General features: G+C 42.7%; 4 protein-coding genes across 4 annotated transcripts; 2 read left to right on the top strand and 2 right to left on the bottom strand.

Annotated features, from left to right (window-relative positions):
* Window positions 1–515: 515 nt before the first annotated feature.
* On the top strand, window positions 516–27600 carry LOC115106720 (U5 small nuclear ribonucleoprotein 40 kDa protein-like). Its single transcript, XM_029629726.2, has 11 exons — window positions 516–626; window positions 12541–12881; window positions 14106–14190; window positions 14466–14595; window positions 22684–22909; window positions 23062–23170; window positions 23593–23624; window positions 23751–23850; window positions 25500–25565; window positions 25883–25975; window positions 26755–27600. The coding sequence occupies exons 2-11, from the start codon at window positions 12541–12543 to the stop codon at window positions 26899–26901; spliced, it is 1329 nt and encodes a 442-aa protein (XP_029485586.1). The 5' UTR covers window positions 516–626; the 3' UTR covers window positions 26902–27600.
* Window positions 27601–28014: 414 nt separating this feature from the next.
* Window positions 28015–59293, top strand: sult1st6 (sulfotransferase family 1, cytosolic sulfotransferase 6). Its single transcript, XM_029629727.2, has 7 exons — window positions 28015–28590; window positions 34216–34344; window positions 49074–49171; window positions 49497–49623; window positions 52481–52575; window positions 53648–53828; window positions 58453–59293. The coding sequence occupies exons 1-7, from the start codon at window positions 28404–28406 to the stop codon at window positions 58563–58565; spliced, it is 930 nt and encodes a 309-aa protein (XP_029485587.1). The 5' UTR covers window positions 28015–28403; the 3' UTR covers window positions 58566–59293.
* On the bottom strand, window positions 59049–74180 carry atp2a1l (ATPase sarcoplasmic/endoplasmic reticulum Ca2+ transporting 1, like). The gene is made up of 21 exons (XM_029629723.2): window positions 73906–74180; window positions 71480–71497; window positions 70828–70910; window positions 69009–69113; window positions 68357–68495; window positions 67583–67663; window positions 67229–67314; window positions 66534–66831; window positions 66059–66225; window positions 65676–65764; window positions 65370–65472; window positions 64583–64831; window positions 64118–64336; window positions 63680–63791; window positions 62892–63118; window positions 62461–62681; window positions 61947–62149; window positions 61441–61660; window positions 61103–61220; window positions 60791–60908; window positions 59049–59365 (listed from the first exon to the last, which is right to left on the bottom strand). The coding sequence occupies exons 1-21, from the start codon at window positions 74021–74023 to the stop codon at window positions 59358–59360; spliced, it is 2982 nt and encodes a 993-aa protein (XP_029485583.1). The 5' UTR covers window positions 74024–74180; the 3' UTR covers window positions 59049–59357.
* Window positions 74181–81925: 7745 nt separating this feature from the next.
* Window positions 81926–101542, bottom strand: ppp1cab (protein phosphatase 1, catalytic subunit, alpha isozyme b). Its single transcript, XM_029629728.2, has 7 exons — window positions 101209–101542; window positions 97299–97430; window positions 96577–96807; window positions 89148–89252; window positions 88486–88709; window positions 83114–83248; window positions 81926–82854 (listed from the first exon to the last, which is right to left on the bottom strand). The coding sequence occupies exons 1-7, from the start codon at window positions 101261–101263 to the stop codon at window positions 82759–82761; spliced, it is 978 nt and encodes a 325-aa protein (XP_029485588.1). The 5' UTR covers window positions 101264–101542; the 3' UTR covers window positions 81926–82758.
* Between the last annotated feature and the right edge of the window lie 16039 nt (window positions 101543–117581).

The following is a 117581-nucleotide window of genomic DNA, read 5'->3' on the forward strand; positions in this document are numbered from 1 at the left end:
GTTACATCCCTGACCAATCCATTTTCATCCCATTCTGGAAGTTTGAGATTTGTTTTACCTTTCCCCTCTAGTAATTGAATAGGATATCTATGGTTTAGCTAGCCAATTTCGCCATGACATCACCTATAAGCCTGATCAGGGATTTGTATTACACAAGCAGTTCCTGCTTATCTTCTTTCTGTACTGTTTTAGCTTTAGCCCTATGCTTTTGCCCTGACACTCAAACGTGCCCATAGGTTCACCCTAACATAAAACCCACAATATACATTTATGTTTCAACATAACTCATCCTATTATCTCATATACTGAGTTTATTGTGCAAACATTTATTACAAGGTAGCTTTTATAGATGTTGTAGTGCGTGATAATAATCATATGTTCCCTCAATTTGGCACCTCATTGTTTTTGCCTTTACAATTGCGTCATGGGTCATGACACTCCATGAGCGGAGGGGGTTTAAAATTAGGTTGGTTGCTAAGCAACGATGTTAGTTGTCACCTCGATTCAAATGACTGTCTGGAGGAGAGGCGAGAGCTAGCGTTGAAAACATATGTTGGTGTTCAAATACAACATAACACAACAGTCAACCAGAAAAAAGAAACAAGGATTACTCAAAAAAGGATAAGGTGGGATGATTCCGTTTTGGGTTTTGCCTTTTTTATTGATCCAAAGTGTGTTGGTTTGATCATGACAGCCAGCCACAGGGCAAGTGTATTGCCAACTAGATAGCTAGCTAGATGAATCTAGTTAGCTAGCTAAAGGTATACCCAGCGATGTGAAGTAGGTACACAAAGGAAACAGCATAGTGGGTCAATTACCGCAACAACTACGAGCGTTAAAACTTCTCTACCAAACGTATCTGCTGTGTTGGTCCTGTTGCTACCACGGTGTAACAGCGTGAAGCAACACGTGCACATGCGCAGATACCGTATGTGACCGTTGCCGCATTAAAAACAACTGGGAACTCCGGAAATCTCTGCCTCAGGAAAAAACAGGCTCAGACTGGGAAAATTCGTTTAGTACAGTCATCCAACTTTGACCTATTTTTTTTCCCGAGTTCCCAAACAACAGACTGAGCACACTTGACTTGAAACAACGATATAGATGTAACCATTTGCCATTCAATGTATCATCTGAGAGGCACTGGTGCTCCCAAGTCAAAATTCCACGTGCATTCCACAGGTCATGTTTATAAGTGAGTGTTCCAAAAAATGATCACGATTAGGAAAAGAGTTGAGAGTTTTTCGAGGCACGCCAGTCCTCCTGTATCTCCAAAGGGGTCTAAGGGGTATGGCTTAAGGTTCAATTAGGGACTGGGATAGAGGATAAATACATACTCAAGCTAAGTCTATTATGTCATTGATTGTCCATTTAACATTTTCACACAATCACCACTGAACATTTGAGTCTGAAAACCATGATCTGAGAGCACTATGTGGACAATCAAAATATGTGAGAGTTCAACTTGTGAAAATAAAAGTTCATAAATAAATAAAAAAAGTTCAGAACTGGTGTGTTGAGTAACATAAGTATATCAGATTCTTTAGTAGAGGGGCAGCACTCAAAATAGATTTTTCAAAGTTACTTGATGTTTTTTGGTATTCATTGAGGCAACAAAAAGATTGTCAGTGGGTCTGATATTGTTTCTCCACAGTGTTCTTTTCCTGGGTGTGACCAAAGGTCAGGTCATATTGTACAAACCTGCAGTTTTACAGAAACCACAATAATATACAATAATACAATAATGTTATGATCAGTGCATTACAGTGAGAAAACACAAACAACACAATTATTGCCATTATAGTTAATCAAGTCATTCCCATTTCATTGCCAACTACATAAGATCAGTTATTTGACAATAGTGATTTCACACACAATAGTGTGTGAAAGAAATGCACAAATCATTTGTAGTCTCCCAGCAGTAGTTGGGGTACCATGAGGATGAGGTGTTTCTGTGATTATGCAGCCAGAGTTGCGCACTTGCCAGACATCAAATCAAAGTTTTTTTGTCACGTGCGCCGAATACAACAGACCTTACAGTGAAATGCTTACTTACAGGCTCTAACCAATAGTGCAAAAAAGGTATTAGGTGAACAATAGGGTAAGTAAAGAAATAAAACAACAGTAAAAAGACAGGCTATATACAGTAGCGAGGCTATAAAAGTAGCGAGGCTACATACAGACACCGGTTAGTCAGGCTGATTGAGGTAGTATGTACATGTAGATATGGTTAAAGTGACTATGCATATATGATGAACAGAGAGTTGCAGTAGCGTAAAAGAGGGGGTGGCAGGACACAATGCAGATAGCCCGGTTAGCCAATGTGTGGGAGCACTGGTTGGTCGGCCCAATTGAGGTAGTATGTACATTCATGTATAGTTAAAGTGACTATGCATATATGATAACAGACAGTAGCAGCAGCGTAAAAAGAGGGGTTGTGGGGGGGCACACAATGCAAATAGTCTGGGTAGCCATTTGATTACCTGTTCAGGAGTTGTCTTGTTTTGCACGCTTTGTGCAAAATAAGAAAATGCAGTACTACAGGATATTTATTAACGTTATTAGCTAGCTACAACTGGCATGTTGACGTATCTCCAACCATGATCAACTGACCATGACCTAACCATCTGGGTGGTCTTAACCAATCATAGCACAGTATGATACGGCAGTAAAATGCATCCAATTACAATTCAGTATGTTTACACAAATGAATATTACATCCCCCTTCTTTTAAAACAAAAGAAAAATGTTTACATATTCTAAGCGTTTCTTTTGAATACATGCTCTGTAGTTTGGACTCAAGGTAAGTAACCATTTATATTGCATACTACACCAACTGAATCAACATAGACTCTGAAACAATGATCCAACATACTGTTATTTTCAGAGTAAAAGCCTGAAACAATGCCTAAAGACTGGCCACATGTAGAAGAAGCCATAGAGATCGTGAACTGGGTCCTAAGTCTTTGTATGGTGGATAGGCTTTCAATGGAAAAACAGCCTTTCAAAATAATAGTACTTCCTGGATGGATTTTCCTCAGGTTTTCGCCTGCCATATCAGTTCTGTTATACTCACAGACATTATTTTAACAGTTTTGGAAACTTTAGAGTGTTTTCTATCCAAATCTACTAATTATATGCATATCCTAGGTTATGGGCCTGAGTAGCAGGCAGTTTAATTTGGGCACGCTTTTCATCCAAAATTCCGAATTCTGCCCCCTACCCTAGTGAAGTTGATTGAAAGAAAAAAACAAAAACCTGCAGAAACTAGGCCCTCCACGGAATGAGTTTTACACCCCTGGTCTAAAGGCTTGATTCTGTTTACTTGGTTTGTTCAGATCAAATGGTCACACCGCACATCACCCACCTTGAATCTGAGCGGAGGAGTTAGCAATTTGAAACTATTTAACCATGAACTTAACCTGGATGTTTTATGTCATTTATGTCATTCCTTGTTTGGGTCTGTTGTCACCTCCTTCTTTGCCCATAGATGGCTATTACCAGCTCATCGTCCTCTACGGTCCCGGGGTAATATCGCTCCTTTTCCCTTTTTTTCCGCTTTTATTTTAAGGGAGTATGCGAGTACACTCATTCGGTTCACCTAGCCAAGTTCTGCTAGGCACCAGCCAAACCTATGTATGCGGGCGGTTTAAGTGTTTAATGCTGTTTGCTCACAGGACCAGCTGCACTGGCGAGTCCAGCATACACAAGGCTGCGGGGCCAGACGGATTACCAGGACGTGTGCTCCGGGCATGTGCTGACCAACTGGCAGGTGTCTTCACTGACATTTTCAACATGTCCCTGATTGAGTCTGTAATACCAACATGTTTCAAGCAGACCACCATAGTCCCTGTCCCCAAGAACACAAAGGCAACCTGCCTAAATGACTACAGACCCGTAGCACTCACGTTCATAGCCATGAAGTGCTTTGAAAGGTTGTTAATGGCTCACATCCTGCAATGCTGAAATGCTGCAAAGGTCCCGCGAGAGAGGAGTCCGGCTCAACCCCGAGAAGAGCACAGTCGGCAATACAGAGGTCAGCTACTTCGGACATTTTCTCACAGCGAATGGAATCAAGCCAGACCCACAGAAGATCTCAGCCATAAAAGAAATGGAGCCACCAAAGAACCGTGCAGAGCTGAAACCGTGCAGAGCCAAGTTCGCACCCAGCCTCTCCAATGCTAATGCACCCCTGCGTCAACTGCTAAAGCAGTCCCGTGAGTTTCTCTGGGACAAGCAACACGACACTGCTTTCCAGAATGTGAAAGACTTGATCACGAGAGAACCAGGACCAATCCTTGCCTACTACGACCCCAACAAAGTGCTTAGACTCCAAGTGGACATGTCAAAGTATGGACTAGATGCAGTGCTACTGCAAGAAGGAAAACCCATCGGCTACGCTTCCAAATCTCTCACAGACTGTGAAATCAACTAAGCTCAAATCGAAAAAGAGCTCTACGCCATTCTGTTCGGATGTAAACGTTTCCATCAGTACGTATATGGACGACAAGTCATTGTGGAATCCGACCACAAACCCCTTGAGTCAATCATGAGGAAACCATTAGCCGCAGCCCCGCCAAGGCTACAGAGAATGATCCTTCAACTACAAAAATACGACTTCGCAATCACTCACCGTCCAGGCAAAGACATCCCTGTCGCAGACACACTCTCCAGGAAGTTTCTTACCTACAAGGACAGCAGCCTCTGTGAAGGCATGGACATGCAAGTGCACACTGTGTACAGCAACTTACCAGTCAGTGACACAAAACTGAAGGAGATCCGAGTAAAAACAGAAAAGGACTCACAACTCACACAGCTGAGGAAAGTCATACAGGATGGATGGCCTGAGGAGAGGAGAAAATGCCCTCAGAGCGTATAAGAATTCTGGAACCATCGTGATGAACTATCACAGATCAACGGAATAATTTTCAAAGGAGAGAAAATCATTATTCCTACCAGTCTCAGACTGCTGGACACATGGGCATGGAAAAGTGCAAACAGAGAGCACGGGACATTTTGTTTTGGCCCGGAATGTACAAACAAATAGAGGACATTGTTGGTAAATGCGCCATCTGTCTTGAACGACGCCCCTCAAACACGAAAGAGCCAATGTTACCTCACTGTATCACAGACCGACCCTGGCAGGTTGTGGCAACCGATCTGTTCACCTGGAACAACGAGGACTACATCGTAACAGTGGACTACTACAGCAGATACTTCGAACTCGACAACCTTAACAGCACCACATCTGCAGCTGTGATACACAAACTAAAAGCAGCCTTTGCCAGGCATGGCATTGTAGAGACTTTAATATCTGACAATGGGCCCTGTTACAAATCAAATGAGTTTGAATCCTTCACAAAAGCATGGGAGTTCACACGTCACCACATCACCCTCAAAGTAATGGCCTTGCTGAAAAATCTGTGCAGATTGCTAAATTACTCATGGACAAAGCAATAGCAGACAAGCGAGACCCCTACCTCAGTCTCTTTGAATACCGCAACACTCCTGTTGACAACTTCAAATCACCAGCCCAGCTGTTGATGAGCCGCAAACTTCGCTCAATCCTTCCCAGCACCAACCAGCAGCTGCAACAACAACAAAACTGAACACAAAAGAACAATACACTGATGAGATTAACTGTTCCCCTGAAAGAGAACGTGATGGACTAAACACACACACACACAGCACAACATACACCATACTGACATGCAACACCACAAGAACTGTTGACTGACACAGAAGCATGCTCAGCATCATATCGCACAAGGTCAGGAAGAGAGGTCAAGCCCAGAGCTGCCATAGACATGTGAAATGTCAAAGGGTGTAGGCGGATCGCTGCCCTAAGAGTTCCAGACTGTAAACTTGTTATTGAAAGTTCACTTGAAATGCTTTGGTATTGTAGTTGTTTGAAATGTTAATATGACATTTCTACAGTGAAAGCTGAGTTGCTGTTTTTCCATTGAAAGCCTATCCACCATACAAAGACTTAGGACCCAGTTCACGATCTCTATGGCTTCTTCTACATGTGGCCAGTCTTTAGGCATTGTTTCAGGCTTTTACTCTGAAAAATGAGGGAGATACGGCACTTTCATTGAGTGGACAGTGGAAATTTCCAGACATGATTTCAGCGCATGATCGGGAGTGCGCCTTTCTTGTTTCTCTTTTTCTATTGACGAAGCTTTTGTCCAGTTGAAATATTATTGATTATTTATGACAAAAACAACCTGAGGATTGATTTTAAACATCGTTTGACATGTTTCTACAAACTTTTATTGTACTTTAAAAAAACTTTTCGTCTGGATGTTGTGAGTGCGCATTGTGCCTTTGGATTACTGAACTAAACGCCCCAACAAAACTGAGGTTTTTGGACATAAAGAGGGACATTATCGAACAAAACAAACATTTATTGTCTAACATGGAGACCTGGGAGTGCCATCTGATGAAGATCATCAAAGGTTAGTGATGAATTTAATCGCTATTTCTGAATTTTGTGAGCCCTCTCCTTGGCTGGAAAATGGATGTATGGTTTTCTGTGACTAGGCGCTGACGTAACATAATCGTTTGGTGTGCTTTCGCTGTAAGGCCTTTTTGAAATTGAACACTGTGGTTGGATTTACATGAAGTTTATCTTTAAAATGGTGTATAATACTTGTATGTTTGAGGAATTTTAATTATGGGATTTCTGTTGTTTTGAATTTGGCGCCCTGCAATTTCACTTGCTGTTGTCGACCGTCCCACTGGTACCAGAGAGGTTTTAAGACCCAGCCAACCAGGTTTCGGGAGTACCTTACAATTTATCAGTGACCTTAATTCATCAATCAAGTACAAGGGAGGAGCAAAAAGCCGCAGACACTGTGCCCTCCGTGGAACGAGTTTGACACCTGCTTTAGATGTTAATGTTAATTATCCTTCATTATATTTGTCAAACATGACTGGCGTTTTGGCCTATGTTTATGTACTTAAACATCTCATTAAAGTTTGTCTACATTTTCTGGCGACTCCCTCATGTCAGCATCATTTTGGACATGAGGCTGTAGCCAATATGTATATCACTTACACTTTGACATGTAGGCTTTTAAAAAATGTATGTACATGAAAAATTGATTTGGAATAAAATTCCAATATTGGCCTATCTGATCCAATTCTAATCGGAGTAATTGTTTGATATTATTTTTTGTGCTTTTTTTAACTTGTCCATTCGGACAACTAAATCTATATTCTTCTTGTCCGACTATTTATTTCAGTTGAGCGGACAAGAGGACAAGCGTAAATGTCGAGTTGTGTACCTCAAACATGAGATGGTCGGAGATGTAGGGTTGTCTGGTTTGCACTGCCTGCGATGTAAAGGTATGCCACTGATTGAAGGACCGACCAGAAGCGCATTGGTGGTTCTTCAGCACAGGGTGGGAACAGTGGAAGAAAAAACACAAGTATTATTGGGCATTGGGGATATCATTACACAGATCAAGACACAGTCTGCCATGTAACAAAGTAACTGAGTCGAGGAAGATTGAGTGTAGTATTGAGAATAGCATGGAGTGTAATTGAAAAGCTCAAGTCGTTATTAGATAGAAAATAGAACGTCATGGCCCCGCCTGCCTGTGGGGAAACCTCCTGTGGTTACCTAGGTTACCCCATTGGCTCACAGAAAAATTGTCAACTTTTGCAAATGCAATTTTCTTATTGTCTCCTTGATTTAGTAAATTACAAAACAACATTTAAGAAAATTACAACATGTCTAAAGATGACTTTTCAACATTGCCTGCTTCCGAGCATTCTCACTAGTTAGAAAAATGTGACTTGACTGGCTCGATTTGGTCTTATGTAGCAACATTTGAAATTGTGTTTTTTACATTGGATTATAGTAGAGATTTAGAGCTAGAAAATGGTATATCATACACTGCAGTTGAGGAACAATGGGAAAGTAATTCTGCTTTGAAAGTTGAAAAACTTGTAAAACCACTTTTGAGAAAATGGCCCGTGAATGTTTCGGTACACCTACTGGAGAGCTCATTCTTTGTCTAGACCCATTCAGCATGGTTCATACCATCTTATGCTTTAGCCCCACCCATCTCTTTAAGGATTCACATGTGAGGCCATGTGCTAAACTGAGTGAGTACTTTATATTACTAAACAAGTTTTCAAGACTAAAGGCTGGTTTATACTACGTCTATCGACATGTCTATACAGTTGTCAGAGTGACATCATGAACATTCTATTGTCGCAGACATCAAACTTGCCGTTTTGTCATTATGAAAAAGTATAAACACAAACACGACAGGCTGCATGACATCAACAGCGTGATCCAAAATAGCATAACTGGTGTATTTTAACCGGAACATTAAGCTAGCCAAGACCAACACCACAAACAGACTATACAGCTACAACTAGTGAGTGGAATTACAAACCGACTATACTAAACAAATTAAATGTCTTACATGTGCCTACTTGGACACCAGGTCCCCACATTTCACACTCTCCCACACCGAAAAGCCTGAAGCCCTGAAGCCTCATTGTCTTCTCTTTACAGCAATAGCCATTTGCTTTCCAAACTATGTTTTCCTGCAATGAAATTGGGGGTTGAGGAGAGATATTAAAATATATAATAATTTTCTATTAGTTTACAATTCTAGACTTGGCGAACGGGAACAATATCAAATTAGGAAGATGGCATTTTCTCGCCCTTGGCTTGCAGGCCTGCTACTGCTAATGTAAAAAATGTAGGATTACAAACTAGTCCACTAGTTTAGCTCTTTTCTCTGGAATGGCTCGCATAGTTTTCCATGGTCCTGAAAACATTTATTTTTGTGCTCAGTTTTATTAGCCACAATCTTGTCTTTACTAATTTAGTTTCAACACCCCTCTCACACACAAAAACCCATTATAATTATGCACTAGCCTACGAAGAAATGTGCACGCTGTTCACAACAAGCTTTTTTGCTAACAGACATGAGTTAAATTAACTTAAGGTCTCTGCATGCATCCCAGCTGAAACAGTTTTGAACAGTATGTTTACATATTATGACAACGTTTTGTAACATTTTTGTTCATTTTGGTTTTATAGCAAGGGTTTTTTCGTGTTGTTTGTGCACACCATACTTTTTCTAGAGGCAAGTTGGAGTAGGTAGCCGAACTCTACGCCAGTCAACAGTAGCGATTCTTCTTCGGTGATAGTTAACGGCAGTTGGCATCCAATATTTTGCATTACCGCCCCCAACTGAATTATAGTATAAATCCATTACACTTTATTATACAAAATGGGACAGGGGAACTCCCCCCCCCAAAAAAATATATAAAATAATTATATACAGTACCAGTCAAAAGTCTGGACACACCTACTCATTCAAGGCATTTTCTTTATTTGTACTATTTCTACATTGTAGGATCATAGCGAAGACATCAAAACTATGAAATAACACATACGGAAGGAATCATGTAGTAACCAAAAAAAGTGTTAAACAGATCAAAATATATTTTATATTTGAGATTCGTCAAAGTAACCACCCTTTGCATTGAAGACAGCTTTGCACACTCTTGGCATTCTCTCAACCAGCTTCATGAGGTAGTCAGTCACCTAGAATGCATTTCAATTAACAGGTGTGCTTTGTTAAAAATACATTTGTGGAATTTCTTTCCTTCTTAAGCCAATCAGTTGTGTTGTGACAAGGAAGGGGGGGTATACCTATTTGGTAAAAGACCAAGTCCATATTATGACGAGAACAGCTCAAATAAGCAAAGAGAAATGACAGTCCATCATTACTTTAAGACATGAAGGTCAGTCAATCTGGAATATTTCAAGATCTTAGAAAGTTTCTTCAAGTGCAGTCGCGAAAACCATCAAGCGTTATGATGAAACTGGCTGTTATGAGGACCGCCACAGGAATGGACCCAGAGTTATCTCTGCTGCAGAGGATAAGTTCATTAGAGTTACCAGCCTTAGAAATTGCAGCTCAAATAAATGCTTCACCCTCATTAAAGTAACAGACACATCTCAACATCAACTGTTCTGAGGAGACAGCGTGAATCAGGCCTTCATGGTCGAATTGCTGCAAAGAAACCACTAGTAAAGAGTACCAATAAGGAGAAGAGACTTGTTTGGGGCAAAAAACACAAGCAATGGACATTAGACCGATGGACCTATGTCCTTTGGTCTGATGAGTCCAAATGAGAGATTTTTGGTTCCAACCGCTGTGTCTTTGTGAGATGCAGACGCAGGAGGATCTCCGCATGTGCGGTTCCCATTGTGAAGCATGAAGGAGGAGGTGTGATGGTGTGGAGGTACTTTTCTGGTGAACACTGTCAGTGATTTATTTACAATTCAAGGCACACGTAACCAGCATGGCTACCAAAGCATTCTGCAGCAATATGCCATCCCATCTGGTTTGCGCTTAGTGGGACTATCATTTGTTGTTCAACCATTTCAATTTGACAATGACCCAACGGAGCTCCATGCTGTGTAAAGGTTATTTGACCAAGAAGGAGAGTGATGGAGTGCTGCATCAGATGACCTGGTCTCCACAATCAGTTGGACACAGAGTGAAGGAATGGCAGCCAACAAGTGCTCAGCTTTTGTGGGAACACCTTCAAGACTGTTGAAAAAGCATTCCAGGTAAAGTTGGTTGAGAGAATGCCAAGAGTGTGCAAAGCTGTCATCAAGGCAAAGGGTGGCTTCCTTCATGACCTGGCCTCTGTAGGTTGGTATAGAATCTGCTTGATCCCCTCTGTCAAAGAAGCTTGGACCTTCTTTTTTAATATTTTCAGTAGTTTTGTTAACAAACCCAGCCCCCAAAAGAAAATGAGAATTAAAAACAGCCCCTGGAATGACCTTGATCTGGCAGAGTTACTCAACCTCAAGAATTCCATTTGGCAAAATGCTCTAACCTCAAGAAGTTCTGGAAAACGGTTAAAAACCTGGAGAACAAACCCCCCTCCTCACAGTCCCTTAATGTTGATAATGTGGTTGTTACTGACAAGGAGCACATGGCTGAGCTCTTTAATCAACACTTTATTAAGTCAGCATTCATATTTGACTCAGCCATGCCTCCTTGCCTGTCCAACATTTCCTCATCTCCCACCCCTTCTAATGCAACTAGCCCCGATGCGCCTCCCTTTTTTCCCATTTTGCGTCTCCCTTTTTCCTGACGACAAAACAGTGGTAGACCTGATCACCGACAACAATGAGACAGCCTATAGGAAGGAGGTCAGAGACCTGGCAGTGTGGTGCCAGGGTAACAACTTCTCCCTCAACATGATCAAGACAAAGGAGATGATCGTGGACTACAGGAAAAGGAGGGCCGAGTATGCCCCCATTCTCATCGACGGGGCTGTAGTGGAGCAGGTTGAGAGCTTCAAGTTCCTTGGTGTCCACATCACCAACAAACTATCATGGTCCAAACACACCAAGACAGTTGTGAAGAGGCCACGACAAAACCTATTCCCCCTCAGGAGACTGAAAAGATTTGGCATGGGTCCCCAGATCCTCAAAAAGTTCTACAGCTGCACCATCGAGAGCCTCCTGACTGGTTGCATCACCACCTGGTATGGCAACTGCTCGGCCTCCGACCACAAGACACTACAGATGGTAGTGCGTACAGCCAAGTACATCATTGTGGCCAAGCTTCCTGCCATCCAGGACCTCTATACTGGGCGGTGTCAGGAAGGAAGGCCATAAAAATGGTCAAAAACTCCAGCCACCCTAGTCATAGACTGTTCTCTCTGCTACCGCACGGCAAGTGGTATCGGAGCGCAGTCTAGGTACAAAAGGCTTCTTAACAGCTTCTACTTCCAAGCCATTGAACCCCCCCCTCCCATTTTTACTCTGCTGCTACTTTCTGTTTATTATCTATACATAGTCACTTTACCTCTACCTACATGTACATATTACCTCAATTACCTCGACTAACCTGTGCCCCCACACATTGACTCTGTACCGGTACCCCCTGTATATAGAGTCGTTACTGTTATTGTATTGTTGCTCTTGAATTTTTATTTATTTATTTATTAAGATTTTTTACTTCAGTTTATTTTTTAAATACTTTCTTAATACTTATTCATCTTAAAACGGCATTGTTGGTTAAGGGCTTGTAATTAAGCATTTCACTGTAAGGCCTACACCTGTTGTGTTCGGCGCATGCGACAACTATAATTTATTTTAATCTACTCAACATTTTAAAATGTTCATATCTTCGACTGTGAGTGATGTTTGCACAAAGTGATAACCAAAGTGTCTTATTAGGAATTTTGAAATCTAACTTCTCTATGTTCAATACCGGAACCCTGGCCCCTTGCTCGCTCATCGCAATGGTGTGTTCGAGCAGTAAAGATAGCGAAGCTGACTGTAGACATAAGTTGGCGAGGTGCATCTGTGGCACCCGAAAGTCAGTCACTGTAGTCTAAAGTGGTTTTCCAACAGCAAGACTCAGATCAACATGCCAGTGTCAACATAGCTGCCATTGTGTAAGTTTTTCTTTAAAAATACCTTTGATCTATAAAGTTCATAAAGAAAATCTATATTACATCTCATGTTCTCCTATCCAGATGTCTAACAATGCCACTGCAGCCTCCAGGAGAGGAGTCTTCCAAGCTCATGGTGATGGTGAAGAAGAGTCTAAACAACCCAGTCATAGCTATATGCTGAGTGACTTTGACTCAGACCCCAGCACAGACCCTGGATCTGAGACTGACCCTGACAGTGAAGAAGCAGAGTTAGACAGAGCACCAGACACACATAAAGAGAGTGCCACAACTGGTCTAGATCTCACTGAATTGAGAGATGTAGGTAAAGGCCCACAGACCAATGTCTATAAAGAAGAGGCGTACATAAGTACTACACACACCCAGCCTAAAACCAAAGGAGAGCTCCACATTCACTCTGTGTTGTAAGTAGGTTAAGCCTTGTGTGTCTGTGTGTGTGTGCGCAGAGATACCCATCCAAAAAAAATATTAAAGTAAACTACAAAGTACTGTTGCTAAAAATGTGTTTGTATTTTAAAACACAGAAAATACAAAATTCGATTTTACTTTTGTACCTAATTCACCCCATTATCCTTGCTCTGGAAGTGCTTTCTTTCAAGCTCCTCCACCAATACCTCGTGGCCTCACACGATAGTGCCATAAGACTTCTGATACCAATGCATTACATTTGGGATTGTAGGGCCCAAGAAATTGTGAACCGCTATTAAAAAAATCATTTTAGAGACGTTTTCCAGTATTTTGAAGATTTTCTGAAGTATCTTGTTACAAATTACATGGTGATTTTTTTCAGGCCTTTCATATACAGTGCATTCAGAATGTATTCAGACCCCTTGACTTAAACCACATTGTGTTAGGTTACAGCCTTATTCTAAAATGGATTAAATACAAAAAAATGAACGGAGCAAGGTACAGAGAGATCCTTCATGAAAATTTGCTCCAGAGCGCTCAGGACCTTCAACCTGGGCGAAGGTTCACCTTCCAACAGTACAACAACCCTAAGCACACAGCCAAGACAATGCAGGAGTGGCTTTGGGACAAGTTTGAATGTCCTTTAGTGGCCCAGACAGAGCCCGTACTTGAGCCCAATCGAACATCTCTGGAGAGACCTGAAAATAGCTGTGCAGCGATGCTCCTCATCCAACCTGACAGAGCTTGAGATGATCTGCAGAGAAGAATGGGAGAAACTCCCCAAATACAAGTGTGCCAAACTTTAGCGTCATACCAAAGAAGACTCAAGGCTGTGATCGCTGCCAAAGGGACTTCAACAATGTAATGAGTAAAGGGTCTGAATACTTATGTAAATGTGATGTTTAAGTTTTTATTTTGAATACACATTTGCAAAAAATACTAAAAACCTGTTTTTGCTTTGTCATTATGGAGTATTATGTGTAGATTGATGAGGGGGGAAAACTATTGAATCCATTTTAGAATAAGGCTGTAATGTGACAAAATGTGGAAAAAGTCAAGTGCTCTGAATACTTTCTGAATGCACTGTACAAATGACAAAATACTCTGTGTAAGTGTGTGTGTGTGTCTACATCTAAAATTTCACAATATGCACTGACAGTTGACAAATATCCAGAGGTGTGAAGGCCTTCTCCACCTCCATCTCTCTGTCCATGTCTCAGGGAGTGTGGGAGTGAGGTGATGACGTGCCAGTTCAACAATGAAGGAACTCTGTTGGCTGTTGGTCTGAGTGACGGAGCCATCAAGGTATTGGACTTGAACACCTTTTCTGGATTTATGTTCATCAAGGCACACTGTAGCAAAACGTTTTGCACCAGACAATGAAAACAAATGTTTTTTATTGGACAAATGCAGATAGTATCTCCCCACAATATAATTTTCCTTTTCCTTCCTAATGAACACAACCCCGTTGATATGTGGCCGACCAATTGACGTGTAGGAGAATGATAAATTATAGATCCGTCCTTATAGATCTGTCCTTGGGACGTCTGAATTAATTTAACTACATCTGTCTTTTTCAGCTCTACAGTATGGACAATGGGGATTTTTTACAGACACTAAGGGACAGCAGCAGCATTCTGTCCTCTCTACCAGTTACTGCACTACGATTCACTCTGAGCTCCCAGTCACGTTGTCTCCTGCTGGCTACCTGTGAGTAATACATCTTACTCCCATAGAAATAGAATGACTAGAATGGACATTCAAATTCAAGTCAATGGGTGGACCTGGCTGTGAGTGATACATGTTAGCCCTCTCTGAGGGCCCCTCTCCTGAACAAACATAACCTGTCCTAAAGGGTCACACACTCATAGAAATAGAATGACTAAAATGGGAGAAGCCCCTCAGACCAAGGCAATTAAGTGCGCTCAATGGTACAATCAATATGTCTGCCATTGTAGACCTGTAATTTCTAATAAGTTGACTTGGCAGGAGAGAGAGAAGATTTTAGGCCATGGTGTGGTTTAAGTAATAAACATCTTAGATGCAAGGGCATGGTACTAAATCATGTTTCTTCAATCTCAAGTTAGACATTCTCAATGATGTATACATGCATCATTACAAACGTTGATTGATATGAAGCTGATACAACTTTCAGTTAAACAATGAGAACAATGAGAGTTCTGCTACTTTGTCATGTTTCTGGTACAGTGATGTTCCGCATTTTGAGCCAGTAGAAGATTCAACTGTCACGAGTTTCTAGGGCCTCTGACAATTCTGCATCCTGTATGATTTGAGGCACATGGTGATGGAAAACACTTGTTTACTTCAGACTTTTTAAAGTTATGTGTAAGCAATTAAGCAGGTTACTCGTGTTATGATTGTAATCAAAGATATGTGAGGATATGACATCCGGAACGTCTTGGCATCCGGCTTTTCTCCTCCACAATGCACCAGTGTTGGGGAAGCTACTCTAAAGATATAGTTTACCAAGCTACCAATTACTTCACACTAGAAGAAATTAAGCTACCCTAAAGCTACCCTTAAGGAAAATATAGTATACTTACTACTTCTACTACTTCTACTACTTCTAAGTTACTTAGAAAAAGTAGTTCACTACATCCAAACTACTTTGTGAAAAATTATCATATGTAAATCTGAAATGTCATAAACTACAAATTGCATGAACAGATCCCTTTGGGTCATACTATGTTTAGATCATGTGTAATTTAGCCTATTAAACACACTATTATTATCCTATTATCCATCCACCTGACAGGTGTGGCATATCGAGAAGCTGATTAAACAGCCTGATCATTACACAGGTGTACATTGTGCTGCACTCCTTAGCTGTCTTCATAGGATAACTATTTTTGGTTCCAGGGAGAACCCTTTTTGGTTCCACGTAGAAGCCTTTTGGGTTTCATGTAGAACCCTCTGTGGAACCCAAAAGTGTTCTACCTGGAGGGTTATTCAAAGGGTTTTCCTAGCCGAATAACCATTTTAGTTTCTAGATAGCACCTTTTTTTCTAAGAGTGTGGGGACAATAAACGGCCACTCTAAAATGTGCAGTTTTGTCACATAACGCAATGCCACAGATGTATCAAGTTTTGAGAGAGAGTGCAATTGGCATACTGACTGCAGGAATGTCCGCTAGCTGTTTCCATAGAATTGAATGTTAATTTCTCTACCATAATCTGCCTCCAACGTTGTTGGCTTCTTCACCTGCAGGATCGTCTGAGACCAGCCACCCATACAGCTGATGAAACTGTGGGTTTGCACGATCAAATAATTTCTGCAAAAACTGTCAGAAACCGTCTCAGGGAAGCTCATCTGCGTGCTCGTGCTAGTGTCGTGTGGGCAAGCGGTTTGCTGATGTCAACGTTGTGAACACAGTGCCTCATGGTGGTGTTGGGGTTAAGGTATGGGCAGGCATAAGCTACGGACAATGAACACATTTGCATTTTATCGATGGCAATTTGATACCGTGACGAGATCCTGAGGCCCATTGTCGTGCCATTCATCTGCCGCCATCACCTCATGTTTCCAGCATGATAATGCACGGATCATGTTGCAAGGATCTGTACATAATTCCTGGAAGCTGAAAATGTCCCAGTTCTTCCATGGCCTGCATTCTCACCAGACATGTCACCCATTGAGCATGTTTAGGATGCTCTGGATCGATGTGTATGAAAGTGTGTTCCAGTTCCCGCCAATATACAGCAACTTCAGACAGCCGTTGAAGAGGAGTGGGACAACATTCCACAGGCCACAATCAACAGCCTGATCAACTCTATGCGAAGGAGATGTGTCGCGCTGTGTGAGGCAAATGGTGGGCAAACCAAATACTGACTGGTATTCTGATTCACGCCCCTACTTTTTCTTTTTAAAGGTATCTGTGACCAACAGATGCATATTTATTTGTATTCCCAGTCATGGGAAATCTATAGATTATAGTCTAATGAATTTGTTTCAATTGACTGATTATTTTATATGAACGGTAACTCAGTAAACCTTTGAAATTGTTGCATGTTGCGTATTATATATATATATTTTATAGTTCAACTACCACCAAGCTACTGCAAAATGTAGTTTACCTTTTAGTCATTTAGCAGATGGTGTTATGCAGGTGAGTGAGGACCCAACAGCGATTCAACAGAAACAGAGTCTTTTAATGTCCAAACAGTATAAATATAATCACACCCCAAGCCGACCCCAACAGATACTAAATGAAACAGCCCATGGCAGACCACCCAGATGTGACCCCGCCAGATGTGACAGTCTGGGTATTACGCACAGTGACTTTCCCCGGTCCCAGCTATAATAAGCACGCTGTGGGCTACATGGGGAGAAGTGACATCCAAGTGATAAAACCTCATAAAAGTGTATGGTGAAGCCCAACTTGCTGCAGCACAAATATCTCCTGTAGTTAACCCTTTAAACAATGCCCTAGATGCTGCCAGACCCCTGGTGCAGTGGGCACGTACACCGCTAGGTAACCCTTGTCGCTTGCTGATAATATGCCAGGGAGATAATCCAGTGGGAGAGACGCTGCTTAGAGAGCGCCTTGCTGCGAGGTGGATTAGCAAAACAGACAAAAAGCTGCTCAGATAACCGGATATCCCGGGTCCTTTCAATGTACGTGCGTAAAGCTGGCACTGGACACTGGATATGGAACCTCTGTTGTTTTTCAGAAGGAGGCGAAAAGGAAAATACTTCAAAAGCTAACGACCTGTAGGAAATAGCCATGACTTTTGGGGCGAAGGCTGCATTTGGACGTAACGTAACCTTGGAGTTGCCTGGGGCATACAGGAAGGGTGTACAGATAATGCATGGAGGTCCCTAACACATTTAGCCAAGTCCAAAGCCATGAGCAGGGAGGTTTTGTAGAAGAGGATCTTCAGATCCACAGACTCCAGAGTGCCTCCAAAACCAGCGCCAAGTCCCATGCGAGCGCAGTAGGTTTAGAGACCGGTCTGAGACTGCGTAACCTTTCAGGAACCGCACCACCAGGTTTTGAGCCCCCAGTGAGGTTCCGTCAATTCCCACATGAGCCCATAGCGGCTATGTGCACTTTTAAAGTGGAGAATGCTTAAAAAGCTCCGTAGGAACATAAGGATGTTCCTCACAGAGCTCTGAAAAGGAACCAGTGCTTTATCTTAGTACCACAGCTAAAACATTTGCCACTTATAGTCATACAGCCCTCTCACCCTTGCAGACTGAATGGTAGCAATAACATTCAGGGGTTAACCTCTAGCCATCAGATTGGCTCTTTCAGGGGCCAGGCCCATAGGAAACAAATACTCAGCCTCACAAGCCAAACGTGCCCGTGCGCCTGGGACACCAAGTCCCCATGCAACTGGAGTTGCCACCGGTCCCCACCTAAAAAGGCAAATGATCTCTGTGAACCAAGGCTGCCTGCCCCCTGACAATAGCAGAGGGTCCCCACCAATGGGCCATAGCCCATAGGCCTGACAGGGACACCCAAAGCGGCTGTAATAGCTGGGGGCTCGTGAGCATTCTGAGTTTGACTCTGAGGTGCTTGCTGAGGGCACGTAGGTCTAGAATGGGATGCAAAGTCCCATCCATTTTCGTAACCATGAAATACAGTCTGTACCAGCCATCCCAGATCTTCAACATAGGAACCACTCAGAACAACTTGCCTGCTTCTGGAGACGGGAGGATTTTTCATCTCAAAACGGAAGCTGAGGCCTCGGGAACAGTCGACGTGATGATGCTGCAGAAGCGTGCGGGACGCACAACAAATTGTAGCCTGTACAAGGGACACTTTTCATCGAACTCACATGCGAGAGACACAACATGTTTGACACCCGTGAACACTGTGGAACTGTTTATGTGCCATGGTTTGCCTAAAGCCCAGCCCACTCTGGGTACACAGGCTCCAGTGATCAGTGACAGTGCCACTTGGGGGTACTGTTGTCACAACGAGCCTCACTTGGTTTAGGCGGGAAGATGCGTTCCGGTAACTGGCTGGACCACACGCATTAAATATAGACACATAGAAAAACCATTATCATGTTGGTTACCCCACCGACCGTCGTAGGTACAGGTGACAAAGCGCCTAGTAACCTAGCTGGAAATGGGACAGACACAGGTCTCTACAGTGCAGCCATTTTACTCACAAATGAGCCTAGAAATTGATGTGTGCAACTGAAACAGACAAGTATGAGCACATGTGCAAGTTGTGATTTGTAGCAAAAATAAATGCTGCCGTAGCTATTTTCAAAGTATTTCTGACGTTTTGCCTCATAGCTGGTAGCTAATCGCACAAAGAACTATGAATCCCATCAAATGAATCTTTCAGCACTGGCACTGTTGTTGCTGCTCAAGGTAATACCACCACTCATGCAGCAACGGGGCTGAGAGCACTGTGAGTGAAGGGCTGAAAGAGTCATTTTTAGCATAGAAGTTGGTCGAATTTACCCGAAAGTCTACTAAAGTGTTTCTTGGCTATTTATAGCGTTTTGGTCACACGCTGGGTTGTTTGTCAATGTTAGTTTGAGCTCGCTCAACCACTAGCAAAGAGAAGAGATGTTTTGTCTCACCTAAGTTACTGAATATTTGAGGGTACATTGTGCTTGATTGAGCGTGGAACACTCCCAAAAACTTTTATCCGTGCACTTTTTGTCATTTCTTATCATAAAAACCCTCTTTCCTCAAATACTATCATTGTGCTCCTAAATTTATTTGTGTGCGCTTACAGTAGGGAAAAAAAGTCTTTAGTCAGCCACCAATTGTGCATGTTCTCCCACTTAAAAAGAGAGAGAGGCCTGTAATTTTCATCATAGGTACACTTCAACTATGACAGACAAAATTAGGAAAAAAAATCCAGAAAATCACATTGTAGGATTTTTTAGGAATTTATTTGCAAATTATGGTGGAAAATAAGTATTTGGTCACCTACAAACAAGCAAGATTTCTTGCTCTCACAGACCTGTAACTTCTTCTTTAAGAGGCTCCTCTGTCCTCCACTCGTTACCTGTATTATTGGCACCTGTTTGAACTTGTTATCAGTATAAAAGACACCTGTCCATAACCTCAAACAGTCGCACAAACAGTCAAACTCCACTATGGCCAAGACCAAAGAGCTGTCAAAGGACACCAGAAACAAAATTGTAGACCTGCACCAGGCTGGGAAGACTACAGGTGCCAATAAAGTAATCCTTCTCCCCCTCCCCCCCCCCCTTAAAAGACCTAGATGCACTATTGTAAAGTGGCTGTTCCACTGGATGTCATAAGGTGAAAGCACCAATTTGTAAGTCGCTCTGGATAAGAGCGTCTGCTAAATGACTTAAATGTAAATGTAAATGAATCTGCAATAGGTAAGCAGCTTGGTTTGAAGAAATCAACTGTGGGAGCAATTATTAGGAAATGGAAGACATACAAGACCACTGATCATTTTCCTCGATCTGGGGCTCCACGCAAGATCTCACCCCGTGGTGTCAAAATGATCACAAGAACGGTGAGCAAAAATCCCAGAACCACACGGGGGGACCTAGTGAATGACCTGCAGAGAGCTGGGACCAAAGTAACAAAGCCTATCATCAGCAAGGGTATTGAAGATGAAACGTGGCTGGGTCTTTCAGCATGACAATGATCCCAAGCACACCGCCCGGGCAATGAAGGAGTGGCTTCGTAAGAAGCATTTCAAGGTCCTGGAGTGGCCTAGCCAGTCTCCAGATCTCAACCCAATAGAAAATCTCTGGAGGGAGTTGAAAGTCCGTGTTGCCCAGCAACAGCCCCAAAACATCACTGCTCTAGAGGAGATCTGCATGGAGGAATGGGCCAAAATACCAGCAACAGTGTGTGAAAACCTTGTGAAGACTTACAGAAAACGTTTGACCTCTGTCATTGCCAACAAAGGGTATATAACAAAGTATTGAGATAAACTTTTGTTATTGACCAAATACTTATTTTCCACCAGAATTTGCAAATAAATTCATAAAAAATCCTACAATGTAATTTTCTGGATTTTTCTTTCTAATTTTGTCTGCCATTGTTGAAGTGTACCCATGATGAAAATTACAGGCCTCTCTCATCTTTTTTGCACAATTGGTGGCTGACTAAATACTTTTTTGCCCCACTGTAATTTGAGTCAATTGGAGTTGTACCTGTGGATGTATTTCAAGGCCTACCTTCAAACGCAGTGCCTCTTTGCTTGACATCATGGGAAAATCAAAAGAAATCAGCCAAGACCTCAGAAAAACAATTGTAGACCTCCACAAGTCTGGTTCATCCTTGGGAGCAATTTCCAAAATGCCTGAAGGTACCACGTTCATCTGTACAAACAATAGTACGCAAGTATAAACACCATGGGACCATGCAGCCATCATAAGTCTCAGAAAGGAGACGTGTTCTGTCTCCTAGAGATGAACGTACTTCGGTGTGAAAATTTCAAATCAATCCCAGAACAACAGCAAAGGACCTTGTGAAGATGCTGGAGGAAACAGGTACAAAAGTATCTATAGCCACAGTAAAACGAGTCCTATATCGACATAACCTGAAAGGCCGCTCAGCAAGGAAGAAGCCACCACTCCAAACTGCCGTAAAAGAAAGCCAGACTACGGTTTGCAACTGCACATGGAGACAAAGATCGTACTTTTGGGAGAAATGTCCTCTGGTCTGATGAACCAAAAATATAATTGTTTGGCCTCCCATACCCCAGAGCGCACAGGAACCAGGTTGGGAGCGGGCAGCCACCACATACCCCACGCCCAGTTAGACAAGTCCTTGGTCCGACCACCAATCCAACTCCGCCTCCTGCACCTCGGCTGGGCCGAGGTAATTCCAAGATTTCTCAAGAACGCTACACATCTCTCCAAGGAGTTTGTACGCAGTACGTGGCAATGCGCACACGAATGGTTCGATGGAGGGCTTCCTGCGAGTGTTCCAAGCTAAGACAAACTATACATAGATCATGAGTGTCTTTCAGAGAAATGTTATAGTCACATGACTGGGGACATGATCTCGACCCCGAACCCAGCTTGTAGGCATCGTCATCTTTGTCGTTTTCTTAGCCATATTACTCATTGCACCAACAAATTGAAGAAAAAGTAATAGTTTGTGATTAGAAGGCTTTTGAAAACAAGTACAAAATTCAGCACACAACATCCAGGGGCTGAGCACACTCTACCACTATAAAGCAATCTAGTTTTCCAATTGTTTTGTTTTACTAGAGCGAATCGTTCCGGGTCACACCGACATGAAGAAAGGAATAATTGAAGGAATAAATCCGAGCCTCATGCTTATCACCTGTGGAAGGTGGCCTTGTCAGGCATGATTGTGTATCCTTCAACCGAAGCCGTGAAAGTGCGACTCCCTATAGTATGTTGTACTGAAATTGACCGATTGAAAGAGAGCTATTGATAGACATGCATCATTGGATTCTCTAATATACAGAAAACTATAAAAGTATCTATTTCATGTGCAGTATGTTTCGTACTTTGGGTCTCCTGGATCCCAGACCACAGACAAACCCAGCCATTGATGGTTAGCTCTGCATGAAGTTCCCCCCCAGACCGCCAGTGACACAATCTAACTTTCAGCTTCAGTGCACACACAGTATTCCCTAGCGTGGGGCTGCAGCTGGGGCTAAATTCCTTAACAGCAGCAAAATGTGAAAACTGCAAGGGTGTGAGTACTTTCACTAGACACTGTGTGTGGTGAATCCCACTAACTAACACATAATCATGCATCGATGTCAATGGGAGAAATAAGGATTCTCCTCTGTATTGAAATGGACAATTACCAACTCCTTCTCTCCTGTGTCGCTTCCTCGAGATGCCAGCGGCATTGTGAGGAGCTGGTACGTGTGGGGAGGAGAGTGTTTGTGGGGGGTGAGAGACGTGGGGGAGACTGGAGGTGGAGAGGGAGGAGGTGGACAGAGACAGACCCTCTCGCTCTCCATCTCCGCCTCTGGAGAGAAAGCAGCCACAGGGGGGTCCGACTCAGCCATTCATCTGTATGATCTCTCCACTCACCAGAGACTGATGACCTGCAAGGCCAGGTGGGTAAAACATTAGTAATCCCTGAAAGCAACATTTTCTACAATACAATTTTTTCCTGATGTGGAACATTATGACAATTTTATCATTATTTAAAATAAAACATTTGAATGTGCCTGGTCGTTGTATTTATTTTCCACCATTTTATTTTCAGCTCCACAAGAACAGTTATGGATGGACATTGTTTTCGGGTTTTCGCAGTGACTTTTCACCCAGAGATGGAGAGAGAATTCATCTCTGGGGGTTGGGACAACACCATACAGGTAACAATTGCAGTTTACTGTATAGAATCCCAAAATCTTAAGAAGCTTGATTTGTGAACACTAGTCTGGTCTAGTAACTAGAGACCACATTCATACATTTGTTCTAGGACAGGGGTGTCAAACTCGATTCCTGCAGGCCTGTGTATCTGTTGGCTTTTGTTATTGATGTTATTTATTGTAAATTCGTATTCAGTTAAGACATAGAGCGGTGACAATGACATTAATTGATCATTGAAGTACAAGGTAGGAGTGCTAACCTGCAGACACATGGCCCTCCAGGAATTTTTGTTTGACACGCCTGTTTAAGTAGATCAATTTAGAAACTGCCGTGGCAAGCAAGGTGATTTTCCAGGGAAAGTCATTCAATTCAATTAATTAAATTTATTTAAAATATCTGTCGAATAATATTTGTCTTCTCACAGTTTTGGGATACCAGACAGCAGCACTCTGTCAGGTAAAACTGTAATTGTTTTATTTGTCTTCAATCATTATGGTTTATGCGTCAGGATTATGGTGTATGCATCCAGATTAGCCATGGACAGGTTTTATAAGGCATTATCTTTGTCTACCCTGCTTTTAGGATGCTTTCGGGTCCTCACGTGTGTGGTGATACGCTTCAGATCGATCCAGCTGTCAACCACATCCTGTCTGGCTCCTGGAGGAGGGACAACGCACTGGAGGTGACAACACAGCAACAAACAAATAGGGTTGGGTAGTAACGGATTACATGTAACAGGGATGACGTAATCAGAATGCAAAGATTAAGTCACAGCCCAGATAACTTTAGAAAAATGTGCAGACATATTACAGTAAAAAATTCAATGAAAAACACTGGATTCAACTTGTCAAGGGCTTGATGATTATTTGACGAGTAGAATTAGGTGTGCTTGTCTAGGGCCACAACAAAAATATGTACTGTTGGGGGTACTCAAGGATCAGAGTTGGGAAACAGTGTACTAGACTGTAATAGTATTTAAATGAATTATTTAAAATAAAATGTGGGTTGGGAAAGATTTCCCTGGAACTTGACAGTGCAGCTGACCTCTTAGCCGTGATGCCAGTAAATCAAGAAGATGCAGGAGGAAGTTGAGCCAGCACTTGCCCAAGATTGATGGTTCCCACTAGCTACAGTGTATATGGTTAAAATGTATGAAAACAGAAATAAGCTTTTTGGTCTTAATTTAAGGATAGGGTTAGGCATAAGGTTAGCAGTGTGTTTAGGGTTAGGATTTAAGGTTAGGTTTCGAATCAGATTTTAAGAAGAGAAATAGGTTGGGTTTATGACTTTGCCACTTGTCCAGATAGTGACGACCAAGATTGCTGGAGGGTTATTTAGAGATTGAATTTACACTGAATATACCAAACATAAGGAACACCCCCCTTTTGTCCTCAGAACAGCCTCAATTTGTCAGGGAATGGACTCTACAAGGCGTCGAAAGCGTTCCACAGGGATGCTTGCCCATGTTGACTCCAATGCTTCCCACAGTTGTGTGAGGTTGGCTGGATGTCCTTAGGGTGGTGGACCATTCTTGATACACACAGGAAACTGTTGAGCATGAAAACCCCAGCAGCGTTGCAGTTCTTGACACAAACTGGTGCACCTGGCACCTACTACTACACAGTACCGTGTTCAAAGGCACCTACATTTTTTTGTCTTTCCCATTCACCCTCTGAATTCCACACATAAACAATCCATGTCTCAATTGTCTCAAGGCTTAGAAATCCTTGTTTGACCTGTCGCCTCCCCTTCATCTACACTGATTGAAGTGGATTTAACAAGTGACGTCAATAAGGGATCATACTTGTACCTTTCACCTGGATTCACCTCGTCAGTCTATGTCGTGGAAAGAGTAGGTGTTCTAATGTTTTGTATACGCAGTGTATCTGTTTGCAGCATAAACTGAGAAGGCAGTTGCAGGCTAACCAAGGATAGTCACCCAGAAGTAATCCGATTTTATTCAGTACATACTGAGAGGTTTAGGGTAACCTTTCTCATGGTTAAAGGTTAGAGATCTGTCTAGTTACAGTAAATCACATAATCCTGCAATCATTGTCTCTGACTTTGACAAACATGTTATTGTTTTCGTCTTAATACAAAATGGTTTCCCCTCAGCTCAGGTACTGTAGCTTTACACAAACTTTAACAATTGTTTTCCTATTTCAATCAATGTGATTATTATCTCCATATTGATACCAGGGCATGACCCTAAAACTATAGCTTATTACACAATGTATTGGGACATTTGGGTGCCAAAGTGGGTGCAGACAAAGACAGCTGCATAGCATGCATACTTCTCTCTCTCTTGCACTTTTTCTCTCTCTCTTTTAGATCTGGGATTATGTCTCAGGTCAGAAAGTGACTGAAGTGCCTCATGACTACCAAGGAGAGAGCAAAGTGAGTCCATCAATATAGCCACACAAAAAAAATGATCTAAACCTCAACTACTATTCCAAAGGTTATATCTAGAACTTAATAGGGTTTTTCGGCTGTCCCCATTGGAGAGCCCTTTGAATAACCCTTTTGGGTTCCAGGTACAACCGTTTTCGATTCCATGTAGAACCCTTTCCGCAGAGGGTTCTACGTGGAACCAAAAGTGTTCTACCTGGGAAAACACAAGGGTTCTTCAACGGGTTATCCCATTGGGACACCCAAAGAACCCTTCTGGAATTATTTGTTCTAAAAGTGCTTGTGTCAAATGGTTGTTCACACAGATCTACACATGCCATTGGCTTGGCCAGGATCATATCGTGGCAGCTGGGAGCCAATCAAATATGCTGAGAGTCATTAACAGGTGGACTATGACGGTTAGTATATTGGTATTTTAGGTACAGTATAAAGTAGTAAAGTTTATAATTATGTAGGAATTCTTGTGAAGTAAGATATCTTGCAGCTTTGTTCAAGTCTATTATTGCGCGGTGAGTCGTTTATACAGTAAGCAAAACTCAGAGAAGCGATAAAATATTTATTTATGCACTTTATATAAACAAAAAATGGCACTCAACAGTTTACTTGCCATTTTACAATGGGCACCTCTTAGCTAGCAACTGTTTACCTTCCTCCTACAGCACGTTGTTGTTATACCCTCTGATGGTATAGTAAAAAAAAAACAGACTCCATCAATCAAAGGTTAAAGGGACAATCCACTCAAAACTTTTTTTTTCATTTTTTTTTTTCATTAGTCCACTGAGAACAACGGTGAAGGAGTCACAAAATGTTTTGCATGTCAGCAGTCATGTTTTCAAGATATTGGAATGATGCTTTTTGCATCATCATTATGATGTGGCCGGTGACACTTCTCAATGTAATCACATCAAGGTCCATCACCGTTGTTCTCATCTGGTAATCAATGGCACTTCTTTGTCTGAATAATGCATGGAAATAGATATATTTGTTCAAATCAACACTGAAGAAATGAATATAATTATGAATTCACAGAAATCTAATATTCTTCAACCACCTCTTTCTATTTCTGTCTTTATTTGTCTCTTTTACACTTCCTCCCCTTCTTCTTCCTCCTCCTCACCCTCCCTCTTTCTCTTTCTCCCCCTTGCTCTCCCTCCTCTCCCTCTCCCTTCCCACTCAGACTGAGTCCAGGTTGCTGGGCCTGTCCTCGGCCGTGTTTGGCACGTCCGTGTGTCTGGCGGGGAAGTGGACAGGCCTGATTGCAGCCACTTCTGGGACCAGTGTGTATCTGCTGGAGCGAGATGGTCAGCAGCATTCCAAAAAGTAGGGCTTCCAAGGAGAAATTATGTTACATTCAACGGCGCCGTTCGGTTGTCGGTCGCTGTGTTTTTAACGCACGCGGAACATTACGTTTTTGTTTACATGTCCTGAATGTAAAGATGTAAACTTGTTTTAGTAAAAAAATATATACATAATAATTCTAAAACATTTTTTTTTTGGTGCACACGGATTACTTAACTCAAATGTAACGCAAGAGGTACCAAATTATTTAATGTTGTATTCATATATTTGCTAAATCTTCAACATTCATATCCTGCATGGAAGCAACAGTATTTTGTTTTAGTCTCCCTCTAAACTTACTGTTGTTAATTCTGCTTTTATTACTTGATGTCGAGATGTTGAGTTACAGAACGTACACTCTTTTTATATGTAAGACATTGAACTATGTCATGTACAGGCGGATATATTTCAACAATGCAGTGTGAGTACGGACACATGAGAGCAAAATGTTGACTGCCAAAGTGCCTGAGGCCTGTTGCTCCAGTCATTGTCTCACAGGACTAAGTCAAAAGTTAACTAACTTTAGTGTGTGTTTGCAAACTAGCAGGCTTCAACGTTTCATGAGAGGCCATCCAAGGGAACTGTAAAATGTGTGTGTGAGCAGGAGATTAGGCAAAGAACAATGGAATTTTAAAGCAGCCATAATATAAAAAGTGAATACTTAAACTAATCTATGTCAATCAAATGTTATTGTGCTGTCTTTTGTTTATTTCTTCATTAGACTATAGCAACCTGTTTTTACTTGGGAAGTAAATAGCCGAAGGCTAGCTCCTCTGTTTGGAACTGATAGTTCTAGACACTCCCTTGTCCCTCCCTCGAACTCCATCACTGGTAAAAAAAGAAAGTGGAATTCAGTCTGGCCTGGGGAGTTACATAAGGGCACTTTAGTATAGGAAGTCGGAATGGCTTACACCGGGATAGAGCTCAGAGCAGGCAGACAGCACTCAGCCAGAGAGAGGAGGTTAAAAACAGAGTCGGAGAAGGGAGAGAACATTTTGGGCCTAGACAAATATTCTAGGAGATAGGGATAGTAAGAAGGGAGTAAGATCATATAGTCAAATATTACAGAGAGAGGGGGGGGGGCAAGAGAGAGGGAGAGGGAGAGAGAGAGAGAATAAGAACAAGGAGAGGTAGAGTAGACAGACTAGTTTGAGAGCAGACACCGGAATCTACAGCAGCTAAGGTAGAGACAGATGCCATATACTCTTCTGTGCTTTTCTCGTCTTCAGCAGTCAAGAGATACAGAGAAAGCTATTTAGGATAAACAAAAGAAAAGTGAGAGATCTTGCATAGAGAGAGAGAGAGAGATGTTAGAAAGCTAGAGTGATACAGAGAGAAGAACAAGCAAGTCAACTTTCTGTGCATACTGACAAAGAGGACCAATCACTCCAAGAAGATAAGCAGAATACCGGACTTAAACACTTTTACGTTCTTGGTCTCCTTGTGGTCTGCTTGTGGTTCTGCTTCCTCGTGGAGGAATTTGAGATCATGTCTGGGAAAGAAGAGCTGTCGTACAGCGAGGCCATCGCGGCAGCGGGTGACGCATTCCACCGCTTTCCCCTGATCGAGATCCAAGGGGTCCCTCTCATGTGCCCCATTGTCCACAACTGGGACTCTATCGGGGCCTTCTGCCCCGATCCCTCTGATCTCCTCATTGCCACCTACCCGAAAGCAGGTAACTGGAAAGAGGTTATTTATAATTGATTTTGGCATTCACAGATGATTAAAGGTAGCCTGGTTTAACCAGACTGAAAACTGCACTCACAGAATGATGCAGTCACAGGGTTCAGGCTGGTTTAACCAGGCTAGATCAAAGGGACAAATATGAAATCAAAGTTTGTCAGATACTTTGAGACCTTGAAAGTAGTCGAACGCCAAGATGAGTCCACACACCACGGCATTGTTTGTCTAGAGCTAGCTTCACAGGAGGCTGGTGAGGGGAGGACATAATAATGGCTGGAATGGAGTGAATGGAATGGTGTCAAACGCATGTAGATCATGTGTTTGATACTGTTCCAATAATTCCATTCCAGCCATTACTATGAGCCCGTCCTCCCAAATGAAGGTGCCTCCTGTGCTAGCTACATGCCTCAAACCAAAATGAATGAACCAGATAAGCACAGCGAATCCTGAAAACAATAAGGTGCTTATCCTTTTCATTGATTTTGGATTGTGGTTCATAGCTTGATCTTCTTAACCTGGGTCATCGTGGAGTTACAGTATCTCAACAGAAGACTACCCACATGAAAAAATACTTTTCTATAGAATACTACAGTATTTACTATATGATTCTGTAGTATACTGTACAATACTATACTTCACACTGTAGTATCCCTTGATCTTGTGTAGTACTTACTACGTAAAATAGGTAAAAGAATAACACTGTACTACAGTAATGTTACAGTCCGCAGAAAAACTACAGTAACTACATCATAGTAATACCACAGTATTTAATTTGCATATACCCTGCCTATTTCCCTCCCCCATATCTCAATTTGTGCCACCCATAAGTGAGAAACATACAGGTAACTGACTAAATAAAGGAAACACCAACATAAAGTGTCTTCATAGGTCGTTGGGTCACCATGAGCCAGAACAGCTTCAATGCACCTTGGTATTGATTCTATACTGAACAAATATACAAAAACGCAACATGTAAATTGTTGTTCCCATTTTGAGCACACATTTGTTTACATCCCTGTTAGTGAGCATTTCTCATTTGCCAAGATTATCCTTCCACCTGACAGGTGTGGCATATCAAAAAGCTGATTAAACAGCATGATCATTACACAGGTGCACCTTGTGCTGGAGACAACAAATGGCCACTCTAAAATGTGCAGTTTTATTACACAACACAAGGCCACAGATATCTCATGTTGAGGGAGCGTGCAATTGGGATGCTGACTACAGGAATGTCCAACAGAATTGTTGCCAGATAATTCAATGTTCATTTCTCTACCATAAACTGCCTCCAACGTTGTTCTAGAGATTTTGGCAGTACATCCAGGTTAGGGTTAGGGTCTAGGGCAGTAAAAGTAAAGATATGTTCATAGAAAATGACTCAAGTTAAAGGGAAAGTCACCCAGTAAAATACTACTTGAGTAAAAGTCTAAAAGTAATTGGTTTCAAATATACCTAAGTATCAAAGTAAATGTAATTGATAAAATGTACTTAAGTATCAAAAGTAAAAGTATAAATAATTTAAAATTCCTTATATTAAGCAAACCAGACAGCATGATTTTCTTTTTTTTTTTTTAATTTACAGATAGCCAGGGATGGTGAGTAAGCAATCCGTCACACGTAAGGGATTACAAAAAACGGTAACTGTAATCTGTTACATTACCAGCAAAAATATTGTAATCAGATCACAGGTACGTTTGAAAAACGAGATGATTACTTCAATGATTACTTTTAAGTGCGAGAAATACATATTTGACACTTCTCTGTTTTCTCAATGACATTCAAAGCAGCATTGAAAAAAGGCACAAATTTAAGTTCTTTCCACCCGAGTGAGTCTGAACACATCAGAGAACACACCAAATGTGATTGATCGATTACGGGAAAAGCGCAGGAACAGGCTTTTTTAGGCTACAGTCCAAGGTATGTCTTCCAATGGTGCGACTGCTCTTGGCATCCAAAGATGATCCAATTTAAATAAACGCTTGGAGGTAAGAATGACAGCAGTGGTGTAGTCTACGGTGATATGGATATCACTTATTATTGATATCTACAAAGCGCATTGATGTGAATCACACTGCAGCTCTCTCATGTAGCTATTTGTGCCTTACATAGTGGTTGTTGTGGATGGCTGTTCACAAATCTAAATGTGTATTTGAACCCAATAATGGTTGAATTCAAGAAGTTTAAACTGCAATCTTTTTTTTTAAACAGTAGACAATGAATGCGCTCTTGCAACAGCTGCATAGTGTGGACTTTTATTGCTCAATCTAATTCATGCTAATAAATAAAAAATAAATCCACAGGCCTAATGGAAACATACTCAAACTCGCACACTTTTGACAGACTTAAAACCTCTCTGGGATAGGCGGGACGCTTGCATCCCACTTGGCCAATAGCCAGGGAAAATGCAGAGCGCCAAATTCAAATAAAATACTATAAAATCAAACTTTCATTAAATCACACAATAAGATACCAAATTAAAGCTACACTCGTTGTGAATCAGATTTCAAATAGGCTTATCGGCAAAAGCATAAGATGCTATTATCTGATGATAGCACAACAGTAAACAAAGAGAGAGTAGCATATTTCAACCCTGCAGGCACGACACAAAATGCAGAAATAAAATATAAATCATGCCTTACCTTTGACGAGCTTCTTTTGTTGGCACTCCAATATGTCCATAAACATTACAAATGGTCCTTTTGTTCGATTAATTCCGTCGATATATATCCAAAATGTCAATTTCTTTGGCGCGTTTGATCCAGAAAAACAAAGCTTCCAACTTGCGAAACGTCACTACAAAATATCTAAAAAGTTACCTGTAAACTTTGCCAAAACATTTCAAACTACTTTTGTAATACAACTTTAGATATTTTTAAACGTTATTAATCGATCAAATTGAAGACGGGATGATCTGTGTTCAATACAGGAAGACAACAAACTGACGCTACTTTTCGAGTCATGCGCTTCTCTCAAAAAGTACACTTCAAGTGACACTCATTCAAGATGGCCGTACTTCTTCATTACACAAAGGAATAACCTCAACCAATTTCTAAATACTGGTGACATCCAGTGGAAGCGGTAGGAACTGCAAACAAGTCCCTTAGAAATTTGGTTTCCTAATGAAATCTCATTGAATAGACAGTCACCTCAAAAAATAATCTGAATGGTTTGTTCTCTGGGTTTTGCCTGCTACATAAGTTCTGTTATACTCACCGACATGATTCAAAGGGTTTTAGAAACTTCAGAGTGTTTTCTATCCAAATCTACTAATAATATGCATATCTTATATTCTGGGGATGAGTAACAGGAAGTTGAATTTGGGCACGCTATTTATCAAAAAGTGAAAATGCTGCCCCCTATCCCGAAGATGTTAAAGGGGCAATCTGTAGTTGTTACATTTTTTGACAAATACATTTTATATATATATGGATGGATATATATATTGAAGATTATTGAAGAATATAACTTATAAATGTCTCATGAGCTTAGCTCAACTGTCAAACTACCCAAAATATAAGCTTGTTTTTTCTCCAATGTTTGTAAACATTGTAAATGTAAACAAACACTGTACAGCCTCATAACATGGTTAAAACAATACTTTTGATAACATGGATGATCAGTCCTTGAATCCATAGCTCTGTCTATTAATCTGTCTATTAATATGTGTCTCATCCTACATTTCTCCAGGCCCATCCCTCAGCTTTTTACGAAAACAGAGGTGGGGCAACGATTTTGTTAGTGTTTCATCTGTGGATTTGCCCTTTTAACGGCCTATAGCAAATGCAGCATATAGCATTAATTTTTCACATGTAAATAGCACTTTTCAGTAGCACTCAAAACATGCGTGAGCGCAGCATTTCTTTTTCAACTCAATGAGCCCAATCAATTAGTCCTCCATGACAGCAAAATCATAAACAACAGAGTAGGGCTGGCTAATGCGTCCTTAGTTTTGGGATTAAAAAAAACAATTTCGCTAATCTATACTTCCATATTTCCAGGTCCTATTCTTGGAATGACTGGAATTCTCATAGACTTTGGTTTTTAATGTAAAGATATAATTTAATCGTATTATTATTTGTAGTGGAAAGCAATGGGTTAGAAGAAGCCTACATAAACAACCCATAAAGAAAAATTGAACATCTATATTTAGCCAGCTATGTAAACTTTAACATTGATTTATCCTGCAATAGATGTTGTTCAATTGGTAACATACATTTTTGTTGTTCTTCTAATGCCCCTTAATGGGAAAGTAATCTAAAAGTAACCGAATGTAATCAGATTATGTTACTGAGTTTGGGTAATCCAAAAGTTTCATTACTGATTGCAATTTTGGACAGGTAACTAGTAACTGTAAAGATTACATTTAGAAAGTAACGTATCCACCCCTGCGGATAGCCAGGGGCAAACTCCAACACATAATTTACAAACAAAGCATTTGTGTGAGTCCGCCAGATCAGAGGCAGTAGAGATGACCAGGGATGTTTTCTTGATTAGGTCGTGAATTGGACCAGTTTCCTGTCCTGCTAAGAATTCAAAATGTAACAAGTACTTTTGGGTGTCAAGGAAAGAGTAAAAAGTACATTATTTACTTTAGGAATGTAGTGAAGTAAAAGTAAAAGTAGTCAAAAATAAAATATAGTAAAGTAAAGTACAGATTCCCCCAAAAAACGACTTAAGTAGTACTTTAAAGTATTTTTACTTAAGTACTTTACACCACTGGGGCAGGGATGTCTCAAGGATCCCTGATAGCACTGACTATTTTTAGACATGACCCTAAGTGTGATGGGATGTTGATTGCTTAATGACCTCAGGAACCACACCTCTCTGGAAGAACCTGCTTTCAATATACTTTACATCCCTAATTTACATAAGGGTTTCCATTATTTTGGCAGTTACCTGTATATGCCAAGTATAGACCATATATTGTGTTACTTACAGGTTATAGAAAATAATAGAAGCTCTGAACTGTTCATTCAGACCCCAGTCCTACCTACAGGTTATGGAAAATGGGCTCTTTTAGTATTTGTCCAGTACATTTCCTGAAGGTTAAAGCCCCCACTTCTATGTCAAAGATAATAAAACAAAAACACTATCGTAAATACTATAGTAATGTCCACAAAAAAATACACAGTATACTACAGTCTGCCAAAATGCTACATAAATACTACAGTATACCACAGTCCAAAAAAGCACTACAGTAATTCATATAGTATATACTACAGTTTTTTTACTACAGTATTTAAACTATAGTAAACTGTAAATACAACAGAATGTCCGCAAAATCACTACAGTGAATACTACAGTAAAGTCTGCAAAAAAACTACAGTGAATACTATAGTATTTACACCATATAATATTTTTTTCATGTGGGTATTTTGGAGTGGGTGAACACATTCATTGTACTGGCCACTGGTTTGGAATGTCCACTGCATACCCCTGGAGTAATGTAAATTCCAAAGAAATAAAATGACTAGAATGGACATTCTCATTCAAGTCAATCATCCGTGATAGGTGGACTGTTGGCGGTACCCATGAATGTTCCAGTCAACTTGCCGGGGTCTGAGGGGCTTCTAGTAATTATATTTCAATGGACCCCTCTACCTTTCCTGTCTCTCAGGAACCACGTGGACCCAGGAGATCGTGGACCTGCTGCTTAACAACGGAGACACAGAGGTCGCAAGGAGAGCACCCATCTCCTTCCGAATCCCATTCCTGGAGAGCCAGTCCCCCCCGCCAATCCCCTCTGGTGCGTGTGTGTGTGCTTTCTCATCCTACAAGCTGTTCAGAGCTCAATGTGTATCATTGTAGCAGACCTGGGTCAAATACCTATTTTGAAATACTTATTGCAATACGTTTCTTGCTAGAGTCTGCCTGGAGTGCCAGATGGGCAGGGTTTGCAATTTTGGGAAGTTTCTATTCGGTTATTAAGCCAGTCAAGCTCAAATAGGCACAGATAAAGTATTTATAGGCAGAGATAAAGTATTTATTTTCAAGCCTCTGTTCTATTTCTTCTTCCTACTTAAATGCATCTCGTAACGCTGGTCCGCAGTGCAGGGCCATATTATGTGTACCCCACGGCTCACAAACCCAATTCCTGGAGGAATGTTTGGGCGCTGGTCTTAATAACAACCCGTTTCCTCTACCTTGATCAGAGAAGGAGTTATTAACCCACAAACATCTCCCCCCAGTGTGTGTGTGTGTGTGTGTGTGTGTTTGTGCTTGTGTGTGTTAAAAGCAAGTACAGAGAACAAGGCCAAAATCACTTGTGCTGTGATTGCTAACCCTTGAATCTTTATTGAGTGTGCAACAGTGTTTTAAGATGCACGACGGCTGACGCAACAAATATAAAGTTTACTTTACTGTTCATGGTCGAGAGGAAATATGCCTTTTTCTTTTTACACACACACACACACACACACACACACACACACACACACACACACACACACACACACACACACACACACACACACACACACACACACACACACACACACACACACACACACACACACACACACACACACACACACACACGGCAGCCTAGTGGTTAGCGCGTTGGACTAGTAACCGGAAGGTTGCAAGTTCAAACCCCCGAGCTGACAAGGTACAAATCTGTCGTTCTTCCCCTGAACAGGCAGTTAACCCACTGTTCCTAGGCCGTCATTGAAAATAAGAATTTGTTCTTAACTGACTTGCCTAGTTAAATAAAGTTTAAGAAAATATAAAAAACACACACACATAAACACACTGCACAAAATGTTGTATTAGGCCTTGTATGGATGGATGCTTTTGTAATATACTGTATCTGTCCTACTATGGCATCTAAGACAGCATAGGCAGCAACATTGAGGCTATCTCCATTTTGAAGTAGTCAATTTCCTTATTTTGTGTTAAAAAAAGAATAAAGCTTATAATGGTAATTTAACGCCACCTGCAGTGCTGGTGTCCTGAACCAAATATTGTGTCGTTCAAGTATTTTGGCCACTAAATGGCAGTGATACAGCTTAAACCCATTTACAAATCAGGCAACCCAATTTGAAGAAGAAGCCAATGCGCTGATCATTGGCTGATCACTCCCAACTCATAGGAATCCCCACCCAGTTGAGAACTTTGGCAAAAATGGATTATATCCAACTAGAGACCTCTATGGTCATTCTTAGATTGAGGTGGCTTTTGGGAATAGCATTTTGGGGAGAGGAAAAAAATCTACATTTTTCTTGATTTCAATGTCTTTGGGTAAATCTTCTCATTTTAAATAAACTAATAAGGCAGCTTAATAACTTTTTGATGACACATTATATGTAAACTAAGGATAAAAAAAAAATGGAATCCCCAGATGCTTAAATATAAGGTCCTTCATTTCTAATGACATATGATTTATAATTTGGCTCACAATTTAATTTCCCTTAATTTAAATAGAGTAACACCATTGACACTTTTAGACACACCAAATTATCACACAGAATACTCAAATTTGTGACATATTAAGATTATTATTAAACAAATATATATATAAATACACACACAGTGCCAGTCAAACGTTTGGACACACCTAATCATTCAATGATTTTTCTTTGTTTGTACTATTTTCTACATTGTAGAATAATAGTGAAGACATCAAAACTATGAAATAACACATATAGAATCATGTAGTAACCAAAATACAAATCAAAATATCTATTTTAGATTTCAGATTCTTCAAAGTATCCACCCTTTGCTTTGATGACAGCTTTGCACACTCTTGGCATTCTCTCAACCAGCTTCACCTATAATGCTTTTCCAACAGTCTTAAAGGAGTTCCCACATATGCTGAGCATTTGTTGGCTGCTTTTCCTTCACTCTGCAGTCCAACTCATCCCAAACCATCTCAATTGGGTTGAGGTCTGGTGATTGTGGAGGCCAGGTCATCTGATGCAGCACTCCATCACTCTCTTTCTTGGTCAAGTAGCCCTTACACAGCATGGAGCTGTATTTTGTCATTGTCCTGTTGAAAAACAAATAATAGTCCCACTAAACGCAAACCAGATAAAATTGCATATTTCTACAGAATGCTGTGGTAGCCATGCTGGTTAAGTGTGCCTTAAATTGTAAATAAATCACCTACAGTGTCACCAACAAAACACCCACACACCATCACACCTCTTCCATCACACCTCTTCACACCTCTTCCATGCTTCACGGTCGGAACCACACATGCAGAGATCATCTGTTCACCTAATCTGCATCTCACAAAGACACAGCGGTTGGAACCAGAATCTCAAATTTGGACTCATCAACCTAAAAGACAGATTTCCACTGGTCTAATTTTCATTGTTTATGTTTCTTGGCCCAAGCAAGTCTCTTCTTCTTATTGGTGTCCTTTAGAAGTGGTTTCTTTGCAGCAATTTGACCATGAAGGCCTGATTCATGCAGTGTCCTCTGAACAGTCTCCTTGATGTTTAGATGTGTCTGTTACTTGAACTCTGTGAAGCATTTATTTGGGATGCAATCTGAGGTGCATTTAACTCTAATGAACTTATCCTCTGCAGTATGGATAACTCTGGGTCTTCCTTTCCTGTGGCGGTCCTCGTGAGAGCCAGTTTCATCATAGCGGTTGATGGTTTTTGCAACTACACTGGAAGAAACATTCAAAGTTCTTGAAATTTTACATACCTTCCCAAAGAGCCATGGACCTCCGGCCGAGAGGCAAGAAGGATGACCAAAACTTTGTTGAATCCCAAGATAATTCGAGACTGTTGCTCTCAGCAGAGTCTTCCGAGTCTGCCGGCATGCTTGCTACGTTTAATCTCCAAGATGGCGCAGCAGTTCAGATGTCTTGTCTTTTCGTGTCCCGTGTATATATATTTTTTTCCTTCGTATATATTTCGTATATATTTTTTATATTTTTAAATTAAAATTCAACATACTCTTCTGCAACCCGCCTCACCCAATTTGGTATGGATCTGCTATTTTCTATACTTTAGAATCGGAACCCCCAACTACTAGCTAGTAGTCAGTTAGCCACTGCTAGCGGTCATCAGCTAACCTTAGCCCGGTCCACTCCTGCCAGTCTGCACAGCGCGATTCAACCCAGAGCATACTAGACTGCTTTTCTCCACCAAATCTCCACATCTCTGGATTCCTACCGCAAGCTCTGTACCTTTTCACCTGGATCATCGCAGCTAGCTAGCTGCTATCCGAGTGGCTAACTTCTCTGTCCAGAAGCAAGCACCAGTTAGCCTGGAACTAGCCTCGTGCTAGGCCCCTCTTAGCTGAAGAGGTCCATCAGCCACTCCTTGGGCTACAATACCTACTTTGCCAATTAGCCTGGACCCCTTTTACTGCCGACGCCGAGCCCGCCGATCCATCACGACTGGTCTACCGATGTAATCCGCCAGAGGGGGTTTCAACAGGCTCCTCCATCGCGACGTCCCCTGAAGGTCCATCCGCTTGCATATCGCGGGGACGATTCGATGCTAGTGCAGTCCACCACAGGATGTTTTTGTGCTGGTCGAGGGCAGTCAGGTCTGGAGTGAGCCAAGGGCTATATCTGTTCTTAGTTCTACATTTTTTGAAAGGGGCATGCTTATTTTAGATGGTGAGGAAATTACTTTTAAAAATGACAAGGCATCCTCGACTGATGTGATGAGGTCAATATCCTTCCAGGATTCCCGGGCCAGGTCGATTAGAAAGGCCTGCTCACAGAAGTGTTTTAGGGAGCGTTTGACAGTGATGAGGGTTGGTCGTTTGACCGCGGACCTATAACAGCAGAGGTGTATTTGGAGGGCAAGTTGGTCATAATATCTATGAGGGTGCCAAAGTTGACGGATTTAGGGTTGTACCTGGTGGGTTCCATGATAATTTGTGTGAGATTGAGGGCATCTATCTTAGATTGTAGGACTGCTGGGGTGTTACACATACCCCAGTTTAGGTCACCTAACAGAACGAACTCTGAAGATTGATGAGGGGCAATCAATTCACATATGGTGTCCAGGGTACAGCTGGGAGCTGAGGGCGGTCTATAATAACAGGCGGCAACAGTGAGAGACTTATTTTTGGAGAGATTAATTGTTTAAATTAGAAGCTCGAACTGTTTGGGCATAGACCTGGAAAGTATCACAGAACCTTTCAAGCTATCTTTGCAGTAGATTGCAACTCCTCCCCCTTTGGCAGTTCTATCTTCATGGAAAATGTTGTAGTTGGGGATGGAAATCTCAGAATATTTGGTGGCCTTCCTAAACCAGGATTCAGACATGGCATGGACATCAGGGTTGGCTAAGTGTGCTAAAGCAGTGAGTAAAACAAACTTAGGGAGGAGACTTCTGATGTTGACATGCATGAAACCAAAGCTTTTTCGGTTACAGAAGTCAACAAATGAGAGTGCCTGGGGACACGCAGGGCCTGAGTTAACCTCCACATCACCCGAGGAACAGAAGAGGAGTAGGATAAGGGTACGGCTTTTAGGCTATCAAAACTGGTCTAGTGCATTGGCGACAGAGAATAAAAGGAGCAGATTTCTGGATGTGGTAGAATAGATTCGGGGCATAGTGTACAGACAGGGGTATGGTGGCATGTCGGTACAGTGGAGGTAAACCCAGGCATTTTGTGATGATAAGAGAGGTTGCATCTCTGGACATACTAGTTGTGCTGGGTAAGGTCACCACATGTGTGGGAGGTGGGACAAAGGAGTTATCTGAGGCATGTTGAGTGGGACTAGAGGCTCTGCAGTAAACTAAAACAATGATAACTATCCTAAACAACAATATACAAGGCATATTGACATTTGAGAGAGACATAAAGCAAGGCATAAAGCAATTACAGGTGTTGATTGGGAGAGCTAGCTAAGACAACAACAGGTAAGACAATAACAGCTACTCAGCTAAGACAACAACAAGTAAAATAGCGATGAATGGGCAGAGAGGGTCAGTTAACTACTCATAGTTCGAGGCTGGGAACGACAGATAAACAAAAAAAACAGAATGGAGTACCGTGATTAATGAACAGTCCAGCAGGCATCAGCCAATTGATCATAGGGTCCAGTGAACAGCAATAGATGAAACAGGGAAGCCGCTGGGTAGTCGTTACTACCTAGCAAGCGGGAGACACAGCGTTTAAAGTTAACAGGCCGGAGCTAGTAGATGCGCCTGCTCCGACGTCCGACAAAGGCTGGTTGGGGGCACAGCGGATGGAGTTATGTTGGCAGACCAGTCGTGGTGGAACGGCGGGGCTTCGTGTCGACAAAGGGTCCAGGCCAAAAGAGGTATTGTGGTTGTAGTAATTTTGTTTGCTACCCGGGTGTTATGGGATTTTTATGAATAATGACTAAATTATGTATACATTTAACTTAGAATTATAACTAAACAGAATACTACTATGTTACTGTATGAATGTATGAATCTTATTATAATCATAATACTGAATAATGTGTGTAGTTTTAGTCAAAAATCAGAACAAGGACTTTCTGTTCCTTGTTAGAAACGAATGGAGCTATCGTCAGACCGGCTGGAATACTGTGTTCCTTACAGGACATTCTGTCCCTACCCAGGGAGGGGGGAGACCTTGGGCTTGTAGTAGATTGTTTAACAGGTGGCAGACAATGTGGGAAGGCTTGTGAACTATATTGCCATTGTATCCAAGAGGAAGAGAGACATTTATGACGAAATGTGAGGTATATAAACCAATGTACATTGTATTAGGACCAGCGCTCTCGAGAATAAATGCTATTGTCTAATTTTGGTAGACTGGTCTCTGTCTATTTTATGCAAATAAGGATCTTACAAATTCTTAGAAACAGACACGAGTGATTTCAATTGAATTGGTTAATGAACACATATAGGAATTGTTATATTCCTTTAACACCGGGAGATGCACCTGGCTCGCGGCTAACTGGTGCTAGCTTCGGGGCAGGGGAGTTAGCCACTATAGCCACTCGGTAGTAGCTAGCTAGCAGTGATGACCCGGTGCGAAGGTCCAGAGTTTACAGCAAGGATCCGGTGGAGTAGTGGAATTCTAGCCGTGTTGGGAAAGAGTCCGGGAAGAGTCCTGGCGGCATCAGCTGTGTAGCCGAGTGATCACTGAGCGGGCCGGGAGGTGGGCCTGGCTCATAGCTAGCTTCCGTGCTGGGCCACTCGGTGGCAGCTAGCTAGCTGTGATGATCAGGAGTAATGGTCCAGGACTTACGGCAGGAATCTGGCATTGTAGTGGAGAAAACAGTCCGATACTGGCAGGCTGGCAAGTTGAATAAAGCGTCTGGTGTCTGTGCCGAAGGTAAAGGCCGCTAGCAGTGGCTGACAATGACGAAATAGCTAGTAGCTAATTAGCTGGTTAGCTTCTGATGGCTAGCTGCTGAAGGAGGCTCTGGCTAAAAGGTCTAAAAATAGCGGCTCCGTATCAAATTGGGTGAGGCAGGTTACCGGAAGGTATATTTAATTTGTAAATAAATGGAAATATATACAAAAAAAAGATGAAAAATACAAAATGTACAGGGGAGAACGACAAACCACGTCTGCACTGCTACGCCATCTTGCAGTCTATCACAGTGCCATCCGTTTTGTCACCAAAGCCCTCTATACTACCCACCACTACGACCTGTATGCTCTCGTTGGCTGGCCCTCGCTTCATATTGCTCACCAAAACCACTGGCTCCAGGTCATCTATAAGTCTTTGCTAGGTGAAGTCCTGCCTTATCTCAGCTCACTGGTCACCATAGCAGCACCCACCCATACAGGTATATTTCACTGGTCACCCCCAAAGCCAATTCCTCCTTTGGCCGCCTTTCCTTCCAGTTCCTTTAAATTATTGCTGCTGCCAATGACTGGAACAAATTGCAAAAATCACTGAGGCTGGAGACTCATATCTCCCTCACTAACTATAAGCATCAGCTGTCAGAGCAGCTCACAGATCATTGCACCTATACATAGCCCATCTGTAAATAGCCCATCCAACTACCTCATCCCCATATTGTTATTTTTAATTTTGCCCCTTTGCACCCCAGTATCTCTACTTGTACATTCATCTTCTGCACAATCTATCACTCCAGTGTTTAATTGCTAAATTGTAATTACTTTGCCACTACGGCCTATTTATTGCCTTACCTCCCTAATCTTACCTCATTTGCACACACTGTATATATATGTTTTTCTATTGTGTTATTGACTGTACGTTTGTTTATTCCATGTGTAACTCTGTGTTGTTGTTTGTGTCGCACTGCTTTGCTTTATCTTGGCCAGGTCGCAGTTGTAAATGAGAACTTGTTCTCAACTGGCCTACCTGGTTAAATAAAGGTTAAATACATTTTTAAAAAGTAAAATAAAAAACTCTCCTCCCGGAAATTCAAGATAGTAACAAAGGTCTTTCACTGGAAATTGACAAGAAATCGTCTGAACTCCGTTCTTCCATTGACGACCTGAAATCCTACCTGAACGATCTCCTTTTGAGAACGACTGAGGCTGAGTTACGCATTAGCACCGTTGAAGATACCGTCACTCGACATGACCAGGTTATGAACCAGCTGCAGAAGGACAACGCCTCTCTCATAAACAAGGTAGACCAGATGGAGAACCAGAGCAGGCGTAGCAATATCCGTGTGGTGGGATTGAAAGAGGACCGCAAGGGCCGTGACCCAGTCCATTTCTTCACTCAATGGATCCCGGATGTCCTAAGCATAGTCACTTAATAATGTTAGCATATCTTGCATTATTCATTCATGTACAGTGGGGCAAAAAAGTATTTAGTCAGCCACCAATTGTGCAAGTTCTCCCACTTAAAAAGATGAGAGGGCCTGTAATTTTTATCATAGGTACACTTCAACTATGACAGACAAAATGAGAAAAAAAATCCAGAAAATCACATTGTAGGATTTTAATGAATTTATTTGCAAATTATGGTGGAAAATAAGTATTTGGTCACCTACAAACAAGCAGGATTTCTGGCTCTCACAGACCTGTAACTTCTTCTTTAAGAGGCTCCTCTGTCCTCCATTAGTTACCTGTATTAATGGCACCTGTTTGAACTTGTTATCAGTATAAAAGACACCTGTCCACAACCTCAAACAGTCACACTCCAAACTCCACTATGGCCAAGACTAAAGAGCTGTCAAAGGACACCAGAAACAAAATTGTCGACCTGCACCAGGCTGGGAAGACTGAATTTGCCATAGGTAAGCAGCTTGGTTTGAAGAAATCTGGGAGCAATTATTAGGAAATGGAAGACATACAAGACCACTGATAATCTCCCTCGATCTGGGGCTCCACGCAAGATCTCACCCGTGGGGTCAAAATGATCACAAGAACGGTGAGCAAAAATCCCAGAACCACACGGGGGGACCTAGTGAATGACCTGCAGAGAGCTGGGACCAAAGTAACAAAGCCTACCATCAGCAAGGGCATTGAAGATGAAACGTGGCTGGGTCTTTCAGCATGACAATGATCCCAAACACACCACCCGGGCAACGAAGGAGTGGCTTCGTAAGAAGCATTTCAAGGTCCTGGAGTGGCCTAGTCAGTCTCCAGATCTCAACCCCATAGAAAATCTTTGGAGGGAGTTGAAAGTTCATGTTGCCCAGCAACAGCCCCAAAACATCACTGCTCTAGAGGAGATCTGCATGGAGGAATGGGCCAAAATACCAGCAACAGTGTGTGAAAACCTTGTGAAGACTTACAGAAAACGTTTGACCTCTGTCATTGCCAACAAAGGGTATATAACAAAGTATTGAGATAAACTTTTTCTGACCAAATACTTATTTTCCACCATAATTTGCAAATTAATTCATTAAAAATCCTACAATGTGATTTTCTGGATTTTTTTTCCTAATTTTGTCTGTCATAGTTGAAGTGTACCTATGATGAAAATTACTGGCCTCTCTCATCTTTTTAATATTAAAACCTAATATTAGATAAAGGGAACCGGAGTTTACAGACAACAAAAAAAATTATACTTATTTTACATATTTCATTAACAAATTTGTGCAACACCCAATTCCATTGTGTGAAAAAGTAATTGCCCCCTTACTTTCAATAACTGGTTGTACCACCTTTAGCTGCCATGACTGCAACAAAATGCTTCCTGCAGTTGTTGATCAGCCTGTCACATCGCTATGGAGGAATTTTAGCCCACTCTTGCATGCAGAACTGCTTTAACTCAGCGACATTTTGTCGTTTTTCAAGCATGAACTGCTTGTTTTAAGTCCTGCCACAACATTGGGATTAGGCCTGGATTTTGACTAGGCCATTCCAAAACTTCAAATGTTTAACCATTTTCATGTAGACTTGATAGTATGTTTTGGATCATTGTCTTGCTCCATGAAATAGCTGCGCTTCAGCTTCAGCTCACAGACGGATGGCCTGACGTTCTCCTGTAGAATTCTCTGATACAGAGCAGAATTCATGGTTCCTTCTATTAAAGCAAGTCGTCCATGTCCTGAGGCAGCAAAGCATCCCCAAACCATCACATGACCATCACGCTTGACCGTTGGTATGAGGTTCTTACCATGGAATTAAGTGTTTGGTTTTCACCGGGCATGACGGGACCCATGTCATCCAAAAAGTTATACTTTTGACTAATCTGTCCATAGAACAGAGTTTTGATGATCATCTAGGTTCTTCCAGGTGCATTTTTGCAAACTTGAGTCAACTTTCTGGACAAGATTGGTCCCAATATGAATCAAGGTAACTGATTAGTAAGGAATACCCCTCACCTTGATGGACTGGGATATGTTCCGGGTTGCCTCTGAGAATAGCATTGACGTATACACAGGCATGATGACTGAGTTCGTCTGGAAGTGTATAGGGGATGTTGTTCCTACTGTGACTATTAAAACCTACCCAAACCAAAAAAACGTGTTTAGATGGCAGCATTCACGCAAAAACTGAAAACACGAACCATCGCATTTAATCATGGCAAGGTGACTGGGAATATGGTTGAAAACAAACACTGTAGTTATTCCCTCCGTAAGGCAATCAAACAAGAAAAACGTCAATACAGAGACAAAGTGGAGTCGCAATTCAACAGCTCAGACATGAGAAGTATGTGCCAGGGTCTACAGACAATCAAGGATTACAAAGGGGAAAACTCAGTCGTGTCGTGGACACCGACATCTTCCTACCAGACATCCTAAACACCTTCTTCGCCCACTTTGAGGATAACACAGTGTCACCGACGCGGCCCGCTCCCAAGGACTTGTGGGCTCTCGTTCTCCGTGGCCAATGTGAGTAAGACGTTTTAGCATATCCTCAGAGCATGCAGAGACCAGCTGGCTGGAGTGTTTACAGACATATTCAATCTCCCTATCCCAGTCTGCTGTCCCCACTTGCTTCAAGATATCCACCTTTGTTCCTGTACTCAAGAAAGCAAATGTAACTTAACTAAATGACTATCGCCTCGTAGCACTCACTTCTGTTATCAGGAAGTGCTTTGAGAAGCTAGTTAAGGATCATATAACCTCCACCTTACCAGACACACTAGACCCACTTCAATTTGCATATTGTCCCAATAGATCCACAGATGATGCGATCGCCATCGCACTGCACACTGCCCTATCCCATCTGGACAAGAGGATTACCTATGTAAGAATGCTGTTCATTGACTATAGCTCAGCCTTCAACACCATAGTACCCTCCAAGCTCATTCTCAAACTCAGGGCCCTGGGTCTGAACCCCACCCTGTGCAACTGAGTCCTAGACTTCCTGACTCCACTACGCTGATCCTCAACACAGGGGCCCCACAAGGGTGCGTGCTAAGCCCGCTCCTGTACTTCCTGATCACCCATGACTGCGTGGCCACGCATGCCTCCAACCCAATCATCAAGTTTGCAGACAACACAGCAGTAGTATGGCTGATTACCAACAATGACGAGGCAGCCTACCATAATTTGCAAATAAATTCATTAAAAATCCTACAATGTGATTTTCTGGATTTTTTTTCTTCTAATTTTGTCTGTCATAGTTGAAGTGTACCTATGATGAAAATTACAGGCCTCTCTCATCGTTTTAAGTGGGAGAACTTGCACAATTGGTGGAGAACTAAATACTTATATGCCCCACTGTACACCTGTTCTGAAAGGCCCCAGAGTCTGCAACACCACCAAGAAAGTGGCACCATGAAGACCAAGGAGCTCTACAAACAGGTCAGGGACAAAGTTGTGGAGAAGTACAGATCAGGGTTGAGTTATAAAAAAATATCAGAAACTTTGAACATCCCACGGAGCACCATTAAACCACAACAAACCTGCCAAAAGAGGGCTGCCCACCAAAACTCATGGACCAGGCAAGGAGGGCATTAATCAGAGAGGCAACAAAGAGACCAAAGATAACTCTGAAGGAGCTGCAAAGCTCCACAATGGAGATTGGAGTATATGTCCATAGGACCACTTTAAGCCGTACACTCCACAGAGCTGGGCTTTATGGAAGAGTGGCCAGAAAAAAGCCATTGCTTAAAGACAAAAATAAGCAAACACGTTTGATGTTTTCCAAAAGGCATGTGGGAGACTCCCCAAACATATGGAAGAAGGCACTCTGGTCAGACGAGACTAAAATTGAGCTTTTTGGCCATCAAGGAAAACGCTATTCCTGGCACCAACCCAACACCTCTCATCACCCGGAGAACACCATACCCACAGTGAAGCATGGTGATAGCAGCATCATGCTGTGGAGATGTTTTTCATCGGCAGGGACTGGGAAACTGGTCAGAATGTAAGGCATGATGGATGCCACTAAATACAGGGAAATTCTTGAGGGGAAACCTGTTTCAGTCTTCCAGAGATTTGAGACTGGGACAGAGGTTCACCTTCCAGCAGGACAATGACCCTAAGCATACTGCTAATGCAACATTTGAATGATTTAAGGAGAAACATTTAAGTGTCTTGGAGTGGCCAAGTCAAAGCCCAGACCTCAATCCAATTGAGACTCTGTGGTATGACTTAAAGATTGCCGTATATAAGGGGAATCCATCCAACTTGAAGGAGCTGGAGCAGTTTTGCCTTGAACAATGGGCAAAAAATCCCAGTGGTTAGATGTGCCAAGCTTATAGAGACACACCCCAAGAGACTTGCAGCTGTAATTGCTGCAAAAGGTGGCTCTACAAAGTATTGACTTTTGGGGTGGGGGGGTGAATAGTTATGCCCACTCAAGTTTTCTGTTATTTTGTCTTATTTCTTGTTTGATTCACAATAAAAAATATTTTGTATCTTCAAAGTGGTAGGCATGTTGTGTAAATCCAATGATACGAACCCCCCCCCCCCAAAAAAAAAATCTATTTTAAGGCAACAAAATAGGAAAACTGGCAAGGGGGTGAATACTTTCGCAAACCACTGTAGCTAGCTGCAGTTGCTAGCTAAGTATGTGAAAATGAAAAATATGAAATCTTTCTCTCTCTATTTCTCTCTTGCTTCTCCTTCATTTAGGAAGTTAAATTAATTTGTTCAACACTGTTTTATTTCTCTCTCTTTGAGTCAACTACTATCCAATTTTTATGCACTGCAGTGCTAGCTAGCTTTAGCTTATGCTTTCAGTACTTTATTAATTATCTGATCCTTTGACTCTGTGAAAAACATGTCAATTCATGCTGCAAGAGCACTGATAGGTTGGAGAACGTCCTCCTGAAGTTGTCATAATTACTGTGTAAGTCTACGGAAGGGGGTAAGAACCATGAGCCTCCTAGGTTTTGTATTGAAGTCAATGTACACGGAGCTAGCTGTCCTCCGTCTACACCATGGTGCTACCCTCTAGAGTGCTGTTGAGGCTACTCTAGAACTTCTAGCAAAATAGTATTTTAATCAATTATCTGGTGACGTGATTATATTTAGTATAGTTTTATCTAATAGGGATAACTTTTAAAATGTTTGAAAATTTACATTTTCATGAAATTCGCTGAGGAGGATGGTCCTCCCCTTCCTCTTTTGAGGAGCCTCCACTACTCCATGGAATGAATTTGACACCCCTGATCCATACAATTTGACTACAAGTAGTAGCCTTCGGTAAAAAAGGCAAGCCTGCAGCCCTGCCCCACGTGGAGTTGGTTGCTAATTTGCATATCCAAGGGTATTCAGGTCTCATTGGCTGAGCTAGCAAATCAGCATTTTTTTGACAAGTATACGCCCTAAACCACTCTATTCTTTCCTAACAGGGCAAGCAGGGACACAGAGAAAATATGCTTATTAACATCCTTAATTATAATTTAAATTCACATTGTAATACATTTTATGTAATATTTCATAGAAATCTGGAACACTGGGCAGATACTTTAATAAACAACTATTTTTATTTTTTATTTTCTTCTGATTTTCACTATCAAATTTACAATTGTTTATATAGAAACAACAAAATTGTATGTTCTGAGTCCATGTCAATGCTTAAATCACATCAGAATACCATTATTGGTTCTGGGGGAAAAAATACACATTTTGATTTCTGAGTGTAATTTCCCTTTAACTCAAGTGCACACCAAGCAAGAGAGGAATGTGTTTGGCTAGTGAAGTTTCTGTTCTGCTACTACACATGTGATGGCAGAGTTTTAAAAACAAATGCCCACCCAATTGATACAAACAATCATGTTGTCATTCTGTCAGGAAGGCCTACCTTGTAGTTAACTTTTAATTGAGAAGGTTTTGGGGAAACCCTTTCTGTCTACCCAAAAGATGGTTATCATTAGCATCACTAACTGGCTACACGAAGACACGGGCACCACACAGACAGGCAGTGGCAATATTGCTGGAAATGAATTGGCAGATGTATTGAATTTGGCCATTTAAATAGGGACTCCAAAACCAACTTCTCTGCTTGAAAACTGCTTATGTGGCATCAATATTAGTCCTAAACATAAATTGTAGTTGCAAAATTGACAAAAAAGTGTAAATAGGAGAACTTTGGTCCTAAAGTCAGTAAGCTTTCTTCCAAACCTAAGATTTGTGAGATTTAAGGAATCGACAATGTCACAGTTTTCCTTGGATTGGGTTTAGATTTCAATCCTGCCCACACAGTATTACGGCCAGGCACTGCTGGCCATAACCAAATCACAGCCATACTTGTGCTGTAGACAGTGCACACTTTCCAATCGTAGCAGAAGAATCAACCTACATCCCACCCATTTCTTTACAGACAGTAGAACTACCAATCGTCACCAATGTTATGTTGAAAGAATGAGACTTTTTCCAATTCAAACATCCACACATTGGTGAGCTAACGTTAGCACCACAAACACAACTGTCCGTCCTTTAACCTAAGTCAAAAATAGTACAGTGGCTTAGGGTGTTAATAAGGATAACTCAACTACGTTGAGTATAGAGGGTCAAACAACAAGAACTGCCAGGGTACGAACATAACAAACATACATACCAAAGAATCATAGCAAACAAACATAGTAAACATAACACACCCACATCAAACCACATCCCCAAATTCAAGGCGAGGGATGCAAAAGCCAGTGCAATGTAAGAATGACCCATACTTTAACCCTTCAAGAACTCCCTAATATTTTACTTATCCTAATTGTGTCTCCTAGGCTTGAGCCTCCTTAAAAACATGGACCCCCCAAGGGTCATCAAGACCCATCTGCCTTTCAAGTTGGTGCCCGAAGGGTTCTGGAAAAACAAATGCAAGGTAAGGTGGAGTACGACTCCTAATTCCCTTTTCATACTACTAAGCTGAGCTGAACTGTACTGTGCTGGGCTAGTTATGCATCCACCGTAGTTGTTGGAACCATGCTGAAAAGGACGATGTGAAGGGACAATATCAGAGCTAGCACATTACAGTTCTGGTCGGAATTATAGTGTGAAAGGTACTAGATTCAGATTGTTTTTCTATGAGTTTGGAGATGCTTTAGAATAAAGTAAATATGTTCAGTTAACGTTATCTGAAAAATGATCCATAGAACAGTAAGGGACAAACAAAACGATACACCTTCCCCTGGCCATCTTCTCCCCAGGCTATCTATGTTGCAAGGAATGCTAAGGACAACCTGGTCAGCTACTACCACTTTGACCGCATGAATCTAACCCAGCCTGAGCCTGGACCGTGGGACAGCTACATCCACAAGTTCATGAATGGAGAACGTAAGTAATATAATGAAACTAACATTTTCCTAAATGACTAATACCAATGTGGTCCTTTATGCCTCAGTTGGTAGAGCATGGCGCTTTCAATGCCAGGATAAAGGAGCACACAGCCATGCAATCTCCATAGACAAGCATTGGCAGTAGAGTAGCCCGTCCTGAAAAGGTCAATGACATTCCATGTGGCACCGTCATAGGATGTCGCCTTTCCAACAATTGAGTTGGGCAAATTTCAGCCCTGCTAGAGCTTCCACATTCAACCGTAAGTGCTGTTTTTGTGAAGTGGAAACGTCTAGGAGCAACAATGGCTCAGCTGCGAAGCTGTAGGCCACACAAGCTCATAGAACGGGTGCTGTAGAGCGTAAAAATAATCTATTCTCGGTTTCAACACTCACTACCGAGTTCCAAACTGCCCCTGGAAGCAATGTCAGCCCAAGAACTGTTCGTCGGGAACTTAATGAAATGGGTTTCCATGGCCGAGCAGCCGCAAACTGGCCTAAGATCACCATGCGCAATGTCAAGTGTCATCTGGAGTGGTGTAAAGCTCGCCGCCATTGGCAGCGGAAATGCGTTCTCTTGAGGGATGAATCACGCTTCACCATCTGGCAGTCCGACGGACATATCTGGGTTTGGCGGATGTCATGAGAACGCTACCTGCCCCAATATATTGTGACAATTGTAAAGTTTGGTGGAGGAGGAATAATGGTCTGGGGCTGTTTTTCATGGTTCGAGCTAGGCCCCTTAGTTCCAGTGAAGGGAAGTCTTAACGCTACAGCATACAATGACATCCTAGAACATTCTGTGATTCAAACTTTGTGGCAACAATTTGGGGAAGGCCCTTTCCTGTTTCAGTATGACAATGCCCCCGTGCACAAAGTAGAGGCCCATACAGAAATGGTTTGTCGAGATCGGTGTGGAAGAACTTGACTGGTCTGCAGAGAGCCCTGACCTCAACCCCATCGAACACCTTTGGGATTAATTGAAATGCTGACTGCGAGCCAGGATTAATCGCCCAACATCAGTTCCCAACCCCACTAATGCTCTTGTGGCTGAATGGGAGCAAGTTCCTGCAGCAATGTTCCAACATCCAGTAGAAAGCCTTCCTAGAAGAGTGGAGGCTGTTATAGCAGCAAAGGAGGGACCAACTCCATATTAATGCCCATGATTTTAGAATGAGATGTTAGATGAGCACGTGTTCACATGTTTTTGGCCAAATAGCATATGTACAGTTGAAGTCGGAAGTTTACATACACTTAGGTTGGAGTCATTAAAACTCATTTTTCAACCACTCCACAAATTTCTTGTTAACAAACTATAGTTTTGGCAAGTTAGTTAGGACATCTACTTTGTGCATGAAACAAGTAATTTTTCCAACAATTGTTTACAGACAGATTATTTCACTTATAATTCACTGTATCACAATTCCTGTGGGTCAGAAGTTTACATACACTAATTTGACTGTGCCTTCTAGTTTTTCCCGGTTTTGACCTTTCTGCCTGCCCTGACCCTGAGCCTGCCAACCATTTGTACCTTGCCACACCACACTGGATTACTGACCTCTGCCTGCCCCTGTCGTTTTGCCTGTCCCTGTGTTAGTAATAAACTTTTGTTACTTTGATACTCTGCATCTGGGTCTTACCTGAAACGTCATGGCCAGTACAACCCAGCAGACTCGGACCAGCTCCGCAACGACATCTTCTCCCAAGGAGCCACCATTGGAAGGCACGAGGAGTTGCTTCGTGGTATCATGGAAGGGTTACAGACCTTGGCCGGGGGCCATGACCAGGTGTTGAACACATTCCTGGAGCAATTCTGCGGGTTGCCTGTTAGGCAGCCTACCACAACGGTAAACTCCCAGCCCCTCTGTAACCCAGCTGCTAGCAACGCCGCCACCCCGGTCACCCCGGTTTCCCGGGAACCCAGCATACCTCCACCAGAACGCTTCGATGGAGAGTCGGGCACCTGTTTGGCGTTTCTCACTCAGTGTTTCCTCATCATCGAGCTGCAGCCCCCCTCCTTCCCATCGGACTGCTCTAAAATAGCGTACCTCATCACGCTGATGTCCAGGAGGGATCTCGCCTGGGCTACGGAGGTATGGAAACAACAGTCAAGAACCTGGACCATAGGCAATATAATTCTAACAAGTTCAATGCTCAGCAATAATACTTATATTATTCCTTTTCCCCAAATGTGTGGGGTATCCTCTTCATTGTCTTATGCTGAGGGCAGCATCATAGCCATAGGCTAGGCTGCATGATTGTGCATGGGATATAGCGTACCTGAATAATAAGCCAGTCATGGGGTTCCATCTGTTGGCTAATCCCCTTGTGTGTTGGGTTTGATGGGCTTCTTGAAGACGTCTTGCACTTCCTTGGCTGTGGAAACGTGTGTTGTGTTCTGGAAGGTCAAGATTAGTTTTGCCTGGCGGATGAAGCCACATCTCAGGTTTAGCTTGCGTAGCTGGGAGCTCACCTCGTTGTAGGTTTCCCTCGGTGTTAGCAGTTCGGCACTCAGTCCTGGATAGATGCATCCCTGCATAGGTCAGACCCCTGGATTCTGCTGCAAGGCAAACAATTTGCCGCTTAACTTTAAAGCTTTGGTCCATACAATCATACACCGAGATCCGTTCCGTAGAGGACCCGTGCGGTGCACAATGTTAATCAACGGCATGGGACCCAGCTTCTCCTGCACGAACTGTTCATAGAAAATAATATGCCCTTTCCGAGAAATAATTCTAGCCTGTGTTTGTCATGGAGACAGAATACTTTTATGATAATGCTAATGTAAATGCTGATAGAATGAGAGTTGGTTGGTTTTGAGTGTAAGTGGTTCAACTGTGTATTGTACTCTCCCTCAGTGGCATGGGGGTCCTGGTACGACCATGTGAAGGGTTACTGGGAGGAACGGGAGAAGAGGAATATACTCTACATTTTCTATGAAGACATGAAAGAGGTAGGGGAGAGCGGCACCAAATGTCCACACACACGGATGCATGTGCACACATAGAGAAGCACACAACACAAAAACTTGCACATATACAGTTTATGACCAGCACTGTCATTTATAAATGTATAGCTTTTCTCTCTCGTAAAGGTGGTGGATTTATGTGTGAAGCCAGGGTCAGAATTATCTTATCTGTAAACACATCTCTGCCACACCTCCATTTCTATGATCTCTACCCCAAAAGCAGACCTGGCTGGCACATGCGTTTCCCCATGTTTAAATTCAAGGTCAGAATGTGCCCGATAGGCGTACAGAGGCCCATTATCAGCAACCATCACTCCTGTGTTCCAATGGCACGTTGGGTTAGCCAATCCAAGTTTATAATTTTAAAAGGCTAATTGATCATTAGAAAACCCTTTGCAATTATGTTAGCACAGCTGAAAACTGTTCTGATTAAAGAAGCGATTAAATTGGCCTTCTTTAGACTAGTTGAGCATCTGCGGCATCAGCATTTGTGGGTACGATTACAGGCTTAAAATGGCCAGAAACAAAGACCTTTCTTCTGAAACTCGTCAGTCTATTCTTGTTCTGACAAATGAAGGCAATTCCATGCGAGAAATTGCCAAGAAACTGAAAATCTCGTACAATGACGTGTACTACTCCCTTCACAGATCAGTACAAACTGGCTCTAACCAGAATAGAAAGACGTGTGGGAGGCCCCGTTGCACAACTGAGGAAGAGGACAAGTACATTAGAGTGTTTAGTTTGAGAAAGACGCCTCACATGTCCTCAACTGGCAGCTTCATTAAATAGTACCCGCAAAACACCAGTCTCAACATCAACAGTGAAGAGGTGACTCCGGGATGCTGTCCTTCTAGGCAAAGTGGCAAAGAAAAAGCTATATCTCAGACTGGCCAATAAAAATAAAAGATTAAGATGGGCAAAAGAACACAGACTTTGGACATAGGAACTCTGCCTAGAAGGAGAGCATCCTGCAGTTGCCTCTTCTCACTGTTGATGTTGAGACTGGTGTTTTGCAAGTACTACCCCCCTAAATTCTCATTATTTGTCTTCCTCACAGAATCCTCAACGAGAAGTGGAGCGCATCATGCGCTACCTTGATCTGTCGCTCGCAGATGATGTCATCAGCCGCATTGTGGAGCTGACCTCCTTTAAGACCATGAAGGAGAACCCGATGGCCAACTACTCCTTTCTCCCCAAACCAGTCTTTGACCAGTCCATCTCCCCCTTCATGAGAAAAGGTATGCCTCCCTCTATCTACTATTAATACATATGTGACTTATCTGAGTCCGTGGCAGATTGCACACTGCTGTGGCTCTCCCTAGCTGTCTTTATGTATATGATCAACCTGAACTCAGGGGTAGACGTAACATAATAAACGAAAATTCTGGGACACTCAAATTAGTATTATATATTATGTTTGGTATGGTATGAATTAATTTGTGGTTGTCCGTCATCCATTTTGTATGATATGTTACGAATTTCAATTTGTACAATATATCCTCCGACCAACCAAGCAGTCACCCACCCTCCCTTTGGGCTGTTAGAGTTTTGCGTTATACGCCTATCCATCCACCCTCCTTTCATTTTTGCCTTAAGTAACCTTCTGACCTATATAACCATACCAAATGTAACATATCATACTAATTTGAGTGTCCCAGATTTTTTTGTTTACTATGTCACGTCTAGTCTAGGGTTTCCCAAACTTGGTCCTGGCCCCCCAGTTCAGCCATCCATATAGGTTAACACAGGCTTAGGCGATCTTACACGTTTTGTTCTATGAGATCATAGTCAGTTAACATGACCTTTATAAATTATTATGAACTTTATGTGTTTTGTTTTTTCTTTAATTTACATACATTTTTTTCAAAATTCTCAAAAAGTGACATTAGCTGATGAATATTATCTCATAGAACAGACAGCGTTTATCCAAAACGCCATTAATTTTCTCCATAGGCTTTGTCCAACTAACCATGGCGGAGTTAGTGGCTCCAAAAAGACGCCATTACTATTTCTCTCTATAGTTACTCTGAGCATGTTATGTATTAACTGCCTTGGACAGTTGTTTATTGGAGTAAATACACTCGATCAATACATTGACTATTTTTTCAGTAGGATGGGGCAAAATTGTTTTGTTACAGTCTAATGCTATGTAAATGCTCGAGTTGAAGAGTACTATTTTTATTTTTTAAATTTTATTTCACCTTTATTTAACCAGGTAGGCTAGTTGAGAAGAAGTTCTCATTTGCAACTGCGACCTGGCCAAGATAAAGTGTAGCAATTCGACACATACAACAACACAGAGTTACACATGGAATAAACAAAACATACAGTCAATAATACAGTAGAACCAAAGAAAACAAAAAGTCTATATACAGTGAGTGCAAAGTTAAGGAAATAAATAGGCCATGGTGGCGAAGTAATTACCCACACTGAACTCTATCAGAGAAGTAGTTGGTAAACCAGGCGAGGCAATCATTTGAGAAACCAAGGCTGTCGAGTCTGCCAATAAGAATGTTGTGATTGACAGAGTCGAAAGCCTTGGCCAGGTCGATGAATACGGCTGCACAGTAATGTCTCGATGGCGGTTATGATGTCGTTTAGAACCTTGAGCGTGGCTGAGGTACACCCATGACCAACTCTGAAACCAGATTGCATAGCGGAGAAGGTATGGTGGGTTTCGAAATGGTAAGTAATCTGTTTGTTAACTTGGCTTTCAAAGACCTTAAAAAGACATGGTAGGATAGATATACAGTGGGGCAAAAAAGTATTTAGTCAGCCATCCACTGTGCAAGTTCTCCCGCTTAAAAAGATGAGAGAGGCCTGTAAACAAAATTGTAGACCTGCACCAGGCTGGGAAGACTGAATCTGCAATAGGTAAGCAACTTGGTTTGAAGAAATCAACTGTGGGAGCAATTATTAGGAAATGGAAGACATACAAGACCACTGATAATCTCCCTCGATCTGGGGCTCCACGCAAGAGACCCGTGGGGTCAAAATGATCACAAGAACGGTGAGCAAAAATCCCAGAACCACACAGGGGGACCTAGTGAATGACCTGCAGAGAGCTGGGACCAAAGTAACAAAGCCTACCATCAGTAACACACTACGCCACCAGGGACTCAAATCCTGCCGTGTCAGACGTGTCCCCCTGCTTAAGCCGGTACATGTCCAGGCCCGTCTGAAGTTTGCTAGAGAGCATTTGGATGATCCAGAAGAAGATTGGGAGAATGTCATATGGTCAGATGAAACCAAAATAGAACTTTTTAGTAAAAACTCAACTCGTCGTGTTTGGAGGACAAAGAATGCTGAGTTGCATCCAAAGAACACCATACCTACTGTGAAGCATGGGGGTGGAAACATCATGCTTTGGGGCTGTTTTTCTGCAAAGGGACCAGGACGACTGATCCGTGTAAAGGAAAGAATGAATGGGGCCATGTATCGTGAGATTTTGAGTGAAAACCTCCTTCCATCAGCAAGGGCATTGAAGCTGAAACGTGGCTGGGTCTTTCAGCATGACAATGATCCCAAACACACCGCCCGGGCAACGAAGGAGTGGCTTCGTAAGAAGCATTTCAAGGTCCTGGAGTGGCATAGCCAGTCTCCAGATCTCAACCCCATAGAAAATCTTTTGAGGGAGTTGAAAGTCCGTGTTGCCTAGCAACAACCCCAAAACATCACTGCTCTAGAGGAGATCTGGATGGAGGAATGGGCCAAAATACCAGCAACAGTGTGTGAAAACCTTGTGAAGACTTACAGAAAATGTTTGACCTCTGTCATTGCCAGCAAAGGATATATAACAAAGTATTGTGATAAACTTTTGTTATTGACCAAATACTTATTTTCCACCATAATTTGCAAATAAATTAATTAAACATCCTACAATGTGATTTTCTGGATTTTATCCCCTAATTTTGTCTGTCATAGTTGAAGTGTACCTATGATGAAGATTACAGACCTCTCTCATCTTTTTAAGTGGGAGAACTTGCACAATTGGTGGCTGACTAAATACTTTTTTGCCCCACTTGTAGGTCTGTAGCAATTTGGGTCTAGTTTGGGTTAGAACCTTTGAAGAGGGGGATGACCGCGGCAGTTTTCCAATCTTTGGGAATCTCAGACGATACGAAAGAGAGGTTGAACAGGCTAGTAATATGAGGTTGCAACAATTTCGGCAGATAATATTAGAAAGAGAGGGTCCAGATTGTCTAGCCCGGCTGATTTGTATGGGTCCAGATTTTGCTGCTCTTTCAGAACATCAGCTATCTGGATTTGGGTAAAGGAGAAATGGTGGGGGCTTTGGCGGGTTGCTGTGGAGGGAGCCGGGCAGTTGACCGGGGTAGGGGTAGCCATGTGGAAAGCATGGCCAGCCGTAGAGAAATGCTTATTGAAATTCTCAATTATAGTGGATTTATCGGTGGTGACAGCGTTTCCTAGCCTCAGAGCAGTGGGCAGCTGGGAGGAGGTGCTCTTATTCTCCATGGACTTTACAGTGTCCCAAGACTTTTTTGAGTTAGTACTACAGGATGCAAATTTCTGTTTGAAAAAGCTTGCCTTAGCTTTTCTAACTGCCTGTGTATATTTGTTCCTAACTTCCCTGAAAAGTTGCATGTCACGGGGGCTATTCGATGCTAATGCAGAACGCCACAGGATGTTTTTGTGCTGGTCAAGGGCAGACAGGTCTGGAGTGAACCAAGGACTATATCTATTCCTAGTTCTACATTTTTTGAGAGGGGCATGCTTACTTAAGATGGTGAGGAAGGCACTTTTAAAGAATAGCCAGGCATCATCTACTGACGGGATAAGGTCAATGTCATTCCAGGATACCCCAGCCAGGTCGATTAGAAAGGCCTGCTCGCAGAAGTGTTTCAGGGAGCATTTGACAGTGATGAGGGGTGGTCGTTTGGTCGCAGACTCATTACGGATGCAGGCAATAAGGCAGTGATCGCTGAGATCTTGATTGAAAACAGCAGAGGTGTATTTGGAGGGCGAATTAGTTAGGATGACATCTATGAGGGTGCCCGTGTTTACTGATTTGGGGTTGTACCTGGTAGGTTCATTGATAATTTGTGTGAGATTGAGGGCATCAAGCTTAGTTTGTAGGATGGCCGGGGTGTTAAGCATGTCCCAGTTTAGGTCACCTAGTAGCACGAGCTCAGAAGATAGATGGGGGGCAATCAATTCACATATGGTATCAAGGGCACAGCTGGGGGCAGAGGGAGGTCTATAGCAAGCGGCAACAGTGAGAGACTTGTTTCTGGAAAGGTGAATTTTTAGAAGTAATTTTTAGAAGTATATGTACTATTCACTGGTATTTGTCCTTCAACTGTCCAATAACCTCTTCATACACTGCACAAAAGAGTGATCTGTTATTGGCTCCTTATCTTTGGTGTACCAAAGGCCCAACCAGGCTGAATTCCAGTCTGTTTAGGCTCTAAAGTTCTTATCACTCCCCTATCTTAGACACATAGGCTGTGAGAACTGGTTAGAACCTGCTTTTGTTTGTATAATGCTTTAAGGGAGTAAAGTACCCCTTATCTCCCCCTATCTCCCTTATCTCTCATGTAAGCTATTCTTTGTGTAGGTAAAGTATATATATTACTGTGTCATTTGTACATTTTTAAGTTACTCTCCGGTTTCATCTGGAGGATAAGCTTCCCTGCAATTGCTTGAATAAACTCTTATTGCTGATAAATCATTTCTGCCTGATTCTTGGAACAAGATTTTCTCAACACGTATATTGACTATTTCAGTATATGTTGGTACATGAACTATTTCAGTGTATTGACTATTTCAGGATATTTAGTATTTCAGTATCTGAGTGTTGTTGGAATGACTCAATCTCAATCTCTTCTTGTTTTCTTTCAGGTGTAGTAGGTGATTGGACCAATCATTTCTCCCCTGCCCAGACACAACTGTTTGATGAAGACTACAAAAGAAAAATGAAGGATGCTGACATCCCTTTCCGGACTCACATCTAGTGGGATTTTCCTCTCTGTATTTCCAACACAATGCAACTGGGCAGACTTTTACTATATGAGGTCGGAATCACTAACAGTTGAACGTTTTCCAATGTTGTGGGATTTGTGAGAAGCCAAACACCCATTATTGCTTAGATGTAGACCATTTATTTGAATGTTTGTCCGCTTATGCAGATGTACTGTTGAGAGTGAATCATTGATTTTATGTCTTGAAAATCAGCCATTTGTTTAAAAAATTCATCATTTGTATTGATCACTTTGTTCATTCATGGTAAAGATATAATACCTTAAGTGTTGTGAGTGAGCTTGTCCTTTGTTTGATGTTATGGACAACCTTCAGCACAGTACTTCTCTCCTACATTGGACTGATGTAGAGCACATGGGGGCAAAGACCCGGATAAAGTAATGAGTAGTAGTGAAATGTAACACAAGTTGGATTGTGGTGGAGAAACGGAACAAAAAAAACAACAACAGTCAAGGGTATCCAAGTTTAACAAAAAATCTCTTTTTAATACATTATTTCTATGAATAAAATCTTAAATATTTGAATATTGTTTTGGTGGAGTAAAACCCCAATCCAATTGAATCTCTTTCCATATACAGAGGTTGTTTTATGTGCATTTTTAAAATTGTTTTTTTTTTTTTCTCGTTGACTTTCCTGTTCTGTCCCCTCTGTTCTATTGGTTGACTCACAAGAGCTCCTCATTCATTGGTTGTGAACGTCATCGTTTTCAATCTTCTCCTCCTTGTCCTCCCTTTCTACACCTCTCTAATTCCTCTTCTTCTAGATTTCTATTTTTCTAGAGGGAAAGAAAACAAGCAGTAAATCAGAGGGAAAGAGCTAACTGCAATGTTAGTTTTAAATGAAAGCTGGTGAAATTAGCAGCAGAGATATGTAATATGTAATGAAACTATAATTACCATGTTATTTCAACCATAGTAGTATTATCACAATAGCTATAATACTACAATAGCTAATTACTAGCCTTTCTTGTCATTCTTTTTTCTATAAAGATTTCTATGCAATATTAATAGTATAGGATCTGAACGTTCACTATGTAAATATTACAATATGGTTATTTACTGCAGAGGTAAAGTATACTGAGCAAAAATATATCACACTTTTATCGAATAATCGCTCATATTACAAATGTTTATGGCAACAACAGTTACTGCGTCAAACATCTACCCACTCAGACTCAGACACCCACGCCAATGCCGAAGCATCTAGACAACTCACAACAGCAGCAACAACAGGACATGATTCATGATATCCTGGTTTGTGCTGTATAACTAACTTCTATGTCACAACCGTACAAGTTGGCTACACAGCACAAACAGATCTGGGACAAATCTCCAAAGCCTACTGATACATCACTGATACGAATTATACGTATAACAGTGGAAAACAACATCCATAAACCAGACCCGCACAGATACAATACAGAAGTAGCATGTCCACACACATTTGAGCATATAGGCTAGAGATCCCCGGGAAGACTGAAAACGACAAGAACGCAACTTGGGCAGGTTGTAAAACACAGGTTCGCTTTGCACATGTACACCCACTCTCCTGACATAAACACAATGACATACACACAAAGAGAGAACCGCTAGTGATGCAGTTGGTGGGATACCTTGCTGTGGTTACAGGCTAATGGTGGGTGATAGGCAGGATTAGTCTGTAAAAAGATGATTCAACGTGTTATTGAGGAATGAAAGGATGGAGTTATATGACTAAATAAAAGAGAATGAGAGCGAGTATGAAGATAGGAAGAAGGAAGACAGGGAGTTAGAAAAAGGAGTTTCGAGAAAAATAATGAATACAGGGAGTTAGAGAAAGAGAGAGCAGAGTATAGAGATAAAGAAGAAATAAAGGCAGTGAGAGTCGATGATAAAATGATTGAAACAATTGAGAGAGACATTTAGAAGAGGTTAAACAAGCATTAACATTATGATACAAATGGTCTTAACCAGATGGCAGGATTATTCATTTCATACCAAATAAAAGATAACCAGAGTGAATGAAAGAAGGAATTCATTTAAGATTTTTATCAAAGCTGTTATTCAAATGGAGAACAAGGAATGTTATACAGTAGAACTGCTAGGGTATAACTGTTATACAAAGTACTTTAGAAGCAGAATTGCTTGCAAATACAAGGATAGAATACCATTCATTTGGTTACAATGGTAAAGGTGTGTGTGTGTGTTAGAGGCACACTTACTCTCCAGGTAGTTACGGGCGACAAACTTCAACACCTCGTCAATCAGGATGACAGGGAAAGAGAGTTTCAGGACAATCAACCATTGCTCCACGTTCAAGTGAGTCAACTTGAAGACCATCTGGGCGGGAGAAGGGAAGAGAAGAAACACAGGGTTATTAGGGAAGAACAACTGACAAACTACTGGCAGAAAATACTCAGTAGTGTCTTCTGAGCAATATAAATGTATTTATTAAGCATAAAAGCATATGATGGGACCATTTCCACAGTGACAGAGGACTGTGATAAGACCATTTCCACAGCGACAGTACTTACGGGCAGGGGGTCGACGTAGATGATCATGAAGTGGAGGGACATGGAGAGAGCCATGGCTCCAACCAGCCACAAGTTACTCCATGGGGGCATGCGCACCAGAGACTGGTTCTCAGACAAGCTGTAAGGGAGGGGGGTTAAAGGAGACAATTTAACATCACATGATTAGAGTGTGTGTGTGTGTGTGTGTACGCGAGTGCATGCCTCTTGCGTATGCTTGTGTGTCTGTGCTCTTGCATCTGTATATGCGTGTGTGTGTGTGTGTGTGTGTGTCTGTGCTCTTGCATCTGTATGTGTATGAGTGTGTGTCTGTGCCTGTGCGTGTGCATTCTGCGTCTGACCTGTTGAGGGCGTTGGACATCTCAATGGTGACCAACACGGACAGAGCCATCGTCATAGGGGGAGAGGCCTCGAACACCTTGCATGTAATGCCGACGAAGTCTTCGTTGTCGTCGTGGCACTGCATGAAGTGGGACAGCTGGTGGAAGGTGACTCCGGGGCCGGTAGAATCGTACATGAACCACCAGACGGCAGCTGCGACAGTGGCGGCACCGACATATCCTGGTGCAGACCAAAAAGACTTACCGTCAGACACAGACTCAGGTGGTGAACACCTTGGTGGTGTTAAACCAGCCCTTACAGGACCGTACTAATGCAAAGCAGACAGGGGATATGTCCTAAATGGCCCCCTATTCCCTTCATAGTGCACTACTTTTGACCAGGGCCCATATTCCCTATATAGTACAAACCTTATTGGCCCAGGACAAAAATAGTGCGCTATGAAGGGAATAGGTTGCCCTTTGGGACATAAACAGATAGTGCCCCTGTCCTATTCTTCCACACTTACCTCCAATGACCATATATCTGAAGAACAGCCAGCCGGAGATCAGGGGCTCCTTGGCGGAACGGGGGCGGCGGCCCATGATGTCCAGGTCGGGGGGGTTGAAGCCCAGGGCGGTGGCAGGGAGACCGTCAGTCACCAGGTTGACCCACAGCAGCTGGACGGGGATAAGAGCCTCGGGCAGACCCAGGGCAGCAGTTAGGAAGATACTGAATGAGTGAAGGGAAGAAAAGGTGGATTGATTGATTTAGGTTTTACAAGTGGTTACAAGTTAAAAAAGTACAAATCCCAGAGATGAAAGCAGACTACAGTTGAAGGGATGGGGAGGACAAGGAGGAGAGAAGTTAGGTCCCTAAGCTAATGCCTAGGCTTTAGCTTGATGGGCTAACACAATCTCTGAGAGCCCGGGTTCAAACGTCACCAGACGACCTAATACCTAGGTTTTAGCTCGATGGGCTAAGACAGTATCAGAGAGCCCAGGGTTCGAACCCAGTCCGTCCCGTATGGACAGGACACTCACCAGACGACCTCACCAACATTGGAGGAGATGAGGTAGCGGATGAACTGCTTCATGTTGTTGTAGATGGCGCGGCCCTCCTCGACGGCGGACACGATGGAAGAGAAGTTGTCGTCAGCCAGGACCATCTCAGAGGCAGACTTGGCAACGGCAGTGCCAGAGCCCATGGCGATGCCGATCTCGGCCTTCTTTAGGGCGGGGGCATCGTTCACACCATCACCGGTCTGGTTTAAGGGGAGGGAGAGAGAGAGGGTCAGTTGAAGTGGTGCATGTTCAAGTCAGTCATTCAAAGATCACTGGAGGAGTACTGGATCACATCCAGTGCACTAACAGTTACGTTACAGGAATTTGGGGTAAACTTTGGATTCACTTGAACTACTATCAAGTATATATAGTATATTGCATGTGTATCTACACATATGTCTAGGCCTCACCATGGCGGTAATCTCGTCTTGGCCCTGCAGGAACCCAACGATCTTGGACTTGTGGGAGGGCTCCACACGGGCGTAGCAGCTAGCCTTTCTGACAGCATCGCTTTGCATTTCAAATGAGGGCAGGTCGTCGAACTCACGGCCAGTGAAGGCCTTTCCAGTCACATCCTCGTCCTCTGTGAAGATGCCAATACGACGGCAGATGGCCACTGCGGTTCCCTTGTTGTCACCTGAGGGAGTCGAAGGGTGACATTAGCCAATCAGATGAAGGATAAAGAGATGTACTGTACAGTAATAATGACCAGGGGTGGAATCGAAGGGGAACTGCGTTTTCAACGTGAAACTCATTTTGACATTTTAGTTGGTGAATTTACAGTTGTTGTTTTTTACAGTAATTTTACAGGAATAAAATGTTTCTCTCCAATTCAACCCCAGGTAATATGTGACTGGGAATTAGCAACAAACAAAACATGCTAATATAACGTGGAATACGTGGAATACAGTCTATGTAAACAGAGATATTAACACAATAGACACGTGATAGCACAGACACAACAAAAACCATTGTGGATGCAACACCACTTTCAACACAGACAAGTATAATATTTACTTAAGAACGGAGGCGACACAAACTAGATCAAAGTCACAGGAGATTGTAATATTTACTTAGAAACAGACAACACAATCTAGATCAAACTCATAGATAAAGGAAACATATACACAGTCACTTTGTAAAGGAGGATGGTCTGTATTGGGAATGGGTGCTAGAGAGGAGGTAGTGGTACACTAACCAGTGATCATGATGACGCGGATTCCAGCAGCTTTGCACAACAGAATGGCGGGCGTAACCTCTTTACGTGGGGGATCCAGCATACCAACGCAGCCAACGAAGGTCAGGTCAGTCTGGGGACGAGAGGAGTGAGGGAGAAAGGTGAAGATGAGTCAAAACCAACTTGGATATATCTGGCTAGACATCCATCCAAAAAAAGGTGTCCATCCACGTATCTGTCCATGTATCCATCCATCCTCTCATGTATCCATCCATCCTCTCATATATCCATCCATCCTCTCATATATCCATCCATCCTCTCAATCCATCCTCTCATATATCCATCCATCCTCTCATATATCCATCCATCCTCTCATGTATCCATCCATCCTCTCATATATCCATCCATCCTCTCATATATCCATCCATCTATCTACAGAGAGAAATATTTTTTTCTCACCTCGTAATCAATGAACTTGGTGGCATCCTCAAGCTTCATCTCCTCGACTTTCAGGGGGGTGTCACGGGTGGCAAGGGCCAGGCAACGCAGGGTATCGCGGCCGCAACCCCATTCCTTGATCACAGCCAAAATCTTCTCCTTGACGGCACTAGTCAGGGGAATGCGGGTGGTGCCAACGCGAACATAGGCACATCTGTCAATCACACCCTCGGGGGCACCCTATTTGAGTGAGGAGGAAACAGAGAGAGGTTGGGTTTTCACAAAGGGACCAAATCAAACTCCTTCCATTCCTGCTTTGAAAATGCAGTTGTCACTAGAACTGTTGAGAGACTATAATTTAGTGGCTAATAAACTACTTGCAATGGAACAATAAGGCATAAGCCCATGTTCAACGCACTGGAGGAAGAGGACTAGAAGAAGAGAGCTTGAAAGTGGAGAGAGAGAGAGAGAGAGAGAGGAGCTGACCTTCACAAACATCTTAGCTCCACCATCGCCCTTGGAGGGGGTGCAGTACACAGACATGGACTTCCTGTCGCGGGAGAACTCCAGGGTGAATTCCTTCTTCATCAGCTGCTTGATCACAGCACAACAGGCATTGGCTCTATCAGGCTTGGAGAGGCCTGTAACTTTGGAGTTGAACACGTTCATCTTTTCAACCAGGCAGCACATGGCAGTCTCGGTGGCCTCGCCCACTTTCTCATAGATCTTCTTGGCCTGGAGGGAAGGGAGATAAATAGAGATAAAGTGTCACAGAAAAGAAGTTAAGAAGAGGCTGAAGGTGGAATCTACAGCAACGGGACACCTTCGTAATCATAAAACATGTTACTTGATGTTTGTTAGCCACGACGGCAGGGAGTACATTTCAGTTGCCAAGCGGAAAAGGTTGTGGTTTGAATACCCGAGCTGACAAGGTGACAAATGTGCCCTTGAGAAAGGCACTTAACCCTAATTTGCTCCAGGGGCGCAGCAGTTCTACGGCTGACCCTGTAAAACAACACATTTCACTGCACCTATCCGCTGTATGTGACGACTAAACAACAAAGTTCAAAGCTTTGTCACAATGACTTTGTCAGAGCATAAATATGTGTTAGCCATGTCGTTTTATCTGTGTTTAATGGACTACAGAAGAAAATGAGCGACATAGCGAGAACTTGATGGGAAAACTGAACTATTGACGGACGGAATGAATGAACGGTGCGCTGTCCCTGCCTACTAATGTGATAAATGAATAACAAATCAATCAATTCATTACATCGTTGTAGTCCAGAGAGGAGTCATTGCACAGGGCGCTGATGGTTGCCAGCTCAACAAGGCCATCGTAGGATCCGCAGGGGGTCTTAGCACCTCCCTGGGAGCTAAGAGAGGGAAGAGATAGAGAGGTGGAAGAAAAAGGGAGAGAGAGATTGACAGAGGGAAAGAAGGAAGATATAGGGAGAATAGAGAAAGAGGGAATAAAGAGAAGATGCGTTCACATAGCGGTCATATGAGGCTCGGTAGCTTGAATGGTACCTATGTTCGTAAAGTTAACGCTGGTTGCCACAGAAACGGGACTACTTACACCTCTCCCTCGGGGGTGTACTTGGAGCCGGAGATGTCGAACATGTCCAGGTTGACATGGTCGCCGTCGACATTCTTGATGATGAACATCTAGAGAGGAAGAAACAAAGGGAAGTTGTGAAATGACTGTTCAGTTTGTGTATGTGTGTATGTGTGTATGTGCGCGATTCTGACAAGTGTCTGAATGTGCCCAAATTGGTCACATAGGGAACAATGTGCTGCCCAATGTCCCAGTGAAATGTGTGTCTGTGTACAAATGTGTCTGTATGTTTCTACTAAGACAACCATGGCAAGCCACATTAAATCGGTTCGGAGCCCGGATTTGGCCCGTGGGCTGCCAGTTGCAGACCCGTTATAGGGTACTATGTTCTGTGCTGCACCCACCTTGGTCACACACATCTGGTTGGTGGTCAGGGTTCCGGTCTTGTCAGAGCAGATGACTGAGGTGCAACCCAGGGTCTCCACAGAGGGCAGAGAGCGGACAATGGCGTTCTTCTTGGCCATACGGCGGGTACCGAGAGCCAGGCAGGTAGTGATGACAGCGGGCAAACCTGGTAGAGAGATGATAGTCGAAACCGTGAGTAAATCAAATAGTAGTGATATAGTGAGAATAACATAGTGTGCATTTAGTCACAATGGAATATCACATACAACGAGGATTGTGTGAACCGCACATACCTGAACAACCACACACATGTGCACACACAAGTACACACACAGACACACATACACGGACACGCACATACACACCACAACCCATCTCTCCCCCAAAGACACACATTCATGCCCCCTTCCCCTCCCCATGACATCTCTCTTTCCCCTATCCATCCCTCCCTCCCTCCATCCCTCTCTCCCTCACCCTCAGGTATGGCGGCCACAGCCAGGGCAATGGCGATCTTGAAGTAGTAGACGGCACCACGGATCCAGGAACCTCCATGGACGGGATCGTTGAAGTGGCCAATGTTGATCGCCCACACGGCAACACAGATCAGGGAGATGACCTTGGACAGCTGCTCGCCGAACTCGTCCAGCTTGGCCTGCAGGGGGGTCTTCTCTTGCTCGGTGGCGACCATCTGGTCGCGGATCTTGCCAATCTCGGTGGAGACTCCGGTAGCCACAACCACGCCAATGGCCCTGCCGGCAGCGACGTTGGTGCCCTGTGGTTGGTAGAGGTGGAAGTGGTGGATAGACAGTGAGAAAATAATGTAGAATTTAGTATACAACGTAAAAACATTTTTTTATATGGTTATACACTATTTCACACTGTACACCCTGTTACAAACTGTTATACACTACTGTAGGCCTTCTGTTCATCTAGGAACCAAGAGGATTAAGAAAAGTTTACTAGTCATGAAAAGAGAACGCTAGAGGGTGTGTTACGAAAGAGCGAGAAAGACCGAGGGCCAGAGTGAGGGATAGAGGTGTAGAAAAAGGATGGAGGCAGGTAGGGACAGGTGAATAAAGAAAAGAAGGATGTAGCGACACAGTGGTGGAGGGGAGAACAGAATAGAGAGATAGAGGTGTGGAGGGAAGGAGGGGTGGAGGGATACTTGCAGAGAAAAGCATGTTCTTCTTGTCCTGGTTGACGGCTCTGGGGTCGGGGACGGATTCAGTATGCTTAATCACACTGACGGACTCACCTGAGGGGGACCCACAGACAATGGTCAACGAGAGGACACATAACAAGAAAACAGTATGCAAGACAATGCCTTATACAGGTCTAAAAAGCACCCTTCCTCACATTTCTTATAGGACTATAATGTAAATAGGTCTTTAGACCTTATTGTGTTCTTTATCCGTAATGATTTTTAATCATGTAACTGTGTATTGTTGTTTTAGTTTCTGCATAGTTGAAACAACATGTTATCTATTATATGGTAGGGAGTTGTAGTGTGTAAGGATCCTCACCAGTAAGAATGGACTGGTCAATGCGGAGGGTGGTGGAACGGATGGCAACAATCCTGATGTCAGCGGGGACTTTGTCACCGACTGGGGAAGGGGAGGGGGAGATAAGTATGCATGCTTAACCTCAACTGACACATTATACACCAACCAATCAAAATAAGCTGTAGGAATGCCATAGAAATGACTGGCTTGAAGGGCAACAGGTGTACTATGATAAATGAACACCAGTGGGTAATGGGAGAGATGGGAGAGAGAGAGGGCAAGAAGGGGAGAAGAGGTGTGGCAGGTGGTAGGGGGGTATTTATACCCAAGATTTTGTTTTCCTTCCCTCAGCATGATTTCACAGCCGTTTGCCCCCTCCCTCCTTCCCTCCCTCCCTCTCGCTGCCTTATATGGGTAAGAGGCCTCCCCATCTCCCCTCCATCCTGCTCTTGAAAATCCTTTCAAACATACACTCTGTGAGTCCCTAACTTTCTTTCTCAACAGTTTACACAATAAAGAGCCACTTAACACCTAAAGTGGTAAAAAAGGAAGGAAAACATTTGATTGGGTAAGCGATAATAAAATGCATGTATTTGTTAGGGGGACACATACAATTAAAACATTGACACATTGAGTCATCAACAGTCAGATGAATTGTCCCATCATGCTTTAGCTTGAGCTAATTTGCAGCATGAGTCTATAGTCTAGAGTCCCTAGTCTCTAGGTCTTTAAAACGGTGTACAAGAAATTGCAGAATAAAAATATAGGTAATTAAGAGAAAGATGGGTCTCTCACCGGACACCTCCACAATATCACCAGGAACCATCACATTGGCCTTGATCTTCTGCACGCTCCTTCTGTCAGTACGGAAGACTTTGCCCATCTCAGGCTCGTATTCCTTCAGAGCTTCGATGGCGTCCTCAGCATTGCGCTCCTGTGGCAGACAACCAGACACGCGTGCAACTACAGTCAATACAAACACCCCTTTCAATGTTAAGGAAATAGACCATGGTAAAACTAACAGAGCCACAGTCAATTTATTTTAATTTTATCTTTATTTAACTAGGCAAGTCAGTTAAGAACAAATTCTTATTTTCAATGACGGCCTAGGAACAGTGGGTTAACTGCCTGTTCAGGGGCAGAACGACAGATTTGTACCTTGTCAGCTTGGGGATTTGAACTTGCAACCTTCTTGTTACGAGTCCAACGCTCAAACCACTAGGCTACCCTGCAGGTGGCTGTCTGTTTGTCTGTTATTACTCAAAACATGCCCGGCTGTCATTCTCACTGGTGTCCAAAAGTAATTCTGTTTCAATTGAGCAAACTGATCTTTCTCAGTAACCCTAACCCACGTGCACTATGTCACCAACCCACATGCTATAGGTCATCAAATCTGCGGGTATGTATCATTGCTCAACATGTACGTGTGTATGTCAACACGACTGACCTGCCACACTCCAACAACAGCGTTAGCGATAAGGATGAGGAGGATGACGAAGGGCTCAACAAAGGCAGTGACGGTCTCCTCACCTTCCTCAAACCAAGCCAGCACCTGAGCACAAACAGGTGGACAACAGAGGAAAATGGTTAGCATTTGGTGTCAGCATTTGCATCACAGCATACAGTCACGCTGTCTGCAGGAGAAACCGTGTTTGATCACAGTCAAATCAATGTTAAATCAATGCAATTATTATCTGATACAGTGGTTTTGTGTAAAACATCCAAATAAATTCCTAGTAACATTTGTGGCATGGCAATAAAGTTGTCTGATTCTGAATCTGCCGCAAAGCAAGGAATGTCTATGGGCTATTTGATAGTCTGTGGTTGTCTGTAGGTTTCTGTTGATTTATATATGGTTTACACATGTTTATAATGATGTTATGGATTTTAGGACATGACAATTCTCCAGAGGGAAGCCCTTGGCTTGAGAAGCTGTGAGGATGTTTCAGATGATTGTGAATAAGCAGTGTTCAGAGGGCACTGCAGGGCACTATCAGGCATTTAGAAAATGATTTCATGTGTGTGTTCCATCACTGTTCTATTTGAGTCTGTTTACTGTCTGATACTCTTACACAGACTCAATGCTAGTGTACATGGGCACAACAACAGGTGGCAAAATTGTTACAGGTTTAGAAATGAACCTACTTAACTTGCATTTTGTTAATTCATTTATAAATGCTGTGTGCGAAAATGTTTGAATTGTGTAAATCGTATGTTTTATGCATTTTAAATTTCGCATTTGTGCATTTGCAATTTTGGAATAGTAAACTTATGTCCAAATATTTAAAGAATAGTCGCACACTCCATATAGGCTCTCAACACTTTAATGGGTAAACACCGAATCAGCTGGCTGTGTTCAAATGTTTTCTTAAATTGTGTTGATGTTGTTCAGCTGTTGTCTAAAGTGAAGCAACTGCTCCAGTTTGCAGTTTAATGCTCCAGTTTGCTGTATTTCACAATGACACAATCCCTGTACACTTGATCTCCATGTCCCATAACTCCATGCTCCTACAGTATCCACTTCAACCTTCTCTACCTCTTTCTGTGGAAGCCCATCGTTCCTTCCATCAGACCTGACCTTTTCCCGAAGGATACAGTTTCTCTTCCCTGGCTTGAGTCTTTCTTAAAATAAATCATTACCCCCTCGACCTCCCCTCTTACTCCTTGCACCCCCTGTCTCTCACCCACTCCTCAATATTTTCCTTCTAAGGCCATCCTGACAGCTGCCCAAAGGGGTGGAAAGCGTGTGGTAGGAATTAATACACCTCCAACCACCCCTCTCAAGATCAAATAGGGGGTGCTTATATTTGTCCTGTTCAATGTACCCCCACCCCAAGTTCTCCTGTTCAAAAATATATTTTAAGAGGGAAGGGGACTTGGAGTGCCAAGAGAAGGTACAAGTTGTTTGATAGGGCGACAAGACAGCAATGCCAAAGCAGTGATATGCAGGATCATCCTTCAGGCCAGTGGCTTGGGTTACAGGTGTAGGCCTACAACTTTAAGTGCCACTGTCACAGCTGTTTGATATCAATTACGGGTCTTAACAAAAAATTTGTAGATTAGGTATGAGGGTGTATGATGGGTGGTCCCCCCCCCCCTAAAAAAATAAGAAATAAGTATTTTCTTCTCACTCTGGGGTGGGAAGGGAATTAAACTTGATGTTAACATCTTGAAATCATTTCACAGGTGTTCTTGGCTACAATTACTATTATCGTGAGCAAAATAACCCTGATTAAATAATAAAAGCATAGCCTTTGTTTACTCACAAAAGAGATGCAGGCAGCCAGCAGCAGGATTCTGACCAACAGATCCTCAAACTGCTCCACAATCAGCTCCCAGGTGGTCTTACCTGAGAGAGAGAGAGAGAGAGAGAGAGAGAGAGAGAGAGAGAGAGAGAGAGAGAGAGAGAGAGAGAGAGAAATAGAAATAGAAAATAAGTATTATTAAATAATGTTCTGAGAATTTGTGTGTATTTGTTATTTTTGTCTGGTGTCTGGAGGCAAGATAAGCATTATGCCGAATGCTGTGTAAGCGAGATAATGTATGTAATGTTTTGCTTGATTTCCAACCCCAAATAAGTGATTATCATATAAAAAAGGGAAATGACCCATGTATTGAATGATTTGGAGTCATACACCTATAAATGTGGTTGCTCAGTTACCAGGATTATACAAGAGTGTGAGGATTATACAATAATGTGCAAGAAATTCCACAATCAAGTGATTGCTTGCATGTTTAAATTAACTCCTGATAAAGGTTGATCTTATTTTGGATTGAAGCCAGTAGTCATTTTTAAAATGATGTGAATCACATGTAAAAAAGTATTCATAATATTGATAAACGTTGGTACATTTCCACAATGTGCTTCTTATTTGTGAATTCGGATGAGTGACAGTTGATGTGGAAAAAAACACTTACCCTCCTCAGCTGGCAGTGCTGGGGTTGTCCAATCACGATGCAGGGAAGGGAAGGTGGGCAGAACCCAAAAAACAATATTAGGACAAAATAAATTGCATGATATTGTATGATATGTCAGACTTAGCTTAGTTCATCACCACTTGGACTGGGAAGATATATAATATAGTTAAACAATGATACATTATTTATTGGATCTGTTGTACACACAGACATTTTAAAGCACAGTTTGGTGAATGTCTATATACTTACTTTCAACCATTTTGGGTGAACCAAAAACAAAAATCTCACCTAGATAAACTGTACTTTAAAGTGTCTTAGTGTACAACAGATTCAATAAATAATGTATCAGTGTTTTAACTATTGCTTTGTATCAACAAGCCTTAAAATCTGGAAGAACACACTAATTCAACATAACATTTGGATTGCCCATAAACTAGCCATAAACCAGAAATGCATTGAAATGTAGCCCATGGAATTGTGGACAATTATCTGATAATAGCAATTACCATGTTGCTGATTGTAGTCTTTCCTGTAAGTGTATCGATACACTTGCTTATTCATCAAATACTTTTTTGCTACAAAAGCATGATCATTAACAAACTGTGGCCAGAAATGCAATTGTGACCAGCTTATGTAATGTTAAATTAACACAAAATGGTGTGGGCATTTCAGCGAGCTAATCGAAGCAGACTTCCATCTAACTTTGCTTGGTCTATCTAGTTCACACTGCATGCAATTGGTCAATGATCAGCAACTCAGTGATCATATTTCATATCATTCATCCCTGTTAGCCATCTAAGGACCTCCCCCTCTGCACTAGGACAAAAATTATGCTTTTAGAGTGCAATGTATAAAGTCAGAAAATCTCCTGTCTCAGCCACTCCCTGTCACCAATGGAATACCCCAAGGCTCAATCCTAGGCCCCACACTCTTCTCAATTTACATCAAAAACATAGCTCAGGCAGTAGGAAGCTCTCTTCCATTTATATGCAGATGAGACAGTCTTATACTCAGCTGGCCCCTCAGATTTGGTTTTAAATGCTCTACAACAAAGCTTTCTTAGTGTCAAACAAGCTTTCTCTAACCTTAGTTAAATCTAGACTTGGTTTCCTCTATTGTAATCGCTCCTCTTTCAGCCCAGCTGCCAAACTAACCCTGTTTCATCAGATGACCATCCTACCCATGCTAGATTACGGAGACATAATTTATAGATCGGCAGATAAGGGTGCTCTCGAGCGGCTAGATGTTCTTTACCATTCGGCCATCAGATTTGCCACCAATGCTCCTTATAGGACACATCACTGCAATCTATACTACTCAGTAAACTGGTCATCTCTGTATACCCGTCGCAAGACCCACTGCTTGATTCTTATTTATAAAACCCTTTTAGGCCTCACTCCCCCCTATCTGAGATATCTACTGGAGCCCTCATCCTCCACATACAACACCCGTTCTGCCAGTCACATTCTGTTAAAGGTCCCCAAAGCACACACATCCCCGGGTTGCTCCTCTTTTCAGTTCGCTGCAGCAAGTGACTGGAACGAGCTGCAACACACACTCAAACTGGACAGTTTTATCTCAATCTCTTCAATTATGGACACTCTTACTGACAGTTGTGGCTGATTTGTGTGATGTATTGTTGTCTCTACCTTCTGGCCCTTTGTGCTGCCCAATAATGTTTGTACCATGTTTTGTGCTGCTATCATGTTGTGTTGCTACCATGTTGTGTTGTCATGTGTTGATGCCTTGCTATGTTGTTGTCTTAGGTCTCTCGTTATGTAGTGTTGTGTTGCCTCTCTTGTTGTGATGTGTTTTTTGTCCTATATTTATGTTGTATTTAAATAATTTGTTTAATCCCAGGCCCACATCCCCACAGGAGGCCTTTTGCCTTTTGGTAGGCTGTCATAGTAAATAAGGAATTTGTTCTTAACTGACTTGCCTAGTTAAATAAAGGTTAAATAAAAATGTAATAAAATGCTCGCCCTGTATATTACCCATGAAGACTCTTGAGCCATCACCCGTCTCTCTGCCTCCCACTCCTCTTCCTTTCCTCTTTAAATAGCCCTTCAAAGCCCCCAAAAGTCTCTGCTTCTCAGTCTCTGCATGTCCATGTCTACCACCTGTGGCAACTAACCTAACCCTTTTCTAAAAAAAATAATCCAACACAGAACCTCACTGCCCGCTGCAAGTGTCCCTAATGAAGAAAAAAAAAAACTTCAAAGTGAGGAAAACTTGAGATGTCCTTAACAGATATGATCCTTCCTTCACATATTAAACATCACATCTACTGGTTGTAAATGCCTAACCCAGTGGTCTCTATGCTACAGGGCACACCTCCCGTACTTAGTCTATTCTACCGTCAGTTTCCATTTCTTTTCTATGTCCCCCTTTCTTCATGCACCCCTCCATCCCTCCGTGGGTCTCACCATTGGGGCCATACTTGGCCAGGTTCTTCTTGACTTGGTCTGGGGTGAGACCGGTTTCCATGTTCACCCCGAAGAAGGCCAGGCATTCTGCCGGCGTCTTCGTGTGCGCGTTCTCCATCCTTGCTACTGGCCGTGTCTAGGCGTGCTCTTTTGATTTTCGTTGTGTTGCTCCTTTTTCTTTTGTGTGTGGTGCTAGGACTTGTATTGGTCCCTTGATTTTGTTCGACCCCTCCACAAGCAGGAGTGCTGGACTGACAGAAAGGCGAATAAGCAAACACTGCTGCAGGGTTTTATATCAGCACGGCCACACTATTGGTGGGGACCTCAATTGTACACGCCTCTAAATTCCAGCATGAGAGATATGGGATGGTGAGGGTGGGGCTCGAGGTGGAGTAATAGGGAGGTAAGCTGGTAGACTTGGACAGGAATTGTGGACTTGGCCTGGGGGAGGAGGGGGAAGGGGGGGATACGGAGTTGAAAGGGGGGGGTGTACCATGGAATAAGAACTGTTTTTGGAACATGCATGGTCAGTGGAATAAGGATAGGGGAGAAGGTGAGAGAGTGAGACAGATCTTGCAGGGGGAGGAGGGGAAACATTGAGTGACGGCTCAACTGGTTTCTGCTGAGGAAGGGGGCCGAGACAGAGAAAGAGTGCGAGAGAGCGAGATGGATAGAGAGAGGTGGTGGAAGGTTAACTTAGTACAAGCATTAGCGGAGCGCAGTGACATCGAAGCCTAGGCAACCAGGGTGGTACATTGATGCATGGGGGTTCACATGGAACCGAACAGATAGTTCAAACCACAGTTATGCCACTTCTGTTGGGCAATGTTGGGGGGCATTTATCATCGTAATTATCTCACTGCACCTCTTTTCCTTTCATTAAACAAGTATCAAAAGACTTGTTGGACAGATGAGAGAGATCAAGCATACCATTTGAGGCCTGGGGGACCTGGGGAAGCATGGAGTAACACAGTGTGTTAGAATGTGAGAGCAAATGAGAAGAACAAAGGTAAAGAACAAAAGAAGGGGAGTGAGAGTGAATAGAAGGGCAGAGAAAAGGAGTGAGGGAATAAAAGAAGAAAGGCGTTAGAGTATGAGTTAAAGGAATGACTGGTGGGGCAGCAGGAGAGGAGAGCAGGTATATCTTACTATCGCTCAGTAGAGAGAACCCCGCCGTGGAGAGAGGGGAGGGGAAGGAGGGAAAGGCAGTTGGGAGATATGACGCAGATTAAGTAGATGTGTGACAGTTGATCCCCGAAATCGACACCCATGCAGCAACTGTACAATGTCTTCTTGTGGCAGAACCAGAGCATTGATTCGGTTAATGCCTGCCGACTGACGAGAAACAAATGAGAAGACCCAGGTAAAATGTATTTTAAAGAGAAAAGATAGTGGCATAGAATATTAAAGCTACCAAAAATGGACTTTGAAAGTCAAAGACATAAATCTCTAGGAATTAGGTCAGTGGTTAACTGGTGCATTACTTGGACTTTATGGAAGTATCATATGTCATTGGTCAAAGGGTCATTGATCATTTAGATTTATGCACTTTCAATCAGTTCTGTAATGTATCTCACTTCAAGTTTGAAATATAGTATGGTTGTTTTTCTTACTTCACTTGTAAGAGAAAACTGTGGCCAGTTTTATAGATAAAAAAAAGAAAGCCTAGTTGTATTTATTAACTCAGTTTGATGACGCCATGTAAGTCCAGATCTTTCTCTAAATCTAATACTCAATAAAAAACAGTTGTCTTCCCCACTGGTTTAATTTACCACTTGTGTAACAGCTCATTTTAAATGGGCACGTCCTGACCTAAAGGCTGTTACGGAGTTTCTTCTAGAGAGAAACAGAAGTTGTCATTTATCCGTGATGAATAACCTGACAAGTGGTCCTCTCGGGCACCACCTATGGTCATGGTTCATTGATTAAGGAGGAAACGACTCCATTTGCTCCCGTTTGCCTTACTCATGGGTCTGTGGTTAAGTCTCGGTCGAATGTAGTACAACGGGAGGGACATAGGAAAGGTATTTACACATTTCTTGAACAACCATTCGGTTTTAACAAAGAACCTTAAAGACGAAAAAGCAATGAATGTGGTACAATAAAGTGACATAGGAAATGTATTTACACATTTCTTGAACTCTCATTTGGTTTCAACGAACAATTTATGGATTTGTGGGTGACCATTTGCTTTAAACAATGCACCTACCATGACTCGAGGGTTCATTTTACATTTACATATGAGACATTTAGCAGACGCTCTTATCCAGAGCAACTTATAGGAGTAATTAGGGTTGAGCGCCTTGCTCAAGGGCACATCGACAAATACTGAGAAGCATTGTTCGATACTGAGAAGCAATGGGCTTTCCGGGCCTTGAGTTCAGATGCCCAGGCAGCTGCGGCTGACCTTATGACCTAGGTCTCCTCTCCCTGCAGATGGGCAAAGCAGCCCCATAAAATTAATTGTACAGTAGGTGAGTAGTGAAGGGCCACATACATATCCCGAATCCCAAATTAACCCTCAGGCCCTGCCCTCTAGGCAATTGTACATTTACATTTACATTTAAGTCATTTAGCAGACGCTCTTATCCAGAGCGACTTACAAATTGGTGCGTTCACCTTAAGACATCCAGTGGAACAGCCACTTTACAATAGTGCATCTAAATCTTTTAAGGGGGGTGATTTTTTAAATTTAATTAATTAATAATTAAAATAATAATAAATAAATAATAAATAAAATAATAAATTAATTAATTTAATTGTATTGATTTAAAAGGATTCAATAGATGTCTGCAGTATGGCAACTACACCTGGCCTATCAGAGGGCAAGATGGAGCTACCACCATATTGCTTACACCCATCTAATTAAATCACATCTACACAAGTGCCAAGGGGTTGATTTGGGAATAAGTGATAGATGAGCAAATTAAAACTTGATGCACTCTATGTATGCATGCTTACAGTAATTGAACACGGTCACAAACAAAATATTATAAGGCTTGATACATATGTTTTCTTTTAAACGCCATATCTGTGTTCTGAATAAAAATAGCCTTGACTTCAACTATTTCATAGGCATTACATTAGTGTACAGAACAAGTGGCAAGACACATACTCTTGATAACTTCAATGTGTACAGTACACATGTCAAACGTCCCGACCATACATGTATATCAACCAAATACAAATGATCGCTGTACAAGCATTTATTTTATTCTCAGCCTTGAATTAATTTTCCTTTGGTGTCCCCTGACATTTTTATGACATATTTTATGCTCCTTTTCCTCTGCCAATGTCTCTCAGCACCCCTCTTCTCTCCTTCATCCCCCCCCTCCTCCCCTCTTCAGCCAGGCTGGATCCTCTCAGCTGTTGTATGGCCTGCCTGACCTCTGAGATTTGGGGGCTGTGAAAAGGGTCGGCCTGTCAGTGTCTCCCTCAGGGTAGCGCAGTGACATTTAACTCAATATCCTCGCTCTCTCTCTCAACCTACCTCCCTCCCTCCCTCCCTCCCTCACTCTTGCTGATCTCTGTCTATGGGTGCAGTGTCAGTCAGTACCCTCTGTGCTGCCTGTGATAACTTGGGGTGGTGTAACCCAGGCACCCCGGGACACCCACAACACCCCTTCCTGCCACTCCAACAGCAGCGCTAACGTGCCACACCGTCATGCCAGCCTGAAAGATCGCCATGTGCTGCCTTAACCCCCACCCCCGGATCCTATATGCGTCCCGGTTCTGTGCGAGTGATAACTATCGCAGTGTTGCAGCTGTGTGGGTAGCTAACTTACGAAACATGAACGCAGCCTGTTCCTGCTGACTTGCACAGTTAAACTTCCAGTAACTCAAAATGTCAGAGCTATGGAGGCGCAAGTAACTCAGCTAACATATGGAATTGTTTTAAGATGGTCATACCATGTATCATTTAGCTATTTGATTTTGAATCTCACTCTCACTTAGGCATTTACTACTATAGCCCTTAGAAACACATTGAATAATACATTCATGAGTGGCAAAAAAGACAGTCCAAAAATGAATCATAAGGAATAAGGTTTTGAAATGTCTGTCCTACATCTAGGAAATATATGAAAGCACAGAAAAATTTAGCTTTTTTGGGGGGGGACACAACCCCTTATTTTTGTTGGCACAAAACTACCTCCATACTTCCAGTTTGTATGGGTTACCTTCAGAAGAGTCCCGTGACACTTGTGGGGGTCTTTGAGCAAAACTGAGAACACCATAGAGTGATCCTAATAGTTTGGACGCTGCAGACATTTTCAGGATGTCTGACAAACACCACTGTAGCTCAGCCACCTTCCACCGCAGATGCGGAAGGCCGACATAGGCGGATGCGGTAGAATGAGACGCAGCCAAAAACTGATATCTATAGCTTAAACTGAGGGGTGCGTCAATAGACTCTTAAGGATTTATAAACTAACACTGCCACCAACCACTAACGTCCGGCATTGAAATGGGCATGAAATATTTGAATGCTAATTGGGGAACATTAACTTTGTAATTTGGCTGAACTATCCCTTAAACTTTGAGATAACATGTACATTTGGTCTTTCTTCATAAACTCAATTATTCACTGGGTGTTCATCAAAGGTAGCTGTCTGCTTCATGGATCCTGTTTGTGAGATACCACCCAGTTCCCTTGGCCCAGTCACTGATAAGTTCATACAGTGACATAACTCAATATGTATTGAAAACCAATAGGGACAAAAAGCCTGTTTACAACATGTGCACAATTCCAAAATACTTCAGAGCCTATCCACAGAGAAAGGAATGTAAATAGCTTAAACTCTTGCCAAGTTCTGTAGTTAGCGTAACGTTAATTAGCTGTCGTACGACGCAAATGCCTTCTGTGCAGGCCTTAAGACCGATTTGTTCTGCAAATTCAGTGTTAGCAATGAAATAACATCGATAAAAACATGAAGGTTGCTGTGTTGAGGTATTGACAGCGCTGCGTTAACTAGTAGTACACGGTCAAGGCTATAGATAAAGTAGCTATAGCGTTGGCATTAGCGGGGTTACTTGTTACAGCATTAGATACAGTAAGAATAGAAGTGGCAGCTGAGTCTCTATGTAGTCAGAATGACTCACTGGATATAAATATCCCAGGTGACACCATGCAACTGGGCATAGCACCCAGTGTCATTTTATTTCGGGAATGCAGTTCCATAAGGTTTAGTTCGATAAGTCATACTTTTACGTATTAGTGGGGACCTTTAGATGTCGGGGGCCATTTTAGGACTTTTCCCTGCATCATGCTGGGGCCTTTACTTGTCGTAAAGGGCATTCAGCAGTACATGGTTGTTCACACCATTCCTTTCACTTAGGGATATCCCACGCACAAGACTCATGGGAGCCGACAGGAAAACGAGCCCTGTTGGATGGGAGCAAAAGAGGCCTCCTTGTTTCTGACATAGTGTCATTAGTTTTGCTAGCTTGTCAGATTTGAATAGGCATTAGCATTTGACTTTTCCATTCATAGCGCAATAAGTGTGGCAGCAATTGAGGTAACTACATGACAAAAAGTATGTGGACAACTGCTTGTCGAACATATTATTCCAAAATCATGGGAAATAATATGGAGTTCGTCCCCCTTTGGCTGCTATAACAGCCTCCACTTTTATTGGAAGGCTTACCACTAGATGTTGGAACATTGCTTCCCTTCAGCCACAAGAGCATTAGTGAGATCAGGCGCTGATGTTGGGCAATTAGGCCTGGCTCGCAGTCTGCTTCCAAATCATCCCAAAGATGTTCGATGGGGTTGAGGTCAGGGCTCTGTGCAGGCCAGTCAAGTTCTTCCACACCGATCTCGACAAACCATTTCTGTATGGACCTCTGCTTTGTGCACGGGGCATTGTCATGCTGAAACAGGAAAGGGCTTTCACCAAACTGTTCCCACAAAGTTTGAAGCACAGAATGGTCTAATTGGTAAAAGAGCAAGTCCATATAATGGCAAGAACAGCTCAAATAAGCAAAGAGAAACAACAGTCCACCATTACTTTAAGACATGAAGGTCAGTCAATCCAGAACATTTCAAGAACTTTGAAAGTGTCTTCAAGTGCAGTCGCAAAAACCATCAAGCGCTATGAAACTGGCTCTCATGAGTACCGCCACAGGAAAGGAAGACCCAGAATCGCCTCTGCTGAAGAGAATAAGTTCATTAGAGTTACCAGCCTCAGAAATTGCAGCCCAAACAAATGCAGACACTTCTCAACATCAACTGTTTAGAGGAGACTGCGCGATGATGGTCGAATTGCTGCAAAGAAACCACTTATAAAGGACACCAATAAGAAAAAGACTTGCTTGGGCAAAGAAAAACGAGCAATGTAAATTAGATCGATTTTTGGTTCCAAAAGCAGTCTGTGAGACGCAGAGTAGGTGAACGGATGATCTCTGCATGTGTGGTTCCCACCGTGAAGCATGAAGGAGGAGGTGTGATGGTGCTTTGCTGGTGACACTGTTTGTGATTTACTTAGAATTGAAGGCACACTTAACCAACATGGCTACCAGAGTATTCTGCAGCGATACGCCATCCCATCTGGTTTGCACTTAGTGGGACTATCATTTGTTTTTCAACAGGCCAATGACCCAACACACCTCCAGGCTGTGTAAGGGCTATTTGACTGAGAGTGATGGAGTGCTGCATCAGATGGAAAAGAATTCCAGGTGAAGCTGGTTGAGAGAATGCTAAGAGTGTGCAAAGCTGTCATCAAGGCAGTGGGGTGGTTACTTTGAAGAATCTAAAATCGATTTAGATTGTCATGTCATTTCATCATGTTGATGTATTCACTATTATTCTACAATGTAGGAAATAGTCAAAATAAAGAAAAACCCTTGAATGAGTAGGTGTGTCCAAACATTTGACTGGTACTGTATGTGCTTTCGTAACCTACTCTCTTGAACTTCTTTCTTCGAATGACTATCTGTAATTGCAAATGGCGCATGCTAGGGAATGACACTGCAGGAATTGATGTGGCCAAGAATAGAAAAGTACAGTACAGGGAAATGATAGTACAGGGAAACTATAGGAAAAGGTTTGAGTAGACATCTCGTTTTTCACAGAGCAATGATCATAGAGCATGGTCATATGATGCATTTTTAGGTCTAAACTTAACACGGCTATTTCCTTTACCCCTCACCTTATTGGGGTTGTGAAAGGAAGGCATATTGATGGACAGAGCGCCTTGAAGGACGAGTGTTGATGACAGCAAGACGAATGAAAACAGAGACTGGGAGATACAGGAGAGAAATGTGATATATTTTTTTATATATAGAATGGAGTGCGAGAGTGATCCACATTTTTTTTGCACGAGTCCACCCAGCAACATGGGATCAATATTATTGAATTACTTAAATGACATTTGCACCTAGTCATTTCTTTGTGGCAGAAGCTTCATGCAGGGGTATAGCAAGCGAAAAGTCAAATTCTACAGCATCAAGTAATGCGTTCTGTTGTTCATTAATGAGTTAATAGTATTACTTGAGATTCTGCCGTAAGCCATTCATTGACAATAACCCTTACTGGGTGCTTAACCAATGAGAAACGTTGACCATATGAAAGTCCAATGACCCCTCACATTCTACCTCAGCCCACTTCAGTGTGGCAACTCAGAGCGCCACCCTATGGTCAGCAAATAGACAACACTTAGTTGGTTGATATGTGACTAAACTATTGGAAGGTATTTCATGGCGAAATGTGAACACGCAGCGCAATGCTTCTCTCATTTGAGGCGCAGAGAATTACAGCCCCAAAGCTGACTGTCATAAAAAGGTCCCTGAACAAAACGTCGCCACAATAAAAAAACATGTAGAGGTAGTGTGTGCAGGAGTTCTTAAAAAAAATTATATATAACTAAACTGGATTTCATAACAAAAGCACTAGTCCTTGTCAGTTTCAAAATCAATTTAGGTTGGTATAGAATGAGGATTAAGAAATGGGATTTAAATTATGAAGCCCCCAGAAGGGACTTGAAACAGAGCCAGAAAGCCACAGTACAAAAAAAGAGGGGGATAAGGGTATCATTACTTTTATTATGACAACAAACTGCAGTGGTTAGCAAAGATAAGACAAGCAATGAATGAAGAACTTCATTCAGATTCTTGCTTTATTGGTCAACTTGATGAGACTACAAAACGAATTCACAAAAAATCTCTTTCAAGTAATCAAATCTGTACAAACCTAAATTGTGTGGTTTTTACAGCTCTGGCTCGTATGAATCTGTGAAAAGGGTCATTGTATGTGTGTGCGAGTGGAGGGCATGCTTGCTTTCCTTTGAGACAATTGACACATTTAACCTCTCCTGCTCGAGGATATTCAAATGTCTTTCTTGAAGCGGGAGTAGTCACACGGCACATACACATCTGTTTGAAATTTTACAGTACAGGGGACAGGGAAAAAACAAACTAATCCCCCTTTGCACAAACACACCATCTGTTTGCACGAGTTTGCTGCTAAATTCATCAGGTCAGCTGTCTCCCGAACCCAGCTTTTTTCAGTCACAATTACTGTACAGAACGACACTGTGGTTCCATCCTTTCAATGGGGCAAAGTGGTAAGAGAAGGGGATAGTACAAATCTCTCAAATTTTCGCACATAATGCACACACACGCACACACTTTTTAATGCTCGCTTGCAGACGGAAACACACGCATTCCATGTCTCGTTCTCTCAAACACCCACTCATAGACAATTCATAGCATTACATGTTTTTCTTACGATAAAAAAAGGAAAAAGCCCTGGGTACTGGTTTGATTTCTGGCTGTTTGGTGAAAGAGAGGAAAGAGAGGTAGAGAGGGCAAACATGGTGGGAGTGCAGGTGGAGGCTGAGGGAGGGGCGAGTCATTTCACTTCTTGGCTTTCCTGGGGGGGGTGACAGGACGTCCGGAGCCCATGCCCCCTCCACCCCCATAGAACAGCTTCTTGTCTGCAGGCTTCAGGATCTGGGAAGGTTTGAGAACAAACAAATAAGAGACTTGCATTCAAAATCAAGAAAACCCTATAATACATGCTAACTATATAACACTATAAAAATATTAGTGCAGTTTTAAAATAGTACTATATTGATCCCAAAAAGGGGAAATCTGTTTACACCAGCTAATACAGACAGGTACCATTACAGACAAAACAAAGGACATGCAGACAACGTCCTCAACACAATACTAAAACTTCAAGATTAGAAAGTTAGTGATATCCCTTTACCTGGAAGGAGCACATGAGGGTCTCGTCCACGCTCATCATGGCTCCGGCGTTGTCAAACTCGCCGCAGTAGTTGGGGGCCGAGAACAGTGTCACTAGCTGCCTCTTCGCAAAGAACTCGTAGCCATCCTCAACCACCTGAGGAACGAAGTAGGGCTGTGTTCAGTAGGCACGAAACGGTATGAAATGGAGTGAAATGAGGTACAATCTGAAATTGACCAATAAATGCTAGTTTTTGTTTTCCATTGCAAAACCAACCCCAGTTTGGAATGGGTTAACAGGGATTGTTGTGATTTTAAGGAACCAAGGTAGCTTTGTCCTTCCTTAGCTATGTAACACTGTGGACAAGTGTGCAAGGCATTCTAGGCTTATTAACTTTCAAACCACAGAGCCTGTACTAGTGGGAAGTAATTGGGAAGTAATTGATTCATATCACAAACAAAACCACTAAACTGGTTTAAGGCCGGACCGGGTAGTAAAGGCCGGGCCGGGTAGTTGTGTTAAAGGTGTAAGATAAGATCCACACCTTTAACCAAACATACTAGAGGTCGACCGATTAATTGGCATGGCCGATTAATTAGGGCCAATTTCAAGTTTTCACAACAAACGGTAATCGGCATTTTTGGACGCAGCTTATGGCCGATTACATTGCATTCCACGAGGAAACTGCTGACCACCTGTTACGCAAGCGCAGCAAGGATCCAAGGTAAGTTGCTAGCTAGCATTAAACTGATCTTATAAAAAACAATCAATTTTCACATAATCACTACTTAACCTAGTAATATCGTCAACTATGTGTAGTTAACTAGCTTGTCCTGCGTTGCATATAATCAATGAGGTGCCTGATAAATTATCATCGAATCACAGCCTACTTCGCCAAACGGGTGATGATTTAACAAAGGCACATTCGCGAAAAAAAGCACAATCGTTGCACAAATGTACCTAACCATAAACATCTTGACTTTCTTAAAATCAATACACAGAAGTATATATATTTTAAACCTGCATATTTAGTTAAGAAATTCATGTTAGCAGGCAATATTAACTAGGGAAATTCTGTCACTTCTCTTGTATTCATTGCAAGCAGAGTCAGTGTATATGCCAGAATTTTACATAATTCTGACAAAACATTGAAGGTTGTACAATGTAACAGCAATATTTAGACTTAAGGGATGCCACCCGAAATACGGAACAGTTCCTTATTTCACTGAAAGAATAAACGTTTTGTTTTCGAAATTATAGTTTCCGGATTTGACCACAATGACCAAAGGCTCGTATTTATGTGTTTATTATATTATAATTAAGTCTATGATTTGATATTTGATAGAGCAGTCTGAGCGGTGGTAGGCAGCAGCAGGCTCGTAAGCATTAATTCAAACTTTACTGCGTTTGCCAGCAGCTCTTAGCAATGCTTTATCATAGCGCTGTTATTGACTTCAAGCCTATCAACTCCTGAGATTAGGCTGGCAATACTGAAGTGCCTATTAGAACATAAATAGTCAAATGAAAAATAAAATACAAATGGTATAGAGAAAAATAGTTGACGCGTCATAATTCCTATAATAACTGCAACCTAATATTTCTTTACTGGGAATATTGAACCACCAGCTTTCACATGTTCTGAGCAAGGAACTTAAACATGAGCTTTTTTACAGGGCACATATTGCACTTACTTTCTCCTCCAACACCGTTTTTGCATTATTTAAACCAAATTGAGCATGTTTCATTATTTATTTGAGACTAAATAGATTTTATGTATTATATTAAAATAAAAGTGGTCATTGTTCATTCAGTAGTGTTGTAATTGTCATTTTTAAAAATAAAAATAAATAAAAATGTATATACACACACACACACAAAAAAATATGTACACAAATAAAATTAAAAAAAATATATACACATTTTAAAAAACGCCTGATTAATCGGTATCGGCTTTTTAGGTCCTCCAATAATCGGCATCGGTGTTGAAAAATCATAATCGGTCGACCTCTAAAACATACAACCAAATACTTATCACTAGAGACAAAAGATTAAAGGTGGAGCAAGTAGGATTTTCATCCACAAATGTACCCACCCACATTTCCAATATATGTGGCGTCACAAAACAGGCCAAGTATCACAATACCACGGGGGGTAATCGGGGAATTCAGAGTGGACTAGCGCCATGTTCGCTCTGAATGCTTGTGCCCGTTTTCTAACCGTTATGCAGATGTGCTGCGCAAAATAACTCATTGATATTCCCACTTCTACTCAATACAACACATATTGACTTCACACTGTTCACTTTATTAGTGCGTAGAATGTTTGATTTGTTCATATTCGCAAAGCCTACCTGTGATTTGGCTGGAAGAATGGGAGGAAGGAATATACTGTACATGCATAATGATCTTTATGCCTCATAAACAGACACATCACTCTCTCCCACAAACATATACACACACTGCACCCAACTTTAAAAACATTAGGCACCAAACAGAATCTAAAGGAGAAGCAGAAATAGATTTTGTATACACAGTTGAAGTCAGAAGTTTACATACACTTAGGTTGGAGTCATTAAAACTTGTTTTTCAACCACTCCACAAATTTCTTGTTAACAAACTATAGTTTTGGCAAGTCGGTTAAGGACATCTACTTTGTGCATGACACAAGTAATTTTTCCAGACCTTCACAAGTCTGGTTCAATTTCCAAACGCCTGAAGGTACCACTTTCATCTGTACAAACAATAGTATAAACACCATAGGACCACGCAGCCATCTGGAAGGATACTAGTTCTGTCTCCTAGAGATGAACATACTTCAGTGCGAAAAGTGCAAATCAATCCCAGAACAACAGCAAAGGACATTGTGAAGATGCTGGAGGAAACAGGTACAAAAGTATCTATATCCACGGTAGAAACAAGTCCTATATCGGCATAACCTGAAAGGCTGCTCAGCAAGGAGAAAGCCACTGCTCCAAAACCACCATAAAAAAAGCCAGACTACAGTTTGCAACTGCACATGGGGACAAAGATGGTACTTTATGGAGAAATGTCCTCTGGTCTGATCAAACAAAAATTTGGCCATTATGACCATCGTTATGTTTGGAGGAAAAGGGGGAAGCTTGCAAGCCAAAGAACACCATCCCAACCGTGAAGCACGGGGTGGCAGCATCATGCTGTGGGGGTGCTTTGCTGCAGGAGGGACTGAGGCTATTCACAAAATAGATGACATCATGAGAAAGGAAAATGGGGATATATTGAAGCAACATCTCAAGACATCAGTCAGGACGTTAAAGCTTGGTCACAAATGGGTCTTCCAAATGGACAATGACCCCACGCATACTTCCAAAGTTGTGGCAAAATGGCTTAAGGACAACAAAGTCAAGGTATTGGAGTGGCCATCACAAAGCCCTGACCTCAATCCAATAGAAAATGTGTGGGCAGAACTGAAAAAGAGTGTGTGCGAGCAAGGAGGCCTAACAACCTGACTCGGTTTCACCAGCTCTGTCGAGAGGAACGTGCCAAAATTCACCCAACTTATTGTGGGAAGCTTGTGGAAGGCTACCCGAAACGTTTCACCCAAGTTAAACAATTTAAAGGCAATGCTACCAAATACTAATTGAGTGCATGTAAACTTCTGACCCACTGGGAATGTGATTAAATAAGTCAATAATTCTCTCTACTATTATTCTGACATTTCACATTCTTAAAATAAAGTGATGATCCTAACCTACCTAAGACAGGCAATTTTTACTAGGATTAAATGTCAGGAGTGGTGAAAAATTGAGTTTAAAATGTATTTGGCTAAGGTGCATGTAAACATCTGACTTCAACTGTAGTTTAGGCTTACATTAGGCCTATATGAATCCTAGCTTTGAATCTCATGAGTAGCAGACCATTTCCCTTTCTTCCTGTGCCAATCAAATGTTAGAAGGTTGTTAGCAGTCTAGGTAACATGACTGAACAACATTTGTGAACAAACCTATAATTAGCAACACGGGATTAGTTTCAAACGGCCAGTGACATGGTTTGCGAAATGATATCAAATGCGTGCGAAATCGCGCTGGAAGAAAAAAGGTAACTTTAGTAATATGTATCATATTTTTTTTACTGTTTGAGCTAGAAACTCCTTAAACTGAAATTAACAAATAAAATTTACTTTATAAACATTTTATAACAGGCGCCAGCTGGTTCTTTAGAGCGACAAATTTGGTAGTATTTTTTAGAAACAGCACTACGGTATTCTAAAATATTAGTATCATAAGCATCATGATGTTTTGGTACTGTAATATTACCGTGGTACTGGTATACCGTGCAACAGTAATTATAAGTAAAGAGTTTATGATATGATCAGTGAATGCATAATGTAGTTATTTTGTTAGATATTTCTCGCTATTAGCTGAAATCGTATTTTTTCTAAGCTATTTTAGCTGTCACACTAATTGATCGGTCCTAATCTAGCATAGAATCATGGGAATTTGTTGCACTGAGGTTGCCTCCCTTTCAAGGCATGTGTTGCTGGGCTACCCCCCTGGACTTGCCTGGGCAGGCCTGCTCCCCCAGCGGCTAAAGCCAGGGTGAGAAACTAGCGCTATGAAACAAAATAAATACTTCACTCTGAACTACAAATCTTTGACTAGGATTCATGATAGTGTTAGACTTAGCAATGAAAATAAAAATTAAAACGTGTTTTTTTATTGGGAATTGCAGCTGTTGGTAAGTAATGAATACGGCAAGCTTCTAAAATGACTTACGGTAATCTTAATTTAAGGACGCATTTTTCCAAGTCTTTTTTAACTCTTATTTTACCAGGTAAGTTGACTGGAAACACATTCTCATTTACAGCAGCGACCTGGGAAATAGTTACAGAGGAGAGGAGATGAATGAGCCAATTGTAAACTAGGGATGATTAGGTGACCGTGATGGTATGAGGGACAGATTTGAAATTTTGCCAGGACCCCGGGGTTAACACCCCTACTCTTACGACAAGTGCCATGGGATCTTTAGTGACCCCAGAGAGTCAGGACACCTGTTTAACGTCCCTTCCGAAAGACGACACCCTACACAGGGCAATGTCCCCAATCACTGCCCTGGGGCATTGGGATATATTGTTTTAGACCAGAGGAAAGGGTGCCTCCTACTGGCCCTCCATCACCACTTCCAGCAGCATCTGGTCTCCCATCCAGAGACCAACCAGGACCAACCCTGCTTAGCTTCAGAAACAAGCCAGCAGTTGGATGCAGGGTGGTATGCTGCTGGCATGCTGCTGGCATTCTAACAAGTCATCAAATAAGAAGCTGTTCTTAATTGACTTACCTGTATAAATAAAGGTTAAATAAAAACAGTATACCTGCCCGGGATCTTTCTGCTCCCTAAACCCCCTCGGTAGTCACTGACCTGGTGGGCCCTGCAGATGAGGTCCATGTCGTGCTTGTGGAGGAACTTGGTGACCACGTCGGCGCCAAAGGTGAAGGAGACGCCACGGTCATTCTCTCCCCAGCCCAGCACATCCTTGTCCGGGTCTGCCCACAGCAGGTCGCAAAGCAGGCCCTGGTCAGGCACGTCCGTGGGCCGCATCACCCGCCGCACCTGCTCCATAGACTGGAGATCAGGGGACAGGCCTGGGGGATGGGAGGATTTAAAAAAAAATGTTATGAGGTATAGACTGTCGCACGAGAGATAGCTTGGGTGTAAAGCTTGTATAATATATTTTTTTAATATGGCTTTTCAATTACAACCACCTAAAAGATCATTAAAAAGAATACCCTTTACGATAATGGAACTAATCTCGGTGATGTCCATTTCTCAGTCTGCCTAAAGCTCATCGGTCATGGTCTGAATGACAAAAACTACAGCCAACATCCCAAGCCTGGCCCTATCCAAAATATGTCATTTTTCTCTCTCAGCTGAGTTTTTCCTTTCACTCTTTCTAAGCAGTTGATACTCTACAGTTGCAATGGGAGTTCACATGGCACATTATGACAAGGACACAAGGGTATTTCAAAATAAACCGGAAATGTGTGCAGAGGAGCCATTTGATAAATACTACAACTTCATACCTCCATGACAACAAAATATCTTCTCGTCGACAATGGCCGCCACAGGCAGGCAGTTGAAGCAGTCGGTGAAGGTCTTCCACAGCTTGATATTGTACCGCCTCTTACCTACAAGGGGCAATATCTAAATTAATCTAGGGCGTATTCAGTAAAATGAACAGTTCAGAATGTTGGGAATTGCAACGTAATGAATAGAGATGACGATGCCCAATTCTTCATGACATAAAATTATTTCTGTTATACAAAATGCAATTCTATCTGAACGTTTTGTAATGTGTTCCACCCGTCAAAACTGAACCCTGATCTTCAAAGCTAATTAACCTGGTCTTTGCTTTGTCCCGAAAATCACTCACATAATTTATTGCATTCTTATTTTGCGCTTCGCATAATACATGCTCTGTAAGCAACCAATCAATTGTTGGTCGAACTTTTAAAAAAATTTCAAAAGTTCCTCACAAAAACTCAAGAGTTCAGCTCGTTTGCGCAACTTTTATTTAATAATGTTTTATTTGAGCAGTCATGTTGAATTAAAGTCATTATGGCAAAGACAGGCCATCCAGCTCACAAAGTTATACATATATTAGGTAGGTGCTACCTAATGTCATTTTTGGTGAGTTTGGAACTTTACAAGCGAATGTGAACGAGAGACATTGTGCAAACACATTTTTGACGCATGCTTATCTGGAGGAAGAACAGTACAGTACTGGCTCTGGAGCAGCATGTGTACACACTGTGTCTGTGTGGAGTCGCTAGGGCAATGGGCCTGACTGCTCTACTTGGAGAAGATGGGGGAGGAGGCCACGGGCTGAGAAAAAACACAAGGAAAATCAAGAGAGCAGTGGCAGCTGCACAGATAACTCATCCAAAGGGCTTTGACTTCTCAAACACGGCCAAAAGCTAATACAATATGATGCTTTGTCATCTTATTAATTCAGCCACTTAGATAACTAGCAAGTTAAACTTAGGTGTAGCGTTAACACAGAATTCTTTGTTTTCCACATAGGAAAAAATATCAAATAAGAAATATTTTGCGGCTTTTTGTAAACGCAGATCTAAAATGCTTATTATTGTAATTTCTGCTCTGCATCAATTCTGTCCTTTAGTTGCCCTTCTCTACTCGGATGAGTATTCACGAACGAGCGTTCTATCAGTAAACAGCACTCTGACTGATGTGTAGCTACTTTTTTTTGGTGTAGCCAGTCTACTTTTCTCCAGTAAAATGCAAGATTAACTTTAAGCAAAAAACTAGGAAAGGTAGCTGGCTACATTCTTTCTATAATAATGTCCCCCCCCCACCTTTATTTAACCAGGTAGGCTAGTTGAGAACAAGTTCTCATTTGCAACTGCGACCTGGCCAAGAAAGCAAAGCAGTTCGACACATACAACAGAGTAACACATGGAATAAACAAACATACAATCAATAATACAGTAGAAAAAAATCCATATACAGCATGTGCAAAAAAATACCTTGATTTTTCATTGTAAGCTCATTTACGTGTGTAAAAAACACTTGACTTTCAATATAAAACGCGACCCCTGTCCATATGCAGTCAGTCAGTCAACCTCTCTCAACCTCTGAATGCTCGGCTATGAAAAGCCTGACCGGTTGCACCCTCTATAACCACTGTTTATATTATTTAACCCTGCTGGTTATTTATGAATGTTTGAACAGCTCGAAAAATGATCTGGCCTTTATGGCCATGTACTTTCATAATCTCCAACCAGTTCGGATTTAAGTATAACTTTTGTATGACTGACACCATTAGTGAGAGGTCTAATGCTTTATTATTTTATAATTCCTTCCCTCCGATTTCATATTCATTATATAAATAGGCCCATGGGCACCTTCATCAGATGAACTGCAACATGTCGGCTAAAGAGATGTAATTCATGAATGCATGTGAAAGTTTTTAATATCGTGATCTGTTATCCAACAATGATTATCATCATCATCATTATTAAAGCACCCTGCATTATAATTATATAAAAGCCCCTTAGATAGATATTCTGTTTATATTTACAGTAGGGATGGACAGCTGGAGGCATTTTGTTTTTCCACAAGTGTGGTTTTAGAGTAATTAAGCATCGAATACATTGCAAGTTCACCCATTTTGGCCTTTAGGCTACACTTTACAATAGGACAAATCATTGAATTTGATAAAATACCGTTTAAAAATGTATATGTTTATTAAGTAATCTTGTTTGTCTCAGAGCAGCGCGAAACGCAGCTGAAATAGTTGACCACATGCTAAGCTATTGCTTCAAATACTATTATAACAATTGGATGACTTTGGGTGTTCCAGTAAGCAACAATGTGTTGCCTTCACTAGCCTACTTTATTCCAATATTTCTGTCATTCAGGAGAGGCGAAGGTCGCGAGCCGTGCGTCCACGAAACACAACCCCGCCAAGCAGCACTGCTTCTTGACACAATGCACGCTTAACCCAGAAGCCAGCCACACCAATGTGTCAGAGGAAACATGTCCACCTGGTGACCGTATCAGAGTGCACATGTCTGGCGTGCCACAGGAGTCGCTACAGCGCGATGGGACATGGACATCCCAGCCGGCCAAACCCTCCCCTAACCCAGACAACACTGGGCCTATTGTGCGTCGTCTCATGGGTCTCCCGGTCACAGCCAGCACGGGTATCGAACCAGCATTTGTAGCAACACAGATTGCACTGCGATGCAGTGTCTTAGACTGCTGCGCCACACAGGAGGCCCCATCCACAAAATGTTGTGTTGATCAATTGCCTTGGACAAAGTATCAAAATACTAAAATACTACTTAAACAGGACTATTAAACAATTTAATTTAAAATGTTTATTTTATGATCACAGAAAAATAAATTATAATTATATAAAGCAGCCCATGTAATCATATGCCAGAGAGTAGCCACAATCGGCCCAAGCACCAACTAACACATTTGGGCCAGATAACTCACACCGGAATCGGCCTTAGCTCAATCTTCGCATAAGTAAGTAAGTAAGTAATACTGCCAGACTCGTACCACATGACTTCTGACTCTCAGCTGAGTGCCCTGACTCTCAGCCGGAATTGGCCCAGATCCAGTGTGCTAGCTGGGGATGGACTCACTGATGGTTGAAGATGATGAGCGATTGGCAAAAGCATCACTCTAATCACAGTCAGAAGACCGTTGAAGAAACTTGAGTGGACATATGGAAAGGCTCTTTTGTAAGACATTTTTATGTTTTATATTTATTTAACATTAACCATGTGTTTGTTCTCTTGTTTTGTACTGTTCTGTAGTTGACCCAATGATTCATTTGACAAAGAACTTTGCGTAGTGCCGGCCAAGGCATGGATCAAAGCTGGTGAGACATTCAATGACATCATTAATAGATATGCTGGACCCTATGTCAGAGAGGTTTTTTTGGGACCACATTGTGTCTATTGTCCTGCTAATAGCCCTTGTGAAAACATGTTTTCAAAAGGCCTCCATGGCCGACAGAAGTTGCTTACTTTTTCCCTCTTCCATTCATTCTCATAGTAATTTGTTTCGGTTTGCATTGCAAATGAGAGCATACACACACTGGTTCAACATGCCAGCAGAGTAAGTAGACATTTATGTAGTAAAATTAAGGTTAAATAAAAATAAATAAAAGACCAACACTTTTAACTGCACATTACTCAACACTTGCGAGACTCGTGTCATCTAAGGTAGGCCTACAGTATACAGTGGGGAACAAGTATTTAGTCAGCCACCAATTGTGCAAGTTCTCCCACTTAAAAAGATGAGAGAGGCCTGCAATTTTCATCATAGGTACACTTCAACTAAGACAGACAAAATGAGAAAAAAAATCCAGAAAATCATATTGTAGGATTTTTAATGAATTTATTTGCAAATTATGATGGAAAAAAAGTATTTGGTGACCTACGTACAAACAAGCAAGATTTCTGGCTCTCACAGACATGTAACTTCTTTAAGAGGCGCCTCTGTCCTCCACTCGTAACCTGTATTAATGGCACCTGTTTGAACTTGTTATCAGTATAAAAGACACCTGTCCACAACCTCAAACAGTCACACTCCAAACTCCACTATGGCCAAGACCAAAGAGCTGTCAAAGGACACCAAAAACAAAATTGTAGACCTGCACCAGGCTGGGAAGACTGAATCTGCAATAGGTAAGCAGCTTGGTTTGAAGAAATCAACTGTGGGAGCAATTATTAGGAAATGGAAGACATACAAGACCACTGATGATCTCCCTCGATCTGGGGCTCCACGCAAGATCTCACCCCGTGGGGTCAAAATGATCACAAGAACGGTGAGCAAAAATCCCAGAACCACACGGGGGGACCTAGTGAATGACCTGCAGAGAGCTGGGACCAAAGTAACAAAGCTTACCATCAGTAACACACTACGCCGCCAGGGACTCAAAGCCTGCAGTGCCAGACGTGTCCCCCTGCTTAAGCCAGTACATGTCCAGGTCCAAGTTTGCTAGAGAACATTTGGATGATCCAGAAGAAGATTGGGAGAATGTCATATGGTCAGATGAAACCAAAATATAACTTTTTGGTAAAAACTCAACTCGTCGTGTTTGGAGGACAAAGAATGCTGAGTTGCATCCAAAGAACAGCATACCTACTGTGAAGCATGGGGAAACATCATGCTTTGGGGCTGTTTTTCTGCAAAGGGACCAGGACGACTGATCTGTGTAAAGGAAAGAATGAATGGGGCCATGTATCGTGAGATTTTGAGTGAAAACCTCCTTCCATCAGCAAGGGCATTGAAGATGAAACATGGCTGGGTCTTTCAGCATGACAATGATCCCAAACACACCGCCCGGGCAACGAAGGAGTGGCTTCGTAAGAAGCATTTCAAGGTCCTGGAGTGACCTAGCCAGTCTCCAGATCTCAACCCCATAGAAAATCTTCGGAGTGAGTTGAAAGTCCGTGTTCCCCAGCAACAGCCCCAAAACGTCACTGCTCTAGAGGAGATCTGCATGGAGGAATGGGCCAAAATATCTGCAACAGTGTGTGAAAACCTTGTGAAGACTTACAGAAAACATTTGACCTCTGTTATATACCCTTTGTTGGCAATGACAAAGCATTGAGATAAACTTTTGTTATTGACCAAATACTTATTTTCCACCATAATTTGCAAATTAAATTCATTAAAAATCCTACAATGTGATTTCTGATTTTTTTCACCTCGTTTTGTCTGTCATAGGTGAAATGTACCTATGATGTTGACCCACTTATTCTGGACATGTCCTAAGTTACATGTTTACTGGGCTCTCAATTTTGATTACTTATCTAGAGCCTTTGATAGAGTTCTAGCCCCAGACCCATTGACCGCTCTGTTAGGTACAGTTGATGGGAATAACCACGAAGGGAAAGCTGTCTCTCTTTGTACTCTATTAGCCAAAAGGCTCATATTGCAATTTTGGAAACTGGAGACTGTACTGTGGTTATGGGATTTAGGGAATGTAATACATATGGAAAAGATTCGATACAATACCTCCAATAGAAGTCCAATGTTTTACAAAATATGGCAGCCGATACTGGATAAATGGTCTAGTCCCGCTTCATAACTGGGTTGACGATCTGCTGCTACTCTGTGCTGTACTCCACTCAATATTTATTTTTGGCTTAACTACACTGCTTGTAATGACTATATGCTGTCTTCTTATACATGTACCACCTAATAGGATTTTGTTTTGTGTATGTGTGAGTTAAGTTTTGCTTTGTCCTCCAAATTGGCCATCCCATTAAACAGTACAATGAATGTCATTGTTAGTATTGCTGTCTTTTTTATTGGATTTTTTATTGTAAAATAATAAACATTATAAAAAAATAAGGCCTCTCTCATCTTTTTTGCATTTAGAGGATTCTAAATTAATATACAAAGGGGAATTTTTCGTTAGATATTCTCACAGGCCAGATTTGCCAAAAGGGGCTTTTATATAATTATAATGCAGGGTTAATAAAAGTAATAGCTTTGTAAATAAGGATGCATTATGAAAGGAAAACGACATGCACAAGAGACATTTACATTTATTACAATTGTCTTTAACCAATTTTGGTCTTTAACCTCTCTAGGGTAGAGGGCAGCATTTGGAATTTTGGATGAAAAGCATGCCCAAATTAAACAGCCTGCTACTCGGGCCCAGAAGATATGATATGCATAGATTTAATTTGGATAGAAAACACTCTAAAGTTTCCAAAACTGTTAAAATAGTGTCTGAGTGTAACAGAACTGATTTAGCAGGCAAAACCCAGAGAAAAATCTATTCAGGAAGTAGTTTTTTTTGTGGTTTTGTAGTTTTCTATTCAATGCCATTACAGTATCCATTGACTTAAGACTCCATTTGCAGTCCCTATGCCTTCCACTAGATGTCAACAGTCTTTAGAAATCGTTAGAGGCTTGTATTCTTATAAATGAGGGGGTAAGACCAGTCTGAACTAGTGGATCCTAACGTGTCGCAGAGCTTTTTCAGGCGCATGTGCATTTCTTGTTTACCTTTTATATTGACGACGTTATTGTCCGGTCAAAGTATTATAGATCATTTAGGCTAAAAAACAACCTGAGGAAGGAATATAAACGTCGTTTGACATGTTTCTATGAAGTTTACGGCATTTCTTGAACATGGGGTGAGACATTCTTACTAATTTGTAAATAAACCCAGTTTGTTATTTAGAATGATTTATTTCTGTTTTTAAGAGGGAGAGAAACCAAAAGAACACCGTGCCTATTTTCTGGAAAATCACCAGTCCACATGTCAAGTGAAATTCCCCCATTGTATTTACCCAAGTTCTCTCTTAACTCCAGGACCACCTGATACAGGACTCTAGCGGCAGAGGAGAGACTCAGACTGAAAACGCCTCCATTAATTACCACAGTTTAGACTACCGATAGTTCAGCGTTCTAACTCCCCTTGTGATAGTGTGCAATGACAGAATGCCACCATCTACCACAAACGGTCAAAGCATAAACTTGCAACTTTTAAAGAAAGAACCACTGTATTTACAAACATGTGACTGGCTCAACTGTTCATAATATAAGTTAATGTTACTGGTGAAATGACGAAAGCGATCTGCTTTATCCCCTAACGCATTGCAAAGTTGACTGCAGGTATTTCCTTAAAAAGTAGCTACAAATATAAACATTTATGGAAAAACTTCAAATAAATAGCTTCAACGGTACAAAAAATAAAATAAAAACACGCCGTGGCTATTTCCAAATACGGTATACCACCCAAGCCTGATGGAGAAGTCAGAATACCGCTCATGCTGTAGTGCTTACAATTATCCTTGTGTACTCAAATTAATTTTTTATATGCATTTACTGTGTGTGTGTGCCCATGACTGTTATGCTCATTTATGAAGCCTCATGTGGATGCAGGTGCTCTATCGTGTTTTTTTCCATGTCTGTATGTGTTATGCATCTGTCCAAGCCCCAACAACTCACACTCATCGTAGAAGCCGTATATTCTGTTGATGGAGGCACACTCGTGGTTGCCCCTCAGCAGAAAGAAGTTCTCTGGGTATTTGACCTTGTAGGCCAGCAGCAGGCAGATTGTCTCCAATGACTGCTTTCCTCGGTCCACATAGTCCCCCAAGAACAGGTAGTTGCTCTCCGGGGGGAAGCCTCCGTACTCAAATAGTCTCAGCAGGTCGTAGTACTGACCGTGGACGTCACCTGTGAGTGGGCAGAGTTGACCATGGTGTGTAAGGTCACAAGATAGTAACAGGAAAATGTTTGTTCAGGTTGTTACTGTATTGATGTTTGTGTTCAAAACAGAAAGGGGACTAAAATAGGCTGTTGGGCACCGTCACCCACAACAAAATACTTCAGTTAAATTAGCTAGTAGGTCTAGTATTATTTTTTTCAGTGTTCATTGTAATGATTCCTTTGTCGAGTGTTGGTAAACAGAGAATAGTTTTCCTAATTGCCATAGTCTACATATGGTGCTGGCAGCACTTCACTTTTCTACACTTTCTTCCCTTATTGCTAAGGAGCATGTCTTCTGTTCCTTAGCCATCTCCTGTCTTTACACTTTGTATAGCTGATGTTAATGGTGATGATGATTAATCAATTTCCCTTCTTGGAACTAACAAAGTTCTACTACTTTGATGAACAACATTTGAGGCACCCGTTTCCCAACCCCAGAAATGACAACTTGGCCTCACCACAAATCTTGAGTGGCGCCTCGAGTTCGAGCAGTATTGGCTGGCTGAGGAAGATCTCCCGGGACTTGAGGCAGAGGCCACGAATCTCGTTCTCCGTCAGCTGCACATTTTTGCCAGGTCGGGAGCCCTTCACTGGACAGGAGACAAGGACAAAGTGAATACTTGTTCACACACAACACTGTGCTTCATGTGGAGCGAGATAACTGTGTAGCTGTTTTCAACTGACTTTTCAGCAGCCGCGAATATCAAAGCAACTCGACAAAATCTTGAGGGAATCCTATGAGTCGGAAAAGGATACTCATATGATAGGTAAGATATACAAAACCTTGCAGAGAGCCTATCCACAACTTCTTAGGGAAAAAAAGAAACTAGTGAACCCAATACTTAAAAATAACTGATATTGGCACAAGATGGGGGAATTTTGGAACATAACTAATAAAATTACAGTTAACAAAAATGTAGGCTTAATCCAGTTCAAATGTATAGAATTTATTATACAAGACACAAAATTCACAAATTATAGCACAACGACAGAATCATGTCTTAAGTGTAAAACTAACAGTGACTCAATAATCCATGCCTTCTGGGAATGCTATGAAGTCCAAAAGGTATGGGTGGAGTTAGAAAGTTTGCTGTCAGAAGTATTACAATGTAAATGTACTTTTAATCTGTCTGTCTACACATTTCAAGACATGTCATGAGGGTGCAGTAAGGTACCTGATGTGTTGGACGATACTCTTCTCGTCAGTTATATTGAAATAAATTATACTTAAACTGGAAATCAACCAAACCTCCATTGTTAAGACAATGGAAAAATCATAGGGTCGCCTAGTGGTTAGAGCGTTGGACTAGTAACCGGAAGGTCACAAGTTCAAACCCCCGAGCTGACAAGGTACAAATCTGTCGTTCTGCCCCTGAACAGGCAGTTAACCCACTGTTCCTAGGACGTCATTGAAAATAAGAATTTGTTCTTAACCGACTTGCCCAGTTAAATAAAGGTAAAATAAAAAAATATGATTCATTATCTAATTATTGAAAGAGCGTGGGCGACGGAGAAGACCAAAATGGTGCAATTTGTGGTGGAGAGTAGTGCAGGTACTGGGGATAGGGGTGAGAACTGTAGGTCTGTAGGTTGTCCGTTTTGTATTGTTTGGAAAAAAATGTAATAATATTTACTTCATTTGCTATCCGGCTTTCGAAACATATGGCCCTTATCTTTCATCAGTGAGAAGGAATCCTTCAAATAAAATACACTTACTGTAGCAGTTTTTCCCAGATCCATACAGCTATAGGTGCCTCCATCCGACTGGACTAAACATCCCAAGTTAAGCTCACACAAAGGTATTCGGAGCAAGCTAGATAGCTATTTAGCACAGGTGGTCGTGTCTGTCTTCAGTCTGTTTTCCATAAACAAGCGCTTAACATGAAGATATGGCTGTGTGGGAGCAATAACCCTAACCTAGAAAAAGGCGTATATCAATTTAACCTTTTGTTTTCTGAAAATTATTGCTGATATGAAATAGAGGTTGACTGATTAATCGGAATGGCCGGTTAATTAGGGCCGATTTCAAGTTTTCATAACAATCGGAAATCGGTATTTTTGGACACCGATTTGGCCAATCGTTTTTATTTAAATGTTTTATATTACACCTTTATTTAACTAGGCAAGTCAGTTAAGAACACGTTCTTATTTTCAATGATAGCCTAGGAAGGGTGGGTTAACTGCCTTGTTCAGTGGCAGAATGACAGATATTTACCTTGTCAGCTCGGAGACTCAATCTTGCAACCTTACAGTTAACTAGTCCAACCCTCTAACCACGTGCCACTCATTGCACTACACGAGGAGCCTACCTGTTACGTGAATGCAGTAAGAAGCAACGGTAAGTTGCTAGCTAGCATTACATTTATCTTATAAAAAACAATCAATCATATTCACTAGTTAAACTAGTAATATCATCAACCATGTGTAGTTATCTAGCATGTCCTGCATTAATCGATGCGGTGCGCATTCACGGAAAAAGGACTGTCGTTGCTCCAACGTGTACCTAACCATAAACATCAATGCCTTTCTTTAAATCAATACACAGAAGTATATATTTTTAAACCTGCATATTTAGCTAAAAGAAATCCAAGTTAGCAGGCAATATTAACCAGGTGAAATTGTGTCACTTCTCTTGCGTTCATTGCACGCAGAGTCAGGGTATATGCGATAATAATAAACGTTTTGTTTTGCCAGCAGCTCTTCGTTGTGCTTCAAGCATTGCGCTGTTTATGACTTCAAGCCTATCAACTCCCGAGATTAGGCTGGTGTAACCGATGTGAAATGGCTAGATATGTAGCGGGGTGCATGCTAATAGCGTTTCAAACGTCACTCGCTTCGAGACTTGGAGTAGTTGTTCCACTTGCTCTGCATGGGTAACGCTGCTTCGAGGGTGGCTGTTGTTGATGTGTTCCTGGTTCCAGCCCAGGTAGGAGCGAGGAGAGGGACGGAAGCTATACCGTTACACTGGCAATACTAAAGTGCCCATAAGAACATCCAATAGTCAAAGGTTAATGAAATACAAATGGTATAGAGAGAAATAGTCCTATAAATACTATATTAACTACAACCTAAAACCTCATGTCTCATGTTAAAAGGAACCACCAGATTTCATATGTTCTCATGTTCTGAGCAAGGAACTTAAATGTTAGCTTTTTTTGGCACATATTGCACTTTAACTTTCTTCTCCAACACTTTGTTTTTGCATTATTTAAACCAAATGTAACATGTTTCATTATTTATTTGAGGCTAAATTGATTTTTATTGATGTATTATATTAAGTTAAAATAAGTGTTCATTCAGTATTGTTGTAATTGTCATTATTACAAATAAATAAACAAGCCGATTAAATCGGTAGCAGCTTTTTTGGGTCCTCCAATAATCGGTATCGGCGTTGAAAAATCATAATCGGTCGACCTCTAATATGAAATAGAAGGTCCTTATGCTTCCAAAACCATACCGCAAGAGATGCGTCTTAATGTTCAGAATGATCGCTGGGACTCAATACAAAACCCCCCTGTAAAGAAGACACCTTCGTCCAATGAATTATACGTAATGTAACGTAACTGAGAGTCATGTTCAAGGGTTAGCCAACTACCTATCCAGCTAGCCAGATAAAAGGTGTCTGCATACTAGGTTCGGTTTTGCTCTTAGCACAACCCGACTATGTGAAGCTAACATAATGTATATAAACCCTGGAGTGCATATGCCATCTATAGGCCAATGTCCGGTCGGCCATATTGGCACTACCGAGAAGAAGCAGAATAAATACACAATATATTAATTCAATGTTTTGTCAAAGGACAAAAGTACATGTGTTAAAATTATACTTGAGGAAAATGTTGAAATAAAAAAAAAAAAAATGTTTCTCACATAAATAACATTTGTAAGTATGCATTAAGGTGTCTGGAATATAATAAATATGGTAAAAACAAAGGTAGACATTAACAAAAGCATTACTATATCTTCCCAAATATTTTTTACAATGGTGGGGCGTGGTAACTTCAAAACAGCGCCCCCGGCTTCTATTGAATTGTAACGAAACAGGGAGCAGGCCTCGAACCCTCAACCTTCTTGCCCAAAGTCCAGCGCGCTATCGACTGTGCCCCAAAAGCATGCTCAAGCGGCAGTCGATATCCGCGCTTATAAACCAAGGGTCGTTACAATATAAATCATTTGTTCGATCAGACGAAAAAGAAAAAAATCGCTTACACCAAAAATAACAAAAACGTCACAAAATGTCGTCATAATATATGCGCGACCTGTTTCGACTGGGAAGCATACCGTGAGCTTTAGTCGTTGATGCTAGCTAGCCTGTGAAGTTGCTAGTTCACCACAAAAAAACAAGTGGGGAAAAAGAGCTGTTCTTACCTTCCAGAAGTCGCTGTATGATGGAGTCGATGTTTAATTTATCGGCTTCTGCCATAATATTCCTGTGATATTTTTTCCGTTTAAAATAATATTTTAAAAAATGTAGCAGGCTTGTTAACTAGGTGTGCTAGTTTAATCAGCTAATGTTAGCCCGCTAACCTTGCGCCAGATAATGCCTCAATAGTTGAAGTTGGGGGGGAAACTTTAATGGATTTCCCCGAAGAATATTTGAACAAAACGCTTTAATTATCGACTTTTCATACCGGTTTAGATTTCACCGAGTTATATTTCAATTTGTTTCACCTTCAACTGGATAGCACCCAGCCCTCAACAAAAGGACCGCTGAGAAGCGAGCAAAAATAACGAAGTACTTCCGGGTTACGATTTTTTTTGGACGCTTCAGAATAGAGGTCCTATCCTGAACACGTTGTAAATGAATAATTAGAGCGACATTTGTGGGAAATGTGCACAAATAGCGTTCTGTTATATACAAGTTATGATACAAAGAATTAGATCAACAATGTTTTGTCTGTACACAATTTACTGCACATTGTTGCAGCAATGAACACTTCCAGTTACCAAATCCAGAGTTAACACCCCCAGATGCTGCTAATTTTGAAGCAATCAGTTTAAATCCATTCCGTTTTTCAAATTGTACAAACATATTAAACCATACACAATTTCCTGTACATTGTGTCGCAGTTAAACAAGCTTGGCACACCTGTATTAGGGGAGTTTATCCCATTCTCTGCAAATCCTCTAAAGCTCTGTCAGGTTGGATGGTGAGTGTTGCTGCACAGCTATTTTCAGGTCTCTCCAGAGATGTTCGATCGGGTTCAAGTCCAGGCTCTGGCTGGGCCACTCAAGGACATTCAGAGACTTGTCCCGAAGCCCCTCCTGCATTGTCTTGGCTGTGTGCTTAGGGTCCTTGTCCTGTTGGAAGGTGAACCTTCGCCACAGTCTGAGGTCCTGAGCGCTCTGAAGCAGGTTTTCATCAAGGATCTCTGTACTTTGCTCCGTTCATCTTTACCTCGATCTTCACTAGTCTCCCAGTCCTTGCCCCTGAAAAACTTCCCCACAGCATGATGCTGCCACCACCATGCTTCACCGTAGGGATGGTGCCAGGTTTCCTCCAGACGTGACACTTGACATTCATGCCAAAGAGTTCAATCTTAGTTTCATCAGACCAGAGAATCTTGTTTCTCATGGTCTGAGAGTCTTGAGGTACCTTTTGGCAACTCCAAGCGGGTTGTCATGTGCCTTTTACTGAGGAATGGCTTCCGTCTGGCCACTCTACCATAAAGGCCTGATTGGTGGAATGCTGCAGAGAAGGATGTCCTTCTGGAAGGTTCTCCCATCTCCACAGAGGAACTCTAGAGCTCTGTCAGAGTGACCATCAGGTTCTTTGTCACCTCCCTGACCAAGGCCCTTTTCCCCCGTTTGCTCAAATTGGCCGGGCGGCCAGCTCTAGGAAAGAGTCTTGGTAGTTCCAAACATCTTCCATTTAAGAATGATGGAGGCCACTGTGTTGTTGGGGACCTTCAATGCTGCAGAAATATTTTGGTACCCTTCCCCAGATCTGTGCCTGGACACAATTCTGTCTTGGAGCTCAACAAACAAATCCTTCGACCTCATGGCTTGGTTTTTGCTCTGACGTGCACTGTCAACTGCGGGACCTTAAATAGACAGGTGTGTGCCTTTCCAAATCATGTCCAATCAAATGAATTTACCACGGGTGAACTCCAATCAAGTTGTAGAAACATCTCAATGATGATCAATGGAAACAGGATGCACGTAAGCTCAATTTCAAGTCTCATAGCAAAGGGTCTGAAAACGTATATAAATAAGGAATTTCTGTTTTTAATATTTTATACATTAGCAAAAAAAGCTAAAAACCTGTTTTCGCTTTGTCATTGTGAGGTATTGTGTGTAGATTGATGATAATATATGTTTTTAAATATATTTTAGAATAAGGCTGCAACGTAACAAAATGTGGAACAGGGGAAGGGGTCTTAATACTTTCCGAATGCACTGTATATTTACGAAGAAGTCATTATTATTTGGCCCATACCGGTTAATTAGCCAGATATGTTTTTGGTTCAATAGTATATTTAAAATGATCCATTTTCCTTGAGGATCGTTTAGCACAGTTTGCACAATCGTATTAAAATTGTTGTTAATTAATATAATCACCCCTTTTGAGTTTCTTTGCCTATGAAAAATATATATTTTTTTCTCTTTTAGCCAGGTAAAAATGTATATTTTTTTTGTGATCTGTTAAGCCATAACAGTTGTAACTGGCTATATTTATTTTCCCACCACAACCAATGTTTGTAAACTTATTTGACCTTTTCTGCTGCTTTTGAAACACTGTTCGATCCCTCCTTGGGGCACTTACTGTTAAGTAAATAAAACGCTAAACAATCACAAAACAGCAACTATTTGTCACTATGTATTATTATTCGAATATGTATTCATTATAGAATTGTCAGTTATTGATGATGAACCTTTAAACTACACTCTTCCTCCCCTCCCTTCCCATCTCTCTATTTTTCAGCTCCAGATTACAAACTCCAAGGGAGTGTGTGTGCATGTTGTATTTTCTTTTTCCTTGTCAGCCACCATCTCTCCTAACCATGACCTCTCCACCAACTGTGAGTAAGCACAACTGCACATGTTCGTTGTGGGAAATGGATAACACAATCTGTAGGCCTAAATATCTCCAATCCTAAAATAAAATGGAGCATACATATAAAAACAAGTAGTTACAATATATTGACATATTTACATACTCGTGTGTGTGAGAGAGTGTATATATTTTATTTTTTATTGTTAGCCACCCATCTCTGCTTTTCTGCTTCATAAAAAGCTGAGGTCTGGAACTCCTTCCAGGTCATCTCTCTCTCCATTCCTTGGCCTTGGTTGCCTGATGACTCACCCTGAATTTGAATCGCTACATACATTCATTGTGGAGAACAAAAGATTTTTTATTTATTTATTTCACCTTTATTTAACCAGGTAGGCTAGTTGAGAACAAGTTCTCATTTGCAACTGCGACCTGGCCAAGATAAAGCATAGCAGTGTGAACAGACAACACAGAGTTACACATGGAGTAAACAATTAACAAGTCAATAACACAGTAGAAAAAAAGGGGCAGTCTATATACAATGTGTGCAAAAGGCATGAGGAGGTAGGCGAATAATTACAATTTTGCAGATTAACACTGGAGTGATAAATGATCAGATGGTCATGTACAGGTAGAGATATTGGTGTGCAAAAGAGCAGAAAAGTAAATAAAAAAACAGTATAAAAACAGTATGGGAATGAGGTAGGTGAAAATGGGTGGGCTATTTACCAATAGACTATGTACAGCTGCAGCGATCGGTTAGCTGCTCAGATAGCTGATGTTTGAAGTTGGTGAGGGAGATAAAAGTCTCCAACTTCAGCGATTTTTGCAGTTCGTTCCAGTCACAGGCAGCAGAGTACTGGAACGAAAGGTGTGGATGGGTAGCCAGGGAATGGCTTTGGTACATAAAAAATATATTTTTTGCAGGACAATAAACATTAGCCTGCCACTTCTGGGAACCCTGTTCACATGTGAGTGCTGTTGAGGCCCTGTTTCAGCTCCAGATGACAAAACCTGCACACACTCCCAGAGAGTTGCAGGTCTGCCGACTTCCTTTTGGTCATTCATTTTAATCAGAGAAGTATCTAATAAACCAAACTGTTGCTTTAACTGTGAATGTACTTTATTGCACACAATCCTCAAATAAAATGGAACATACATAAAATAAACAATGTATTTACATTGGGTCTAATGTGTGTTTTCTCTTAGAGTGAGGCCTGTTTTTCAACTCAGAAAATTTACACAATAGTCTAATACAATATTAACAGTCACACTTTTATTGGATAGATATTTAGAGTAATTATGTAGATATTGATAATGGATATGTAGTCGTAGATATCTCCAATCCTAATATAAAATGGAACATACATAAAATAAACAAGTAATTACAATTTATTTACATTGGGGATAATGTGTGTGTGACAGAGACGGAGAGTGTGTGTGCATGTTGTGTTTTATTTTTCCTTGTCAACCACCCATCTCTGCTTTGTCAGTCTTGCCAGGCCCAGTGTATGCACTTCTGTGTGAGGCTGTCGGGCAATGGTGGAGTGCATGGCAGATCTGAAAGAGAGATGCACAAAGTGACAGTAAGTAATCAGCTCAACAACATGTCTGTGTTCACATCTGTTGGTGAGTGAGCATATGTAATATAATTCTGAATAACCTGTATCCATCTGGGAATCCTCAAAAGTTTCTCCATCCACGGCCAGTGTAGTAGGAACTGGTGCAGCCGGTAAATTAAATACCACAGCAGAGGACTGCTGTCGCTTCTCGGCCTTTTGGCTCAGATCAAGTGTAGCTACTTTAACAGTGCTGCACTTGATCGGAGAAGTGATCGCAGGCTGGAGGGCGCCCGGGAAAATTGTGCTTTTTATTTTATTATTATTATTATTGTTGTTGTATTGTTTCACCATTGTTTTTCTTTGTCCTGGGTTAGGTGGTGGTTCTGGTGGTGGACTACAGGTGCTGGTGCACCCCCTAGGGTGAGTTTAAAGGCCCTCTGGTCTTTTTCTTTACTTTGCGCCTCCTCTTAAAGGAGAAGGGAGGAAAAACAATAGAGTTATCCCGATTGGATTTCTCCAGAAAATTCCTCCAAAAAGAACTCGGTTTCCATCCCGCGCAGGTAAACTGCATCTTAGCCCTCGCCTATGGGAAAGGCTTCGATGTCAGTTTTGCCAATGCCAGCTTCCTGGAGGAGTTCTGGGGGAAACTCCAGAACACCCAGGGTCCCTCACAGCAATGTTTGAGGTGACAAAGCTGACGGATAATAGCATTAAAACCGTTATTATCCGTATGTACAATGAAACCGGACAGCCGGAGGACGTTGCAGTATGGCTGGGCAGGTACTGCAACGTGAAGGGACCCCTGGTCCAGGTGAAGGATCCCGATGGGATCTGGACAGGGACCTGGAGGGTCCCTGTCCAGCAAAGGGAGGACCCTGGGGCTATGGTGGGTTGAAAGCCATCCCATCCACCATAGTCCTCGGAGAGAACAGGGGCCATGTTCACTACCAGGACCAGCCCAAGCTGTGCCGTAAGTGTGGTGAACATGGCCACCTTGCAGACGCCTGTCAAAAGGTTATCTGCATGAAGTGCCAGGAGGTGGGCCACCGCTACGAGGAGTGCACGAACGGAAGGTCTGTGGCGAGTGGTCCCACCTCATCCTCGGCTTCCCTTCCTCCTGGGTCAATAAGGCCAGGGCTGGAAGGAGGGAGTGGGTGGCTGCGGACCGGGCTTTCGAGCGCCAGGTGGTTGGAACGGCAGTTGCCGAGGAGGTGGTTGTGGAGCCGGTGGTGGAGGAGGTAGTTGTGGAGCCAGTGGTGGCTGTAGTGGAGGGTGCGGAAGGTGCAGTGGTGGAAGAAGTGGGAGGAGAGGACAACCCCCCCCAACCCCCCTGCCCCAGACTAATGTGACCTCTGAAGGAGAAAGGGCCGAGAAAGACGGCTCTGGAGAGATTTTTAGCGAGAGATCCCCAAGTGGGTCAGACATTATAGGGACGGTGTCGGAAAGCACCATGGAGACGGTGTCAGGAGATACGGGAGATTCTGGAGGAACACCTCCCCCCACGAAAAAGAAATGCTAAGGAGCTCTCCGACCCCGAACAGGGTGATGAGAAAAAAAGAAAGGGTGGAATGGGAGAGCTCCCAGGGGGAGGAAGAACCTAGAACCTTCCCCTCCAACTCCCCCAATTAAGTCTCCTTTATAAGTCCAGTTTTAATCTCCTCTCCCTTCCAACCCCTTTACACCAGAGGGAGAGAGAGAAATTACCAGAAAAGTAACCCCCTTTTAACTGTTCAAATGCCCTTTCTTTTAGCACTGTTTTTACTCACCCCTTTTATGGCTTTTAAAATCACCACTATAAACGTGAGGAGCGTAAAAACAGCAATAAGAGCACACATTTTAGAAGATGATAGAGTAGTTAGTCAGTACAGGGAGCAGTTCAGCCAGTGGCAGACGCTACAGGACTTCTTTGACATAAGAGCACAGTGGTGGGAAATGGTGAAGGGAAGGACGAGGAACTTCTTTAGAGAGATAGGAAAGAAAAAAAGCTGAGAAAAAGATAGACGCATGGTGGGACTGCAAAAGCGACTGGAAAGGTATTTTAACCTATGCCAACAGGGCCTTGATTTTAACCATGAAATTAGGGTAGTAAGAAAGGAAATGGCACTTTTAGCAGAACAGAGAAGCAAGAGGGTTATTTTAAGAAGTAAGGAAAGGGAATTAGAAGAGGGGGAGAAGTGCACTAGGTACTTTTTAAAGAAAATTGTTAGTAAAGGTAGAACAATGATAGGGTTAAAAAATAAAGATGGGCTTTTAAAAACAGATACAAAAGGAATAAAGGAAGTGGTCGAGGATTTTTATGGGGTACTGTTTGGAGTAAAGGATGTGTGTGAGGAAAGAATGGGGGACCTTTTAACATACATTGACAAGACCTTACCCAACACAGACGACCTGACAAAAGACCTGACGAGGACAGAAATCGACCAAGGACTGAAACATTTTAAGAGGGGTAAATCACCGGGGGAGGATGGCTGACTGTTTTTACTGACTTTGAACATCTTGACAGACTACCTGACAGTTTTAGAGTGGGGATCGTGACTCTTTTATATAAGAAAAACGACAGGACGGACCTGAAGAACTGGAGACCGATAACCCTTTTAAACTTTGATTGTCAACTTTTTACCAAGGTTTTAACACTCAGAATGTCTTCTGTTTTAGGGGAGGTGATCCACCCGGACCAAACCTGTGCCGTTCCCGGAAGGAAGATCACAGACAGCCTGATACTGATCCGAGATGCCATCTGTTATGCGAGAGACAGAAACATGCGGCTTGTAGTCCTATTGTCAACTTTTTACCAAGGTTTTAACACTCAGAATGTCTTCTGTTTTAGGGGAGGTGATCCACCCGGACCAAACCTGTGCCGTTCCCGGAAGGAAGATCACAGACAGCCTGATACTGATCCGAGATGCCATCTGTTATGCGAGAGACAGAAACATGCGGCTTGTAGTCCTAAATTTAGATTTTGAAAAAGCGGGTCTCGCACCGGTACTGCAAAAATGGGTTTCCCAGACAGGTTCTTAGCACGGGTAGGACTGCTGTACGGGGACATTACCAGCAAAATCCTTGTAAATGAGCATCTGTCAAAAGCAGTGGGAGTACACTGCGTCGTCCGTCAGGGCTGTCTGTTATCTCCTCTTCTGTTCGTGGCCTGTATTGAACCACTGGCACAGGTCTTGAGAAGGGACCAACGGATCAGTGGGGTGGGTACCCGGGGAGTGGGGGGGATGACTGCCAAGTGTGTTTTTTACATGGACGACGTCAACATTTTATGTACCGACCTTTTATCCGTCGACAGCACCCTGGACAGGACTGACTGGTACAGACGAGCCTCTGGGGCGAGACTGAACAGAGACAAGACAGAGGCCCAATTTTTTGGACCGTGGGCAGACCCAGACTTGACCAGACTACCACTGACGGTTAAACCGACGGACATAAGGGTATTGGGGGTAAAGTTTGACCGGGAGGGGGGAGGGAGCGGAAATTAAAGTGGGATCCTGGGGACAGTAAGACAGAGACTGGATTTTTGGAGACTACGACAGCTGACTTTTGAGGGCAAGGTTTTAATCATTAAAGCTGTGATTTTACCTGTGCTTTTACTAATCAGTTCTGTTTTTATCCCCCTCGAAGGAGTATTTTAGCCCTGGAGTGGATGCTTTTTTACTTCCTGTGGGGAAGCAAGTGGGAGAGGCTGAGGAGGGAGGTGGTCAAGAGGCCCAGGTCCAAGGGGGGTAAAGGCTTGCCTGACCTCTACTTGTTCCTGGGCAGCCACTACACAGCGTTACATCTGACTCTTGCCACCTCCCCGGTCAACAACAAGACCCAGGCCCTCGCAAGGTTCTGGCTGGGATCTTACCTCAGGACTCTTGAGGCTGATCCCAGTCGACCTGCGAGCCCCAGTCTCTTTCCTGCTCCCCACTCACTATGCCCAGCTCCAGAAATGTTTAAGACATTTTAAACTGGAAAAGGAAGCAGTCACAGTTTTAACTAAACACCGCTCTCTTCTCTCTCTTGTGCAGGATCGGGAACCAGTGTGTCCAGTATGCGGGCTTTCTATAGGCGAGCCCACAACGGTTTGGCGTAACGTGGCCCATACTGCTCTCCTGAATTGGCATCAGGACCTGTCCTGGATGGTCGCCCACGAGATCCTCCCGGTCAGGGCCGTTATGCACTCACGGGGCATGGCGAAGACATCCGCGTGCCCCCAACCAGGCTGCGGCCAAGAAGAGTCGGTGAGGCACCTGCCCTGTGAGTGCAGAGCTGCCAGGGACCTGTGGAAGGAAGCATGCCCCCTGATCACCCCGTGTCTGCCAGCAGGGGAGGACCTAACACCTCAGCTCGTGCTCTATCGGGTGGGCCGAAGGCCTATTCCATCGAAGGCCTTCACCAAGTTCTGGCCCACCCTCACGTGCCTGAAGGAAGCACTGTGGTCCTCCCGTAACCTGCTGGTAGCGAAACAAGTAGACACCACCCCCCAGGCAGTGGCCATGGTAGCCCTCGGAAGCCCTGGGTGGTACGGAAGGAAGGGGGCCTCGACCCCAGGCGAAGGGTCCCCCACAACACCCTAGGTCCCGGCGGCCACGGCCTGACAGCGCTGCAGCTGTCAGGCCGTGCTCCATCTCCGGCCTCTTCAACGGTGGTTCAACTCCCACCGGTGGCACCCAAAGCGCCACCGTCATCACCAGCTGCGGGTGACTGCACAGTGCCTCAAGGCATTGTTGAGGTGGCGCTGTCGCTCCTTTCTCTCAGGTGGGTTGGAGATGCTGAGGATGTGCCGCCAGGAGCTGGTCAGCACAGACGCCTCCAAGAGCAGGTCAGCGGCTGTTGGCTACCCCCTTGGAGAGACAGGCACATCAATACACTAGAGCTGTACTGCTGGCCCTGGGGTCTTTCCTTCCACATCTGAAAGGAAGACATGTACTGGTGAGAACAGACAACACCACAGTGGTGGCTTACATCAACCATCAGGGTGGACTACGGTCCCACCGCCTCCATCTTATGGCACGGGAGCTCCTTCTCTGGGCTCAGGGCTGTCTAGCGTCTCTATGCACAGCGCACATACCTGACATCCTGAGTGTGGCAGCGGATATGCTCTCGAGGGAGGGTCCGCCACTTTGGGACTGGAGCCTACATCCCCAGGTGGTGCAGCACCTGTGGGAAGGTTCGGGAGTGCGCGGGTGGACCTGTTTTCTCCCTGGACAATGCACACTGCCCCCTGTGGTACTCCATGTCAGAGTCTTCAGGGCCTCTGGGCTTGGATGCTCTGGCTCAGCATGTAGAACCTCAGTAGGGCTGGAGCTTTATGCATTCCCCCCTTTTCCTCTGATCCAGGCTGTGCTGGACAAGACTAGGATGGCAGAGCATTGTCTGCTTCTGGTGGCCCCGTTCTGGCCCAGGCGACCTTGGTTCAGCCTTCTCATATCCCTGTTGTCTGGGACATCTTGTCAAGTTCCCCTGCGACCGAACTTGCTGTCTCAGGCCGGGGGAACTCTGTGGTATCCAAGACCACACTGTCTCAGTCGGTGGGCTTGGCCACTGAATGGCACCAATGATCCATGTTAGGACTACAGCAGGGTGACATGAACACCATGCAGAGCGCAAGGGCGCTGGCTACAACCGCGGCATACCAGTTGCGCTGGCGGTTGTTCTGCTCTTGGTGAACTGGTATTGAGATTGTGCCCGAGTCATGTGGAGGGCAGTATGTCCTCCAATAACTGCAGTCTCGCTTGGATGAGGGCTTGGCAGCCTCTACACTGAGTGGGTATTTGGCCGCTATATCTGCCTGCCATGTGGGGTGGATGGACAGGCCAGTGGGGCGCCATCCCTTGGTCTCCAGGTTTATGAAGGGGATTCGTCGCCTGCGTCCAGCTAGGAGCGGACGCGGTCAGTGAAAACAGACCAGCTCTTTGTCTGCTATGGTGAACAAGTCCTACGGGCTGGGCTATCAAAGCAGAGGCTCTCTCACTGGATCGTGGACACGATTATGACAGCATACCACCTGGCTGGCATAACAGTGCTGGGATCTGTGGTGCCACATTCATCACGAGGTGTGGCTGCATCCTGGGCTCTACTGAGTGGAGTGCCACTCGCTGAGATCTGTGCTGCGGCCAGCTGGGCTTCCTCTTGCACCTTTGCTAGGTACTTTTGGGTAAATGTGGCACCTCCCTCTGCGTTTGGTTCAGCTGTCCTGGCCGTCGCCTCCCCTTCCGGGGACTGTGCCGGGACCCCCTTCCACATTGACGGCCCCTGCGCCTCAGTCCCGCGCTGGGACTTCTTCGCAGGCTGGCCAGGTCCCTCTAGCACCAACTAATCTGGTACGTGTATACCAATATATTGGAGTGATCCAATATAGTGAAACATAACGAAGGTTACGTATGTAACCACGGTTATGTGAGCTATATGGATCACTCCAATCCTCTATGGTGCTAGAGGCGCCTCAAAACTGATGTAGAGAACGTGTCACGGCCATATATAGGGGCGGACCACCAGCCGTGACACAGGTGTACACGGGAGTAAATCTGTAAATACTCACCTCGGATGTATCCCTCCGCCACGGAGTGATACCAATATATTGGAGTGATCCATATAAATTCAGCAAAAAAAGAAACACCCCTTTTTCATGACCCTGTCTTTCAAAGATAATTTGTAAAAATCCAAAAGATATTCATTGTAAAGTGTTTAAACACTGTTTCCTATGCTTGTTCAATGACCCATAAACAATTAATGAACATGCACCTGTGAAACGGTCGTTAACACTAACAGCTTACAGACGGTAGGCAATTAAGGTCACACTTATGAAAACTTAGGACACTAGAGGCCTTTCTACTGACTCTGAAAAACACCAAAAGAAAGATGCCCAGGGTCCCTGCTCATCTGTGTGAACGTGCCTTAGGCATGCTGCAAGGAGGCATGAGGACTGCAGATGTGGCCAGGGCAATAAATTGCAATGTCCGTACTGTGAGACGCCTAAGACAGCGCTACAGGGAGACCGGATGGACAGCCGATCGTCCTCGCAGTGGCAGACCACGTGTAACAACACCTGCACAGGATCCGAACATCTGAACTGCAGGAAAGGTACGGGATGGCAACAACTGCCCGAGTTACACCAGGAACGCACAATCCCTTCATCAGTGCTCAGACTGTCCGCAATAGGCTGAGAGAGGCTACGCTGAGAGAGGCTACGCTGAGAGAGGCTGGGCTGAGAGAGGCTGGGCTGAGAGAGGCTGGAACGCACAATCCCTTCATCAGTGCTCAGACTGTCCGCAATAGGCTGAGAGAGGCTACGCTGAGAGAGGCTACGCTGAGAGAGGCTGGGCTGAGAGAGGCTGGGCTGAGAGAGGCTCTGAGAGGGTCCCTGCTCATCTGTGTGAACGTAACTTAGGCATGCTGCAAGGAGGCATGAGGACTGCAGATGTGGCCAGGGCAATAAATTGCAATGTCCGTACTGTGAGACGCCTAAGACAGCGCTACAGGGAGACCGGATGGACAGCCGATCGTCCTCGCAGTGGCAGACCACGTGTAACAACACCTGCACAGGATCCGAACATCTGAACTGCAGGAAAGGTACAGGATGGCAACAACTGCCCGAGTTACACCAGGAACGCACAATCCCTTCATCAGTGCTCAGACTGTCCGCAATAGGCTGAGAGAGGCTACGCTGAGAGAGGCTGGGCTGAGAGAGGCTGGGCTGAGAGAGGCTGGAACGCACAATCCCTTCATCAGTGCTCAGACTGTCCGCAATAGGCTGAGAGAGGCTACGCTGAGAGAGGCTACGCTGAGAGAGGCTGGGCTGAGAGAGGCTCTGAGAGGGTCCCTGCTCATCTGTGTGAACGTAACTTAGGCATGCTGCAAGGAGGCATGAGGACTGCAGATGTGGCCAGGGCAATAAATTGCAATGTCCGTACTGTGAGACGCCTAAGACAGCGCTACAGGGAGACCGGATGGACAGCCGATCGTCCTCGCAGTGGCAGACCACGTGTAACAACACCTGCACAGGATCCGAACATCTGAACATCACACCTGCGGGAAAGGTACAGGATGGCAACAACTGCCCGAGTTACACCAGGAACGCACAATCCCTTCATCAGTGCTCAGACTGTCCGCAATAGGCTGAGAGAGGCTACGCTGAGAGAGGCTACGCTGAGAGAGGCTGGGCTGAGAGAGGCTGGGCTGAGAGAGGCTGGGCTGAGAGAGGCTGGGCTGAGGGCATGTAGGCCTTTTGTAAGGCAGGTCCTCGCCAAACATCACCGGCAACAACGTTGCCTATGGGCACAAACCCACCATCGCTGGACCAGACAGGACTGTCAAAAAAGTGCTCTTCACTGACGAGTCACGGCTTTGTCTCACCAGGGGTGATGGTCTTATTTGCGTTCATCATCGAAGGAATGAGCGTTACACCGAGGCCTGTACTCTGCAGCGGGATCGAATTGGAGGTGGAGGGTCCGTCATGGTCTGGGGCGTGTGTCACAGCATCATCTGACTGAGCTTTTTGTCATTGCCTGCAATCTCAACGCAGTTCATTACAGGGGAGACATCCTCCTCGCTCATGTGGTACCCTTCCTGCAAGCTCATCCTGACATGACCCTCCAGCATGACAATGCCACCAGCCATACTGCTCGTTCTGTGCGTGATTTCCTGCAAGATAGAAATGTCAGTGTTCTGCCATGGCCAGCGAAGAGCCCGGATCTCAATCCCATTGAGCATGTCTGGGACCTGTTGGATCGGAGGGTGAGGGCTAGGGCCATACCCCCCAGAAATGTCTGGGAACTTGCAAGTGCCTTGGTGGAAGAGTGGGGTAACATCTCACAGCAAGAACTGGCAAATCTGGTGCAGTCCATGAGGAGATGCACTGCAGTACTTAATGCAGGTGGTGGCCACACCAGATACTGACTGTTACTTTTGATTTTGCCCCCCCACCCTTTGTTCAGGGACACATTACTCCATTTCTGTTAGTCACATGTCTGTGGAACTTTTTTCAGTTTATGTCTGTTATGTTCATACAAATATTTACACATGTTAAGTTTTGCTGAAAATAAATGCAGTTGATAGTGAGAGAACGTTTCTTTTTTTGCTGAGTTTAGCTCACATAACTGTGGTTTCATATGTAACCTTCGTTAGCTAGCGCCGTTGGCATTAGCTAGCTAGCAGCGCCAGCATGTTAGCTATGAAAGTATCTATCCAGCAACAATGTCAAGGTCAAAAATGAAAAACTATGTTGAGACATGCTGACATCGTAAGAAGTCAAATCGGACTGAAACAATTAAGACTGAACGTACATTTCTGTGACTAACTAGCTAACTTTAGCTAACATTTAGCTAACAACTAGCTAACATTTCTGTGACTCACCTATTCCTGTTTACAGAATGTGCATCCCTCCCCCTCCCATGTCCTGCATGGAGAAGCGCCACTGAGTCAACTTGTGGCCAAAATGTTATATTACATCCGGGTTGGTTTACAAACCTCGTTGACAATGCATGGGAAACTGTTTAGGGTCATTTAGCTAAAGACCGCCCACTTCACCTAGTTCCATTCTAAAGCAATTGTTTTTGTTTCAGTTTCACAACTTCCGGCAACACTAGCAAATTACCTCAGAGTGGCGACTTAACACAAAAACAAAACATGGCTTACGTTTGGGAACACACATATGGATCTTCGGAGGTCGGATGGTATCACCGTATCCCATCCGTCCATGATTAATACTTACTTGACATGATAAAATTGCGTGAAGTTACGTATGGGGACATTTTTTATTACTTCGTGTTCTCCTTGGGAGTGGATGGTTCCACTATGAAAAATTAGAAGAGTACAGAGGCATATCAGTAGGCTGGACACAACATTTTTAAAAATGCTTTTTTCTGATAACTAGTTCACTGCATCCACCCCACCGTGGAGCCCAGTTTCATAATATTACTATCTGTCCCAACTGCTTGCCGTAGTTGAAAAAACAGCACTTATTTTCGGGCATTTTTCACCCTGCCAGCTCCTGTTAGTTCTATTGAGCACCGTGGCACCAACTCGCCTTCCGAAGATTATATTCCCAACCTATTGTTCTACGTCACAATGCCTGCTTTGCAATTGTTGGCAAAGAGACATGCCCACGTTAAAATCATACACGGAACCCAAACCGGTGGCGCGTGCGCCATCGTGCATAAATGCATTTTGTCCCCCCAAACCAAAAGCGATCACGACATGCAGGTTAAAATATCAAAACAAACTCTGAACCAATTATATTATTTTGGGGACAGGTCAAAAAGCATTAAACATTTATGGCAATTTTGCTAGCTTGCACTTGCTAGCTAGTTTGTCCTATTTAGCTAGCTTGCTTTTGCTAACTAATTTGTCCTGGGATATAAACATTGAGTTCTTATTTTACCTGAAATGCACAAGGTCCTCTACTCTGCCAATTAATCCACACATAAAACAGTCAACCGAATCGTTTCTAGTCATCTCTCCTCCTTCCAGGCTTTTTCTTCTCTTGACTTTATATTGCAATTGGCAACTTTCATAAATTAGGTGCATTACTGCCACTGACCTCGTTCGTCTTTCAGTCACCCACGTGGGTATAACCAATGAGGAGATGGCACGTGGGTACCTGCTTCTATAAACCAATGAGGAGATGGGAGAGGTAGGACTTGCAGCGCGATCTGGGTTAGAAATAGAACTGACTTCTATTTTAGCCATTGGCAACGCAGACGCTCATTGGCGCGCACAAGCAGTGTGGGTGCAATTTTTTTATTTTTTTATTTCACCTTTATTTAACCAGGTAGGCTAGTTGAGAACAAGTTCTCATTTGCAACTGCGACCTGGCCAAGATAAAGCATAGCAGTGTGAACAGACAACACAGAGTTACACATGGAGTAAACAATTAACAAGTCAATAACACAGTAGAAAAAAGAGAGTCTATATACATTGTGTGCAAAAGGCATGAGGAGGTAGGCGAATAATTACAGTTTTACAGATTAACACTGGAGTGATAAATGGTCAGATGGTCATGTACAGGTAGAGATATTGGTGTGCAAAAGAGCAGAAAAGTAAATAAATAAAAACAGTATGGGGATGAGGTAGGTAAAATTGGGTGGGCCATTTACCGATAGACTATGTACAGCTACAGTGATCGGTTAGCTGCTCAGATAGCAGATGTTTGAAGTTGGTGAGGGAGATAAAAGTCTCCAACTTCAGCGATTTTTGCAATTCGTTCCAGTCACAGGCAGCAGAGAACTGGAACGAAAGGCGGCCAAATGAGGTGTTGGCTTTAGGGATGATCAGTGAGATACACCTGCTGGAGCGCATGCTACGGGTGGGTGTTGCCATCGTGACCAGTGAACTGAGATAAGGCGGAGCTTTACCTAGTATGGACTTGTAGATGACCTGGAGCCAGTGGGTCTGGCGACGAATATGTAGCGAGGGCCGGCCGACTAGAGCGCATACAGGTCGCAGTGGTATAAGGTGCTTTAGTGACAAAACGGATGGCACTGTGATAAACTGCATCCAGTTTGCTGAGTAGAGTGTTGGAAGCTATTTTGTAGATGACATCGCCGAAGTCGAGGATCGGTAGGATAGTCAGTTTTACTAGGGTAAGTTTGGCGGCGTGAGTGAAGGAGGCTTTGTTGCGGAATAGAAAGCCGACTCTAGATTTGATTTTCGATTGGAGATGTTTGATATGAGTCTGGAAGGAGAGTTTACAGTCTAGCCAGACACCTAGGTACTTATAGATGTCCACATATTCAAGGTCGGAACCATCCAGGGTGGTGATGCTAGTCGGGCGTGCGGGTGCAGGCAGCGAACGGTTGAAAAGCATGCATTTGGTTTTACTAGCGTTTAAGAGCAGTTGGAGGCCACGGAAGAGTGTTGTATGGCATTGAAGCTCGTTTGGAGGTTAGATAGCACAGTGTCCAAGGACGGGCTTGAAGTATACAGAATGGTGTCGTCTGCGTAGAGGTGGATCAGGGAATCGCCCGCAGCAAGAGCAACATCATTGATATATACAGAGAAAAGAGTCGGCCCGAGAATTGAACCCTGTGGCACCCCCATAGAGACTGCCAGAGGACCGGACAGCATGCCCTCCGATTTGACACACTGAACTCTGTCTGCAAAGTAGTTGGTGAACCAGGCAAGGCAGTCATCAGAAAAACCGAGGCTACTGAGTCTGCCGATAAGAATATGGTGATTGACAGAGTCGAAAGCCTTGGCAA

The sequence above is a fragment of the Oncorhynchus nerka genome, linkage group LG23 (genome assembly GCF_034236695.1).
Source record: "Oncorhynchus nerka isolate Pitt River linkage group LG23, Oner_Uvic_2.0, whole genome shotgun sequence".
NCBI lineage: Eukaryota > Metazoa > Chordata > Actinopteri > Salmoniformes > Salmonidae > Oncorhynchus > Oncorhynchus nerka.

What these genes read in the sequence shown, in the direction of transcription:
- LOC115106720 (XM_029629726.2), top strand. Translation starts at nt 12,541, where the DNA reads ATGTCTAACAATGCCACTGCAGCCTCCAGGAGAGGAGTCTTCCAAGCT. An exon ending in TTGTCTCCTGCTGGCTACCT is followed by an intron (nt 14,596 to 22,683) that starts GTGAGTAATACA and finishes CGCTTCCTCGAG; the next exon opens with ATGCCAGCGGCATTGTGAGG. An exon ending in GGAGGGACAACGCACTGGAG is followed by an intron (nt 23,851 to 25,499) that starts GTGACAACACAG and finishes TCTCTCTTTTAG; the next exon opens with ATCTGGGATTATGTCTCAGG.
- sult1st6 (XM_029629727.2), top strand. Translation starts at nt 28,404, where the DNA reads ATGTCTGGGAAAGAAGAGCTGTCGTACAGCGAGGCCATCGCGGCAGCG. An exon ending in CCCCCCGCCAATCCCCTCTG is followed by an intron (nt 34,345 to 49,073) that starts GTGCGTGTGTGT and finishes TGTGTCTCCTAG; the next exon opens with GCTTGAGCCTCCTTAAAAAC. An exon ending in TCTGGAAAAACAAATGCAAG is followed by an intron (nt 49,172 to 49,496) that starts GTAAGGTGGAGT and finishes TCTTCTCCCCAG; the next exon opens with GCTATCTATGTTGCAAGGAA.
- atp2a1l (XM_029629723.2), bottom strand. Translation starts at nt 74,023, where the DNA reads ATGGAGAACGCGCACACGAAGACGCCGGCAGAATGCCTGGCCTTCTTC. An exon ending in TGATATTGTGGAGGTGTCCG is followed by an intron (nt 67,664 to 68,356) that starts GTGAGAGACCCA and finishes CCCCTTCCCCAG; the next exon opens with TCGGTGACAAAGTCCCCGCT. An exon ending in TACACCCCCGAGGGAGAGGT is followed by an intron (nt 65,473 to 65,675) that starts GTAAGTAGTCCC and finishes TCCCTCTCTTAG; the next exon opens with CTCCCAGGGAGGTGCTAAGA.
- ppp1cab (XM_029629728.2), bottom strand. Translation starts at nt 101,263, where the DNA reads ATGGCAGAAGCCGATAAATTAAACATCGACTCCATCATACAGCGACTT. An exon ending in GGCGCCACTCAAGATTTGTG is followed by an intron (nt 96,808 to 97,298) that starts GTGAGGCCAAGT and finishes GCCCACTCACAG; the next exon opens with GTGACGTCCACGGTCAGTAC. An exon ending in ATACGGCTTCTACGATGAGT is followed by an intron (nt 89,253 to 96,576) that starts GTGAGTTGTTGG and finishes TGCCCCTTGTAG; the next exon opens with GTAAGAGGCGGTACAATATC.